The sequence below is a fragment of the Pecten maximus genome, chromosome 9 (genome assembly GCF_902652985.1).
Source record: "Pecten maximus chromosome 9, xPecMax1.1, whole genome shotgun sequence".
NCBI lineage: Eukaryota > Metazoa > Mollusca > Bivalvia > Pectinida > Pectinidae > Pecten > Pecten maximus.
In genome coordinates, this window is record NC_047023.1 from 25,682,622 (window position 1) to 25,826,800 (window position 144,179).

The 144,179-nt window shown below is 36.3% G+C and overlaps 4 protein-coding genes across 4 annotated transcripts; 2 read left to right on the forward strand and 2 right to left on the reverse strand.

Moving 5' to 3' along the window:
- The first annotated feature begins 13,096 nt into the window (after positions 1 to 13,096).
- On the forward strand, positions 13,097 to 91,534 carry LOC117334223 (thrombospondin type-1 domain-containing protein 4-like). The gene is made up of 16 exons (XM_033893715.1): positions 13,097 to 13,702; positions 52,501 to 52,567; positions 80,002 to 80,117; positions 80,378 to 80,420; positions 80,866 to 80,968; positions 81,277 to 81,407; positions 82,408 to 82,612; positions 83,021 to 83,193; positions 83,458 to 84,238; positions 84,570 to 84,696; positions 84,913 to 85,126; positions 85,490 to 85,693; positions 86,002 to 86,175; positions 86,390 to 86,572; positions 87,091 to 87,256; positions 87,704 to 91,534. Exons 1-16 carry the CDS (start codon positions 13,692 to 13,694, stop codon positions 87,814 to 87,816), a joined length of 2,811 nt encoding a protein of 936 aa, XP_033749606.1. The 5' UTR covers positions 13,097 to 13,691; the 3' UTR covers positions 87,817 to 91,534.
- Positions 91,535 to 93,722: 2,188 nt separating this feature from the next.
- LOC117334224 lies at positions 93,723 to 106,064 on the forward strand. Its single transcript, XM_033893716.1, has 10 exons — positions 93,723 to 93,805; positions 96,779 to 96,826; positions 97,433 to 97,521; positions 98,376 to 98,447; positions 98,983 to 99,103; positions 99,317 to 99,417; positions 100,932 to 100,997; positions 101,170 to 101,296; positions 104,029 to 104,202; positions 105,394 to 106,064. Coding segments are annotated over exons 1-10 (1,434 nt in total). The 5' UTR covers positions 93,723 to 93,804; the 3' UTR covers positions 106,029 to 106,064.
- LOC117333943 lies at positions 106,032 to 111,641 on the reverse strand. Its single transcript, XM_033893362.1, has 5 exons — positions 111,609 to 111,641; positions 110,649 to 110,985; positions 109,492 to 109,660; positions 107,986 to 108,197; positions 106,032 to 107,311 (listed from the first exon to the last, which is right to left on the reverse strand). Exons 1-5 carry the CDS (start codon positions 111,639 to 111,641, stop codon positions 106,701 to 106,703), a joined length of 1,362 nt encoding a protein of 453 aa, XP_033749253.1. The 3' UTR covers positions 106,032 to 106,700.
- Positions 111,642 to 127,872: 16,231 nt separating this feature from the next.
- On the reverse strand, positions 127,873 to 141,901 carry LOC117334651 (clumping factor A-like). The gene is made up of 4 exons (XM_033894392.1): positions 141,663 to 141,901; positions 134,041 to 134,201; positions 130,704 to 130,872; positions 127,873 to 128,798 (listed from the first exon to the last, which is right to left on the reverse strand). The coding sequence occupies exons 1-4, from the start codon at positions 141,849 to 141,851 to the stop codon at positions 127,962 to 127,964; spliced, it is 1,356 nt and encodes a 451-aa protein (XP_033750283.1). The 5' UTR covers positions 141,852 to 141,901; the 3' UTR covers positions 127,873 to 127,961.
- Between the last annotated feature and the right edge of the window lie 2,278 nt (positions 141,902 to 144,179).

The following is a 144,179-nucleotide window of genomic DNA, read 5'->3' on the forward strand; positions in this document are numbered from 1 at the left end:
CAACAACATTTTGAATGTTATTATTAATTCTTCAATGCCAACAGAAGATCTAGTGTAATAGTGGGTTGCCCGTGGTTGTATATATATATATATACATTATGATTGTCTATATTTAGACGTGTTCGTGTTGCTTTGTTTTGAATACACTCAGATTGTAATCATTGTCCCGGAGTTTAATTATCATTGTCCTCCATGTTGTGTGGTCACCAGACCACGGTATACTGAAGGGATATACACCCCGTGTTGTTGATTGTGTTTAAGAATGTGAAACTTTATACGATATAGTGTTGGAAATATTCAGGAACTTGACAAATCAAGATGCGACGGACACAGATATCGTTTTCAGGGGCAGTGGATTTGAATACGTTTGATTTACCAGCCGCCGTTCGGCGAAATGACAGGAATCCATTTGCATTGGAGAAAGAGGCCTACGCATTAGGGAATATACCACAGAGGAAGCTATCCCCGGTGTTCGATGGAAGGAACCGTCCTTCTCCTCGTCCCCCGGAGGAAGAAGACCCTGACTTTCTGCCGATCACGGAACAACCAAAGCCCCACAGGGGGGTTAGACATGTTATGGCCAGCCCCTCCCCTGACGACCAGTCACAGTCGGGGAGTCAGACGGCAAGAGGCAAATGGAATACTAATCTGATAAAACTCAGACCGCGAATGCAAACAGTGGAAACTCAAGAGGAAGAAGAAACAACAACAGCAAGTGATTCAAAAGCTCGGCCATTGTTACAGGCGTTCGTACTGGCTAATATGGCAGTGAAATCCAAGAATAATTTGAAAAAAGGAGAGGTGGCTCCAGTGAAACTAGAAAAAGTCAAGGTATGATTCTGTTGTTATGTTACAGTATTTACCTTCATTTGAATTGTAAACACATCTGATATTGATAACATGGTCATGTCGACAGCTGAAACTTATAAGATTTTTTATTTTTTATTTTTTTTTTAATTTGCTTTTTCATTCAAAAATTAAAACTTAAAATGAAAATGAAAAAAAACCCAGCTCAACAAATATCTGCTCAAACAAGACACATCATATGCTGGTCAATTGCATATTTAACAGTTAAATAAAGGGAAGTAACTCTGGCAAACCTATACGACAATGGTTGTGCCTGTCAAAAATCAACAATTCATGGGAGACACTAGACATATATCTCTATACATAGTTACAGTAGACACCAGACATATATCTCTATATAGAGTTACAGTAGACACCAGACATATATCTCTATACAGAGTTACAGTAGACACCAGACATATATCTCTATACAGAGTTACAGTAGTCACCAGACATATATCTTTATACAGAGTTACAGTAGACACCAGACATATATCTCTATACAGAGTTACAGTAGACACCAGACATATATCTCTATACAGAGTTACAGTAGACACCAGACATATATCTTTATACAGAGTTACAGTAGACATCAGACATATATCTCTATACATAGTTACAGTAGACACCCGACATATATCTCTATACAGAGTTACAGTAGACACCAGACATATATCTCTATACAGAGTTACAGTAGACACCAGACATATATCTCTATACAGAGTTACAGTATACATCAGACATATATCTCTATACAGAGTTACAGTAGACACCAGACATATATCTCTATACAGAGTTACAGTAGACATCAGACATATATCTCTATACAGAGTTACAGTAGACACCAGACATATATCTCTATACAGAGTTACAGTAGACACCAGACATATATCTCTATACAGAGTTACAGTAGACATCAGACATATATCTCCATACTGAGTTACAGTAGACACTAGACATATATCTCTATACAGAGTTACAGTAGACACCAGACATATATCTCTATACAGAGTTACCGTAGACACCAGACATATATCTCTATACAGAGTTACAGTAGACACCAGACATATATCTCTATACAGAGTTACAGTAGACTCTACACAGAAATCTACACACAGATAAACGATGGGACGTTAGTCTGGCAGACCTAGACCACACAGATAAACGATGGGACGTTAGTCTGGCAGACCTAGACCACACAGATAAACGATGGGACGTTAGTCTGGCAGACCTAGACCACACAGATAAACGATGGGACGTTAGTCTGGCAGACCTAGACCACACAGATAAACGATGGGACGTTAGTCTGGCAGACCTAAACGACCATGACAATACATGTTGATGACTAAATCTTTACAGATGTCAATCAATCGTTTTGTCGAGTTTCTCTTATGGTTTAGATAGATGTATATTTACACACCTAAGTGTGTCGTAGGTTGATTATCAGTCTTGTGGTTTGTCCATTGAACTCGACTTGTCGGGATGGGCGTTTGTTACTACATTATACATACCCTATTTACTGTCCACTTACTACATACCCTGTTTACTGTCCACTTACTACATATCCTATTTACTTTCCACTTACTCCATACCCTATTTACTGTCCACTTACTACATACCCTATTTACTGTCCACTTACTACATACCCTATTTACTGTCCACTTACTACATACCCTATTTACTGTCCACTTACTTTAGTACTACATACCCTATTTACTGTCCACTTACTACATACCCTATTTACTGTCCACTTACTACATACCCTATTTACTGTCCACTTACTACATACCCTATTTACTGTCCACTTACTACATACCCTATTTACTGTCCACTTACTACATACCCTATTTACTGTCCACTTACTACATACCCTATTTACTGTCTACATACCCTATTTACTGTCCACTTACTACATACCCTATTTACTGTCCACTTACTACATACCCTATTTACTGTCCACTTACTACATACCCTATTTACTGTCAACTTACTACATACCCTATTTACTGTCCACTTACTACATACCCTATTTACTGTCCACTTACTACATACCCTATTCACTGTCCACTTACTACATACCCTATTTACTGTCCACTTACTACATACCCTATTCACTGTCCACTTACTACATACCCTATTTACTGTCCACAGCCCGCAAGTGTCTCCTGGCCCGGCCCTGATGACCATTGTGCCCAGAGCTGTATTCTATGGTGCTGTTGTTGTGTAGGGAACACAAGCTGGCCGCCAAAACGAAAATGTTTCCCGGACAAGACATGTTGTGAATACTTCTGTCCTTGTTGTCGCGTGAGCATCTGTTGTCCGTGTTGTGTGGAATGTTGCGAACGATATTCATGTAAAATTTGCTGTGCCAGTCTTTGGAAATACATCCAAAGGGAATGTTGTGCTATATGTGTAAATTTTCCAGACGAAGAGGAGGAAGAAGAGAAGAAAGAAGAGGAGAAAAACAAGAAGGACGAAAATGATAAAAAAGACAAGAAGGGAGGAAAGGAAAAAACGGATGGAAAAGATGATAAGAAAAAATAGGATACAAAAAGCAAATGATACAAGATTAAACTTCGAGATGTTTGTTTACTAAACAGACATAAAAGCTTATACGGTTAATGTAGAGTGTTTATTTCGTAGAAGTTACCTCCCCTATAATACAAGTTTGCCGTTGCATTGTTGATGCCAATCATGCATTGTTGAACTAGAATTATATTGATTCATTTCTATGACTATCGAATCTCGTTATCTCGAATTCAGGGGGATGTCATGATAAAACTTCGAGATATCCCTAGTATCCGAGATAACAGAGTACATTTTATATAGAAATAGTAGTATTGGAATTGCTTTTTCTTACTTCGAGAAAAGTAGACTTCGAGTTACAAGACTTCGAAATATCGAAGTTCGACTGTACTTACCTAAGTAAACCTGTCTATAACAGTGTATCAATTATGACAAAGTGACACACGCCAAAACACATATACCTGGGGATGTTTATCTGACAGATTTAGGGGTTTTCTTAAATACGGATGGCTGTGTAATATGAAATGTTACTAAAAATACTGGATTAGATAAACATTCCTCGGTTATCAATACCTCAGTGTGACGGCTATGTAGACAGATACTAGTAACTACAAGCGACGACAGGATTGACGTATTGTGATATTTCACGAAAACGAGAAAAAAAATATACCTTTATTGTCAGAAATGTCAAAACATTTCTGGTTACCTTTAACCATAGCTCATAGGTATAAATAATTACCACGTACCGCTGTGCGTTCGTCTTTGTTTGTTTGTTATGTAATCATTGGCAAAGACGAAAACATTTTAATTTTTTTTAAAGTAATTTACACCTTCTATTGCATCAGATAACTACACTGAAAATATCAACATGATCATCTGCCATTTTTATTTTTATTTTCTCATAATCAAAAGTTAATGGATGCTAATATTATGGCAGTGTTAGTTTCTTAATTTGGCATCATAGCATGACAGTCAAATTGTGCAAATCTCCATGTATAAAATTCAAATATCCCTTTAAACACCACCTCTGTATTCCATACTGTCCTTTTTAATGCGTTAGTTTATGTATAAAACATATATCAGCTCATCAAGCTCTTCATTCGTGTAGTTTCCCTCCAGTTCAGGGTTATCGCTGAAAGAGGAGAGTCAATGGCATTTGTTAAGTCTTATTTTAATAACCTTCAATGTGAGTCAAGGTCGTTCATTGGAACAAACATGTTAACACTTGTATGTAGCTACATGCCAAATACGATGGTCTTGGATATACATTTTGCTGTTGTTCAGTACAAATTTTGCAATGCAAAATTGTATGTCTTTGACATTTAGATCTGGGATATAAATGTCATAAGACATTTTGCTTATTTAGAAATTCGTTTACAAATACGTGTTAAACTCTGGGCGGCCATCGAACATTTCACTTTTGTATACGCATGTGTACGTAAATAAAACTCGGCTATAACTCCGTTTTCCTGTAACACATGGTGAAAGTAATGATACGACATTATCCTAGTGAAATAGAGTAATTTTAAATTCAATTTAGATAAATACATACACCTTCTGTGATAATTATTGATAAAATTTAAGTGAATGATTCACGCCAGACTGTGAGAAAATTTTTACTTTTTTATTTTTCGAATGCAAAACGCAATTTTACTTTGATGTTTAATCCTCAACAGAATCGTGTCTTGACATGAAATAAACAAAAACAGTTCTTGTACACGAACTTATTAATTACTTCACTTGAATTTGGGCTTACTAATTGGTTCTTTTATGTCTCATTCATTCTCATTCAACAAACGGCCATGTAGTAAAAACAAACGGCAAGAGGTCATAGGAGGTCTACTGGGGTCACAAAGGTCACGGGTTCATTGAGAACGCCTTTGATGTAACGGTATCCGCTTACTGTATTATATAGGTGTGACATGTAACATTCCTACCTATTACCACAGTCGCCTGGGCCTCCCTTAAGGACATGCACCTTTACAAACCACAGTGGTAGCAATTTGTCATAAAGCAATTTTATTTATTTGACATTCCCTTTTACGCCCGATGTTTTAAAGAAAATTTAAAGTGGAAATATTTTGTTTCACTTATTCACTTGCTTAATACAAATAAATTCTGAAATTATAAACTTACAGAAGTTTTCATTAAAGAGCGATTTTTCAAGCAATGATGAAACTTAGGGAAAGTATCTCTGTCAAACAAATACGCAATTTAGCAGTTATGTTTATATGTTGATTTAAATTAAGGTGTTCCAGCGCTCCGTGCTCTTTCAGAAAGAAGAGTTCCAACTCGAAAGTCTTTTTACATACTTAGAGATGTTCCCCCTTTACATAAAAAAACAACAACAAACAAATATGTACTATAAGTATAGTATGTACGAAATAACACATCCTTTATAAGTTCCTTTGATAAAACAGCTTAAATACTTGAATAACAGATTATTTCATCACAAACATCAGAATGAAACTTATCCATTCCGCTACCAGTTATAATAATTCTAGTTTTGTATTAACAAAACTTCAAAACGTTTCAAAATAGGAATGTAACGGCGCGATACCACGGGGGTCAATTCATTCTTTAGTTTCTCTTGCACAGATACAGAAAACGTTCAAATGAATAAAAATAAGGCAAACATTTTAAAAGTCAAAATAAAAAGAAAATTTTCAGCTTGTCGAGTTGTCATGATGTGGAACTCTTCTGTATAAACGGTAACAGAAATACCCTGACAGCGACATGACCCCTGTTAACTCTTATAAGAACATGTCATTTATAAAGCTCTAGCAATATCAACAATGAACTCCTTTAAAAACCCGATATTTTATCAATCTACATATGATTTTAAAGATGAATATACATAGATACACCTAAAAATAAACAACACCCTATCGACATCTTGACAGGAAATGACGTCAACCTTTTAAACTGACTGACTTTTGGTGAATTTGGAGTAATTGGATATAATTGGTCTCAGCTAAGTTCCTAATGAATGAAAGCCAGTCTTTATTAACCGCATTGTTTAACATTTTAAAACTAAATTTTGTTAAAAGATGATAAAAATAACTATAACACATTCCTGGAATATGTTTAAGATAATTCAGCCAATTTGTTTAGGTTATGTTTGACAAATCACTACAACCTAGATCGTATGACTGACAAAAATGCATAATACCGCCGCGAACCTCAACGTCGTTCTGTAATCCAAACTGTTATATGTTTAACAAAAAGTCCGCCTTTTTGTTCCTCAGTTCATGTTGCGTTCCTCAGTCTAGTGATTTTTTTCTCCTCTGTTGTTTACAGACGCCATCGGCCGTGTGTAAACAAACTGATTCCATGCCAGACACAATCTAATGCATATTGGATTCTACAGAAACAATGTCTTAACATGTTCTGTTTTTTAAGTTCCGTACTGTGTGTGATTTTCATTGCTGTAAACAAATGAAGTTTCAATGTGTTTGGGTTTTATGGGACAGTGAACATTTCTTAAGTGTTACAACTGTATTATACTCATTGTCAATGTGGTCTTTTTCATAAAACCCACACCTAATATATATCGTAATAATGATAATAAGTGTACAATATGTTGTGAGGATAAAAGATTCCGGAAGGGAAACCCCGTAAAAGGCGTTGTTGTAACCTTATTATAACAACCGTTATGAATATATGATCAAATCAAATTCAAATTCATTCAAAATGTCGTATTCTGTGAGTAAAATCAAAATTCTAGGAGAACATGACTCGGGACCCATAGATAGATTTATAATTGGCTAGTATTAGGTACGGGCTGTTATCGTGACGTCACCTTTCCACACATTTAACCAATCTCTCGAGGCCCTGTATTGATATCATTTTCTGTCAGTATTGGACATTAGTGAACGAAATTGTAACAATGAGAACAAGTCCTTGTATATCAAACCAACTGGGACATGTAAACACCGTTGGTATGGAAAGTAGGGATGCTGCTATCTAGAAATGGAAAATTAACCATTGGGAAATTGAAATTACTACGCTTATCATACAGCGTAGCTGTCCTTTTCGGTTTTGTTGTAAGTGCTGAAGAATTTTTAATGCCCTCGATTTCAAGTCGTATCGACACGGTCAATACAGGTTTTGTTATTTAAACCACATCGTCAATATATCTATTGGTTAAATTGAAGGTTGTAGAAATGTCTCAGTTACATGTACATCAACTTAACAAAACAAACATAACAACAGCAAAAAAACAAACAAACAACAACAACAACAAATCGGCCAAGAGAAGGCAAAGCTTGTGCCTGCGATATACCAATAGTCTGTGTGAAGATCAGCATGGACACTATACTCAACAAAGATGTTGTCGATCAGAAATCTAATCATTCTAGCGATTTCATCTTTGGTGTGTTTTTACAGGCATAATAGCATGTTTAAGGACATAACTATGTAAGTTCTCGTGTAAATGATTATGCTATATAGGTTTGTTTTAAAGTCAGATGGCGAAGTCAATTTTATCCGATTATAGGCAAAATCCAGCACTCGAGGCTGCAACTTAAGTCATTAATAGATTTGTCCAGTACGCTGTAATACCGGCGTATTACTTTGTTACATTGCGACCATTCAAGCACAAATGAAGATTGGATTTACAAGAATGCAAAATGGCATGCCGATCTAAACAGTTTTTAATTAGACACATGAAACGAAAAACGACAACATATTGCAGAGATTGTCGATAAAGACATATATCATAGCATTTATGTATTTGTTTATATGCTAAAGGACATATAATCGCAATATATCTCTTTCTGCACGTGCATGTAAGGTATACTTTTCATGATCAATTTCACAGTTTAAAAAAAAGAAGAAAATGAAGGTATGCTTTGCTTAATAACACGGACCTTACCATGTGAACCTGATATTTCCTTTTTTAATTGAATAAGTGAAAATGTTTTCCCCTGCGGGAAAAGATATTCTTTGCATTGCATATACTATGCTAGAATTCCTGTCAGACCCTCATTCTATGACGAAATCTAACTTTACGTTCGTTCTGGAATGAAAAGCGCTTCTGTTAAAAAAATATCTATTTGAACTAGTCAATTACGAATGAAATTTAACATGTCCGGTGTCGATTTCTTTCACTTTGAACACGTTTCACATGTGCGGCATCTATATTTAGATACACTGCTAGTCACAACAAATGCGTGAAATTGTACACATATTCATCATCAGGATATAAAAAATCAAATTAACAACGTCTTAAATTGATTGATCCTTAGACCAATAGTTACATACCAGATATAAAGGCGGAGATTGATTATTGACGGCGATGTGAAATATTTAAATATAAGGATAGTTTTAATTATTTTGATTCCAATACTTTTTAAAATCCCATATATGATCTTAATAACACTTCAATATGTCAAGCGGTTAGATTTAACAAAATAACAGGTCACACGATTTGCAAGAAAAAAAAACGCTTAACCTTGATCATATACTATTTTGAATATATTCAGATGTTCCTACACAATTTAATTACACACTAATTTTCAGTTTTAAATACACTGGAATTTTCTGTCTAACGGATTTATAAGATTTAAAAGGTAGCTCAAACAACATCATTCCTTCTTAGTATGTGCATGCCAATACATGAGTATGGATTTGTTTAAGTAATTTACACGTAGAAACTGCACCAGGGTGTCATGACAAAAGAAAAAAAACATATCCTTCAAAAGTTCTTATTCTGATCATATATCTCAATGGTGTTTGACGAGATGGGCGGGCTTAGATGAGCGCTGACTCTCTAGATAGCTACCATTGCCAGGAAATGCTTAAAGTCAATTGGAGGGTCTCCTTATAAAAAAAAAACATCATTTAACAAATAGGCAGTTCTAAGTTTAAAGGAGCATTCTTCTCGATTAGCTTAAGTAAAATGCACCAGGGCTACCTCTTCGGATTTTAATGTACAAATCGTGTGTGTTTCGTTTACCACTTGTACGATGGCTGGTGCACGAATAGTCTTTTAAAATCTTCACCAGATACATGTATGTGGTAAATACAGGTTTTATTTAACTCTTAGGTTAAGTTAAGAATAATCAAAATCTCATGTTGTAACTTAATGGTTTGTTAATCAATTATCCCGTATTCTGATACAAGTTCACTGCTGTAGGGCGTAACAAATGCTTCCCCTATTGCATGATTCGCAAGAGGCGACTAAATTGTGGATCTTAACTTTTCTTTCTTTCTAAATATTTTAATTGAACGTTTGTCCCATTTGGAAAGGCTTTAGGTTCTTTCTCCTGACCGAGACTTGTGTTCTCTCTTTGAGGTTCAGCTGGGACCCCAACCCCTGGACATGATGCTGAAGTTGCTTAACACTAAAAACCATTCGTAATTTTTTGTATTGAAATCCCCGTATCTGATTCCGATGAAGAGTGTTGGAGAATTCCACGAGACCGAGACTATTGGTGAAGTCTGGTGTAATGGTCAGATAAAATTCGGACAATCTATACTATATACTGGCCTTAATCAGAAAGTTCGGTCTGTAGTGGCCTTAATCAGAAAATTCGGATTATCTGTACTGGCCTTAATCAGAAAATTCGGATTATCTGTACTGGCCTTAATCAGAAAATTCAGACTATTATTACTGGCCTTAATAATAAAATTCCTTCTATCTGTACGGGCTTTAGTCATAAAATTCAGACTATCTGTACGGGCTTTAGTCATAAAATTCAATCTATCTGTACGGACTTTAGTCATAAAATTCAGACTATCTGTACGGGCTTTAGTCATAAAATTCAATCTATCTGTACGGTCTTTAGTCATAAAATTCAGACTATCTGTACGGGCTTAAGTCATAAAATTCAGACTATCTGTACGGGCTTTAGTCATAAAATTCAATCTATCTGTACGGTCTTTAGTCATAAAATTCAGACTATCTGTACGGGCTTTAGTCATAAAATTCAGACTATCTGTACGGGCTTTAGTCATAAAATTCAGACTATCTGTACGGGCTTAAGTCATAAAATTCCTTCTATCTGTACGGGCTTAAGTCATAAAATTCAGACTATCTGTACGGGCTTTAGTCATAAAATTCAGACTATCTGTACGGGATTTAGTCATAAAATTCAGACCATCTGTATGGGCTTTAGTCATACAATTCAGACCATCTGTACGGGCTTTAGTCATAAAATTCAGACTATCTGTACGGGCTTTAGTCATAAAATTCAGACTATCTGTACGGGCTTAAGTCATAAAATTCAGACTATCTGTATGGGCTTTAGTCATAAAATTCAGACTATCTGTATGGGCTTTAGTCATACAATTCAGACTATCTGTACGGGCTTTAGTCATACAATTCAGACTATCTGTATGGGCTTTAGTCATACAATTCAGACTATCTACATTTTGTATCTGTACGGACTTTAGTCATAAAATTCAGACTATCTGTATGGGCTTTAGTCATAAAATTCAGACTATCTATCTGTACGGTCTTTAGTCATAAATTCAGACTATCTGTACGGACTTTAGTCATAAAATTCAGACTATCTGTACGGACTTTAGTCATAAATTCGGACTATCTGTACGGACTTTAGTCATAAAATTCAGACTATCTGTATGGGCTTTAGTCATAAAATTCAGACTATCTGTATGGGCTTAAGTCATAAAATTCAGACTATCTGTACGGGCTTTAGTAATTAATTCGGACTATCTACATTTTGTATCTGTACGGACTTTAGTCATAAATTCAAACTATCTGTACGGACTTTAGTCATAAAATTCAATCTATCTGTACGGGCTTTAGTCATAAAATTCAGACTATCTGTATGGGCTTAAGTCATAAAATTCAGACTATCTGTACGGGCTTTAGTAATTAATTCGGACTATCTACATTTTGTATCTGTACGGACTTTAGTCATAAATTCAGACTATCTGTACGGACTTTAGTCATAAAATTCAGACTATCTGTATGGGCTTTAGTCATAAAATTCAGACTATCTGTATGGGCTTAAGTCATAAAATTCAGACTATCTGTACGGGCTTAAGTCATAAAATTCAGACTATCTGTATGGGCTTAAGTCATAAAATTCAGACTATCTGTACGGGCTTTAGTAATTAATTCGGACTATCTACATTTTGTATCTGTACGGACTTTAGTCATAAGTTCAGACTATCTATCTGTACGGACTTTAGTAATAAAATTCAGACTATCTGTACTGGCTTTAGTCATAAAATTCAGACTATCTGTACTGGCTTTAGTTATTAAATTCAGACTATCTGTACGGACTTTAGTCATAAAATTCCGTCTATCTGTACTGGCTTTAGTCATAAATTCAAACTATCTGTACTGGTCTTGTGTACTGTCGTGTCTTTAATCAGAAATTGCGCCTTTACCGTCCATATAAGAACTTTGATAATATCAGATTTTTGCGGTTCACTTTTCGTCTCGTTTTCGTAATAGTGTTTACTCTTCAATAAGATAGACCTCATCCTACTCATCATTTACATAATTGGATTTCCAATCTGACAACAGGCAGTCTACATTAGTTTCCTTTTATAAACAAGTTTTAAAATGAATCTGAATATCCTGACATATTTTAAAAACATTGACATGATCATAATGTTCCGCCCGCTGCTTCAGAACAGCTGTGAAATCAAAAATAAATCTAAATAAATTAACTATTTAATATAGTCCCTCATGCGTGCACGATTTATTTTCTGTCCTAGTCATGCAATTGAAAATCATTTATGTACTAGTAAATCTGCCTTGTCTGTTTCGTCAGCTTAATTTAAGTTTAAATATATTTCGTTTACATCGAATGCAAACCAATTTTAACAGTAAGGGTATGTCTGTTGCACAAATACATCGTTCGTAGTTGTTTGTTTTCAAAACACATGTTTCGTTTTGTTTTGTTTTTTGTCTTTTTTTTTTGTCTTTTTTTTCTGTTACACAGTGGTATAACGACAAGATCTTAACGTATACAAAGTAATAATCAGATATTAACCAAGGCTGAAGTTGGGGGGACATTTCAACATAACTTTCGTCTGCATTTCCTATAATGCGTGTGTTGTTCATTCATAATCTATGTTTCTGACCAGGAATTTGAATGTGAGTTTTATTATTGAAATGACAATAACCTTGACAGAGCCTTATAATATATCTTTTTAAAGTTACTCTCAAGCTACTCTAGTAATTTTATTCAAGAGGAACATTAGAAAGTATCGCTGAATTTTTAAATTCATAAATGTTTAAAACAAGGATGAAACTATGAATAGTCTCAGCGAATTTCATCTTATAAATATACTTCTATACATGGCTACATAATTGATGTACTCTCAGAATGTCTGTTTACAATTAGACAAAAACCTGTAATGGATGGCAATATTTATCAAAGCCAGATAGTAAGATACACTCAATTAGATAGCGAAGATGCACGAAATTGATGGTCGTTTACCTTCCCCGCCTTAAAGACTATAAATATGTAAATTATTTATTACATCTGTATGTTTTTCCTTTGTGAAATAAATGACTGTCTTTGTGTCTTCAACGATGTGGAAAAGAGCATGTTTGATACCAGGAGAGTTGCATCGGACTAAGTTTACACAAAATGAGTCGGGAGCCTGTTTTGAATGGATTGCATCTATGCGCGACGAAACTGCCTTCACAAACATATACACTGTATCTGCGGTAAAACTATATATATTATATATATATAACTATCTTTTGTAGGATTTGTAAACATGCAGATGTTGTGAACGAAACTTGTTGAGGCTGTCTTAATCCCTTAACGCTGAAGTATCACAGCTTAGTTTTGTTTGCAAGTATTTCGGTGACTTTTAAGAGTCGGACTGCATTGGGTGTATGTGAGTGGCTTGTTCAGTTCTATTCGCGCGCTGCTAATAGCTGTAAGCGAGACACTCTCGGTATACTTTATGTGTAGCTACTACACACGAATGTCTTCCAGCTTTTACCTGAGATCATCTGCCGACGGTATTTAAATTGCTACAAGTTTACCTGGAGTTCGTTCACAGCTTTTCTTCAAACTGTTTACCTCGACGGTAAAACCTGAGCATAAATGCATCAGTTGTGTGATGTAAACGAGAATATCCGATTAGACCTTTTTAGTGTAGATTAACGCTGAGAAGCACTTAACAGGAGACTACATCTTACAGTTTAACTTTTCAAGGATTAATCTTTTGAGTGATTTCGGAAAAAAAAGTTTGCTGCATTTTTGTGGATACATTTTTGAAGAACAGATTCGCCTAAATTAGGATACTTTATATTGGAAATGTTACCAGAACATCGTTAATGTTGGAATAATCGACCATAGAATCAAACCTGGGTAAAGATGATGCCACGGTAAGCTTTTACTTAAAATTCTTGAAATGTATCATGTCTAAAATTTAAATTAAATCTTGATAACATAAAATGTTACAAACGTGATTCTAGATATTATGATACATTATCAATTTGATATAAATCATGTGACATGTACTAAATTATATACCCATGTTGTGCTTTCAACTCAAACGGAGTAAGCTGGGGTTCGTATCCATATTCCCTTAAGCATTAACCAAGTAAGCCTACAACTTGTCAATCCCTGAAAATAAATATGCATTTTCATGAGTTCAGGAATTTGTACTTTCTTTTATAACTTTTTTTTCAAATTTTGAACAATACAATGTTTTTTACTTGTATGAACAAGGCAATTTTTTTAATTTGTATGAACAATACAATGTTTTTATTTGTATGGACAATACAATGTTTTTTATTTGTATGAACAATACACTGATTTTTATTTGTATGAACAATACAATGTTTTTTACTTGTATGAACAAGGAAATTTTTTTTATTTGTATGAACAATACAATGTTTTTATTTGTATGGACAATACAATGTTTTTTATTTGTATGAACAATACACTGATTTTTATTTGTATAAACAATACAATGGTTTTTATTTGTATGAACAATACAATGGTTTTTATTTGTATGAGCAATACAATTTTTTTTATTTGTATGAATAATACAATCCACGAGAAGGATGTACAGTTTAAGAATCAACCACACTAAAAACTTACCTCAGAATTTTGATCTATAACGTTAAATGGCGACGGTAGGAATTTGAAGACTGTGATTTTTGTGAGATTTAGAGGATTTTATCAGGGGATATATTGTGAACGCAATAGCTACTGTGGTTGTAGGCATGATACAATTGTATATCTCAGCCTTGAACCACTATAACGATCCCTATATTATCTAGTAACTTACAAACTCGTAAATGTCGCACTTTAAAGAAGTTATTTATACATTGTTCTCAGAACTCACGTTTTGTTGTTGTGTGCTAATGAACTCCACCAAACCAATATACTTACATTGTATTTTATTGTTCTATAAAAAATATTAATGATCGAGCTAACAAAGCCGAGAGTCGAGAATATCATCTGACTGATAGCAGTGCCAAATAGTTAATGATCTTTGAAATGAGCATCTGTTTCAGCACACACATATCATATGATTCCCTTCCCATAACACTTACCACTCAAATAAACAAATGACAGAAATACTTTGAATTAACAGACAAATTTATCACAATAGTTACCTCAGCCAGACGGTTTATCAATGATTTATATATACATATACATGTATGTGGAAACCACGTAAACGTTGGCTGATTGCTACTCCACATTGATAGCTGCACATACATTTATGGCACGTGCAATATTAAAGCCAATGTCGATAGTTTAAGCTTGTAATGGGTTCAGCATTGTTTTTGTCATACTATTTTAATGAGTTTAGCAATGGTATTGTAAAATGTTGTAATATATTTAGTATTGTTATAGTTTTAATATTGTAATACATTACGTATTGTTATTTTTTTAATACTGCTTTTAGTTTTTAGTACTGTTATACAATGCAGTTTAAATATTTTATCGGTTAAGAATTGTAATAGTTTGAGTATTGTTATATATTTAGTTTCGTTATAGTTTTAGTAATGTAATGGTTTTGGCATAGTTATTGCTATTTCAATGACTATTGCATACTAATGGGTTGATAATGTAATGACTACTATTTATTAATGAGTTTAGCATTTAGACAAGTATGGCATTGGAATTGGGTTGAACTAGAGTCAAAGACAGGCAGAGCATAGTAGAACGTTTTCTCGATTACAGAAAAAACCATGAACATTACCGTCAACATATCAAAACTGAAATTACTAATCTTTGAGCCTCTTTCGCACGAACGGTATTGCGATCAAGTATTAAAACAGAAATAAAAGCATATTTGTGCACGACACTGTGGGCGTGCCAATTTATCATTATGCTAACCTGATAGTTGTTTGTTTTGTGCTAAAATTGGTTTAACCCCAGGAATATCTTTGCAGATTATACTGTAACTTATGTGCCCATGTTCTTTGATAATGCCCTCATAACCGTTCAGGGACCATGAAGATTTCCATGGAAAAAAATCAAGTGCCATCAGACAGGAATGACATAATCCCGTTCTCCTCGGTGCCCCTTAACTAACGGCCATTATTCAACTTCATATTTTCCACGGGGAAGCATTACATAACTCAAGGAAATGTTTTCAGCTAAGCTTTTCGCTTAAACCTTTGATACTTTCCTGTGGATTTAAAACAAAAAAACTTCCTTATTATAAGCAATCTTATTTAAACCTGGGCCTGGACACAGTAATAGAGACACTCAACACTCAACGAAAACCATGTACTGGAAAGTATGGCGTCGGGAAATTATGGTTATCGAGAAAAAAATAAAGGTAGCCGAAGTTTCGATTGGTTCCGCCGATCATTTACGTGTCTCCAGTAAAAGATACAAAAAGCCCTCGATTTTACACGTGCGCCACAAATAATGAAGTAGGAAACAGCAAATATATTCTATTCGAAATTCACAGCCTGATGGATACACTTGGTCAAGGGAGGGGGCGTGTCCAAATACCGTCTCATCTCCTCTGATTTAAAATGGCCAATCGTGCTCATCTTTGTGTCGTAGTGTGTTTTGTCAATAAACGAATTTTCACTTAATTTTTATATATATATATTTTAGCCTTGCTTGCAAGAAACATTCTCATTGGCTTGAAAATTGGCTTGTAAACACTAACGTCCGCGGTAATCATTTAGTTACAATGAATCTTTAAAATATTGGGTAATTGTACGTATTACTGAATAACTGGTACTTGAATTGCATGTCCATCATATGTACATATAAGACTTTCCGTAAGAAGAATTGCTCCCCCTCTATAGACACAAATGATGCCATCTTTAAAAAAGATGCATGACCGTATTCTACTAACAGCATGTATACGTAGGCAATTTCCGTAGAGCTTGAGTAGAGGTTAAGAGGTCCATCCGAGCTTCTATATCAGTATTAATCGTTGTAATTTCTAGACCAACCGTTGTTTTCCTAAAGTGATACTCAACTTGGATTGCACAAACAATTATGCATACATTTTATTGAACATGCTTTTATTCAAGAAATTGTATATAGGGATATATTTTATGAATGCTTGTTTAGTTGATGTAACAGTAGGCGTTCCTACTGTATATGTGAGAATAAAAGCGTTCGTAACCACGCAGTATACAGATTGCCTCGATATGAAGTACGAACACTTCAAAATATCTGAACGCAAGTAAATCCATTTGAGATGTCACTTTGATAAAAATAATAAAGGTTAAAATTGACGTGTATACAGGCTAAATAATCGATAAACAAATGACGATTTACATGGAGGCTATTAAAAAGTGCATAGATAATAAGACAAGTGGTCTGGAAGGGTAAGCGTCTCCATGCTTCATCGACTACATCCGCCTTGTCTTGATCAAATCCAAGTACGGTCAAGTTGTTGTTCAAATGAAAACCGGGGGACATCTTTCACCAACAGCACAACCATGTATTCCCATGTCACTCCAGGAATATCCTCAGTGACATTATGATGAAGACTATAGAGCTGCCCCATGGCTTTCGTCACATGTCGGATTGACAAACGCTTTCTTACATTCATCTCAATGAATCGTACAATTTTTCCAACAATACAATTCCTGGTAGCTTTATTTAATTATATTTTGAGATACCTTGTACACCCTGAGCGGTGTGATATATTGTACACCCTGAGCGGTGTGATACCTTGTACACCCTGAGCGGTATCTCCTGTTAGTTATCCTGTGTTTACCAGACTAATATCTGATGTGTTTGGGATCTGATACAGGTGTCGATATGTGACGTAGACTTGATAGTTTACAATATACATGTATTAGTACCTAACATTAAATACTCACACTTGTACTTAATGCGACGTTGGCTTCATTTCACGGTTAATGCTTATTTCTTATTAGAAACAAATGTTATCTTTTTATATGATGTAGCATAGCAAATGTGTCTTCGTCATCTGCATGACAACAAGCATATTCCTGGTAAAACCTAGATGTCTTGCCTCTTGTTTATCATTATGAAGTCCCTATTTATCACTGTACAGTAACACCAAGATGTAATGTCCCTGTGTATCACTGTAATACCTAGATATAATGTCCCTATTTATCACTGTACAGTAACACCAAGATGTAATGTCCCTGTGTATCACTGTACAGTAACACCTAGATATAATGTCTCTGTTTATCACTGTAACACCAAGATATAATGTCACTGTTTATCACTGTAACACCTAGATATAATGTCCCTGTTTATCACTGTAACACCTAGATATAATGTCCCTGTTTATCTCTGTCCAGTAACACCTAGATATAATGTCCCTGTTTATCACTGTACAGTAACACCTAGATATAATGTCCCTGTTTATCTCTGTAACACCTAGATATAATGTCACTGTTTATCACTGTAACACCTAGATATAATGTCACTGTTTATCACTGTAACACCTAGATATAATGTCCTTGTTTATCACTGTACAGTAACACCTAGATATAATGTCCCTGTTTATCTCTGTACAGTAACACCTAGATATAATGTCCCTGTTTATCTCTGTACAGTAACACCTAGATATAATGTCCCTGTTTATCTCTGTACAGTAACACCTAGATATAATGTCCCTGTTTATCTCTGTACAGTAACACCTAGATATAATGTCCCTGTTTATCTCTGTACAGTAACACCTAGATATAATGTCCCTGTTTATCACTGTACAGTAACACCTAGATATAATGTCACTGTTTATCACTGTAACACCTAGATATAATGTCCCTGTTTATCACTGTACAGTAACACCTAGATATAATGTCCCTGTTTATCACTGTACAGTAACACCTAGATATAATGTCCCTGTTTATCACTGTAACACCTAGATATAATGTCCCTGTTTATCACTGTAACACCTAGATATAATGTCACTGTTTATCTCTGTAACACCTAGATATAATGTCCCTGTTTATCACTGTACAGTAACACCTAGATATAATGTCCCTGTTTATCTCTGTACAGTAACACCTAGATATAATGTCACTGTTTATCACTGTAACACCTAGATATAATGTCCCTGTTTATCACAGTAACACCTAGATATAATGTCACTGTTTATCTCTGTACAGTAACACCTAGATATAGTGTCCCTGTTTATCACTGTACAGTAACACCTAGATATAATGTCCCTGTTTATCACAGTAACACCTAGATATAATGTCCCTGTTTATCACTGTAACACCTAGATATAATGTCCCTGTTTATCTCTGTACAGTAACACCTAGATATAATGTCCCTGTTTATCACATTAACACCTAGATATAATGTCCCTGTTTATCACTGTAACACCTAGATATAATGTCCCTGTTTATCACTGTAACACCTAGATATAATGTCTCTGTTTATCACTGTAACACCTAGATATAATGTCACTGTTTATCACTGTAACACCTAGATATAATGTCCCTGTTTATCACTGTAACACCTAGATATAATGTCCCTGTTTATCTCTGTACAGTAACACCTAGATATAATGTCCCTGTGTATCACTGTACAGTAACACCTAGATATAATGTCCCTGTTTATCACTGTAACACCTAGATATAATGTCCCTGTTTATCTCTGTACAGTAACACCTAGATATAATGTCCCTGTTTATCTCTGTACAGTAACACCTAGATATAATGTCCCTGTTTATCACTGTAACACCTAGATATAATGCCCCTGTTTATCACTGTAACACCTAGATATAATGTCCCTGTTTATCACTGTACAGTAACACCTAGATATAATGTCCCTGTTTATCACTGTACATTAACACCTAGATATAATGTCCCTGTTTATCTCTGTACAGTAACACCTAGATATAATGTCCCTGTTTATCTCTGTACAGTAACACCTAGATATAATGTCCCTGTTTATCTCTGTACAGTAACACCTAGATATAATGTCCCTGTTTATCTCTGTACAGTAACACCTAGATATAATGTCCCTGTTTATCTCTGTACAGTAACACCTAGATATAATGTCCCTGTTTATCACTGTAACACCTAGATATAATGTCCCTGTTTATCACTGTAACACCTAGATATAATGTCCCTGTTTCTCACAGTAACACCTAGATATAATGTCCCTGTTTATCACTGTAACACCTAGATATAATGTCCCTGTTTATCACTGTACAGTAACACCTAGATATAATGTCACTGTTTATCACTGTAACACCTAGATATAATGTCCCTGTTTATCACAGTAACACCTAGATATAATGTCCCTGTTTATCACTGTAACACCTAGATATAATGTCCCTCTTTATCTCTGTACAGTAACACCTAGATATAATGTCCCTGTTTATCACAGTAACACCTAGATATAATGTCCCTGTTTATCACAGTAACACCTAGATAAAATGTCACTGTTTATCTCTGTACAGTAACACCTAGATATAATGTCCCTGTTTATCACAGTAACACCTAGATATAATGTCCCTGTTTATCACTGTAACACCTAGATATAATGTCCCTGTTTATCACTGTAACACCTAGATATAATGTCTCTGTTTATCACTGTAACACCTAGATATAATGTCACTATTTATCACTGTAACACCTAGATATAATGTCCCTGTTTATCACTGTAACACCTAGATATAATGTCCCTGTTTATCTCTGTACAGTAACACCTAGATATAATGTCCCTGTTTATCACTGTACAGTAACACCTAGATATAATGTCCCTGTTTATCTGTGTAACACCTAGATATAATGTCACTGTTTATCACTGTATCACCTAGATATAATGTCACTGTTTATCACTGTAACACCTAGATATAATGTCCTTGTTTATCACTGTACAGTAACACCTAGATATAATGTCCCGGTTTATCTCTGTACAGTAACACCTAGATATAATGTCCCTGTTTATTTCTGTACAGTAACACCTAGATATAATTTCCCTGTTTATCTCTGTACAGTAACACCTAGATATAATGTCCCTGTTTATCACTGTACAGTAACACCTAGATATAATGTCACTGTTTATCACTGTAACACCTAGATATAATGTCCCTGTTTATCACTGTACAGTAACACCTAGATATAATGTCCCTGTTTATCACTGTAACACCTAGATATAATGTCCCTGTTTATCACTGTAACACCTAGATATAATGTCACTGTTTATCACTGTAACACCTAGATATAATGTCCCTGTTTATCACTGTACAGTAACACCTAGATATAATGTCCCTGTTTATCTCTGTACAGTAACACCTAGATATAATGTCACTGTTTATCACTGTAACACCTAGATATAATGTCCCTGTTTATCACAGTAACACCTAGATATAATGTCACTGTTTATCTCTGTACAGTAACACCTAGATATAATGTCCCTGTTTATCACTGTACAGTAACACCTAGATATAATGTCCCTGTTTATCACAGTAACACCTAGATATAATGTCCCTGTTTATCACTGTAACACCTAGATATAATGTCCCTGTTTATCTCTGTACAGTAACACCTAGATATAATGTCCCTGTTTATCACAGTAACACCTAGATATAATGTTCCTGTTTATCACTGTAACACCTAGATATAATGTCCCTGTTTATCGCTGTAACACCTAGATATAATGTCCCTGTTTATCACTGTAACACCTAGATATAATGTCACTGTTTATCACTGTAACACCTAGATATAATGTCCCTGTTTATCACTGTAACACCTAGATATAATGTCCCTGTTTATCTCTGTACAGTAACACCTAGATATAATGTCCCTGTTTATCACTGTACAGTAACACCTAGATATAATGTCCCTGTTTATCTCTGTAACACCTAGATATAATGTCACTGTTTATCACTGTAACACCTAGATATAATGTCCCTGTTTATCACTGTAACACCTAGATATAATGTCCCTGTTTATCTCTGTACAGTAACACCTAGATATAATGTCCCTGTTTATCACTGTACAGTAACACCTAGATATAATGTCCCTGTTTATCTCTGTAACACCTAGATATAATGTCACTGTTTATCACTGTAACACCTAGATATAATGTCACTGTTTATCACTGTAACACCTAGATATAATGTCCTTGTTTATCACTGTACAGTAACACCTAGATATAATGTCCCTGTTTATCTCTGTACAGTAACACCTAGATATAATGTCCCTGTTTATCTCTGTACAGTAACACCTAGATATAATGTCCCTGTTTATCTCTGTACAGTAACACCCAGATATAATGTCCCTGTTTATCACTGTACAGTAACACCTAGATATAATGTCACTGTTTATCACTGTAACACCTAGATATAATGTCCCTGTTTATCACTGTACAGTAACACCTAGATATAATGTCCCTGTTTATCACTGTACAGTAACACCTAGATATAATGTCCCTGTTTATCACTGTAACACCTAGATATAATGTCCCTGTTTATCACTGTAACACCTAGATATAATGTCACTGTTTATCACTGTAACACCTAGATATAATGTCCCTGTTTATCACTGTACAGTAACACCTAGATATAATGTCCCTGTTTATCTCTGTACAGTAACACCTAGATATAATGTCACTGTTTATCACTGTAACACCTAGATATAATGTCCCTGTTTATCACAGTAACACCTAGATATAATGTCACTGTTTATCTCTGTACAGTAACACCTAGATATAATGTCCCTGTTTATCACTGTACAGTAACACCTCGATATAATGTCCCTGTTTATCACTGTAACACCTAGATATAATGTCCCGGTTTATCACAGTAACACCTAGATATAATGTCCCTGTTTATCACTGTAACACCTAGATATAATGTCCCTGTTTATCACAGTAACACATAGATATAATGTCACTGTTTATCACTGTACAGTAACACCTAGATATAATGTCCCTGTTTATCACTGTACAGTAACACCTAGATATAATGTCCCTGTTTATCACTGTAACACCTAGATATAATGTCCCTGTTTATCACAGTAACACCTAGATGTAATGTCCCTGTTTATCACGGTACAGTAACACCTAGATATGATGTCCCTGTTTATCACTGTAACACCTAGATATAATGTCCCTGTTTATCACTGTAACACCTAGATATAATGTCACTGTTTATCACTGTGCAGTAACACCTAGATATAATGTCACTGTTTATCACTGTACAGTAACACCTAGATATAATGTCCCTGTTTATCACTGTAACACCTAGATATAATGTCCCTGTTTATCACTGTACAGTAACACCTAGATATAATGTCACTGTTTATCACTGTACAGTAACACCTAGATATAATGTCCCTGTTTATCACTGTACAGTAACACCTACATATAATGTCCCTGTTTATCACTGTACAGTAACACCTAGATATAATGTTCCTGTTTATCACTGTACAGTAACACCTAGATATAATGTCCCTGTTTATCACTGTACAGTAACACCTAGATATAATGTCCCTGTTTATCACAGTAACACCTAGATATAATGTCCCTGTTTATCACAGTAATACCTAGATATAATGTCCCTGTTTATCACTGTAACACCTAGATATAATGTCCCTGTTTGTCACTGTAACACCTAGATATAATGTCCCTGTTTATCACAGTAACACCTAGATATAATGTCCCTGTTTATCACTGTACAGTAACACCTAGATATAATGTCCCTGTTTATCACTGTTACACCTAGATATAATGTCCCTGTTTATCACAGTAACACCTAGATATTATGTCCCTGTTTATCACTGTAACACCTAGATATAATGTCCCTGTTTATCACTGTAACACCTAGATATTATGTCCCTGTTTATCACTGTAACACCTAGATATAATGTCCCTGTTTATCACTGTACAGTAACACCTAGATATAATGTCCCTGTTTATCACTGTACAGTAACACCTAGATATAATGTCCCTGTGTATCACTGTACAGTAACACCTAGATATAATGTCCCTGTTTATCACAGTAACACCTAGATATAATGTCCCTGTTTATCACTGTAACACCTAGATATAATGTCCCTGTTTATCACTGTACAGTAACACCTAGATATAATGTCCCTGTTTATCACTGTACAGTAACACCTAGATATAATGTCCCTGTGTATCACTGTACAGTAACACCTAGATATAATGTCCCTGTTTATCACTGTAACACCTAGATATAATGTCCCTGTTTATCACTGTACAGTAACACCTAGATATAATGTCACTGTTTATCACTGTACAGTAACACCTAGATATAATGTCCCTGTTTATCACTGTACAGTAACACCTAGATATAATGTCCCTGTTTATAACTGTACAGTAACACCTAGATATAATGTCCCTGTTTATCACTGTACTGTAACACCTAGATATAATGTCCCTGTTTATCACAGTAACACCTAGATATAATGTCCCTGTTTATCACTGTACAGTAACACCTAGATATAATGTCCCTGTTTATTACTGTAACACCTAGATATAATGTCCCTGTTTATCACAGTAACACCTAGATATTATGTCCCTGTTTATCACTGTAACACCTAGATATAATGTCCCTGTTTATCACTGTAACACCTAGATATTATTTTTCTGTTTATCACTGTAACACCTAGATATAATGTCCCTGTTTATCACTGTACAGTAACACCTAGATATAATGTCCCTGTGTATCACTGTACAGTAACACCTAGATATAATGTCCCTGTTTATCACAGTAACACCTAGATATAATGTCCCTGTTTATCACTGTAACACCTAGATATAATGTCCCTGTTTATCACTGTACAGTAACACCTAGATATAATGTCCCTGTTTATCACTGTACAGTAACACCTAGATATAATGTCCCTGTGTATCACTGTACAGTAACACCTAGATATAATGTCCCTGTTTATCACAGTAACACCTAGATATAATGTCCCTGTTTATCACAGTAACACCTAGATATAATGTCCCTGTTTATCACTGTAACACCTAGATATAATGTCCCTGTTTATCACTGTAACACCTAGATATAATGTCCCTGTTTATCACTGTACAGTAACACCTAGATATAATGTCCCTGTTTATCACTGTACAGTAACACCTAGATATAATGTCACTGTTTATCACTGTAACACCTAGATATAATGTCCCTGTTTATCAGAGTAACACCTAGATATAATGTCCCTGTTTATCACTGTACAGTAACACCTAGATATAATGTCTCTGTTTATCTCTGTACAGTAACACCTAGATATAATGTCCCTGTTTATCACTTTAACACCTAGATATAATGTCCCTGTTTATCACAGTAACACCTAGATATTATGTCCCTGTTTATCACTGTAACACCTAGATATAATGTCCCTGTTTATCACTGTAACACCTAGATATTATGTCCCTGTTTATCACTGTAACACCTAGATATAATGTCCCTGTTTATCACTGTACAGTAACACCTAGATATAATGTCCCTGTTTATCACTGTACAGTAACACCTAGATATAATGTCCCTGTTTATCACTGTACAGTAACACCTAGATATAATGTCCCTGTTTATCACAGTAACACCTAGATATAATGTCCCTGTTTATCACTGTAACACCTAGATATAATGTCCCTGTTTATCACTGTACAGTAACACCTAGATATAATGTCCCTGTTTATCACTGTACAGTAACACCTAGATATAATGTCCCTGTGTATCACTGTACAGTAACACCTAGATATAATGTCCCTGTTTATCACTGTAACACCTAGATATAATGTCCCTGTTTATCACTGTACAGTAACACCTAGATATAATGTCACTGTTTATCACTGTACAGTAACACCTAGATATAATGTCCCTGTTTATCACTGTACAGTAACACCTAGATATAATGTCCCTGTTTATCACTGTACAGTAACACCTAGATATAATGTCCCTGTTTATAACTGTACAGTAACACCTAGATATAATGTCCCTGTTTATCACTGTACAGTAACACCTAGATATAATGTCCCTGTTTATCACAGTAACACCTAGATATAATGTCCCTGTTTATCACAGTAATACCTAGATATAATGTCCCTGTTTATCTCTGTAACACCTAGATATAATGTCCCTGTTTGTCACTGTAACACCTAGATATAATGTCCCTGTTTATCACAGTAACACCTAGATATAATGTCCCTGTTTATCACTGTACAGTAACACCTAGATATAATGTCCCTGTTTATCACTGTAACACCTAGATATAATGTCCCTGTTTATCACAGTAACACCTAGATATTATGTCCCTGTTTATCACTGTAACACCTAGATATAATGTCCCTGTTTATCACTGTAACACCTAGATATTATTTTTCTGTTTATCACTGTAACACCTAGATATAATGTCCCTGTTTATCACTGTACAGTAACACCTAGATATAATGTCCCTGTTTATCACTGTACAGTAACACCTAGATATAATGTCCCTGTTTATCACTGTACAGTAACACCTAGATATAATGTCCCTGTTTATCACTGTACAGATACATCGTCTATTTCGTTCACATAAATGACTCATTGATAACGTACTTGTTTTTGAAAACGACGCAATCTTACATCAACGTTACGTGACCATTCCAACATTAACCGTGGCTGATGTTGTTTATTGCTGCACAGGTCTCGCGCCATACTACACTGTACCAGTTAACGTTTCTAGGCACTTGACAATAAGATAAATAATTGATGTTTCATGTTTCTGACCTCTATATGAAAACATATACATAAATTTCTTAATAACATCTTTTGTGTGATTATTAGTATTCCTATCACTCCTATACAGGGCTTTAAACCTGTATTAGATTACAACAATGAAAGTTTATATCTAGTCGTTCCGTTTATAAATTGCTACTTACAATTCATTTTAAATGTCTTCTTTTTTTCTACATCGCATCAATGTTGCAAGGTCAGCATTTTCGGAAGAAGAATGTGATATTCTTATAGATAAGACTTTTTATTAAATCAGCTTTGTATGAGTGGTGGTATACGTAACAGATATACATAGGAGTCTGGAAGTCATATCCTGAATATTCGAGATAACTGATTTTACTTTATATATACAGTATATATATATATAGTTTTTTACTGTTGGGACTTATTTTCTTTAGAAGTTAGCAGGGTCTTCTAATTATACGAGTTCGATTCGAGATTTGAGTACGTCTTTTACTGCTGCTAACGTTAACATTAGTATGCTCTAACTAATCCTCCTAGTGGTTGTTAGGCGGGCAAACATGATAATATAAAGAAGTAAAATCAATGCAATTGATGATTTGTATATTTGTATTGTTATTTATAATTCATCATATTAAAGCCAAAGCAAGCGAAAAGCAACAAAATCAGAATACAAAGCTAAATCCACCTTAAATTTGCAAACAAGTTATGAAACAACTCGTTTCAAGCGACGAATCCTTCTGTTAATGAGGTAGTAACGTAACACTAAATACACTCGTAATCCTGATAACACTTGTAACTAGGTTTTACATGGATGTACTGTTTCCTAATAAAATATATTTTTTAATTGATAATGTCCATATATTGTTAAATGAAAAAACTAAAAAAAAACTTCTTTTAATTTGAATATTATGGAGAAATACGATTTATTAATATAGGCTATATAGATTATCGGTACGATGTCTAGGATAATGAGTTGGCGAAAACAATCATCAGTATTTTTAATAACGATTATGAGAGTGAAAACAATAAAAAACAATGTAAAGTATTTTTAAGTTTATCTATTTATTTTGAGAGTAGTTTCCTTTAAAACTAGACATGTTTTCCACGGGAGTATTGTAGAGCCTATATGTCTTCTTGACGAAAGAAAAAGAATGCAAATAAGCTTTTAATAACACGCTATTTGATTTAATTGGGTTCAGCCTTTCCTTCCCGTTGTACAGTTCTGCTGTTCATTGTCGCCATTAATGATTACATGTGTAATCATTTCCGGCCAAATAAAGCACTTAATACTACAGTCACATATAAACAACTCTGTCTTTTATAAAAGGAGTTTTCTTTATGGGGTCTACGGTAGTCTTCTCGGGGATATATGTTCTTTTAATGGTAGTAATAACTGGCTTACAATATGGAGAGATGTATGTTTGTGTGTAAATGTTGTCTTAAACATAATAAATAACAACAACACATACTATTTTGGGGTGTGTGTACAGTAGGGAAAATTCAGCCATTATAAAGACAACACATTTCGATACAGCAATACAATATAAGAATACATAGTTGTTTTCGATTCCATCGATAAAATGCGGAAGTAACATTAAGGCAAAGATTTGGACGTGACATTCAGTCAAAATAATGCCACATTTGGCCACATGCCTGTTTTTCCCAATCATGTAGAGGGATACAGCAGTCTTATATGTACTTACGTGTACATGCCTTTGCGCTTTACTGCTCAATTCCAAATATGCATCAATCCTTAAAGTGATATGAAATCGGAATGAAAACGATTGGACAATATCAATTACGTAAACTGACGTAAATAAACTTTAAAATAATATCGGTATCTTCAAATTAACTTCCAACTGGTCATGACGGAACGGAATGTAACCACTATATATCATCGAGTTTCTACCTCCCAACTTGTACATACGCAGGTGCTTTATTTTTCTATTTTCATCAAAGCTTACTACACTGGTTATCTTTGGTAATGCATTACGAGAGAATCACAACGACGCATTTGCCTTAGATACGATCTCTTTACTAAATGGGCTGTACGTAATTCCGAAATCTTTAGATATCTATTTTTCGCAATATGCAAATCTGCCTCAAAGGTATCGATAGCAAAATATCTGATTAATGAACATTATTTTAGCCTCGAAAAATATTAAACATTGCCTTGTACAGAGCTTACAACACTTTAACCGATTTATCTAGTATATGGTATCAAGGCTCATTTAGCAACTAATATCCATCAATGTTTAATTTACTGGAAATTAAAATGAAAAAAAAATACAGAAAAAAATAAAGCAAACAACTCCGTCCAAAAGAGCATAAAATTGAATGTAAAAGATTGTGTAACATTTACATGACGGGCATTCTTCTTGCGCCATGGCACCTAGCATGAAATCAAAACGTGTTCAGCAGAATTATCGCTTACATGCATCTCAATTAGAACATGATATAATCTGGACATAAACCTGCGAGACGGTTTAAGAAGAATACTTGAGATTTTAGTCTCGCCCTCGACAATTTTATAAACGTGACCCCCTGTTCACAGTCTGGTAATTAGCGAACCTTCATTACCGGTGAACAAACACAACATGTATCGTAATGGTATCGCGTGTCTTATCGACTAGTATTCCTGGCGAAAAAATATCCTAACAATAATAAATCAACAAGTATGATCGTGACCTCTCCACTGACCTTGGCAGGAAGGCGTTGTACTTTAAAAAAAAAAGTAATTTTGTGGCCGATTAAGTGTACGAGTTCGTGTAATTAGAAGTCTGGTGCTGTCTAGCACGTGCTTGCCGCGGTTTGCACGTTGCTGTTCAGCAGACAGACATGAACATTCCTACGTCTGGTATTATTACACATGTATTAAAATATTGGTTTCTGCTTCAACATTCGAACAATTAAAGTAAGCAATAGAACAAAGCACATATACAAGTGTATAGTTAAATTACTTCCATATGTGGGATAGGACAGTTGTAACGTACTTAATATGAGGTCACCTGCCTGGTTAGACTAGTACAGTTTCATCCAGGACAAACGGGATAAATATGCATTTATAACTCGTTTTGAAATTGAAAAAGAACATCTGATATATGTTACCCTTCAGTCGTATCAGGGTCTCATATGCTTTTGAGTTGTTGCATATTTTGTCATGGTCATTTCCAGTATGCATTATATTGACATTTTGTTTTTTAAGTGCTAAGTCCGTGTGCATGGTGACAATTTATATTTCTATCCATTATTAAGATCTTATTGTTTACTTTAGAATATTTTTCTTTGATATGTCTTGATTACTTAGTACAACTAGCCGATATATATATCAAATGCAGTCGTTCAGACCAGAACGTTTAACCCCAAGCAGACATATATGATATTCAGACGTGATCTATCTCAAAAGGCCAAGTAGAGAAATTCACTATAGAGCGAGGCTACGTTAATTATCACTGTTGGTGCTGCCTCGTTAACGTCTGCGCTCGGCTGATAAAGCTTAGTTATCTTCACAGTTATTTCATCAAACACTTCCTCTGATAGCATCAGATAAATCATAAAATTGGAGTTAGATTTGCACGTTTATGGCCTGATTATATAAAAACAAATCTTATTTTTGTTCTAGTTTGATAGACCTACAAGTAGGGTATAATAAACTTTGAAAACATTCTCTGATAAACAGGACCGAGAATGTTACAGGTCATGTAATGCTAACACTGTAAGTTAGATTAGAATTATAGCTGAACACCTTGCCTTTCGTAGGTGTTAACTATGACACAGTTGTTCTGCCAATATGATTGCTGGAAGTGAAAAGCTGTTGGAAGTCAGCAGACCAATTAAAGGAAGAGGAAGTCATCCCCGTCAGTCTTGGAAACAGTTTTTACTCATTGACTGAAAACCACAGCCAATGTCGGTGCTATTAAAGAAAGATTTTTCTCGTGTAAAAGATAAATAAATTCCCATTTGCAACATTTGGAATGTACTTTTAATGTTCCTTTGAAAGAAGGAGTTGGTTAAGGACAAACACAAGAGACAAACCATGTTCCCCATCTACTTTCATATTAATAAACAAAACAAATAGATAATCAAAAGACAAAGGGAATATGAGGACCGTCTACGTCAAGAAACACTGCCTCACACCGATGCCGTCAATATTGCCATATGCTTTGGGTCTCTAAAACAGCATGAAATGTAAACATTGAAACAAAATCTCCATTCTAAAAGTAAATAAAACCAGTGCAAATCAGAACAAAAATATAGATTTGTAAGGATGTCATTGAAAAAGTACAAGGAGAATAAGACCATGTGTCACGCAAGGGAAAGCGTCAGGCGCTTCTGTTAGATACTCGTCAGGTAAAACTAGAACCAAGGAGAACTTAAGTGGTAACACCAAGGCATATCACAACAGAGAACTCCAGATTTTAAAAAAGGAAACCCTTAATCGATCTTATATGTATGGAGACTCCATTCACATGAATGTTAATTGGGATGTTTGAACACCATTAAGTTATGTGTAGAGGAATGTGACCTCGTCCGGACCTGAGAGTAACATTGAGTACGTCGTAGTTAGACTGACGGCTGCCAATTAGTACTCACAGCCCACGTCTCTGTCGGATCAGGTTTGATATAGGTACAACACCGGTAACGTTATATCGGTCAATTACTTAGCCAGATAATTGGTCTGTATGAAAACTATTTACACAGTAGGTTTTTTTCTATCATTATTTTCCAATGATAAGGAAATCTGGACGTCATACCCTATAACGGACAGGCGAGGAATGGTATTTAGAGAAATACTAGGGCGTGTTTTTCCGAGGGTTGTGAGCTCTGATACTTAAGATCGCTATGTATATTGCGTTTTTGTACAAGGGTTATGGTAGGGAACTAGTAGATGAAGTGGTTATTGCCATAACATTGTCTTGAGATTTACGTCCTTGCAACCGCTAAGGTCATAAAATAAAGATGGAGGCTAACGACAACTGTCAATTAGGATTGTTTGTTTGCTGGGTTTATCAACCCATGAACAGCCGGGGTCATTTCGAGTCCCATTGTAGTAGCTGGTTACTACCTCACTGAGCAACATACCGTAGGCCCGTCGCATGCCCTCCCGAGCAATTAGGGTAAATCGTCTTACCCTTGAACACAACCATGATATCCCAGACCGGTCCATTTCTCAGCTTCCTGAGAAACACAAACCGACACGGGTAGGGAGCTTCTTCCCCCAAAGTAACGTGGCCGGCGCTCTGGCCGACTGAGCTATCGCGTCCCTTAATTAGTCAATTAGGAATCTTTGTATGTATAACAACATAGAAATGTAATGTATCCGTTGGTTTTAAGATCTATCGTTACCTCACTTGACACCAGTTTCATCCGTTTTATTCAACTTAAGGAAATCCCTTAACTTAAAATTACCTGTTGTTTTTTCTCTTGAATCCAACGATGTTTTCCTATGGCAAATTTTGGGGTTATGATGAATTTTCTTCATTTAAGGGACGTTAAGGTGCCAGGTCTTATAAGTCTATATATATATACTATTATTATTTACTTCAAAAATAGGAATGTCAATGAGATATATAAGAGTCCTCTTGTGTGAAGACACCTTTTGTGCTAGGGGCTGACCACAGAGCTCGCCATTCCTTGTAGTTCATTAAACTATCCTGGAGAAAAAAACAAGATGTATAAGACCACGGCGTATTTAAGTGAAAGTTTGTTAAGTATAGATATTTACCACAAATAAAATCAAGCCTCGGTTTCATCAATGTTTCATTACTGAACGAAGTCCCTTAACTTTTCATGGTCAGGTATCATTTAATTTAAAGAAAGTTTCTTAGCTAAAATGTCCTCAAATCCAAACAAACAAGAAGTTAAGGAACGGAACAATCAATGCTAGAACTATACAATTGGAAAAAACGAAGATATTCCTCAATTCTACAGGAATCAAATTTTAACCGGATCCTGTAAATATATAGAGGTGTTTTGTAGCAGCATCTACTTTATTCTATTTGAATTATGTCGTTTAAGTCGTAAGGAGAACAAATTACATGTACTTTGATATTTGTGGGCGTAATTACATAACTAGATATGCACGTACGTGTCAATTATAAGGAAGTGCAGACACATAAAATGTTTGTTATTTATTTAAATGTTTCAAATGAGTTATAATTTGCCAATTGGTATGGTATCATTGTAACTGTAAAGAAATTACAGTTTTGAAAGAAATGGATTGTTAAACCAAGCAATCTTACAGATCCAAAACGATTACCTGTCTGTGAAATGAGTAAAGTTAGCTTACTTTAATTTGTTTTGCGATTTTTAACGTCCCTGCAACAACCAGGGTCATATAAGGTCGACTGTCAAGGAGGTTCCAACAGCCAGGGTCATATGAAGTCGGCTGTCAAGGAGGTACCAACAGCCAGGGTCATATGAAGTCGGCTGTCAAGGAGGCCCCAACGGTCAGGGTCATATAAGGTCGGCTGTCAAGGAGGCACCAACAGCCAGGGCTATATGAGATCGGCTGTAATGGAGGTACCAACAGCCAGGGCTATATGAGGTCGGCTGTAAAGGAGGCCCCAACGGTCAGGGTCATATAAGGTCGACTGTCAAGGATGCCCCAACAGCCAGGGTCATATGAGATCGGCTGTAAAGGAGGCACCAACAGCCAGGGTCATGTGAGGTCGGCTGTCAAGGAGGCACCAACAGCCTAGGCTAAGTAAGCCAGAGATCCCGGGTTCGATCCGTTGAGGGGGCGCTGATTTAAATTTAATTAATCATGCGCTCTGTTACATTGGCGCCTATGTAGGGACCCGGGGAAAATACTCAGGATTGCTCCACAAACATCGCTGCTACTACAAGAAAAACTCGAGAACGATATCTTTCCTGGAAGGGGAGCATGTAACCCTATAGGATACTAGTCGCAATTTACTGCTCGGCTAAAGAGATCTTTAGCTGGATCGGTTGAGCGTAAGACTAGTAAGCCAGAGGTCCCGGGTTCGATCCCTAGCGGAGGCAGTGATTTGAATATAATTTATAATGCGCTCTGTTACAATAGTATCTGTGCTATCAAATGAGTCAACTGATAAAAAGGGAAACATGAAAAAACATGATTGAGCAGTTTTGAATAAATTGAGAAGAACAATTAAGGTAGATATATGTGTAGACTTATAAGACCTTGCCACGTGTGTACTACAATGATTAGCACAATAGAAAGAATTAAACTGTATCAGACCCTGCTCCATTGTGACACTAAAATAAGTTTCGTCGTTGTTTTTCCAAATGTTCATGATTCCTACTTTGTGTATTGCGAACAAACACCAGTCTGCCTTTAACCATGGACCAAAATAGGGCAAAAAGAACAAACACTAACACTTCTGTAAAATATGGGCCTCCAGATATTTATAATTAGCTCCAAACCTAGAGTATTTCTGATTGTATATGTAAACCTGCGCGTGTAGCTTTTCGTAGTTTTGCCTTCTAATGAGAAAAAACAAAACCCTGATTAATGCACATGTTTATACATGAAGTACGCTTGACTTTAAAGCTGGACTGAAGTTGGCACTCGCAGAAGCTATGTAATTGTTGTTCATGAATGGGTAACGACAGAAGTGGCGCATCACGCGTGTAACAACTGCCAACGTTAAGTAACCATGGTTGACATGTCAATAAACAGTCCAACAGCGAGAGAAAAGTAGCGAGTCAATGAGAGGTGTAATTATCGTTATGTTGTAACTTAACCAACAAGTTATGTCGCTTGTCTGTAACTTGTTGAAGTCGTGTTACGTCAACAGTAATTATAATTAACATCAAACGTCGCCATCCAATAGATACTTAGCTTTCTAGTACGTACATGCATGTACATCACGTTCCTTGTAGCCACAGAGTACAGGGATGTAGGTGACGTGAAAGCAGCATTACATAATATAACTTTCTCTTAAATAAAGAATAGGTTTCCATCTTGTTATAAAAAGTTTTCTGAAATATAAGTTATTTGTGTAATTTTGACTAGATTTGTAAGATGAAAAACAGGCGGCTCATATTGCATTTGGAGTAATACACTTTAAGATTTTTTGCGCTTTTGACATGTGTAAGTGTCATAATTGTAAATTTTATAAAGGCAGTCACAGTGGCTTTGAAAGCCTTATATCAGGCTGTCCCACTTCTGACAATGAAGTCCGTGCTACATTGTTTACATTTGTCTCTCCACTCAATCTCGCAGTAGAAATTTGATAACGTAAATAAAAACAACATTCTATTTCTTGATGTTTTAAAATGACGTATTGTGGACATATGTCAGATCAATATCATAACAACACGAAAGCTAAATTGCAAACATGTTTTAAACGTTTAGATAGCTTAGCAAAACATTCTATTCATATAACAAAAAAACTAATATTTCTCGCATTAGCTGCCGCAATACTCAACGCTCATGCTGAATCTCTGAAAACCATCTGTGCAAGTTCATTCTTATCTTGATTAGGAATACTTGGGATATTCCTTGACATGACCAAGTTACAAGCATTACTGAACGTATCACTATATATTGTATGACAATAGTCTGGGTGGTATGCGTGACTGTTTGCCTTAAAAACCAATAAATGTACAAGTATATACATAAAGGCCTGTCGTAATCGGTACTGGTTAGGATACGATTTAGACACATTTTAGGCTCTGGGGGAAAATTCCCTTTTACTATATGTACATGGAATTTCATGTTAAGATACTACCGTCTGCTGTCACATCTGCTCAACCCATAACCATTGTTCTCTTAGCTATATGTGCTCTGTAAAGGAAACGTCAAGGTATTATATCTATGGGGTTCATTCGCAAACTTGGATTTGTATTAATATAGTATTAGCATTGTTTTCTTATTTGCAGTCATATGTGTATATGCAGTTTTACGGGAGAAGGTGGATTATGGGTTTAAAGTTGTGTGTGATCCCTTAAGTACATTTGCAAAGAAAATATGTTTAAATTAAATTTGTAGACAACTGCTACCAATACGAGCTATTGACAAACAAATAGTCAATCAGAAGACAACCAAATACAAATAATTTCGTCATGTTTCTTTATTTTACCCTAACAAGCCTGTAGTCAAAGAACTAATTATAACTATAAACAGTTTACATGTACGATTTGTATGCAGCATTAAAACTAACCATGCTTTTCGAAGAGCATAAAACAATTGGATATGTGTAAAGCTAAACAGGAGATTATGTGAAAAATGTATGTTATAATTGAAAGCAGATTCACCACCATACAGGCATGGGTATAAGGTACCTTTACCACAGAAACAGTGGCAGATTTAAAGTAAGAAGAATAGCTATGTTGTGTTTTGCACATGTGATTTGCATGCACAGTATGCACTAAAATATGAGATTGTAGTGCATAGTTTCAAAAATACGAAAAAGAAGAAATCCGCGTGATCTTTCTTGAAAATAAAAATACAAATTATAAAATAGTTCTAAGGTAAGTGAATCAATGTTTATTGCAGGTTTCATCTGAGATTTTTCAAAGCGGAGTGAGTAACGAATTATTTATGTTAAGCATTGTAAAGATACAGTGTATTTTTAACAAAATGTCATCCGAGTTGATGTTGGTTTAAGGTGCGTGACAGTAAACCTTCAGATATTTTCAATCGTACACCGGAAGGTGTTAAAAATCACACATATCATTAAAATATCATGAAAGGAAATACTGACGTGTTTTCATGTCATATTTGACATAGATGTACCGATTATAGCATCTCCGGCGTGTATATTTCAATATAAAGCCGTTCGTGCGCATCCATGCTTCAAGTGTTCTGTCCAAATGTATTAAGTGTTGATTCGCTGGAACCTGTATGTTTGCATCGTGTACACATGCTATCATATGTTTATAAGTAAACTACAGGACTTTTATAAAAAGTTATGTAAATTGGAAGTGATTTCTGTGGGTAATGACTTCACACGTTTAAGGATAATTAGATAATTACGTAGCTCGAGTGGGAAGGATGGTGGGCCGGATTTCATTATAACCCACCCGAGTTAAACTGTTGTAGACTAAACACTGTATGTACTTACTAGACACTAATCTGTTGATGAAACACAAAGACCGATTATCAACGTGTCGACTAGACCGTGTAATGTTTACTTCGAGAGAACTTTTTATTTGTCTGCTTTATGCTGTCTTCAACTTCAATATCATACCCAAATCAAATACCAATTAATTTTTTTCATTTCTAAAATAGTTTTCCAGTTTTATCTACGATAAAATTCATAAATGGACGTTTTAGAAAATGTCCGTTATGGTGGGGAGTCAACAGTAGTTGAATGACTAAGGAAATATGTGCAGCAGTAAAAGCTCATTGTTGTGTTCGTCATATTCCGTCATCACTGCAATGACGAATCAGATCCTGACTGTGTGTCTAACGACGTAAACGGACACATTTACACGTGTCATTTCATTAATTACTGTTTATACACTCAAATTATGTTATATAGAGTATACTTACGTAACGTGGGATTTAAATATCTTTTATCGAATGTTTATTTAATATTCACACATAAAAATGAAGATCTGACGATACATTCCAAACAGTTCTCATTCCAGTTACTTCATGTCTATACTTCTTTTTACCCGTCATTACCATTTTTCTCCTGTTTTCCTTTTAACATTTTATGTTATATTAGGATCATTACACTGTATGCTTACTATTGAAGTTCATACAACGACAAGCTGTCAAATGTGTGCTATTCATCAATAAAGTACGTTTTACCGAAGTTTAGTTGAAATTATCCGTACCGAAGGTCATGTCGTCTAGACATGATTTCGGATACTTGTCACGTTAAACTATATATGAATATGAATTTGTAAATTTCTCTACTTGTGCTATAAACGCGGGTCTTTATTTTGTTTATCTCTTAAATGTTTTGGAAACCATGCTCTCGATGAAGACCTGTGATAAACAGCTGACCTAGATACAATATTCAAGTCCTGTCACTGTTCTTTAGAAACTTACTTAATTTATCACTACTGTTGAATGATTTTGCAAAACACGATCAAGATAAGTTTTATTACATGCACAACTAGGAACCCTGTACACGATTTAATCAGATAAATGTCTATTAAAAACGTGTTCTGATTCCAAACAGTACATCTCACGATTCACACGAACGATAAACTATTTACCTTTGTATACCTATTGCAGTATAAGACTTAATTACTTCGGCAGACACTTTAACTGCAGCAACATCTCATTACTTACATTTTTCTGGTTATTGTGTTGTGTTTGTATCTGGGTTTTTTTTTCATCACAGACATTCATTCATTCACCAATCCTTTCTTCCATACCGTTGCATCATCGTCATCATCCTCACCATCATCATCCTTGTAAAGGTATTGACTCTTGTTTCTATAGTACCTCCACATCAACATTGGGACAGATCGTTGGACCTATTTCCTAAATCACCTCCTAGAATCAACACTCTAGGCCCTTAGTCCTTTGATGAGGAAGCATCTGAACGGTACATACATTCCGATTAGGGTCTACTGTATGTAACTCACCTTAAGATGTTAATATCTTTCTAGCTGTATGTACAATCCTTTTAATTGTTCTTCATTCTGTAATGTGAAGTGGTGACTAGTGTTGAACAAGAAACTACAATGTTCCAAATATAGGAAAGACGAAGATTGAAACAAACACAGTAGATAAGTTTTATCTTAAAATGCAAGTTACACAAAGAAAATATAAGTCATCACTTTAGAAGGGGTATATTGTTTAACATCAGATCAATTCATCTGAACAGTGAACCGCTAAAGTGAGAGAAAAAACCATCAGCAAATTAAAACTGCTCTCTGATATTTTGCTAAAAATAACCATACTACGTTTTCAGAAAAATGTTAATGGCGTTTAGAAGTATATCTTGCGTTAATTTCGTCTGCTATAATATTAAAAACATTTTGAAATAACGTGACGCAATTACAATGTGTACACTTACATCCTAAAGCATGTTTTCAGTTATAACTGCCAACCGGAAGTGGCCCACAGTGGGTTGTATATCGCTGAAGATAAGATGACTTCCGTCGAGAGCACTTCAATCGAATATAACGTAAACAACGTCTGTAATAGAACTAGTTTGTTAGATGTGTGAGTGAGGAATTAAAATATCGGCATTTTCATTAATCTCCTTTTCGCCATATCACTTAATCTTCAACAATCACTGTCGCCAGAATTTATCAACAATCCATGCATTTTAAAGGTTCTCTGCCAATAAAAAGGCAACCGATCATAATCTGATGTTTCAATACTTTCCTTACTGGTACGGTATTTGCCACCCCTACATAAGCTTCAATATGTTCTTCATATTACTCTTGGGTATCTTTTGTGTGTTATTTGATGAACAGTCTGGGTATCCATGCCGTCCACAGCGTTTACAATGGTACAGTGTCTTGTCCAAGGACACAATCACGACAGCATAGACCGGGCCGTATCTCAGCTTCCCGAGACTTTCAAAACTTTCAAACTTTATTTCATTTCTCTTCACAAAATTAGATGTACAGAGAAAACACATGTTTACAACAATGTACAAACAAAGACAATTTGATGCATGTAAAACACAAACTGCCATGGGTAGGACGAGTCGAACCAAGCGCCTCGGATCTCCACCTGATTACGTAACCCAACACACTAACCGACCCAGTTATCGTGGCCTCGTCCTAGATACCACTTCCTCCATACGTATAATGGTTTCATCACAACTACAGAAGTGTAGCTATGCAGTATTGGGGCGGTGTATGCCTCCCGTTAGGTACATTGTAATATGTTAATGCTTGGAATCCCTTATACCCTCCTACCCTACAAGAACGCTACATATGTAGCATATTCCAGGTAAACGAAATCGTCATCCGAAAACAACACCTTTTCCATTCCTTGATCCGACAGAAATATCATTTAAACTTGTTGTATTGATGTCTGTTGTCAAAATTAATCTTGAAATATGACATTTGTAAGCTATTCAATACAGACAGAAAGTTTAAGTATCGGTTCCTGTTTATTTATGATAGATGATAAAAAATGTACATAATGCAATGTTTGATTCAAGTGAATTGATGGCTAGAGTTACTGTCACATTGTAAAGTCTAGATGAAATATTATTTTCAATTCGTTTTAAATATGATTCAACACTTTGAAAGAAGTGATTTTTTTTCATGCTGAGTTTGAAATATTTCATAATCATATTATCTATTCTAAATTTTAAATAGGATTTAAAAATCACTGGGTTATAATAGAATCTGTCTGACTCTGTGTCTGATCTCTCACTGGCGTTGTTAAAATGTATATAAAGGTAATAATTTCAGAAGTCTATTTCATTTTTCTATGGGTAATGGTGTTTGTCATCGATGCAAGAATCGTAAAAGTAGGGGAATTGCGCTCGACAGAGAAATTGATACATGTCTCCACCAATGTATCTGAATGTTACTACAAACGAATGGGAGATATTAATAAAATCTCAGGGGAGGCGATAGAACATGAATGTGTTCACTTAAGTGTGAAATCACGCATCAGTGAACCGGAAGATTCGACTGGCCATATAATACATAACATGTATATGTTTACATACGAACTTTTGTACCTATCCGAAGCTCAAATGCTCTATGATATGGGGTTTATACACAGCTTTTCAAAGGGGGAAATAAATCCACGATATTGACGGTGAATAAACCGAGAGCAAAACATGATGAGAGTATGGTAAGTCAGGTGGTGAGGAATGGGACTCCTGCTGTGTCCTCTTTATTATCACTGCAAAGCCGCAAGTAAGCTGCCTTTTCTTTACCTCTTCTTACGTCACGGCGGCTACCGTCAAAACGAGGTTGATGACGTAAAACTAACGCCATCTAGGAATTGACTAACTCTTCCGTCTGTGTTTTCCTTGGCGTTCATATTTGCAGGGTGTTACGATCTTGGTCCGGTTGTTCTTGATACAGTCCCCCAACAAAAACAACATTATATGTACAATGTGTATGTTGAATGACTTGTGCGATATTTGACTCTGTGGACAAATGGTAGATTACCTGTAGAACAAAAACGATAGAAACTGATAAATAAAATGAAAAAAATAATTAGATCTACAGGCTTAAATTATATGTTGACTTTAATCTAGTTTGACCTAAATGTACAATAATACATGTTTACATGCACAACTACAGTTGTTTATCATAACTAGATCAGAGACTACATTGTACTTTATGATTAATCATGAAAAAACACATTTAACATAAGCTTTTCCGAGAAAAAAAACATTAAATACTGCTCACAGTTTGAACGTCTGGGTATACCCTGTGGTATGTTTTAATAACTGATGTCTGTGAACACACTATGTGGGATCTCTCCTCAGTAAAAGACAAATACATTTTACTTGCATTCCCCGTCCCTTTCACCTGTTAAACATTTTCAGTCTACTGGAAATATGCAATTTTCCATCCCCAATGATCCAATTGAATCATTTTTATTTTGAACGTGACCGTGTATATTTTTAAACAGTTTCTTTTCTTCAACGGAAAAACATTCATGAATTCTGGTTACATATGAAAAATCGTTTTACCCCGCGAATAGAATTCCTCAAGAGCTTATATAGGCGCTGTTTATAGATTCGTGCTCGTTAGGGTTTGACGGTTTCTTACGATCAAATGTAGCCATATTATTCTACCAATGTTGACAAAAAATCTGCTCACTGTGCAGCAAAAATTGTATACACTTACACAAAAAATCGTATGTGAAAGCGCAAGTCAACCAGAAGTTTTACTCAACCAAAAGTATTGCGCCCAGTACATGCACTATAATAGGATTTTGATTGAATACCTATTGATCAAATATAAAGTTCATTTCGATAAAAGGATATAATTTTCAATTTTCCTTTTTCAAATAGTTGTTCTTATATTGTATCGATTTTCATGTTTTCTTAACATATTAAAATGACCCTCATTCACATCCACAAATATACACGTGTGCATTGTTTAAAACTGTTGAAGCATACTAAACCGATACCTCACCGAGTACTCACAGAGATCGAATGTTCTTTTATACGTAAACTCGTAATTATATTATATCTATTTTACCATGGCGGAACGTAGCTTCTTTGGAGACTTATTTTCGAAATATAATTTTCAGGATTTTTTTTTTTTAAGATGATAAACAGACAATGAATCCCTTTCATTCACTAAAGTCTCTCTTAATTGACACGACATGCTGCTAAGTCGGACAAACTGCACCGTGTATTGACGCGGTGTTTAGAGTACTGGTACCCTCTCCTGTATTGACACGGTGTTTAGAGTACTGGTACCCTCCCCTGTATTGACACGGTGTTTAGAGTACTGGTACCCTCCCCTGTATTGACACGGTGTTTAGAGTACTAGTACCCTCCCCTGTATTGACACGATGTTTAGAGTACTAGTACCCTCCCCTGTATTGACACGATGTTTAGAGTACTGGTACCCTCCCCTGTATTGTCACGGTGTTTAGAGTACTGGTACCCTCCCCTGTATTGTCACGGTGTTTAGAGTACTGGTACCCTCCCCTGTATTGTCACGATGTTTAGAGTACTGGTACCCTCCCCTGTATTGTCACGGTGTTTAGAGTACTGGTACCCTCCCCTGTATCGTCACGGTGTTTAGAGTACTGGTACCCTCCCCTGTATTGTCACGGTGTTTAGAGTACTGGTACCCTCCCCTGTATTGTCACGATGTTTAGAGTACTGGTACCCTCCCCTGTATTGTCACGGTGTTTAGAGTACTGGTACCCTCCCCTGTATCGTCACGGTGTTTAGAGTACTGGTACCCTCCCCTGTATTGTCACGGTGTTTAGAGTACTGGTACCCTCCCCTGTATTGTCACGGTGTTAAGAGTACTGGTACCCTCCCCTGTATTGACACGGTGTTAAGAGTACTGGTACCCTCCCCTGTATTGTCACGGTGTTTAGAGAACTGGTACCCTCCCCTGTATTGACACGATGTTTAGAGTACTGGTACCCTCCCCTGTATTGTCACGGTGTTTAGAGTACTGGTACCCTCCCATGTATTGTCACGGTGTTTAGAGTATTGGTACCCTCCCCTGTATTGTCACGGTGTTTAGAGTACTGGTACCCTCCCCTGTATTGTCACGGTGTTTAGAGTATTGGTACCCTCCCCTGTGTTGTCACGATGTTTAGAGTATTGGTACCCTCCCCTGTGTTGTCACGATGTTTAGAGTATTGGTACCCTCCCCTGTGTTGTCACGATGTTTAGAGTACTGGTACCCTCCCCTGTATTGACACGGTGTTTAGAGTACTGGTACCCTCCCCTGTGTTGTCACGATGTTTAGAGTACTGGTACCCTCCCCTGTATTGTCACGGTGTTTAGAGTACTGGTACCCTCCCCTGTATTGACACGATGTTTAAAGTACTTGTACCCTCCCCTGTATTGTCACGGTGTTTAAAGAACTGGTACCCTCCCCTGTATTGACACGGTGTTTAAATAACTGGTACACCCTCCCCTGTATTGACACGATGCTTAGAGTACTGGTACCCTTCCCTGTATTGACACGATGTTTAGAGTACTGGTACCCTCCCCTGTATTGTCACGGTGTTAAGAGTACTGGTACCCTCCTCTGTATTGACACGGTGTTTAGAGTACTGGTACCCTCCCCTGTATTGTCACGGTGTTAAGAGTACTGGTACCCTCCTCTGTATTGACACGGTGTTTAGAGTACTGGTACCCTCCCCTGTATTGTCACGGTTTTAAGAGTACTGGTACCCTCCTCTGTATTGACACGGTGTTTAGAGTACTGGTACCCTCCCCTGTATTGTCACGATGTTTAGAGTACTGGTAGCCTCCCTTGTATTGCCATGTTGTTTAGAGTACTGGTACCCTCCCCTGTATTGACGCGGTGTTTAGAGTACTGGTACTCTCCCCTGTATTGACACGATGTTTAGAGTACTGGTACCCTCCCCTGTATTGACACGGTGTTTAGAGTACTGGTACCCTCCCCTGTATTGACACGATGTTTAGAGTATTGGTACCCTTCCCTGTATTAACACGGTGTTTAGAGTACTGGTACCCTCCCCTGTATTGTCACGGTGTTTAGAGAACTGGTACCCTCCCCTGTATTGTCACGGTGTTTAGAGTACTGGTACCCTCCCCTGTATTGACACGATGTTTAAAGTACTTGTACCCTCCCCTGTATTGTCACGGTGTTTAAAGAACTGGTACCCTCCCCTGTATTGACACTATGTTAAGAGTACGGGTACCCTCCCCTGTATTGACACGATGTTTAAAGTACTGGTACCCTCCCCTGTATTGACACGATGTTAAGAGTACGGGTACCCTCCCCTGTATTGACACGGTGTTTACAGTACTGGTACCCTCCCCTGTATTGTCACGGTGTTTAGAGTACTGGTACCCTCCCCTGTATTGCCATGTTGTTTAGAGTACTGGTAGCCTCCCCTGTATTGACACGATGTTTAGAGTACTGGTACCCTCCCCTGTATTGACAGGGTGTTTAGAGTACTGGTACCCTCCCCTGTATTGACACGATGTTTAGAGTACTGGTACCCTCCCCTGTATTGACACGATGTTTAGAGTACTGGTACCCTCCCCTGTATTGACACGGTGTTTAGAGTACTGGTACCCTCCCCTGTATTGTCACGGTGTTTAGAGTACTGGTACCCTCCCCTGTATTGTCACGGTGTTTAGAGTACTGGTACCCTCCCCTGTATTGACACGATGTTTAGAGTACTGGTACCCTCCCCTGTATTGACACGATGTTTAAAGTACTTTGTACCCTCCCCTGTATTGTCACGGTGTTTAAAGAACTGGTACCCTCCCCTGTATTGACACGGTGTTTAAAGAACTGGTACCCTCCCCTGTATTGACACGGTGTTTAAAGTACTGGTACCCTCCCCTGTATTGACACGGTGTTTAAAGAACTGGTACCCTCCCCTGTATTGACACGGTGTTTAAAGTACTGGTACCCTCCCCTGTATTGACACGGTGTTTAAAGAAGTGGTACCCTCCCCTGTATTGACACGATGTTAAGAGTACTGGTACCCTCCCCTGTATTGACACGATGTTAAGAGTACTGGTACCCTCCCCTGTATTGACACGATGTTTAGAGTACTGGTACCCTCCCCTGTATTGACACGATGTTTAGAGTACTGGTACCCCTCTCGTGCCACGGCGATTATGAACACCCAGATCTTACAAACTGTACTTGGTATGACTCATTGGTCATCAACTAAATCCTGTATTTTGTGTGCTCAATGTCAGACACAACAAAAAGATGTCGAAGAATAACATGATCTTCCATCTCCCTCCCTGGTCATAAACTCTTATTCACTTGAGCGATGTATTCAAACGCATTCGCTGTGTTATTTGAATCGGTCTGAGAAGCATCATATTGACATTGAAGTGGATTCATCCAGCTGGCTTACATCACAAACGGAAATGTTTGAATGTATAATTTGTTTGATTCCATGTTTAATTGCTGCAAAAAGGCCACATTTGAGCAGACAATACGGCTGCAACTCCGCCGTGTGACCTTAAGTAACATAGACGTATGCGTCTTCCACAGCGTGGACGAGCTAGTGATTCAACAGGCTGACATAACGTCATCAGATAGCATGAGGAACGCATGTACAATGTTTTGTGACTTACAATTCATTTTATCACTCACAAAGTCCTGGATGACGAGTCGATATAACTGTTAAAGCGCTGTCTCCGTGAAACGTCCCAAAACATCTTTCCCGGTCAATCTCACTGACATGTCATGTCGGGCGGTATATTGGTATGACATCTCTCACGGTCCATCTCACGGACATGTCATGTCGGGCGGTATATTGGTATGACATCTTTTCCGGTCAATCTCACGGAAATGTCATGTCGAGCGGTATATTGGTATGACATCTCTCGCTGTCCATCTCACTGACATGTCATGTCGGGCGGTATGTCTCACTGACATGTCATGTCGGGCGGTATATTGGTATGACATCTCCCATGGTCCATCTCACGGAATTGTCATGTCGGGCGGTATATTGGTATGACATCTCTCACGGTCCATCTCACGGAATTGTCATGTCGGGCGGTATATTGGTATGACATCTTTTCCGGTCAATCTCACGGAAATGTCATGTCGAGCGGTATATTGGTATGACATCTCTCGCTGTCCATCTCACTGACATGTCATGTCGGGCGGTATGTCTCACTGACATGTCATGTCGGGCGGTATATTGGTATGACATCTCCCATGGTCCATCTCACGGAAATGTCATGTCGGGCGGTATATTGGTATTGCATCTGTCCTGGTCCATCTCACTGACATGTCATGTCTGGCGGTATATTGGTATGACATCTCTCACGGTCCATCTCACCGAAATGTCATGTCGGGCGGTATATTGGTATGACATCTCTCACGGTCCATCTCACTGAAATGTCATGTAGGGCGGTATATTGGTATAACATCTCTCGCTGTCCATCTCACTGAAAAGTCATGTCGGGCGGTATATTGGTATTGCATCTGTCCTGGTCCATCTCACGGAAATGTCATGTCGGGCGGTATATTGGTATTGCATCTGTCCTGGTCCATCTCACTGAAATGTCATGTCGGGCGGTTTATCTTACGGAAATGTCATGCCGCAGCCGTATTGGTGTGGCGGTTTTTTGTTGTTGTTTTTTCTTGGCGTTGTTTTCTTGTTGTTTTTTCTTTTCAAATTCCATCGGAATCAGGTTAGTAGTTTAAGCTTGATAGATTTTGTTTCTGATACATGTTCTGCTTGTTAAAGTATTTATTGTGTAGTTATGTGGCCACACACAGAATCAAAACCGAATTTTGAAAAATCATTACCTGTAATTTAGATGGATGTTGATCCAGTGTTTATCGAAGCGTTCGTGTTTTGAAGTTTAACTGGTAGCATATACATTTATCTATTTGAAATGTGCACTGTCTGGGTGGTTTAAAGTTTTAGTCTGCTTAGTTCAGTTGCCAAATTGGTTGCATTAAAGATGTTGTGCAACACAATTGACAGAAAAGAAAGAAAGATAAAAAGAAAGAAAGAAACATCATATATAAACTCGATACAATATATCCGGAACCTGAAATAGACGGGGAGGGGGGCATGGAATGTCTTCACCAAAAGTTACTTGTTAAGTCTTTTTACGTGGAATTTTGTGTAACTATACAGTAGGCAGTCGAGGTAAAAGAATATACAGATCTAATTTTCATTCAATCTAAGATCACATTCGGTTCAAAATGACAAATGGGCGCATCTGTGGCAACATGTTTATTGTTCATAGTTCCAACATAGGATTCTTATGCTTCGTAAATTTATTAAGTGCCGCTGTTAGCGATACCAATAACGTAGACGATCGTGTTTGCATGTTTCTGCTATACATTGAAATCTAAACTTATTTTGACTTCTCCAATATCAAAACCACGTCTGCCTCTGACGTTTAAAACAGCGTGTATTTCTAGTATTTCACGCATTGTGACTTTTATTCGGATACTTTCTGAATATTCTACGAAATGCGTGATTTACACATACGGACAGAATTAACCTATTTTTAAATCCAAAATTCGTTTAAGTATAGTTTTGATATTTGTTTGCATATTTCGAATTATTGTGAAATATCAGACCTGAATAAGTTAGACGTACCGGAAATGACGTAATAATGGATGAAGACAGGAATAGAAAGAAATGACTGGCTTTGTTTCCTTAGATTTTTAATCTTAGAGAGTTTGAAATTGTTTTGGTAAAAAAAAATGTTTTTCTAAAGAGCTTTTGGATTTTAATGCATTTGCTGCTGGCGACGGCGAAGTGTCCGAGAATGCCGTATGTGTTACTTATACCTACATTTTGTATGTGTATTTTTTATTTTATTTCATTTTATTGTTTTGTATTTGATTGGTCAATATTCAAAGTGACGTCATCGTATTCACACCATCACTCACGTATATTACATTTGATATATGTTTATCATATTAAACAGAAAACTAGCTCATAGAGTTAATAGAACATGACACAGACAAACATTCGGTTTGTGTATATTTGTACATTATATAAGATGTGAAGTCTATAAACTTGGTAGGTCATCTGAAGGGTGAGGATGACCGATACCTATAAAGCCATCGTGTTTCGTCTGTAGTCACATATCAAACTTCTCAAGTGCAACTGGTAGGACTTAAAACAAACATGTCTTGAATGTTGATACCTCTCTGGTCGGTTAAAATCCAAGATGGCTACCATGGCTCCAGTTCCACTAATTGAATTCGGTTGAAACTTGCCAAGAATTGTCCTGATCAAGTGTTATTATTGTTTAAACTGGTCAAAACTTCAGCATGACTGCTACGGCGGTCAGTTTTTTAATATCACTGTGCAATCATGGTTTTCATGCAGGACCTACATTTGTATCTTCTTCCTCCGGGACATCATTGACATTTAGGTGAGACCTATAGAACATGTTGTGTACTTTTCTGGGACTACATACTGTACTTTTGACTTTAAACACATTTTATTTCACAAAATTGATTTGAACAAGGGATTTGGCACAAGTTATTTGATCATTGTATACTGTGTATATAGTTATGTACTATGGAGTATACCCTGCAGTACATACTAATCTAGAGAGTATCAATATTACATGTTTGTACATTTGTATATATACAGTTGTGTGATCGCACAACGTTCTAAAAACATCGTGCGCACACCGTGCAGACATCGTGCGCACAAATGTGCTATGTGCGATACAAACCGCACAACTGTGCGATGTAAACCGCAAAGCTAACGATAGAGTTATAAATATTACGGAATAACTAGTTATACGAAAAGATATACGAAAAAAAAAAAATGATATAAGATGGTCGCTTTTATATATTCGTGCTGCATAACAATTGTTTTCGTTAATGGAACATGTATGACCTGTTAATTTTTGCCATTTAGGTACCGTCATTTTGTCTCGCAAGTATTCGTGATGTTTTCAACGGCATGGTGATACATCTACATGTACATGTACTAGAATGGTAGACGGACATCACTACGATTATTTATCTTACTTAATACATAAATTACATATATCATGTATTTTTAAACACAACAGAAATTGTTCTATTCAAAACAAGTCGTTTTATCTGTTGTTTAGTTCTACATGTATTAAATAGCCTGCATATAACCTCGCTGAATACACATTTCTTCGACTCGCCAAGGCCTAGTCGAGCGACGTCCGAGCAAATTATATAAAGTTCTTTAATAATCATTTAGATAACTTATTTAACTATACATCGGTATTGAGTTTCATTCCTAATAATTATTGCATATATTCCACCAAAAATATGGTAATTAGCTGCCTCGTAAAATGTTAATCGTTGTATATCTTTTACAATCGTTCCACACGTTTAAATACTTAGATGACGCGTTCCTCATTTTATATCGACCACGATACATATCGCACATGTACCGTTCCAATCGCCCATCGTGCGCACATTTTCCTGCACGATCCGTATCGCACATATCGCACATCGTGCGTGCGCACATCGTGGAACGTTCTGCGATCACATAACTGTATCTTAAAACATGGACAAGGAAGCAGAAACACGGAAAATACCTGTATGTGCATGTTCAAATACACAGCAGTCGTACCGACCTGCACTTTCTCGAATATCGCTCACTGAGATACTCAGCGGTACTTGTAGAAATACTTGACTTTAAAAGTGGCGCGAGGAAAGAAGCCACGTTTGATGTTTAACTCGGACGTGTTTTATTCATAGAGAAACATATGTCGGGAAACACGTCAGATTCATGAATTGAAAATAGCTAAGATGTGATGATTTTCAGCTATATCAATATCTTATTTATCTGTAAATACTTGTCAAAAAACCAGCACAATATACATTTGTCTGCACGGCATTTACTTTCCAATACAATCAACGTTCGCCATTAAGATCAATCATTTTGTCAGCACAATATACATTTGTCTACACGACATTTTCTTGACAATACAGTGAATATTCATCATTAAAAATTGAAAAAATTCGTAACAGAAAACATTCGTCATTACATTCCCTCGCACACACATATTCTTCAATATGTATTTAACACATCTACCTACTACGTGTGTATGTATGCAAAGTTAAATATTCCTGTATAAACCCGAATTCTGCTGTTGGATTTTGAGTACCCCAAGTTTACTATATTTTTGTACATCAAGCCTTCCGACAAAATGATATTCTTTTATTGTGAGGGTTTATCAATATCACCAGATTGACAAAACATTGCTTGACAACAGTTTAAAACAATTGTAGCTATCTTACTGTTCCGTTCGATATCGACCGTTTCACCCCAAGTATCGCTAAATAGTCGTGGAAGGGTAAAGATATGTGGTACAGCTTCATTAACAGTTCAGTACACACATACTATAGCCCAACCTATTTTGGATCTGTATTTGTATGGCGAGTGTCGTCGATCAACTTTATGTCGCTTACTCTTCCGGAACACATGGTCGTGTCATCCTTATACTGGGTCTCAATGTAAATCTATAGTTTTAGCCCTAACCCTGGTTAAGTTTATATTTTGCCCCTCGTTTCATCATGTTTTTTTTTTTTTATTACAATGGATGGTTTGGTTATTATGTCGGTATATTGTGTTGTTTTTATTACAATGGATGGTTTGGTTATTATGTCGGTATATTTTGTTGTTTTTATATGTTACGACCTTGGTAAATCATTGTTTACACGTGCTAGTCACGTATATAAGTGCCTTTCGCATAATCATTTAAAACTTCTTCATTGCAGAGTAGGAAATTGATTTTATGTTTCCTTCTGGTTGATGACATTTTAGTGACATAGCGCTTTATAAATTATCCTTAAGTAGCCAAAACATTCAATTCTTTCCCTCAACTTTATTATCTTAATCCCCAACGTCGTACGTACAAGAGACATACGTAAATTCAATTATTAATGAAATGGTGCCAGTTACATGTCTATCCATGCTCTGTAAAATAACATTTCAAAACGAAAACGATATCTTCCCAACCAACACAGTTATGTGTATACCACTCCGAACCACAGGGGCTTGGCACGATTTTCCAAATGATGGTCCATATATATATATGTATTATACTTTAATACATATATATATGGACCATCATTTGGAAAATCGTGCCAAGACCATAATACATATATATATATGGACCATCATTTGGAAAATCGTGCCAAGACCCTGTGCTCCGAACATAATATCCGGACTACTGGATTAACATTTACGCACTTCCGGTATACGAGTTTGGAAAATGATCAAACTACACCAGTACAATTTCACGAATGGAACGGGTTTCACTCAATTTCCGCCTTATTTGCACCCATGATAGCGAAATATTGACTCATTTCTGGATGGTAGGATGTTTAATACAAGACATGCACTTACCCTCCCAAACCATCTCCAAATTAGTCGAGTCTTAGCTCAATTTGACAGCAAGTGGCTGCTCTTCGATTGGAACCCCGCATAAATTCTCCCATAAAGAGAGATTACCTGATATTAAAACGCGATGACCATTTCCGTCTTAGCTGTTTAAATGTTTCTACATTCACTGTTGTTTTTTTCGCTATCGGTCGAGCCTGTTAGAGCAGCATGGTAACGTCCAGCGATCGGTATCCCCCTCTACTTCAACACTCATCAACCGAAACAGTCCTTCCTCGACTTAGATTCTTGTGCTGCCAGGAAGTATCTAAAATAGGTCCTACGATTAATATAACCAGGGGAGAGGGTTTCCCTGATGAGATCAAGGGAATTAAGATGCATGTTTTTCAGGGCAAAATGCTTTAAACGAAAAAGAAAGGTCGGGGTCAGATAGGGTTGATGGGACCCCCGAAGCTCATTGTGAATATTCCGCTGGCCTGGTGATCACGTCCGGCTGTGTAACAGCCGCGCTATAATTACTTTGCGCGTGAAGAATTTGTTTAATTTAGATGAGCGAGATTAAACCTGATATACTAGTATTTATAATGTGTGTATGTTTAATATAAATATATATGTGTTATAAAATTCTCACAACACGAAAAACAAATCTGTGTAATTTTAGATAAGATTAGACTTTTTTCTATCTCTGATTGTTGCTATAGTTTATTGTAGGTGGGGACAGACAGTAAGTTTATTATTAGCCTCATGCTGCTTGCTAAGTATAAGACGTGTGAATTTCTGCACGTGCGTAGAAAGTTTTGTCCCAGTGATAAAGAAATGTTAACATCTTATCAGGCTTAAAGTTATTATGTAGAATAATGTGTACGGTGTAATAAGCTGTTTTCTCCACAAAGTACGTTTGTACAGTTTAATATTCTAAAGATCATTTAGAAAGCTGCTGATAACAAAAGCCAATTGAAAAATATAATCAAACGAATCATGAAAGTAGAAATGGGTTTTCCATCTAACAATTTACTTCTCTAGATTTTCGGTCCTGCTGAAAAGTTATGCCCGAAAGATTTATGTAATTATGTCCAAGTTATTCGTAACGAACAGCACAGCACCAGAAAGGACGCTTTAACGTAAAACAACAACAACAACAAAAAAACAAAAAAAACAGGTGTAATAATTTACGCCAAAATGCAGCTACTTCTTTGACCTAAAGACGATTCATGATTGGAAGAAAATATTCATAATTGAAGATGCCATTTGATGAACATTTACTAAGAGTACTGACCACAGGAACATGGCACAGTTCCCGTACTAGAACTGGTAGATAATAAACAGATTGACGCGAAAAAAGAAATACAGAACTAAGAAATATACAGTGTAGATTCACGACCTGTTTATAATCAGAACGTTAGATAAAGCATTTGGGTAAAAACGTCGGGAACGTGTTCCTTTAAATGTAGCATTTTGTCAACAATCTTCTCCAAGTATTTTAAACAGCTTTTCCACCAGTTCCGTTTTACAATAAATCCACTTTTAATGTTTCACAAAGTACAAAGATATATCTGTCTCCCGCCCACGTGTAAGTAAAAAAAACTGACCTAGTTTGAGTACCACTTTTCATATCTGTATTTCCAATTATTTTGAAGGTTGGAGAAGCTTGTGTTAACGATTTGCCTGGCGTTATCTGTACCGTTTTCATCTGGGAATACAAATGTAAGTATGACTACAGCATGTTTACTATTAAAATTTAATTGTCGTAACTTGTCACTGAAGTGTAAAATGGTTAAAGAATTTCTACCATAATTTGTAATTATACACGAAAGAACGATACAAATCTCGCCATAGGAATATCTTTATCGACAACTCGTCACAGTAGGTCAAAGTTTTTTTAATTTGTGTGCATACTCTCTAGCTGAAACTCAACCAAGGTTATACAATGAATTCCGAATGTATATATTATATTTTAGCAAGTGGATTGTAATAATGTCCGTCCAAATATTGGTCGAACCACGGGACTGAACATTAGCATTTATTACATATGATAACGTGTAATATGTCACAAGTCACGTGAATATATGTCTATAACGTATTAGCATGACAAAGGAGGTTGCCGTTTAGTAACAGTTTATCTGGGCCCGGGATCTCATTGGTGATTCTTAGATATATAATCATTGTTATGAAATTAACATAACCAACTCTGAGATAAGGCATCCAAAATTATTTTAGGAGAGGTCAACCCTGACGGGGGAATGCTTCCTTACAAACACCTGCTACCAGACAGTAAAACACAGTTCTATCTATAATCATTTTGTTATTGTATTAAACTTTCAGTCAGGGTATGATTCGGGCATATGTTCATCAATAAAAAGTGGGGTTTATTTCATTAAGCAGTTTTATTCAGGATGAGGTTTTTCGTGTTAATTTGTTTGATGTCATGCATACTTAGGTTAAAATTAAGGGAAGCGCATCATTAAGGGATCGACATGGACTTAAAGTATCGAAATCTACCCATGTTGGCGGTATGATGGAACCTGGCTAATCCTGATTATCAAAACCCGTTAGGGAAATCTCCTGGAATAAAGGAAATGAATCTGTCTGTCATGTTTAGTGAAAGAAATCATCTCGGGGACTGACGTTTACGGGCGATTGAGCAGTTGTGATGTAGTTCCTTGATTGAATACAGTTACCATGTGTTTAATTCATTAAATTTAATTGGATAATTATCTTTTCTTTAAGGATTCAATATTGAGAACATTTGTTTGAAACTATCAAAATAACTAGTGTTAAGTTGTTAGAATGTTGATCAAATTTTTAATTTTCAGTTATTAACATTTTTAAAATACTTAACAATACATGATTATTCTCAAAATATGAACAGTCCCAGCAATACCACTTATCACTGTTTCAGTGTACACGGCAGAGCAAGTATATGTAGTAGACTTGCTGCTAGAATCGCGATGTGACGCCCGTCCATCTAACTCGTACTGAACATGAGGTGCCCACCTGAGTATCTTGGTGTTCACTTTATTGAAGATGCCTTTTTCTATTTCAGCAACAGCCAATGATAAGAAACAAACTGGTTATTTGTAAACATTTCTTTTTTTTTCAAAATCTAGACCGGTATATTCTCAAAATACGAATGCATTAAGTGATGGTATCGGGTATAAGCGTGTGACGGTATCAACTTCTTCGTAGATTTATAGCACAGGAATTGCTTTGAAACAGAAAAAGGGGTGATTATTTTGATCAGATACAAACTCAAAGTCTTTCAAAATTCAGAAACGGGACATCTTATATGGATGCGGTGTTTATATCAAGTATGCGATAATCTGAAAACCCGTTACAAGTTCCTGCTGCGCAGTTTGATGCAAACCCTGATTGCAAAGTTATGGTAGCTTGTATTCATAAAATAAGTCAATTGTGAACAATTGCTACATTTTTTTAACTGGATGTACACATCCTAAAACTACCTGTGAGCTTCACAACTGAGCTATACTGGCTGTCTGAGGAACACCTGTCTGTATTCAGCAGTCGTGCCCAGAATACGCGAAACAATCCAACAGCCGCTCGATTGTTTGTTCTGTTGGCATTCGATACATTTTCGTCGTTTTTTGTTGACTTTCCCTGAGGTTAGATCTCTTCGACTTCTGTTGAAAAACAAACGGAATTACCTACACTGGTGTTGCTCTTTGTCAACCAGATACTTCAGCCAACTAGCATAGCAGAAAATACGGACTGGACAGGAATGGTTATTATAAAAGTATACAATCATGTCAGGATGGTTATAATTAATTATAAATGGTAAAGCTTGACCGCTGATAAATGGATCGAAATATACATTCCGTTTCCTTCCAGCGACAGTAAACTACACAGGGCTTGTTAGGACACATGCTCCATATAGATGTGTATGAGTGTGTTACAGTATCAAGGGGGCCGCGGTGGCCGAGTGTTTAAGGTGTCCCGACACTTAATCGCTAGTCCTCCACCTCTGGGTTGCGAGTTCGAAACCTACGTGGGGCAGTTGCCAGGTACTGGCCGTAGGCCGGTGGTTTTTCCCCGGGTACTCAGGATTTCCTCCACCTACAAAACCTGGCACGTCCTAAAATGACACTGGCAGTTAATAGGACGTTAAACAAAAACAAACCTAACAGTATCTAGGACAGTAAACCAGAAAAGGATTCTTAAAATTGTATTTTTATATATTTTACAAGTCGTTGGTCCCACTTTATCATATTTCACCTTAAATGGAATGTTTCATCTTTCCAACTAGTGTTCACACAAATTATAAAATTTATTGAATTATTGATCTTTCGTCGACATCCAGATTTCCAGATTTCTTTCGATTTTGTTTTCCATTACAATCACTAACGTGTAATGATGCAATTTATTCCATTAGCTCAACTTTATCAAACTGTCAATTTTTAATGTGGTGTTATTATCTTTTGAGTCTTCTGTACAATTCTTCAAGCCAGTTTTTTTACATCTTAAATGTGATAGGTACGTGTACATCGTGAGATCTCATTCAATCATCTTACAGTCGAAGAGACTAGTCCAGTAATTACCTCAGACAATATTGTACCTCTCAGAAAACAACATAAACTAAATATGCTAATACAAACGAGACAAGATGGAGGGAAAGGGCGGAGTACTTCTAACTAGGGGTGAATGATTGATAGGAAGAATGACGTAGGGAGGTCACGGTATCTGGTCACGGGCTCGTGTTTCTATTTGTGTCGGTGTAACGTTATCGACGGGTATATGATCATATGGTCGGCATTGCAGCCTGTAATTGAACCGTACCAAATCACGTCTAGTATTCCAGTGCAAGGTGTAACGTAATGTCGTAACACAGGTACAACATTTACATAAAGTATATGTTGGCTGATTTGAATTTTTTTTCTGTGTGCTCAACCTCTTTTCTTTTTTCTTTTTTTTTTTTCGAAATGAAACTTGAAAATCAGGAATATACTTAGTCCTTATCTTTACATTGTTCGTAAAAAACATTAATTTTCAGAGTTAAATGAATTTACGTCATCAAAAGAGCTGAAGTCACATCTGCGACGTCAGACGTGTTTAAGGTGTAAACATCGATAGCGGAAGTCATCCGAGTTGCTTGTGTATGACACGCGGTCCAAACACTGACGTTGACTAAACTTCGGCAAGTTCCGGACTCATAGATAGCAATCACGTACTTGGCCCGTACCTTGAATACTGGAAACAATTGATGTTTTTATATTGTATGTATATGTATCAACGCTACAGTACGTATGCCAAGAGAACAATGAATTTTGATTTTTACGGATCAGAACACGTAACATGCAGTCATGTACCGGTAACATGGAAATATATTTATATATATGTAATTTGTTAACAGTGCATCAACACAATAAGGTCGTACAGAGCCTCATAATGGATATTGGGAAAGGGGTTATGTGCCAGGGAAAACACCAAGACTGTAAAAAAATGGAAGGGAGGTGGGAGGGGGGGGGGGGGGGGGGGGGGGATAAACATACACATATATACAGTTTACCTTGGATTTCGATATCGCCATATCAGATCGAGTCACCAATCCTCAGATTGCTCTGTACGAGTTTGTCTACGACATGTTTCCCATTACAACCATGTTCCTGTCACACATCACGTCCATTTTATTCTGATTTTTTCAGAATGAAAGGCTTTGTGTATGAAATGCTCTACGGGGTTTCAATTCTTACAACATGTCTACAGTATAGGGAGGAGCAGAGCTCCTTAAGTATATATCCATAAAATTTAATTATATTTTCTAAATTGTGTAACATCGAAAATAAATATAGGATGATTGCAGAGTGGGAACTTCATTTTTATCGCTATCAGGAAATTATATCAAATTGTGCTGGAATGTCTATAACATATCTATAATCATGTTTTCTCCGCGTCAGAATAGGTCTAAATATAAGTATCTATACTCTTAAAGTAAGATCCTTACAATAAACCCGTGTAAGTAGTCTCTCTCTCTGAAGGTCGAGTAGAAATAAGTGAAAACGGAAAAATCTCTCTCAGAAGATTTTACTGTTGAGCTGATAACAATGTAGGATTCAAGGCTGTACGTACTATCTATTGAAAAGTAGATGTTCTCAAGATGCTACAAAAACATGAGCTTTCGAGGCTTTTAAGATTTCTGTGTATAACATAGTCTACATACCCAGGGCCAGGTCTTTACTCAAAATGTTTACAAGAGAGAGAGAAAAAAAGAAAAATATCATGCTTCCTCAGTTTTGATTATGGTACAAGAATGCGTCATATTATGTGCCGCCTGGCAAAAGATTTGCTGTCTAAAGTCGTAGGAGGTGGTAGTGTTTCCTTTTTTTTCTTTACTAATTTTCGCTAATGTAAGGCAATTACTCTAGGCTGCCAGTTCTGTTTTCGTGTATTGGACTACCTATGTATTCGGTGCAATTATATATATTACATAACAATACTAAATCATTTATTATGGCGAACAATTCTCAAGACCAGTAACTATTTCAATTAAAAATATGTTATAACAAAGATGGCGACATATAGAGCGTTATTAGACGCATGTCGCCGAAAAGACTCGGTTATCTCGAACATGTTTTCTTTTCCATTTGTTAATTTGAGATAATAATATTATTTATTTTTATTTCTATTTTTTCATAGACTTTAAATTCTACAAGCCTTGAATACAAATGAAATGCTGTTGATATTATATATATTGTATGTTTGAACCTTAATAAAAACAGGACCACCAATTCTCACTATCATAGTGATCATGTGCCATTAACTATCTGATGGAGTTTAAACAAGGGAGGTAAATCAGATCAAATCTGTACTTAGTTACCGACATAAAACACTCGTCACGTTGCAGCCGATTTTGTACCTACACAAAAGTGCATCAAACCTATTGACGAAGGATACCGGAATCAGCCGCTGTAAGCCGAATGCGACAAGGCATATACACAATGTAAATATACTAGACTTTTAATCTCGAAATACCATAGCAACCCTGAATTCCGGCAAAGATTTGATGTTGTTTTTTTTACAATATAGGCAAAGAAAATAACAATGAATGCTCTCTTGTGTGGTCTTGATACAAGTTTCGAATATCTAAGTACATGTTTGAACCTGGCATTATGTATGTACACACTCTAGTATATTTTGTTCACATAATGTAAGTAGGAGTACATGTAAGTGTATTCGGAGAAACAATAGGAAACTTACGGTCCTTTTGTTGTTCCTATTACATACAGATGTATATCTGTAACACGTGTCTCCTTCACAATAAGTCCTAACATCAGTACGTGACAACAGGTGGCGACAGTTGGCGAAATGAATGCGAGGGAGTGCATGTTTGTGCATCAAGCACTTTTACACACGCACACACAAAATATGGAATTCCATAATGCCCTTGTCACACTTGACCGGATTGGTGTACCGGACATCAACGGATATAATTTTTTGTTATCCGGTGGTATACGGTGGCAAAGTTGTCAGTCCGGTAGAAAAATCCAAACTGACGACGTACTTGCACCGAATATGGAACGGATAAAACGTACCAATAACGAACATGTAACGTACGGCTACCGTACTACCAACCGGGTGTCTCCGAATGAGTAACGAACAACAAACGAACATGAACCGGTGAATCAGGACGTGTAAAGAATGCATTCCGGACAAACCGAACACCTAACGGACATTAACGCGCGCGTGCAGAAAAAAACAAGATATATGCATTTCTCCGCAGTTCTACCATGAGTTGGTCATATAGACCGAACTGCCTTCGTCTCTCCGGGCTCAGCCATGACCTCGACCAATAACGTCTTCGCTGTTGCCTGCGGTGCCTTCTTCTCCTGTGGGAAAGGTACTGGTGAAGGTCCATCTGAACATTGTTCATATGCATTTCTGCCTGCAGCAAGGCGGCCCTAAACTGCACAGAAACTTTAGTCTGACATTCCATGCTGACAACTGTCTGTGAATCTAATTTGGAAGCTTCCAAGAACCTTTTTATATGCCTGCGATAATTAATCAGTTTCTGTCGGTAGTCAGTTCCTCCCCCTGTCGGTATCCTGTAAGTATTCTGTATTCATCCGTTCTGTGCGTGTTATCCGTTTTCAATCCGTTTGTCTATTCGTCGTGTCCGGTGTTAATCCTGCAAGCATCCTGTGTTTGTCCGTTATGTGTCCGTTATGTGTTCGTTATGTGTCCGCTGAAGGTCCGGTTTATGCGTGGCGTATGCGTTCAAGTTCCATCAACGGACTTGGTAACGCATGCCCCCCGTACACCTACCGCATATAAACGAACAATGACAGGATATATACAGGATAAAACGGACATGAACAGGACAGCCAACGAATATTCTTATCCGTTACTGTCCGTTTCAAGTTTTGTGCATGCACAAAACTTTCCAACGGATACCACCGGACGCACCGTACATCACCTGACATGAAACGAATGAACCGAACATAAAACGGACATAAAACGGATATTGACGAACATCACCGGATATCCAAAAATGTTATCCGTTTCACGTCCGGTGGCCCAATCCGGTAAAGTGTGACAGGGGCATAAGCGACAGCGTACTGCCTACTGTTATCTGTTATCTACTATTAACCTGCCTACTGTTGGCTATCTGTTATCTACTATTAACCTGTCTACTGTTGGTATCTGTTATCTACTATTAACCTGCCTACTGTTGGCTATCTGTTATCTACTATTAACCTGTCTACTGTTATCTGTTATCTACTATTAACCTGTCTACTGTTGGCTATCTGTTATCTACTATTAACCTGTCTACTGTTGGCTATTTGTTATCTACTATTAACCTGCCTACTGTCATCTGTTATCTACTATTAACCTGTCTACTGTTGGCTATCTGTTATCTACTATTAACCTGTCTACTGTTGGCTATCTGTTATCTACTATTAACCTGTCTACTGTTGGCTATCTGTTATCTACTATTAACCTGCCTACTGTTGTCTATCTGTTATCTACTATTAACCTGTCTACTGTTATCTGTTATCTACTATTAACCTGTCTACTGTTATCTGTTATCTACTATTAACCTGTCTACTGTTGGCTATCTGTTATCTACTATTGACCTGCCTACTGTTGGCTATCTGTTATCTACTATTAACCTGTCTACTGTTATCTGTTATCTACTATTAACCTGTCTACTGTTATCTGTTATCTACTATTAACCTGTCTACTGTTGGTTATCTGTTATCTACTATTAACCTGCCTACTTTTGGTTATCTGTTATCTACTATTAACCTGTCTACTGTTGGCTATCTGTTATCTACTGTTAACCTGCCTACTGTTGGCTATCTGTTATCTACTATTAACCTGTCTACTGTTGGCTATCTGTTATCTACTATTAACCTGTCTACTGTTGCCTATCTGTTATCTACTATTAACCTGTCTACTGTTATCTGTTATCTACTATTAATCTGTCTACTGTTGGCTATCTGTTATCTACTATTAACCTGTCTACTGTTGGCTATCTGTTATCTACTATTCACTGTCTACTGTTGGCTATCTGTTATCTACTATTAACCTGTCTACTGTTGGCTATCTGTTATCTACTATTAACCTGTCTACTGTTGGCTATCTGTTATCTACTATTAACCTGTCTACTGTTGGCTATCTGTTATCTACTATTAACCTGCCTACTGTTGGCTATCTGTTATCTACTATTAACCTGTCTACTGTTGGCTATCTGTTATCTACTATTAACCTGTCTACTGTTATCTGTTATCTACTATTAACCTGTCTACTGTTGGCTATATGTTATCTACTATTAACCTGCCTACTGTTATCTGTTATCTACTATTAACCTGTCTACTGTTGGTTATCTGTTATCTACTATTAACCTGTCTACTGTTGGCTATCTGTTATCTACTATTAACCTGCCTACTGTTGTCTATCTGTTATCTACTATTAACCTGTCTACTGTTGGCTATCTGTTATCTACTATTAACCTGCCTACTGTTGGCTATCTGTTATCTACTATTAACCTGTCTACTGTTATCTGTTATCTACTATTAACCTGTCTACTGTTATCTGTTATCTACTATTAACCTGTCTACTGTTATCTGTTATCTACTATTAACCTGTCTACTGTTGGCTATCTGTTATCTACTATTAACCTGCCTACTGTTGTCTATCTGTTATCTACTATTAACCTGTCTACTGTTATCTGTTATCTACTATTAACCTGTCTACTGTTACCTGTTATCTACTATTAACCTGTCTACTGTTGGCTATCTGTTATCTACTATTAACCTGTCTACTGTTGGCTATCTGTTATCTACTATTAACCTGTCTACTGTTGGCTATCTGTTATCTACTATTAACCTGTCTACTGTTGGCTATCTGTTATCTACTATTAACCTGTCTACTGTTGGCTATCTGTTATCTACTATTAACCTGTCTACTGTTGGCTATCTGTTATCTACTATTAACCTGTCTACTGTTGGTTATCTGTTATCTACTATTAACCTGTCTACTGTTATCTGTTATCTACTATTAACCTGTCTACTGTTATCTGTTATCTACTATTAACCTGTCTACTGTTGGCTATCTGTTATCTACTATTAACCTGTCTACTGTTGGTTATCTGTTATCTACTATTAACCTGTCTACTGTTATCTGTTATCTACTATTAACCTGTCTACTGTTATCTGTTATCTACTATTAACCTGTCTACTGTTGGCTATCTGTTATCTACTATTAACCTGTCTACTGTTGGTTATCTGTTATCTACTATTAACCTGTCTACTGTTGGTTATCTGTTATCTACTATTAACCTGTCTACTGTTATCTGTTATCTACTATTAACCTGTCTACTGTTATCTGTTATCTACTATTAACCTGTCTACTGTTGGCTATCTGTTATCTACTATTAACCTGTCTACTGTTATCTGTTATCTACTATAACCTGTCTACTGTTGGCTATCTGTTATCTACTATTGACCTGTCTACTGTTGGTTATCTGTTATCTACTATTAACCTGTCTACTGTTGGCTATCTGTTATCTACTATTAACCTGTCTACTGTTATCTGTTATCTACTATTAACCTGTCTACTGTTGGCTATCTGTTATCTACTATTAACCTGTCTACTGTTGGCTATCTGTTATCTACTATTAACCTGTCTACTGTTGGCTATCTGTTATCTACTATTAACCTGTCTACTGTTGGCTATCTGTTATCTACTATTAACCTGTCTACTGTTGGCTATCTGTTATCTACTATTAACCTGTCTACTGTTGGTTATCTGTTATCTACTATTAACCTGTCTACTGTTGGTTATCTGTTATCTACTATTAACCTGTCTACTGTTATCTGTTATCTACTATTAACCTGTCTACTGTTGGCTATCTGTTATCTACTATTAACCTGTCTACTGTTGGCTATCTGTTATCTACTATTAACCTGTCTACTGTTGGCTATCTGTTATCTACTATTAACCTGTCTACTGTTGGCTATCTGTTATCTACTGTTAACCTGTCTACTGTTGGCTATCTGTTATCTACTATTAACCTGCCTACTGTTGGCTATCTGTTATCTACTATTAACCTGCCTACTGTTGGCTATCTGTTATCTACTATTAACCTGCCTACTGTTATCTGTTATCTACTATTAATCTGTCTACTGTTGGCTATCTGTTATCTACTATTAACCTGCCTACTGTTGGCTATCTGTTATCTACTATTAACCTGCCTACTGTTGGCTATCTGTTATATACTATTAACCTGTCTACTGTTGGCTATCTGTTATCTACTATTAACCTGTCTACTGTTGGCTATCTGTTATCTACTATTAACCTGTCTACTGTTGGCTATCTGTTATCTACTATTAATCTGTCTACTGTTATCTGTTATCTACTATTAACCTGCCTACTGTTATCTGTTATCTACTATTAACCTGCCTACTGTTATCTGTTATCTACTATTAATCTGTCTACTGTTGGCTATCTGTTATCTACTATTAACCTGCCTACTGTTGGCTATCTGTTATCTACTATTAACCTGCCTACTGTTGGCTATCTGTTATCTACTATTAACCTGTCTACTGTTGGCTATCTGTTATCTACTATTAACCTGTCTACTGTTGCTATCTGTTATCTACTATTAACCTGTCTACTGTTGGCTATCTGTTATCTACTATTAACCTGTCTACTGTTGGCTATCTGTTATCTACTATTAACCTGTCTACTGTTGGCTATCTGTTATCTACTATTAACCTGTCTACTGTTGGCTATCTGTTATCTACTATTAACCTGTCTACTGTTGGCTATCTGTTATCTACTATTAACCTGTCTACTGTTGGCTATCTGTTATCTACTATTAACCTGTCTACTGTTGGCTATCTGTTATCTACTATTAACCTGTCTACTGTTGGCTATCTGTTATCTACTATTAACCTGTCTACTGTTGGCTATCTGTTATCTACTATTAACCTGTCTACTGTTGGCTATCTGTTATCTACTATTAACCTGTCTACTGTTATCTGTTATCTACTATTAACCTGTCTACTGTTGGCTATCTGTTATCTACTATTAACCTGTCCTACTGTTGGCTATCTGTTATCTACTATTAACCTGTCTACTGTTGGTATCTGTTATCTACTATTAACCTGCCTACTGTTGGCTATCTGTTATCTACTATTAACCTGTCTACTGTTGGCTATCTGTTATCTACTATTAACCTGTCTACTGTTATCTGTTATCTACTATTAATCTGTCTACTGTTGGCTATCTGTTATCTACTATTAACCTGCCTACTGTTGGCTATCTGTTATCTACTATTAACCTGTCTACTGTTGGCTATCTGTTATCTACTATTAACCTGTCTACTGTTGGCTATCTGTTATCTACTATTAACCTGTCTACTGTTGGCTATCTGTTATCTACTATTAACCTGCCTACTGTTGGCTATCTGTTATCTACTATTAACCTGCCTACTGTTGGCTATCTGTTATCTACTATTAACCTGTCTACTGTTGGCTATCTGTTATCTACTATTAACCTGCCTACTGTTGGCTATCTGTTATCTACTATTAACCTGTCTACTGTTGGCTATCTGTTATCTACTATTAACCTGTCTACTGTTATCTGTTATCTACTATTAACCTGTCTACTGTTGGTTATCTGTTATCTACTATTAACCTGTCTACTGTTGGCTATCTGTTATCTACTATTAACCTGTCTACTGTTGGCTATCTGTTATCTACTATTAACCTGTCTACTGTTGGCTATCTGTTATCTACTATTAACCTGCCTACTGTTATCTGTTATCGACTATTAACCTGCCTACTGTTGGCTATCTGTTATCTACTATTAACCTGTCTACTGTTGGCTATCTGTTATCTACTATTAACCTGCCTACTGTTATCTGTTATCTACTATTAACCTGTCTACTGTTGGCTATCTGTTATCTACTATTAACCTGCCTACTGTTATCTGTTATCTACTATTAACCTGTCTACTGTTGGCTATCTGTTATCTACTATTAACCTGTCTACTGTTGGCTATCTGTTATCTACTATTAACCTGTCTACTGTTGGCTATCTGTTATCTACTATTAACCTGCCTACTGTTGGCTATCTGTTATCTACTATTAACCTGTCTACTGTTGGCTATCTGTTATCTACTATTAACCTGTCTACTGTTGGCTATCTGTTATCTACTATTAACCTGTCTACTGCTATCTGTTATCTACTATTAACCTGTCTACTGTTATCTGTTATCTACTATTAACCTGTCTACTGTTGGCTATCTGTTATCTACTATTAACCTGCCTACTGTTGGCTATCTGTTATCTACTATTAACCTGTCTACTGTTGGCTATCTGTTATCTACTATTAACCTGCCTACTGTTGGCTATCTGTTATCTACTATTAACCTGTCTACTGTTATCTGTTATCTACTATTAACCTGCCTACTGTTATCTGTTATCTACTATTAACCTGTCTACTGTTGGCTATCTGTTATCTACTATTAACCTGCCTACTGTTGGCTATCTGTTATCTACTATTAACCTGTCTACTGTTATCTGTTATCTACTATTAACCTGTCTACTGTTATCTGTTATCTACTATTAACCTGCCTACTGTTGGCTATCTGTTATCTACTATTAACCTGCCTACTGTTGGCTATCTGTTATCTACTATTAACCTGTCTACTGTTATCTGTTATCAACTATTAACCTGTCTACTGTTATCTGTTATCTACTATTAACCTGTCTACTGTTGGCTATCTGTTATCTACTATTAACCTGTCTACTGTTGGCTATCTGTTATCTACTATTAACCTGTCTACTGTTATCTGTTATCTACTATTAACCTGTCTACTGTTGGCTATCTGTTATCTACTATTAACCTGTCTACTGTTATCTGTTATCTACTATTAACCTGTCTACTGTTATCTGTTATCTACTATTAACCTGTCTACTGTTGGCTATCTGTTATCTACTATTAACCTGTCTACTGTTATCTGTTATCTACTATTAACCTGTCTACTGTTGGCTATCTGTTATCTACTATTAACCTGTCTACTGTTGGCTATCTGTTATCTACTATTAACCTGTCTACTGTTGGCTATCTGTTATCTACTATTAACCTGCCTACTGTTGGCTATCTGTTATCTACTATTAACCTGTCTACTGTTGGCTATCTGTTATCTACTATTAACCTGTCTACTGTTGGCTATCTGTTATCTACTATTAACCTGCCTACTGTTGGCTATCTGTTATCTACTATTAACCTGTCTACTGTTGGCTATCTGTTATCTACTATTAACCTGTCTACTGTTGGTTATCTGTTATCTACTATTAACCTGTCTACTGTTATCTGTTATCTACTATTAACCTGTCTACTGTTATCTGTTATCTACTATTAATCTGTCTACTGTTGGCTATCTGTTATCTACTATTAACCTGTCTACTGTTATCTGTTATCTACTATTAACCTGTCTACTGTTATCTGTTATCTACTATTAACCTGTCTACTGTTATCTGTTATCTACTATTAACCTGTCTACTGTTGGCTATCTGTTATCTACTATTAACCTGTCTACTGTTATCTGTTATCTACTATTAACCTGTCTACTGTTGGCTATCTGTTATCTACTATTAACCTGTCTACTGTTGGCTATCTGTTATCTACTATTAACCTGCCAACTGTTGGCTATCTGTTATCTACTATTAACCTGTCTACTGTTGGCTATCTGTTATCTACTATTAACCTGTCTACTGTTATCTGTTATCTACTATTAACCTGTCTACTGTTGGCTATCTGTTATCTACTATTAACCTGTCTACTGTTATCTGTTATCTACTATTAACCTGTCTACTGTTGGCTATCTGTTATCTACTATTAACCTGTCTACTGTTGGCTATCTGTTATCTACTATTAACCTGTCTACTGTTGGTTATCTGTTATCTACTATTAACCTGTCTACTGTTGGCTATCTGTTATCTACTATTAACCTGTCTACTGTTATCTGTTATCTACTATTAACCTGTCTACTGTTGGTTATCTGTTATCTACTATTAACCTGTCTACTGTTGGCTATCTGTTATCTACTATTAACCTGTCTACTGTTGGCTATCTGTTATCTACTATTAACCTGTCTACTGTTGGCTATCTGTTATCTACTATTAACCTGTCTACTGTTGGCTATCTGTTATCTACTATTAACCTGTCTACTGTTATCTGTTATCTACTATTAACCTGTCTACTGTTGGTTATCTGTTATCTACTATTAACCTGTCTACTGTTGGCTATCTGTTATCTACTATTAACCTGTCTACTGTTGGCTATCTGTTATCTACTATTAACCTGTCTACTGTTATCTGTTATCTACTATTAACCTGTCTACTGTTATCTGTTATCTACTATTAACCTGTCTACTGTTGGCTATCTGTTATCTACTATTAACCTGTCTACTGTTGGCTATCTGTTATCTACTATTAACCTGTCTACTGCTATCTGTTATCTACTATTAACCTGTCTACTGTTGGCTATCTGTTATCTACTATTAACCTGTCTACTGTTGGCTATCTGTTATCTACTATTAACCTGCCTACTGTTGGCTATCTGTTATCTACTATTAACCTGTCTACTGTTGGCTATCTGTTATCTACTATTAACCTGTCTACTGTTGGCTATCTGTTATCTACTATTAACCTGTCTACTGTTATCTGTTATCTACTATTAACCTGTCTACTGTTATCTGTTATCTACTATTAACCTGTCTACTGTTGGCTATCTGTTATCTACTATTAACCTGTCTACTGTTATCTGTTATCTACTATTAACCTGTCTACTGTTATCTGTTATCTACTATTAACCTGTCTACTGTTGGCTATCTGTTATCTACTATTAACCTGTCTACTGTTATCTGTTATCTACTATTAACCTGTCTACTGTTGGCTATCTGTTATCTACTGTTAACCTGTCTACTGTTGGCTATCTGTTATCTACTATTAACCTGTCTACTGTTGGCTATCTGTTATCTACTATTAACCTGTCTACTGTTGGCTATCTGTTATCTACTATTAACCTGCCTACTGTCATCTGTTATCTACTATTAACCTGTCTACTGTTGGCTATCTGTTATCTACTATTAACCTGTCTACTGTTGGCTATCTGTTATCTACTATTAACCTGTCTACTGCTATCTGTTATCTACTATTAACCTGTCTACTGTTGGCTATCTGTTATCTACTATTAACCTGTCTACTGTTGGCTATCTGTTATCTACTATTAACCTGCCTACTGTTGGCTATCTGTTATCTACTATTAACCTGTCTACTGTTGGCTATCTGTTATCTACTATTAACCTGTCTACTGTTGGCTATCTGTTATCTACTATTAACCTGTCTACTGTTATCTGCCTACTGTTGGTTATCTGTTATCTACTATTAACCTGCCTACTGTTGGCTATCTGTTATCTACTATTAACCTGCCTACTGTTGGCTATCTGTTATCTACTATTAACCTGTCTACTGTTGGCTATCTGTTATCTACTGTTAACCTGCCTACTGTTGGCTATCTGTTATCTACTATTAACCTGTCTACTGTTGGCTATCTGTTATCTACTATTAACCTGTCTACTGTTGGCTATCTGTTATCTACTATTAACCTGTCTACTGTTGGCTATCTGTTATCTACTATTAACCTGCCTACTGTTGGCTATCTGTTATCTACTATTAACCTGTCTACTGTTGGCTATCTGTTATCTACTATTAACCTGCCTACTGTTGGCTATCTGTTATCTACTATTAACCTGCCTACTGTTGGCTATCTGTTATCTACTATTAACCTGTCTACTGTTATCTGTTATCTACTATTAACCTGTCTACTGTTATCTGTTATCTACTATTAACCTGCCTACTGTTGGCTATCTGTTATCTACTATTAACCTGTCTACTGTTATCTGTTATCTACTATTAACCTGTCTACTGTTGGCTATCTGTTATCTACTATTGACCTGCCTACTGTTGGCTATCTGTTATCTACTATTAACCTGTCTACTGTTGGTTATCTGTTATCTACTATTAACCTGTCTACTGTTGGCTATCTGTTATCTACTGTTAACCTGTCTACTGTTGGCTATCTGTTATCTACTATTAACCTGCCTACTGTTGGCTATCTGTTATCTACTATTAACCTGTCTACTGTTGGCTATCTGTTATCTACTATTGACCTGTCTACTGTTGGCTATCTGTTATCTACTATTAACCTGCCTACTGTTGGTTATCTGTTATCTACTATTGACCTGTCTACTGTTGGCTATCTGTTATCTACTATTGACCTGTCTACTGTTGGCTATCTGTTATCTACTATTAACCTGTCTACTGTTGGCTATCTGTTATCTACTATTGACCTGCCTACTGTTGGCTATCTGTTATCTACTATTAACCTGCCTACTGTTGGCTATCTGTTATCTACTATTAACCTGCCTACTGTTGGCTATCTGTTATCTACTATTAACCTGTCTACTGTTGGCTATCTGTTATCTACTGTTAACCTGTCTACTGTTGGCTATCTGTTATCTACTATTAACCTGTCTACTGTTGGCTATCTGTTATCTACTATTAACCTGTCTACTGTTGGCTATCTGTTATCTACTATTAACCTGCCTACTGTCATCTGTTATCTACTATTAACCTGTCTACTGTTGGCTATCTGTTATCTACTATTAACCTGTCTACTGTTGGCTATCTGTTATCTACTATTAACCTGTCTACTGCTATCTGTTATCTACTATTAACCTGTCTACTGTTGGCTATCTGTTATCTACTATTAACCTGTCTACTGTTGGCTATCTGTTATCTACTATTAACCTGCCTACTGTTGGCTATCTGTTATCTACTATTAACCTGTCTACTGTTGGCTATCTGTTATCTACTATTAACCTGTCTACTGTTGGCTATCTGTTATCTACTATTAACCTGTCTACTGTTATCTGCCTACTGTTGGTTATCTGTTATCTACTATTAACCTGCCTACTGTTGGCTATCTGTTATCTACTATTAACCTGCCTACTGTTGGCTATCTGTTATCTACTATTAACCTGTCTACTGTTGGCTATCTGTTATCTACTGTTAACCTGCCTACTGTTGGCTATCTGTTATCTACTATTAACCTGTCTACTGTTGGCTATCTGTTATCTACTATTAACCTGTCTACTGTTGGCTATCTGTTATCTACTATTAACCTGTCTACTGTTGGCTATCTGTTATCTACTATTAACCTGCCTACTGTTGGCTATCTGTTATCTACTATTAACCTGTCTACTGTTGGCTATCTGTTATCTACTATTAACCTGCCTACTGTTGGCTATCTGTTATCTACTATTAACCTGCCTACTGTTGGCTATCTGTTATCTACTATTAACCTGTCTACTGTTATCTGTTATCTACTATTAACCTGTCTACTGTTATCTGTTATCTACTATTAACCTGCCTACTGTTGGCTATCTGTTATCTACTATTAACCTGTCTACTGTTATCTGTTATCTACTATTAACCTGTCTACTGTTGGCTATCTGTTATCTACTATTGACCTGCCTACTGTTGGCTATCTGTTATCTACTATTAACCTGTCTACTGTTGGTTATCTGTTATCTACTATTAACCTGTCTACTGTTGGCTATCTGTTATCTACTGTTAACCTGTCTACTGTTGGCTATCTGTTATCTACTATTAACCTGCCTACTGTTGGCTATCTGTTATCTACTTTTAACCTGTCTACTGTTGGCTATCTGTTATCTACTATTGACCTGTCTACTGTTGGCTATCTGTTATCTACTATTAACCTGCCTACTGTTGGTTATCTGTTATCTACTATTGACCTGTCTACTGTTGGCTATCTGTTATCTACTATTGACCTGTCTACTGTTGGCTATCTGTTATCTACTATTAACCTGTCTACTGTTGGCTATCTGTTATCTACTATTGACCTGCCTACTGTTGGCTATCTGTTATCTACTATTAACCTGCCTACTGTTGGCTATCTGTTATCTACTATTAACCTGCCTACTGTTGGCTATCTGTTATCTACTATTAACCTGTCTACTGTTATCTGTTATCTACTATTAACCTGTCTACTGTTGGCTATCTGTTATCTACTATTAACCTGTCTACTGTTGGCTATCTGTTATCTACTATTAACCTGTCTACTGTTGGCTATCTGTTATCTACTATTAACCTGCCTACTGTTGGCTATCTGTTATCTACTATTAACCTGTCTACTGTTATCTGTTATCTACTATTAACCTGTCTACTGTTGGCTATCTGTTATCTACTATTAACCTGTCTACTGTTGGCTATCTGTTATCTACTATTAACCTGTCTACTGTTATCTGTTATCTACTATTAACCTGTCTACTGTTGTCTATCTGTTATCTACTATTAACCTGCCTACTGCTATCTGTTATCTACTATTAACCTGCCTACTGTTATCTGTTATCTACTATTAACCTGTCTACTGTTGGTTATCTGTTATCTACTATTGACCTGTCTACTGTTATCTGTTATCTACTATTAACCTGTCTACTGTTGGCTATCTGTTATCTACTATTAACCTGTCTACTGTTGGCTATCTGTTATCTACTATTAACCTGTCTACTGTTGGCTATCTGTTATCTACTATTAACCTGCCTACTGTTGGCTATCTGTTATCTACTATTAACCTGTCTACTGTTGGCTATCTGTTATCTACTATTAACCTGTCTACTGTTGGCTATCTGTTATCTACTATTAACCTGCCTACTGTTGGCTATCTGTTATCTACTATTAACCTGTCTACTGTTGGCTATCTGTTATCTACTATTAACCTGTCTACTGTTGGCTATCTGTTATCTACTATTAACCTGTCTACTGTTGGTTATCTGTTATCTACTATTAACCTGTCTACTGTTGGCTATCTGTTATCTACTATTAACCTGCCTACTGTTGGCTATCTGTTATCTACTATTAACCTGTCTACTGTTGGTTATCTGTTATCTACTATTAACCTGTCTACTGTTATCTGTTATCTACTATTAACCTGTCTACTGTTGGCTATCTGTTATCTACTGTTAACCTGTCTACTGTTGGCTATCTGTTATCTACTATTAACCTGTCTACTGTTGGTATCTGTTATCTACTATTAACCTGTCTACTGTTGGCTATCTGTTATCTACTATTAACCTGTCTACTGTTGGCTATCTGTTATCTACTATTAACCTGTCTACTGTTGGCTATCTGTTATCTACTATTAACCTGTCTACTGTTATCTGTTATCTACTATTAACCTGTCTACTGTTGCCTATCTGTTATCTACTATTAACCTGCCTACTGTTATCTGTTATCTACTATTAACCTGTCTACTGTCATCTGTTATCTACTATTAACCTGCCTACTGTTGGCTATCTGTTATCTACTATTAACCTGTCTACTGTTGGCTATCTGTTATCTACTATTAACCTGTCTACTGTTATCTGTTATCTACTATTAACCTGTCTACTGTTGGCTATCTGTTATCTACTATTAACCTGCCTACTGTTATCTGTTATCTACTATTAACCTGTCTACTGTTATCTGTTATCTACTATTAACCTGCCTACTGTTATCTGTTATCTACTATTAACCTGTCTACTGTTGGCTATCTGTTATCTACTATTAACCTGCCTACTGTTGGCTATCTGTTATCTACTATTCACTACTTACTATCTACTACTACACATAGGGCAGTAGGCAGTTAAAGTTGGCATTATGCTGTAATTTACGGGATTCCAATTGCAATTCATCTTCGCAGTAGAAAGACGAAAGGAAGGGACATGTTTCCGGTATCTTGGATACTTCCGGTTCACAGGGGCCGGAAATGAATGGCCGACATTAAGGGACCTTTATTTCGAAACTCGTAACTAAAAACATACCGTATCTTGCGTCAACGTTCGGTGGCCTACAATTCATGGCTTGAATTGTTCGTCCACATATTCAGTACAAACGACAATCCTGGGAAGACATACTTTGTTTTGTATCGAACCAAACTTGTTGAAACATATCTTATTAAAACAAAACAAAATGAAAACCAAATTGCATACATCTGAATGTTGTTTTAATTATTGGCTCCATTAATCTTATAAGGGTATATATCACTTTGAAGAGTATTGTGCTTATCGTTACATGGACCACACAGATGTAAATGCTATTTTTTGAGTCACGGTTTTCGAAATATAGGCCCCTGTTGCCTAAAAGGAAAATTTGGTCGTTTTCTTTACAGTGCTTACCTATTATGATAACGTTAACAGTTCGCTACCTGTTCTTGTGTTCCAACGCATTTTGATCGGCGTTTTGTTTGCACTAACAGTAAAAATGTTTGAATGTTTAAAATTTTGTAAAAAATTACATGTTAATAGTACGACTAAAAAGTGCGGAGGCTTGGAAAGAACATTAAAAACAAATCAAGAAAAGAGGTTTGCGTTCGAACTCAATGTCAATTGCGTGGGAATTCAAACGCATATTAGTTAGAACCTAGACCTTTGTTTTGCGATGTCATTTTCCCATCAACAATGGGTAGCTTATGTGTTCAAATGGATACCGTACATTTACATATGTATTTAGAGAGTACGCTATAAATTATCTTAACCCCATCTTTTTTTGTTTGTTAACAAATAACTGGCATTTTAATAAATGCTCAATTTTCGACAACCAAAGTGTATGTTGTTTTATTGCCAAAAAACATAGCAGAGTAATTGTGGGATTAAAGTATGTTCCAACATGCAAAATACGAGGGTATAAATTATCTTACTACATGTATGTAGCATTTTTAACCATCATGGCAATACACCTAAAGAATAGCTTTCCTTTTCGTCTACTTTGTGTGGGGGATTTCCTTAAGTGTTACGCGTATTTATAATATTCGTATCAACTTATTTTAGTCATTTAATGATTTTTACCCCCTTTATAACTTATTTGCTCACGATACAATAAATCAATTTTGACCACCAAACCAGGTTTTGATAAACAGTAGCGATCATTATGAATTAGGGTTTCTAAGTTGGGATACATGTAAGAACACGGCTTATCCCGTACACACCGTTACGTACAAATGTTTTTACTACAAGACCTGGCTTTGATCTTGTTCTGACCTACAGGGGAGAGCGAGATCTCCTAAATAGTGAAACTGGGGACAAGTAAGTCGTGACCTTGTTCTGACCTACAGGGGAGAGCGAGATCTCCTAAATAGTGAAACTCGAGGCAAGTAAGTCGTGACCTTGTTCTGACCTACAGGGGAGAGCGAGATCTCCTACATAGTGAAACTCGAGGCAAGTAAGTCGTGACCTTGATCTGACCTACAGGGGAGAGCGAGATCTCCTACATAGTGAAACTCGAGGCAAGTAAGTCGTGACCTTGATCTGACCTACAGGGGAGAGCGAGATCTCCTAAATAGTGAAACTCGAGGCAAGTAAGTCGTGACCTTGATCTGACCTACAGGGGAGAGCGAGATCTCCTAAATAGTGAAACTGGGGACAAGTAAGTCGTGACCTTGTTCTGACCTACAGGGGAGAGCGAGATCTCCTAAATAGTGAAACTCGAGGCAAGTAAGTCGTGACCTTGTTCTGACCTACAGGGGAGAGCGAGATCTCCTACATAGTGAAACTCGAGGCAAGTAAGTCGTGACCTTGATCTGACCTACAGGGGAGAGCGAGATCTCCTACATAGTGAAACTGGGGTCAAGTAAGTCGTGACCTTGATCTGACCTACAGGGGAGAGCGAGATCTTCTAAATAGTGAAACTGGGGACAAGTACATGGCGTAGCCTCTGTCAGAGTATACAGTTGTTTTACAGTCTTAACATGAACCAATATTTATGTTTGTTTTCTGTTTCTTTCATTCAACGTGTTCGGCAGTTCATAAAACTGTCTTCACTGCAAGTATAAGTAGTCCTTAGTTTGAAATACTGAAATGAAAAATCATTAGTTTATATAAAACCGCGCATTTACAATACCAAGCCCACAAAATACGTATCAATTGTCTGTTAGTAACGCTTAAGAATCAGCTTTATATTGGTTATTTTGCTTACATCTTAACGATATTTAAATAAAGGGAACTAAATTAACCATATACAATTATAAATATCTATGTCTGTCTGGAAATGGCTGGTAATGCGTAAACTATATTGCTTTACATAGATTTAACTATGATTTCGCCAATGGTATAAATTACATACGGTAACGGTATACGGTAAATAATCTCCATGTACACTTCTGTACCAGCATTAGGGGCGAGCGTTTATAGCGCCTTTACACAGGTATACGAGATGGTGATTTATCTAAACTGTACATGTATTTGAACTCCAGCTTAACACCTGTCCCCGGCTATCCTTTACGTGGGTGTTGTATTAATCATAAATACTGAAATGAACTCTTTCCGTCTTAATGGAGATTTTCCCCGTTTATTTATATTTGATTGCGAGCTTTTAGGATATCAATATTGGAGGGGGTAGTAGCAGAATGGACGACAAAATAAATTCTCACCGTTGTTAGCTATAAAACTGCCGTGCGTGTGTGGTCAGTTAAGCGTTTGATGTTCCCACATCTAACTGTTGCTTCCGGCAAACATTTTGTTGACCTCGTTTCTATGTTCCCTTTTCTTGAATGACAGGTAATGAAGATGACATCAGTTTTAACCGATTTTTCTGTGTGGAGTAAGACATCCTAAAGCATATACATGTTAAAATATTCCTTGTATACATGCAAGATAAACAAGTAAATAGATGTAGTAACGGGTTTAAAAACATATCGCTATACCACTTGTGAAAAATAGATAAACTCTGCATCACAAATAAAAAATGGATGAATGTCCCTTCGTACAAAACATAACCTGTACATTTAAATCGCTTAGGTATTGACTATCAGTATAAATATGGCAAATGCGTATATGTTTCGTGTGGGGTTTTTTCATTAAAGAAATGCGAGAAGTCGATGTTCGTTTGTTAGAGTGTTTGCCATATCGATTTATTTTGACGAAATTTACACAGAACATTAAGCGTGAAGGCATTAATCACTTGCATAATTAATTGAATTGACCAATTCAATCGCAGACATGACCTTGACATAAAAGGTTGACCTGGAACTAATTTTGAAAGTCGAACCGCGTTTGACATTGACAGTTGGACAATAGACTTTTCACAATGGCGTTTGATGACCAATTTATCGTTTCTGTGGACGATCTTTCTCCAGCGGATTCTTGTTGACATTTCGAATTGCTCACACAGCGAGGAACCTGTTTTCGAAATTGATGTTGTGTTGTCCAGCTGAAACAAACATTAGTGTGTCTTTGTTTGGTTTTGGTGATGGTCAGAGTCCTGGACAGCGTGAAAAACATTGAAGGGTATAACCCATTCCGTTTAACTATTTCATTAATCGAACACCAATTTGTGGTGTGTCCATTCTCTGACCACGAGCTAGGGTTAACTTTCGGTCAGAGGCAGGGTAACGGTCAGTATAGAGAATAGATAATCGGAATAGCGGTCGGAGGTCTGATCATACTCCATTACATTTTATAAAACAAATAAAGATGGCTACTACATAGACGTAAGTAGTAGCTATAAATAGCCGAGATATGTCATCACAATCACCGATCATCGTAACACCTCGGCCGATTCCGTAAAGACTTGACGAAATGCTATGAGTGAACAGCGGTCATCACTTTATTGTTTGGAAACCAGGATAAATAATAGCTCAATTCACAACACCGAAGTTTGATGGTGGTTCATGTATCTCGAAATCGAATTAAAAGAGTTGGAAATAGTAGTTTCATAAATTATAGTATATCTTATCATGTATAGCATGAGCGTCTGACTCGTAGTTTCCTTCCTAAAAACAACTTTGGTGTATTTCGTTACATACGCCAATAAAGAAAAACAATCTATTTAGAACTCATTTTCGAGAAGACATCACAATGTGTTGTGTATATCGACTTAAATCGGGCAGAGAGAAGAATACAAAGTACAGTCTCCTGGGGTTTTGTGTTTATCGGTATGCAATGCTATCGTTGAATTCCTGATACAAACTATATATTACTAGTGTATGTCTGTATTGCACGGCGATCATGTACCTGCACCGAGCGGCAATGCACGTTTGGCAGCCACGGAAGTTACATTATGTGATAGATACTTTGACTTGTTATATAGACATATATGCCAAATGCCACAAACATAATATAATGACATTGGCAGACTTTCCAACTGTCGGCATTACCTCAATTCATCAATCTTCGTTAAAGCATATCTAATCGCAAGACTCCTGGGTTGAATTCTGGTATTTACATCGACGAGTTAAACACTTGTTAAATCATAAATATACCTGTCTATTCCAGCCACTGTGAAATCTGTTATAAAATACAGCGACGCCTGTCTAATCTATGCACTGTGAAATGTTACATGATAGAGTGATCCTGTCTAATCCAGACACTGTGAAATCTGTAACATGATACAGCGATCCTTTCTAATCCAGACACTGTGAAATCTGTAACATGATAGAGTGATCCTGTCTAATCCATGCACTGTGAAATCTGGAAAATGCTACAGCGACGCCTGTCTATACACAAAAAAAAACGTAGGTGCTAGTACATGTATGCCGTTATAATCTAACAACGATTCCCCAACCCAAGGTCCATTACAGGTATGTCTGTATCACAACCTAACACGAATCCCCACCCCACGGTCCATTACAGGTATGTCTGTATCACAACCTAACACGAATCCCCACCCCACGGTCCATTACAGGTATGTCTGTATCACAACCTAACACGAATCCCCACCCCACGGTCCATTACAGGTATGTCTGTATCACAACCTAACACGAATCCCCAACCCACGGTCCATTACAGGTATGTCTGTATCACAACCTAACACGAATCTCCAACCTACATTACAGGTATGTCTGTATCACAACCTAACACGAATCCCCAACCCACGGTCCATTACAGGTATGTCTGTATCACAACCTAACACGAATCCCCAACCCACGGTCCATTACAGGTATGTCTGTATCACAACCTAACACGAATCTCCAACCTACATTACAGGTATGTCTGTATCACAACCTAACACGAATCTCCAACCTACATTACAGGTATGTCTGTATCACAACCTAACACGAATCCCCACCCCACGGTCCATTATCCCCACCCCACGGTCCATTACAGGTATGTCTGTATCACAACCTAACACGAATCCCCAACCTACATTACAGGTATGTCTGTATCACAACCTAACACGAATCCCCAACCTACATTACAGGTATGTCTGTATCACAACCTAACACAAATCTCCAACCCACATTACAGGTATGTCTGTATCACAACCTAACACGAATCCCCAACCTACATTACAGGTATGTCTGTATCACAACCTAACACGAATCTCCAACCTACATTACAGGTATGTCTGTATCACAACCTAACACGAATCCCCAACCTACATTACAGGTATGTCTGTATCACAACCTAACACGAATCACCACCCCACGGTCCATTACAGGCATGTCTGTATCACAACCTAACACGAATCCCCAACCTACATTACAGGTATGTCTGCATCACAACCTAACACGAATCCACACCCCACGGTCCATTACAGGTATGTCTGTACCACAACCTACATTACAGGTATGTCTGTATCACAACTTAACACGAATCTCCAACCCACATTACAGGTATGTCTGTATCACAACCTAACACGAATCCACACCCCACGGTCCATTACAGGTATGTCTGTATCACAACCTAGAACGAATCACAACCTAAGAAGTGCATTTTAATAATTGAGAAGTCGTTTAATGATGTTTACACATTTGATCTCTGTAACATTTTAAGTAAGTCAAGGCCATTTATTTGAACAAATTTAGCAATTCTAAGCATGATTTACTGACCCAATATATTGATCCTGATCTTTTGATTATCAAGAAGTCGTTAAGTGAATCAAAAGTTCACGATGGAGTCTTGAACGGACGGTGGACACTGAACCACACTATAACTTGCACTTCAGGCAGCTAACATGAGGCAATCATAAAAATCTCGTGTTTTACAATATTGAATGAGAATATTTGACGGGAGTTTCCTAAAATCAACCGTCCTGCTTATCGTCATAATTTAAAAACTCGTTGCATTATTCATATCTTGACATAATTTACGTTCTGGATTCAATTTCATTTTTAAATTGTCCATGGCTTGATGATACGATTTTGATATTGTGAGAATAATGTTTTTAATGACATAATAGCCGTTCCAACTCGAAAACATCCCGTGAGTGTGCAAGCAGTCTTCTGGATCTAGATCGCTCGTGTCCCGTGGAGAAGTAATCAGTCAGTATCGCAACTTATTTCTTTTCAAGCTTGGACGTGACCCAGATTCTTGCTATTGCGCCTCCCTCTGGCGGTGGACTTCGATATAAAAACATCCTAATTGCGCTCCAGACATAATTGACTTTTTAATACTCATGCTACTTGGTATAATTCAAAAGAAAATCATATTGTTTTTAAGATGGCTGATATGAATAATACGCAAAGGGTTGTTTGAAAGACTCTCATTAAAATGTCCGAAAAGAAAAGACGCTGTGTTGCGGATTTAGGAAAAAATATTTTGAGGGCTAACCTAAAATTTCACCGCGCCTGTGGTTTGACATGCTAACAGTATATCTTTTTTGACAAGCAATTAAATTTGTATGATAAATACATGATAGGTTCGTGAAGGTTTGTAAACAATATTAGATATCAACATTTGTAACGTAGCAGTATATTTACATCCAGTATTACATCATAGATCATCACTCTTACGTCACATGCTGAGAAGCAGAAAGGCACCAGATGCTGAATACAGGATCTTGTGCGAGTTTCCGTTTTATGTAAGATAAAAGCGAGTCTTGGGAGCTTTCTTTTCAATGCTGCCCTGACGTAGTGGCTGGAACCAAAAGCGATTTTTTATATAAAATCACGATACGGAAAAGATTTCATGAATATTCCAGACAATGACACATTCTCACACTGACAAATTCTAAAATGTCGACTTCACAGTTCGCTCTCTTGTTTAGTTTATCAATGCGTGGTGTAAACCATGTCTTTGACTGTAACAAAAACCTGAAATATCTATCACCTCAATTAAACGACCACTTTTGTACTATCACCTCCATTTAACGACCACCTTTGTACTATCACCTCCATTTAACGACCACCTTTGTACTATCACCTCCATTTAACGACCACCTTTGTACTATCACCTCCATTTAACGACCACCTTTGTACTATCACCTCCATTTAACGACCACTTTTGTACTATCACCTCCATTTAACGACCACCTTTGTACTATCACCTCCATTTAACGACCACCTTTGTACTATCACCTCCATTTAACGACCACCTTTGTACTTTGACTATTTTGTAATACAATCACTTTCCTATTAAATACAAAATGTCTAATTGATTCATCCAATTAAACTTTATACTTTATATACTTAAAATAATTACTGACCCTTTTTTATAAAGTATATTAATCACTATCTGGATCGTAGGTTGTACCAACATGCCAACAATCGCCTTGTAATATTAACTTTAAGAACTAAGGGAAATAACCGCTATGGCATTATCTTTCGTTACAGGACTACCTGCACCACAACCACGGGTGGGGCCCCTGGAGCGAGTGGTCCGGTTGTAACGCCCAATGCGGAACAGGGGTCATGACCCGGGATAGGACATGCATTCGTGAAAATCACGCGTAAGTGATCAGCTGACTCAGTACCATAATACATTTGTTATCTTGTTTAATGTAGTAAAAATAAACAATGAACAGTTGTATAACTGTAACACAAGGAATGAGAGTGAGAAGTTTCACATGTATTACAAGTTGACTCACATAATCGATTTAAAGTGTCCTTTTTCGCCACTGCACAAAGATACACTGTTGTAATAGTAGTTTGGGGTTACATTCAATATTTAAACTGAACTTTTATATACCTCTTCATTCCTTTTTGACAGCTGCCATGGACCCCGTGTTCAGTTTAAAGTTTGTAATACTCAGGTATGGTATATTTCTTTGTCTCTTGGTTATTTATGATATATATTACACAATGATTGAGGAACTTCTTTGAGGAGAGGAGCTTTACCTTATATTCTCTCCTTAACCAAATATAAAGAACAGATGCAGTGACACCTCAATGTACTATTATAGTAGACTGGTTTCTTTCCCTGCTACGGTCACTGCCGAGTCTGACTTTTTTGTTACCTGATACGGTCACTGCCGAGTCTGACTTTTTTTGTTACCTGATACCACCAAACTTCTTTTACAGCAACAACATAAAAAACTTCTCCGTACACACAAGGATATGTCCAAAACAGAATAGATTATTCTATCATGACTAGTTCACAAATTTCTTATTACATGAATTACAAATGTACCTGTCCTCCAGGTCATGCCTATATCCTATGTATCAAATCTCATATATCACTTTGATTTGACCTTGAAGGCGTGTCAGCCAGGACAATCGTCCTTGAGAGAAGAGCTCTGTTCCTCCCACGACGGGGAGGATATTGGCCATGGACGTTACCGGTGGGCCCCGTATATGATGTGTGAGTTACATCCCCTTATAAGATTACACAACTTGTAGGGATTGTCTCCCTTTACATTTTCCGAAAAAAGTTTCACAAAAAGTGCAAAATCATGTTTTATCAATTTGTATCTGAATCACTTTAACGCGGACAATATCGAAGGAATCGCACGTCCAATTTCACATCAAACATATATTGTAAAGTGATAACTGTCCTGTTACTGTGCTACTTGTAGTAATTTATGCTCCTCTTATTGTCATACAATAAGAAATAAACAAGTTTTTTTTTCATTTTTCTTTTTTATAATTCGTGATCTTTGAACGTTGTAGATGACGGGAGATGCGAGTTGACCTGTCACGCAAGAGGTCATGGTTTCTATAACACATTCAACGATCCTATCACGAATGGTACCATATGCAAAAAGGACGGGTCAGCGATATGTGTGCAGGGAGTGTGTAAGGTAGGTCAAACAGAGCCCGACTTGTGTGCCACATTCGCGAAGTTACGAGTGTAAGGTAGTTAAAATCCATTGAGTACTTTCATCAATTTATCGTGTTCATTTTATGTATCTGTTATTAAATACTGGCAACGTACACAGGTTAACAATGGCAACGTACACAAGTTAACAGTGGCAACGTACACAAGTTAACAGTGGCAACGTACACAAGTGAACAGTGGCAACGTTCACAAGTTAACAGTGGCAACGTACACAAGTTAACAGTGGCAACGTTCACAAGTTAACACTGGCAACGTACACAAGTTAACAGTGGCAACTTACACAAGTTAACAGTGGCAACGTGCACAAGTTAACAGTGGCATCGTACACAAGTTAACGGTGGCAACGTACACAAGTTAACAGTGGCAACGTTCACAAGTTAACAGTTGCAAGGTACACAAGTTAACAGTGGCAACGTGCACAAGTTAACAGTGGCAAGGTACACAAGTTAACAGTGGCAACATACACAAGTTAACAGTGGCAACGTTCACAAGTTAACAGTGGCAACGTACACAAGTTAACATTGACAATGTTCAAAAGTTGACATTGGCAAAGTTCAAAAGTTAGCAGTAGCATCGTTCAAACGTTGACAATGGCAACGTTCAAATGTTGACAGTGGCAACGTTCAAAGTAAACAGTGAAAAAGTTCAAGATTTAACACTGGAGACGTTCAAAAGTTAACAGTGGCAGTTAATTAGACAACAGAGACAACGTTCAAAAGTTGACACTCGCAACGTTCAAAAATAAACACTGGAAACGTACGCGTTCAAAAGTTTAAAAAAAGAGGTATGATTACTCAATTCAGTTAAAAGGTCAATATGGATAGATAATTTAATCACAAAAAGGTCAATTACCATGCTTTAACGCACAAAGATTCCATGCCTGACTGGGCAACTTTTGTCAGTTACAACGATTTTCAGAGCAAACACATCAATACAGAACCTCTCTCTAATCATTTCTATAGCGTTTTGGGTGTGACGGGATCGCCGGATCACACACGACTAAGGATAGGTGTGGGGTGTGCGGTGGAGACGGAACTACATGCGATATCATGATTGGGGTCAAGGACGATCCGAGGTTAAGTTATGGGTACAGCTTTGTACAGACCGTTCCCATCGGATCAACATACATCAACATTACACAGCTGGCGAGAAGCAGAAACTATATAGGTAAGATCTGATTGGTTAAATTTGTTTACAAGGGAATCATCTGATTGCATAGTTCCTTTATAGACAACACTGACTACTGATCCTTGCCATTAGTGGTGTTCACCCTCCTATTTCATCTAACTAAGAAATCAATATCAACAGAGAATCAGCCCATTTGATTTGTTTAATTTATGAAATAATTTAATTCTAAATGATTCTAAGAAATAAATACTTTAATTGATATTCTCTGTTTTCTTACACGTCTTACATGTATTCAAGAAGTGTTGGGACAATTAACAAGTACACGAGCTAAGTCTCTTCTTAAATCTCATCAACATATCCATCTATACATCCCGTTGTTTGTCGATCCGGGGAAGGTGTGAGCCTTTGAATTGTTAAGATTATCGGCCCCTGTTTTGCCCTTTTCAGCATTAAAGGTTAAAGATGGTCCTTACTTTATGAATGGTAACAGGCGTCTATCTCGTCAGGGACCGATCAAAGGGGCGGGAACGACATTCCATTACCACAGGAGGTACACGCGCAAGTGCCCGGGGGAGTGCGTCCTTTCAGATGGACCCACAACACAGGACATTGATATTATGGTAATGAAAGTTTTTTTCTAATTATTATTTTATGTCTTTTAGGATTCCCAGAAAAATGAGATTGCACATGAGACCGTCTTGAATATTTCACATGTAGCTATACCTTTCGCACTGAAATAGATTGACAATGAAGCATTTTGTTTAGTTAATCAATATTTGTTCAATTAATTAATATAGATATTTAAGGCGTTTTTTTATACAATGTGATGTCTGTGTGCCAATTGTTTGGCTTTAAAATAAAACCTTGTTTTATATTCTGACAAGGTTTTAGCATTTGGACAAAACGGTGGAATAATGTATAGATACGCCCAGCCAATAATCCGGACGGACCCTATCCCGACCCTAAACTCCTACGCTCTGGAGGATATCAGTCCGACATTCACCGACCTGTTTGATCAATCCGAAGAATCCGAAAATGATGGTGTTGTGAAAGTTACTTCAAAGGCAGATTTTAATGCAAGCGAATCCGGAACAAACGAAACCGACGTGAAGATAGATGGTGCCGTCATTGTTCAGGACACATTTTTAGGGCCGGAACCGGAAATTGCACCAACTGTAAAATCGGTTAACAGTGAGCAGGAAGGTACAGAAACTGATTCCATCGTGTCCGGATCAAATGATGAAACAAGGACTCCGGGTTACACACAAAGCTTCGATTTTATGGACAAAATGAAAGAGCGCCAAAATAATGGACATCAGAATAATGGACAACAAAATAATGGACAAGATAATGGACAGCAAAATAATGGACAGCAAAATAATGGACAAGATTATGGACATCAGAATAATGGGCAACAAAATAATGGACAAGATTATGGACAACAAAATAATGAACAAGATTATGGACAACAAAACAATGGGTATACTAGTGGTGACGGCGAATTTGTTAATACACCTTTAGCGGATACGGTCGGAACAAACGAAAATGTGATCGTTATAAATCCAGAAGAGTCTGTTTACGTGTCAGGCTCCGGTGACGCGATATCCGGACGATACCAGTGGCGCATTGTGGGATACACGGAGTGTAGTAGAACATGCGGCACAGGTTAGTCATCCTGGCCTCGAATAATGTAATATGGAAGCTTAAAATTTAAAGGAAAATACTATTGTTTGGTATTGGACCAAAAAAAACGATAATCTGGAATTGCATAGGCATATTTAGTAAGTTTGTGAATATAGACTTACAGAATAGACATTACATTATAAAGGTGTTCATCTAAAAGTTTGTCGTATGTGTGGTACACCTCGGTATTCATTATACATTTTCTGTGTCTTTGGAACACTTCGGTGTTTACTGTATTATAAGGTACGGTGATTGTTGTGTATAAAGTATTTGTCATATGTCGTTAAGAAGCGTCACTCTTTATTAACTCCAGGCTACAAGAGACCTGACCTGAGATGTTCCGCTTTTGGCTCGCCTGTCCGAAGGTCCAAATGTCGGAATATTCCGTTACCAAACCGGGATGCCGTTCCATGCAACGTCAATTCGTGTCCCAGCGATAGGTGAGAACTGGCCAAAATAGAATCGAAATAAGGTGGCTATACTCTCATACATCGATTCTAGGCATTTTGTACCTTTTTATTTACATTTACTTGGTAAATATGATGTGGTTCATATCGCACTCGTCATCCAAGCATTACACACACGCCATCGTTAATTTTTGAATCTGAAGATCAAAGACTCAAATTTAATTGAGGATATATTCATTTTCCTTTCAGCCCCGCAAGATGGGAGTCTTCTGATTGGTCAGCTTGTAGCGTCACCTGCGGGTCGGGTAGTAAGAGACGTCACGTCCGGTGTGTCAAGTATATGGACCAAAACAACGCCTTTGAGGTCAGACAAGAGAACTGCGCATATGCCCCTAAACCGGATGCTGTACAAAGTTGTAGGCAGGAGGAATGCTATCAGTGGAACGCCGGACAGTGGTCAAGGGTAAGATACCATTTAACCTAGGGTCAAAAATACGCATGCAACGCAGGTAACAAGTCGAGACTGTGATGAAGGTTAGAAGGTTGGGGTTAAATTGAACGTCTGACGAGTGGGGATTGGTCTGTGGTACAGTACATGTTAACTCTGACAAGGTCACGTGCTTCGACAATGACCGCTTAGATAGGGGAAATAACTCGATGATAGAAAAAAAACTTTCATCTTGGTGAAAGCGGGATATATTTCAAACCCAAACAAGTTAACTATTACATGGCTATTGTGATGGGATATTTGTCGTAATTTTTATATTTGTAGTTGATATGGACATGGTCAAGTGACATTAAATTTAAGTTCATTTGTTTTCCTCAGTGCTCCACTACCTGTGGATTAGGGACGCGGACCAGACCGGTCACATGCATGACAACGAGCGGCCGAGCGGTGGTGGAGAGCGCTTGCCACAATAATCCCCGGCCTGTGGCCTCGACGTCCTGCTCAGAGTCGGAATGTTATAATAATGTGCCAGCTGGGGACAGCTCCGATACGAACTGGTATTACACGCAATGGCGGTCCGAGGTAAGCATATACTAGTGAAATCATTCGTCCTTAAAAATTCGATAGTAAGTCGTTTATTCAATTGCACATCGCCTAACCAATTGGAAATTCCCCGTTCTTTATCGTATGCTTTACAGGAAATCGCATTCCTTCTTTCTTTGAGTTGTTTTCTTTAGTTGATGTTTCCTTGACACGCGTCCTCATATGACCACGCTGTTAGGAGGGCGTTAAACTTTGTACAAACACCCTAACTTCCGGTTAGTCAAAGGTGTATTTGCCTACATGTATATACTAACTGTAAATTCTCTTATTATGTTTATATCGGTCAGTGTCCAGTAGACTGTGGGACGGGAACACAGACCAGGAAGATCGCGTGCCTTAGGCGCGATGGATATGCCACCTCGGAGCAGTCCTGTTCCGTCTCCATGAAACCTTCCGTGTCCAAAAGTTGTACGAAACGAGGGCAGTGTGGAGCATACTGGTTTACTGGGCCGTGGAACGAGGTACGCATCATTTCGTGTCAGCTACATAAGGCGATTATTTCATCGTTCCTAGAACTGATTCAGGCCATTGTTAAGTTTTCACTTTTCAAATATAGAAGAACAATGACTAGCTATTTATATTGCTATTTTAATTGGCAAGGAAATTTGTGATTTTAATACTATAAAGTCCTAGTAACAAGATAAAATTAATCACTTACCAACATTTTCATCTTAGTGTAATGTTACCTGTGGAACCGGAAGTCAAACTCGGTCAGTTGTGTGTGTGCGCAAAGACACTAATGGGATGGCCAGTGTCATTTCCGACTATTATTGTGACTTACAAGATAAGCCCGAGACTACTACTTCCTGTCAGCTGACTAGATGTATGCCGGAGTGGTTTGTGTCGGAGTGGGGACAGGTAAGCAAATACAGGATTTTGAAGCAATGCTATGTGAAGGATAGTTTTTGTCCTTTTTGATGTGATATAAGTTATGTACATAACATACACTTGGATGACTAAACGGTGTCACATATATCGTCCAACGAAGTATTGTGAGATTGGTGATAAGTTTAGGCATGCTCCAATGAATAACGAATTCATAATCCAAGCCCCTTTCGATTTGATATGGATAAAAACGTACATGGTGAATGCATTAATGGTGTCGGTTGATTTTTCAAAGCTAGATTTAGGAATTGAATAGAATTAGGATATTCCTCAACGCGGTTTTTGTTCTGGATTATTGACAGAGCTATATTACCATAAAATTATTATACGAAAATCCATGACATATACAAGGTATTTGAAGCACGCACGTTATTGTTATACATCTGACAGGAACACGTCAGGACAAGGCTAACAAACTAGACATACACCATTTAACATGATACCTTTCACGGTATTTTCATAGTATATGACCTCATTTCCTTCCAATTCAGTGTTCTGTAACTTGCGGAAATGGCGTGCGTTCCCGAGAGGTGCGATGTCTTGACGGGAACTACCGACCTGTAGGTGGATGTGATCCGACCGTCCAACCGGAAACAACCGAACCTTGCAATATGGATGTGTGTAACGTATATGTACCTCCTCCACAGGAACATCAAGGTACGCATGCGTCAAAGTCAACTCCATTTCATATAGGGCTACATATTTGTTATAAGAATTTTCAACATGTTAAATAGTTTAAAATCGGTCAGATATATCCAATGAAAATTTACATAAACGATAACAAGATAACATATTGACGATGTGCGGTATGATCATTATTATTACTTCAGAGAGAAATACGGAGATATATTCGTATTTCTGACATGATATTGATGAGGGAATGAGCTGATCAGATGGGATTACACATTAGCATGTTCGAAATCTGGAAAATGAGGAAATGTTTTAATTTACAGTTCAATACAATGAACGATGGTGCAATAATTTGCTATTGAAAGATGAACACGATTTTATTAATACATAATTCGAAAATTCCATACATATCATTTTGACAATAAAGAATATTTAAAAATGACGTCAGTTTTACAATATAATATTTTTTGACAGAATGCAAGGACAAGTACACGCACTGTATTATGGTCCTGAAGACGACGCTTTGTAGGTATGGATACTACAAAGACTTATGCTGCAAATCATGTCTGGAAGCTGGATTCGTATGAAGGTTCTGATGTCAGTTATGTCGTCACGAGAAACATTGATACAAAGAGATGATGAACGAGGGATGATAAAGACTATATTTTTTTTAGAATGGAATATGAATAAGATATCTCTGATGAGGCGAAGAGTGGGAAATACAATTTGTAACGTATTCATTTGTGGCATTGTCTACGTACGAAACTACATACGTTACCATGGAAACATATTTTTAAAGCCATGCTCGCCTCCTTATACCTCAATTATTGTGATCAATCCATTGTTGTGTAACATTTATGACATTTTAAATGAGTTTGGTAAATGTGGCAATGTTTATGTCAGTTGATTGTGTCTACATCTATACTGCTAGTGAATTAAGTTGCATAAACTCGTGACTTTAGCAGCAACTATTATGACATATAAGGCATAAGCGCATGAGGTTTCGTGCAGAACTGGTGACGCAACATGGCATAAACCTGCAAAGACAGATTACGTATTAAATTGCATAGACATGATCCAAGCATGAACTACGTAAATGATACAAATATCCATGCTTGAGACGGGAACGGAGGCGAAAAAAAGAAATAGAAATAAACCCCAAAAAAATTCTCTGGGAACATTTACAATGATAGCAACCAAATGTGAAAAAGCGTTGTTAATGGTTGTGAAACTGTAAACAGAATGTATATCAATTGCGTGTGTAGAATTGGATACTATATTCTGACTTTAATGCCCTCAGAGCTATAGTTGTATTGTTATATCTATATGCTTTTAAATATCAGTGTTAGAGTACTATGCTGTTGAATCAGCTGAAATATGTACAGCAATGTCTACTGTTTATAGTGTATGTATTTGTGATGGGACAAGTCCAGTCACGTTTCTGGTCAGTATCGGGTCAGTACTGTTAATTGTCATCTTTGTTTGAGAATATTTTGAACTTATTTTGAAGTATGTATGAACCCCAAAATTATGATATTAACCGACACGAAGCGGATGTTAATTTCAATATAAACCGAACGTGCAGTTAAAATCAAAACACGATACGTCACCTTAATGTTTACGATGTGATTGTCGACGTAACATGGTGATTAAAGCCATTCATTTTTATATTAACGGCATAGTTAAATTTGTTTTATCTCATTTGCCGTATAATACAAACACCTTCTGTAACTTCGGTTAAAAGGGATATTAACAATAGTTACAAAATGGACGTTAGTCACCTATAGTCACTATAACAATTATTGGATAAATGAATATTAACAATCACCAAGCGAAAATTGATAAAGGAAATGTGTTCCGTAACCTATGGCGTGTCTAAGAGAAATTGATAACGGGGATCTGAGTATCGCTTCTATAAGTCAAAGGGACTGATATGTATATATATATATATATATATGATGAATGTATACATGCAAGTTTATGGTGCATGCCCTAGTAACTTACGTAACAGTATATCGTCATTGCGACGTGACGTCATATCATCGACAATGATTCACTGCCAGCGGTTGCTTAGTGTAACATGTGATATATCATTGTAATAAACACCTTTCATTACTTTATGTGATTATATAGATGGATATGAACCCCTACTTCCGATATAATGCTCACATGCACCGTTAAACACGTGTTTCCCTCTTGTTTCCCGTAAATTTCTGTAAACATGTATATGTGTGTTTTATGTAAATGTAAATAATGATTGTATTCTCAAAAAAGATTGTATGGTTGCGTTGTTCGTATTATTTTTACAGAACAAATATTAGACATTTGTTTTGCCAAGAAAAGTTCGGATTGTACAGGGTTACATTTTGGTGTAAAGCACTGAATACTGTGCAGCTTACCCTTTTCAGAATGTGCTATTTGGAAATGGGATAGGGGCAATTTTTCTCGGTTTTACGTTTGTAATATGACGAACTCCTTTACCAGCTCCTCACAAAGATAAATATTTTAAGTGGTTGGTTTTTCGCGGAAAAGAGAAAATTAGAACCACGCGAAAAATGTATGTTGCACAGTAACAGATTGCGCTATGACATTGTAATGTATTATGTTAGAGGTTTGATGAACTAGTGTCACGATTCTGTTGATGTGATCCATCCAAATTCGTTTTCTGATCATCAAAGTAGTGGTTGATGTCATATCCGTTCATTTCAGTGATTTCAAAAAGCACTTTTCTATTGCTTGTATAAGCATTGTCACACGTATTACATTAGATGTACGTGATGGACGAGGTTACACTAGACCTGATATACCCAAAAGCTATCATAAAGCTCAACTTACAGGTGTGATTCTGCGCAATGAAGAAGTGCTATATTTGACGACACAGGGAATCGGCGGCATTGCCTAAACTACCTGCTGTTATTATGTCGATGGTATCCCGTATCATCAAATCGCTTGCTAGAAATTTAAAACGATAAAAAAAAAATAGCGGACAAAACGAAATCGAAGACAGACTGGTGACGTCATGTTTACAAAACATCACTAAATGATACAATTCTATTACAATTTGCCTATTTCATAAGTAGACAGTATTGAAAAGTCCCGGTTTGTCTTATGACGTCATAGTGTAAAATAAAGACCCTAATGAAAACTTATAGATTGTTTCAGAATAATATGACTAAGTACTATGTATGTTATGTGACGTGGCTGTATATATCCGCTAAACATGACGTCACAGCGCTAACTTATATCATCATTTCCATTCTGTTGATTCATTCATTATACATGTATATATATGGACAGCTCAGAATAGATGTACGCTAGATTGAACCATAGGTAGATATAGTGTACATAGAGCATCCAGTTGTTCACAGAAGATACATGTGTAAGGTTATATAAACTCAAATCAGCTATTTCGCTATATGCCATGGAAACGTGTATATGTACATTTGTTTGTACCGCATGGAAGATCGTGCAATACTATGCAATTATAGCCTTTTGATGAGATCGATCCGTGGTTGTATTAACTTCGATTAATATTTTTTCATGTTTATTTAACCATGTGTCGGGAATGTCAAGAAGCTATAACAGTTTTATTATGAAATATTTTCCATATTTTAATACATGTAACTAATTGTATCAACAAACCTACAATATCAAAAGTGTTTTAAGCTTTTGTATAAGTACAGTCAAACATCGTTATCTCGAAATTATTCTAAATCGAAAACCCTGCTTAACTCGAAGTACAAAATCAGTTCCAATAACAAAGTTTCTTTATAAGATATACCCAGTTACCTCGAAGACTCGGGATGTATCGAAGTGTTTCCGTGACCCTATTGACTTTGAGATAACGAGGTTCATCTATATCTCAAAGGACCACAAATCAAAATAGGACAGTAATGTTATCAATTCAAAATAAATGTTTTTGAATTATTAAAATTTACCTGTTTTCCCTCTCAAAAATACACATCTATTTCGATCTCTATTTGTATCAGAGATAAAAAGCATGCGGTACATCTATGAGGGTGTTTTAATGCACGTAATTTTTTTTCTTGTAAAATATATACATGTCTCTGATGTAAGATACGGTTAAGGTATCAACAAAATTCACATAAAAATGATTGATTGAAACACTTATTTATATGTGATGATATTGTTTGTCTGAAAGACAATGGGTTTGTTGAATTTATACTCCATGCTACAATGCGATACCATGCTTAATTTATACAGTGCCGCGACGTTAAAGTACATGTATTTGATGATAATAAACAAACGCATTTAAAATACTCAAATAAAGTTTTTAACTGAGAACTGTGTGATCATTTTCATTTGCAATTTTGCTTAGCAAAACAATACAATAGGAACAGAAGGGAAACGGAAACTAATTTAGTAACGACAAACGACAGGGAGAAAAAACAGCATTAAGATTTATCTGTCGGAGGTACTTACCTTCGATAGCGATAACAAACAAAAGCAAAAAAGGAAGACGCTCGTCATAAAAATGGGTTCTTTATCAATAATCAAACGCACACAATTAGCTTTTTAATTTATGACAGGGAAAAAAACTGACATATTGCCAAGCTGTTGAGGATTACAGAGAATCGATCACCGAATCTTAACCAGTTAATTCAACGGTTGGCGACCTCGACTTTGTTTGCTGCCATATGACATTAATAATAACATTGTTTATCGACAATTTGACGGTGACCGAGTTATCAGTATCGAGGAATTACATTAAATCTCCTTGGTTGTGGCGCTGGATACATCCGCGAAGTTCCTGTTGACGAGACTATACATCTTTTACCTATCAACACCAATGCTCATTCAATTGCTTACCTGAATCAGACCATCTTATTTACATAAATATATCGTCTACGAGTGATGATTGATATGTTGTGAACCTCGTACTGAAGAAGGTACTCAAGGATGTTCTTTTTAAGTCCTGTTATTGTCTGACTATATAGGGCCGTGTACCCAATGACTGGTCTCATTTGGTTAGTTTATATCGACGAGGTAGCACTCTAAAGTAAACAAGACAAACGACTTTTGCAAAATTAACAAAATAGGTGAAAGAGCAGTGATCGAATATTTGCATTAAAAAGGTTTAACACCTAAGAATATCCATAATGATATGGTAGCAACACTAGGGAAAGATGCCCCTTCATATGCTACAGTGAAAAGGTAGATGGCAGAATTTAAGCGCGGCCGACAGAGCCTTGAGGATGACCCCCGTCCTCGAAGGCCTGTCAATGTTGCAACCCCAGAAATGTTCAATAAAGTTCATGATAATGGGATGACTGACAGACGAGCCACATAAAGATATATAGCCAGTATGGCAGTAAGGCATTTCACAGGAAAGAATACATGCCATTCTGACCGAGGATCTTGCAATGAGAAAGCTTTCGGCCCGAAGGGTACTAAGACTTCTGACAGTTGATCAGAAGCACACTAGGCGCACATTATTTCGTGCTCATCTTAATCAGGATGATCCTGCCAACTTTTTTCAGAGATTTGTTATTATGGATGAAACATGGGTCCATTATTTTACCCCAGAGGCCAAACAACAATCGAAACAATGAAAGCACCCTGGCTCCCTCCCCGCCAAAGAAGGTATTCTGCTAAAAGGTTATCTCCAAAAGGGACAAACAATTACATAATGGCACATACTATGCTTCACTTCTGAGGCAGTTACGGGAAAATATTGAACTTAAGCGTCGCGGACAGCTCGTTAAAGGTGCGTTATTCCATCAGGACAATGCTCCTGTTCACAAGTCTGTCATTACCATCGCTGCAATTCACGATTGTGGCTTTAAATTGATTGAACATCCGCCTTATTCACCTGATCTCGCTCCATCAGACTTTCATTTCCAAAATTTAAAACAGCTATTTCAGGCACCCACTTTCAGTCCAGTGATGACGTCATACAAGCAGTGGATGACTTTCTGAACAGCCAAGAAAAGGAGTTCTATAAAACTGACATTGAAGCCCTTAGATACCGCTTGCAAAAGTGCAGATATACTGAAGGGGGTGATGTTGAAAATTATACAATATGTCCGGCAAAAATTCAAATCCTTCAATATGAGGTTCACAACATATCAATCACCCCTCATATATATTGCTTCCTGTTGACATTTATACAGTAATAAACTATAGTACGTGTCCATCTATTTGTTGGTTAGATGTTTTCTAGGAAAATAATTGAAATATTGACATTCTATCATATAAATACAATGTAATGCCAAATGTGACATACACACATGAAACATAAAATATGGAATATTATAAAGATGGAGAAGGACACAGCAATATGATTTGAACCATCTACTGTTACATGTATTGGCACAGGTATAATTATACGGTAGAGTATCTGGAGATCCTTATCTTAACACTGACTATACAATACAATTATAAAGACAACTAGCTCGTTTCCAAGATAAGAACTACTAGTGTGAATAAAACTTAGACATTAACACATGGTATCTCCCACTGTACAGAAAGGAGGTCATATTTTCACCTGTGGTTCTTAACCAGATCTTATCTGCTTATTTACCACAGAGACCACACGTACGTATTTGGCCACAAGTAGGTAACAAGTTTATTTTCCCATTGATGTATTTATATATAATACTCATTAACATCAGTTGAAACCTAAATAACTAATTAATGTTAGTTAGTTAGACACTGCTTGACCCCTACGTGACTCCTATTGGTGATGACCCGCAATAGCTCACTCGGTTATAGCGTCAGCCACGTTTCCGATTCCAATTCTTTATTTGCTTGAGTTTTACAGCTTAACACAATTACACAATATAGGATACAATATCTACATGAGCGAACACTCATTAACTTATTATTGGTGGTACAAATTACATATCATTCCATCAGATTATTGGTGGTACAAATTATATCAGATTATTGGTGATACAAATAACATGATTCCATCAGAATATTGGTGGTACATATTATATCAGATTATTGTTGGTACAAATTACATGATTCCATCAGAATATTGGTGGTACATATTATATCAGATTATTGGTGGTACAAATTACATGATTCCATCAGATTATTGGTGGTACAAATTATATCAGATTATTGGTGGTATAAGTTATATCAGATTATTGGTGGTACAAATTATATCAGAATATTGGTGATACAAATTACATGATTCCATCAGAATATTGGTGGTACAAATTACATGATTCCATCAGAATATTGGTGGTACATATTATATCAGATTATTGTTGGTACAAATTACATGATTCCATCAGAATATTGGTGGTACATATTATATCAGATTATTGGTGGTACAAATTACATGATTCAATCAGATTATTGGTGGTATAAGTTATATCAGAATATTGGTGGTACAAATTATATCAGATTATTGGTGGTACAAATTATATCAGATTATTGGTGGTACAAATTATATCAGATTATTGGTGGTACAAATTATATCAGATTATTGGTGGTACAAATTACATGATTCCATCAGATTATTGGTGGTACATATAATGTACATATTATATCAGATTATTGGTGGTACAAACTACATGATTCCATCAGTTTCACTCATTTACATCGACTTATTGATTTTACAGAGAATAAGACAGATTATAGAAACTAATTAAGCTGACAGCAACCTTCTTCTATCCATGGTTAAACCAATATATTTACCCATACAATAATGTATTATTTACTTCTTTCAATTTTGTACTTTCTTAGTTTCTTAAATAGAACGGTGTTTTAAGTATTTTGCTCTTAAATCTGCTTAAGCATCACATTTGATTAAAAAGTGGAATTCGTCCTCAGTATCATTGTAAAGTGTACATATCCTCTGGTTTCTGTCTAAATTCGAGTCAAGGGCAGATAACCGAATCTTTGTTGTATTTATCTATATTTTAGTGTCTAATGGCTTATTCAGATATGGTTGACAGTAAGAGAAAGTGATAAGATATTTATATAAATCACCTTTAGATGAATCGTTGATCAAAGTTTTACATTCATGTCAGAAAATGTCTTTTACCTTTAACTTAAATAACTCGATATTATAAACAGATTCCAGATTATTTATATAACCGACCCCACAATTGTTTAATTGTTTAGTTTAAATCAATTTTATTGCAGATCAAAGCAAATGGATTGGACAAAAGTTATACACCTTACTTACGTCCTTTCCGTAACAAGGGCGTAAATACAAAATGTGTCACGTAACAGATTTATACTAATATTGTTTTTTAACGAAGACGGGATGAAAATAGAAAGGAGAAGAATAGATAAGGAATACCAACGGAAATAGAAGGTGGAGTTTTGTAAGATGAACAACATGCATGTGGCCTATCTGGTCTTGTCGTATAGGTAGGCTGCTTTTGTTTATTTTCCGTTTCACCTGTGCAATCCAACTGTGTTTGTTTTCTTCCATATCTGTGAGACATTCCTCTATAATGCAATATTTAGTATTTTTTAGCTTTATCGAGGACTTTAATAAAACTCTCCCGGTTTTCATATAGACAATGGCATTTGTAGCATAGGTAGTCGTTTAAAAAAAAACTGGTATGTACTATTTCAATGTGGGAAAACCTCATGGCGAAGGTCCGAGGTCTGTTATTCGGCTAACTTGGCTTTGGAGTGTGATGATCATATATGGTTCAGTTTATTCAAAATTAATTCAGCTGTATTCTCCGCCCTTTTGTACTCCTGAATTTCACTCTCGTAGATTGTCGTATGATGTTGTGTTGCATTTATATAATACATGTACATTTAATTGACTTGCTCTCTACCCATGGCGATTTGTGTTTCTCGGGAAGCTGAGAAGCAGGGCATGTATCACTTATTCTAGTATGCAAAAGTTTTCATGATTTAAGAAAAAAATACACAAAACATCGTTACTGGCGCAAACCGTCAATATATAATTTTTTCCAGTTACTGTGTGTCAAGTAATATTGGCGGAATTCGTAAGTTAGCCAGATATCCATATCAACCCAACAAGGCCAGGGTGTAATTAGCATATTATAAACAGATCACCTGTATTTTATAAAACAAAGTTTTTGTTTGTGTTTCAGTATTTGAATTGATTCAGTCGCTATTTTATATGCATTGATTGTTGTATAATATATATGTGTATCTTGGAATCACATATGCTATGTTGCAGTTGGAAATGAATTGAATTGAAAGACAGAAAGATGACATGTTGTTTTCGCCAATAATTGAAATATTTTGTTTGAATATAAAGCGAATCTTGCATTCGTTTCCCACAATCTGGCTTATTTCAATATTTGTTCTAATACGAGATGAAAACTCACGTAACCTTGTACATTTTGTATACCACACTATGTTTTTATTACATAAGGAAAGTCTTTGTCCATACAAAATTAACTAACAATTAAATTGATCAGTTTTTATTTATACTCTTTTTATCGATAGGTAAACCTGAAAGCATTTTATCAATCTCGCTGTTTCTGATTTACAACAATGTCTGTGTCGTCAGCTTATCTCGGAATTTGTTTTTAAACATATATAAAATGTTAGATTTTAATGTCATTTTTTCTATTCCAGTGGAGTTGCTTCCGGTTGCTGCGCTGCTGTTCTGTGTAGTAACTCTAGGTAAATAGATAAAAAAAAACTATAAAAAAAAATGAATAAACGAGTAAAACTTTGAACAAGAAGGGTGCCTACCATAACTGCGACATACCCACTTAACGTCCATGTTTAACAATGAAATGCACCTAGAGATCACTTGATATTCCAGGGATATGTGAATTTGTTAGTCTGTGCGATTTCGACCTTTTCTAGTGTGTGTAGCACATTTTCAGAAATTGGGGGGGGGGGGGGGGGGGGGCTGAATTAAAATTAGGCAAAAATGATACCCATGGGTGAAATGAATCTGAGGACCCTCAAAACGGCCAATATCCAAATACACCCCCTTGGTCTCAGCCCCATTCAGATCCAATTTGACAAAAATGCATATATGACAATGTATAAACGAGCAAGTGGGAAAAAACACAACGACATACTGTTTTATATCTATATCAGTCATCTTCTGCCACTTTTGATATTTTGGGAGAAGGTGGTGCTTATCTTGCCTGAAACATTGTGTTGTATAAGTCACGTGGTGTTTGGGAAGAGAGGAGAATAAGTACGTTTGACATATCTAAGATACAACACATTAGACTAGACCTACTTCTAATGTATTGTTTGTTTGCATGACAGCTTATGCTGATGGCCCGCAGTGTTTTTCCTGCTCGTTCGTGTCCCGTCTAGAGTTCTGCGACACCTACACACAATGTACAGAAGGGGAGGTAATTCTACTATAATCAGTAATAGCGTCATAAAAACAGTTTAATATATTCTTTCTGAGGTACTGTTTCAAGGTTCCAGACCACAAACCATGGGTCTTAGGTGACAGCAAGAACACTGTTGCTGGCTGTTCCAGAACATGGGAACAATGTTCTGATCGTCCTAATATCGAGAGCAAAGTACAGAACATGTTCTAGGAACAAGAAAAACAAAGATGGCGGCACTGTGTCAATGTTTACTGCCAAACATCTAGTTTGCCATACATAGTACTCAATAAACATTGTTGATTTAGGAAATTGATATACTGTTATTAGCAATGATATATGGTCCGCACAGATTAACCGATAAGAACCGATAAGTCATTGCTTGGCTTATATTCCCTCATGTCTTTGGCTTAGATCTAGGCATATTGCCCTTTTATATGACTTCGGCTATTCAGATGACGGAAGCATCCATCAAATGTCAAAACAAAAACTGAACGTTCATGTAGTAACTAATGGTGTATTGGAAGGGAATAATGAGTGTTTAAGATTTTGTCCAGTAATGTTTTGTATGTCTGTCACGTTCCTAGTGAAAACAGGAACGTGTTCTATATATTGTTCTGAATTAACAATAACCTGTCGCCCAAAGACAGCCATTGTTTCTTGCTTATTGTTGGCGTCACTGGTCATGGTATTACTCGTTAGCCAGTCAAAATACTGTGTACGTCATGGAAATAATCCTTTTCTCTGGTTTAAAATCGCCGATGACCGGGAATATAAAAAACAATAACTCTTTTTCCGTTTTTCCCCGTTTCCGATGATACAATTTATGAAACGTAATATACATGTAAAGATTATTTTCATTGATTTTCCAGAAATGCCTCGTCCAAAAAATAAAAACACATAACAGTCATGACCAATTCACTTCCGGTTGTGTCAACAATCAGGTAAGACATCTCGACTGGTCCACTAGACAACTTATTACAGATTATATTGAGGACACATATCTATATATCTATATCTTATGTCAGTAAGATCGCCAGATATTAAAATAACATTTTACATAATTATGTATTCTACGGTTGTCGGATTATATTCATTGTCGATATGAATGCAATCTGGATGTCATAGCATCCGCTTGTTATATTCAACGCCTTATTGCAGCTTTTTTTTAAAGTCTAGGCTCTATTTTAGAAATAAATATTAACTCCCAGTGTCCTTGCTTGTTTCTCTGTTTGTTTGTTTACTGGTAGAACTGTCTGAAATACGTAAATGATATATACATATGAGCAGTCAATTTTCTTTGTAATGTTCGTTTTCCCTTTGAACGGCAGCTCTTGACAAGAAGACAACTAAGAAAGGTCTTGTTTTCTTTAGATATAAAAACTATATAAAAAAAAAAAAAAAAAAAAGTGGTTGTATTTTGTTTATTTTTCATTTGCTGTCGTTTTTTTTTTTGCGTTATTTATCTAATTTTTGTAGAGCTGTTCTTTAGGTGACGACTTCCATTCCTCCTTTGGTGATTCCACTGCGTATGGCCAGGTGTCGTGTGTGGAGTGTTGTGATGGAGATATGTGTAACAACAAGGGCTGTGGTGATCCTGGTTCGTACAGATAACCTTAATGTATAGTTTCATATTTTTTCCTGATATATCCCAACTTCAATCATCACACAACATCTTAACAGATATGCGTTTTCTCATTTTATATAATATTATTATATAGAAGTGTACCTTTATCAAACGGCATAATGCAATTGAAATTGATACTCCTTTCTTTTCTCTGTATAAAATACGGAAGTAATCCACTTTCTATAGGGCCGGTTGCACGTGACTCACGTGGACCTTACTGTTATCAATGTCAGCATATGTCGGACCCTACAGAGTGTGAGAGGCTCACCATCTGCAATCCTAACGAGGTAAGGGTGACAACTGACACGTCTGAAGTCCTATCTAGGTAAGGGGAGCAACTCATCCGTCTGTTAATCTAACGATGTAAGGGGACAACGTTTACGTCTGTAACTCGGCCTAACAAGGTTAATGGACGTCTTATACGTCTGTAACCCGGTCTAATGAGGTTAGGGGACAACTTATACGTTTGTAACACTAACGAGGTTAGGGGACAACTCATACCTCTGTAACCCTAACGAGGTTAGGGGACAACTCATACCTCTGTAACCTTAACGCGGTTAGGGGACAACTTATACATCTGTAACCCTAACGAAGAGGGGGGCACGCATAGGTCTATTAGCCTAACTAGATTAGAGGGGAAAGTCATCTGTCTTTGATCATTGTGAGGTCAGGGGACGACTCAATTGTCTGTTTTTCTAGTTAGGTAGGGTAGACAACTTATCAATCTGTAATCTTGAGAAATAAAGGAAGCAGCTTAACCTAGCTGGGTAAGGGGCAACCATCCATCCGTAACCTTAACGATATAAGGGGGACAACTCGTACGTCTCTCGGACATGGTATCAAATAAATACACAATCATATGGATACCAATTTTAGACACAGTCTTTATAAAATTTTCTAATCGGAAACAGATCGTGTCTTTCTTTCACACTATTACAGAAGGCAGTTACCAATTAAGACGTGACGAAAATTTCAAATTACGACTAAATTCTCAAATGATCTTTGGTCGATATTTGTCGGAATTGGTACTTGTTTGGCCCTAAATGCGCCTAGCTGTCGATGGGCCGTAAAACATAAACAAACAATTGTCGGAATTGGTACTCAATAGTCAATCGGAACAGCTTGGTCAATTCCGTCAAGACTACCCTGGAGTCATCCTCCATTGGACGTAACCCATTTCCAAGTTTTGAGAAAGCAATGCGGAAATGGGAACTAGTCAAAGCTAGAAGTATGTCATAAAATGTTTACAGAACACCTGAATGTTTTTTCGGTACAGTTTTGGTGGCGTGTCGGTGACCGACATGCTGCAATTGCTATATAATCAATAAAAATATGTCTGTGGCTCACCATGACATCTTTTCTGTTTATCATGCCTGTCACAAAAAGAGAAGACGGATTAATATAAGTACGTAAGTACATTATGTACATCTTTCCGAATTCTCTGTTATTCTCTGTTTATGTATTGTCTTTTTATCCTTTTGAACAAATGAATACTGTTTAAACCAAACAACACAGAAAAATAAACCATGCTGTTCAACATTTGTGTCGACGCTGTGCACTTCTCTCTGTACCAGATAGGGATACAATCCTACTATATTATATAACCGGAATAGAAGCCATGAATTGTAACATGATTATATTGATATAACCTCATTATTTTGCTTTATAATACGATAAATATAGCGATAGCCATAATGAATCAGGGAAAAATATATTGATAAAGAACGTGTGAGTAATGTTGGATTGTGATTGAAATGAGGAGGTATTACTACCCTATAATGTCCTACACGTGTACTTCTAGGTTTGCAGCATTGACGAATCGGTTTCCTTCGGACACCAATTTACAAGTGGATGCAAACGAAAAGTGGTAATATATTTCATCATATTCTGTTTTAAATTTTTTTTTTTTTTTATGAATTCATCATCCCATAAAAATATTAGAACTACAAGAATATGTACAGTGTATTAGATTACTGTTTGTTCCGTTGGAAACATTTATGTGACGTTTGGAATAATTTTCAACATTCTTACATCGACAGGAATGTACAGGGGAGAACATCATTTTCGGCCGATCTTTGGATTTCAGGCCACGGGCATTCCAACTCTGTCACACGTGTTGTTCTAACGACTTCTGCAACAGAGACTGTCAGCACGTGCACGAACATGGTGAGAAAAGCACCCGCATGTAAATAACAATCAGTGTAAATCAACAGTAGTTAACGCAAGGATCTCACATTACGTACATGTTATTTATTACTAATAAGTAATTAGGTAGTTTCCGTATGGATTTCAGTTTCTGTACATTTTGTTTACTACTTACAAGTAATGAGGATACTTTACGTAAGGATTTCAGAAAGCGTACCTGTTATTTATTTCTAATAAGTAATGAGGGTGGTTTACGTAAGGATTTCAGATAGCGTACATGTTATTCAGGTACTTAGTACTTTAAGTAATTAGGGTAGTTTAGTTTAAATAAAATCTGTCAAAGGTTCTAATGGTGAGTTGTTTACGCTATTAATTATAATCTACATTGTACATATATCATAGCTTTGACTTAACTTCTCGCGTGGTTCTAGAGTGCGGCTCTTTGCATTGCGAGTATTCGGTTATCATTTAAGGATTGATTGTCAATTTTGTTGCTTGCATGGACTGATGAAGGGAAGTGAACATCGTGCAAATGAAGTGAACTGCGAAGCAGTTCATGTACCATTTACACGAGGTTCACTTCCCTTCACCAGTCCATGCAAGCAACAGAATTGACAATCAATCCTTATATTTACGTTAACCAAATTAAAAACTTCGCCACCAGATTGCAAAATTCGGTCACAACGGTGTGACGTAAGTATGTCATTTTGTAACATTGTTATACTTATCGTACATGTGTGCACAGTAGTGGAACAGCAGACAGTCAGCTATTCTCGTCGTCAAGGCAACACAAAATATAGTCCCATACACGTTTTGATTATTACGATGTTGATAAACATAAATACGATATTTTCAAGGTAAAATATTCATTTATAACAAATATTATGATATTGTATAATAAAAACTTAGCAATACCCATATAAATACGAATTTAAAGTGCAGTGTTGACAGTATAGTATGTGTGTGATTTGGTCACTCGAAACACAGGGACTCGGTTAAAAAAATGAGCACAAGGTTAGCTAATCCGAAGGGTTCTGATGTTAATATCGCCTTTCAAGCTGCCTTGTGGCGATTTTACATCAGAACCCGACCCATACAGAAAACGAGCAATTTTTCCGACCCACCCTCAGGTCGGCGTTTGAACAATATTTCCCCTTATTCCCTTCAACCTGGCACATAAAATGTATACATCGATTAAAAGGTAAGATATTATTTTATTAGCTTACATACATGTTTTACTCGCTGGTCATCGTTCACTATATATATCCGTCAACATTCTTTTCAAACCTGTTTTCAGCATAGTTTTGAAAATGGCCGCCATCGTCAGGACACAAGATCTCGCGAGATTTCAATGTAAACAGATCGGGCAAAAGTCCCTTGTGACGAGATTTGGGTCACGTGATTAGCTATGGTGGTAGCTTTAAAGTTCTCTGAAAACGAGATGGCAAAGTATGCGGACGGATATATTTAGTGAACAATGACCAGTGAGTAATATATGTATGTAAGATTGATGTATACCTTTTATGTGTCAGATTGAGGGGAAATGGAGTAAATGTTGTTCAAACGCCGACCTGAGGGTAGCTCGGAAAAATTGCTCATTTTCTGTATGTAAGAAGTTCTGACGTATATCGTCAGAAAATTCGGACTAAAGGTTAGCGTGACGACAGCTGTTCAGTGAAATATCACAACATCAAAAAAACAGAGTTTATACTCTCTAAAGCCTTGAAAAAAAAAATATTTTGTAAGGTTTTATAATTTGAGTGAATGTTGGATTTTTAGTCTTTCGATTATTTATAGAAGTCATATGTTACTCAAAATTTAACGCTGAACCCCTGTGACCGTATGTGATTCAGTCTAATGGCCGGGATATTCAGAGCTCCAGAAAAAGTGTAACAATGTGGATTTTAGTCGCAGGTTAGCTGATGGTGTACATTTTGGTCTTGAAATATTGGATTTCATTGTCGTACTGGCGTTTTGGGATGTAAATTCTGATAATAGTAAGTAAAGAAACATTGATTTGAAAATCGTGGTATTCGACAGCTGGAAACTTGTGTCCTCCATATGTTTAGATTGAGTCAAATTACGACAATAATGTGTCCCTGTGCTCGATGTAGCATGCCTGCTGCTACAGTCTGTTTTGTGTTGTTAAATAGTGTTAAAATTGAGGTTTATTTTCTGTGACCACTAAAATGGTATCAAGCATGGCATTCGAGATACAGCTAAAGTTAGACCTACTGCGCTACGTAGGTCATGAGCTCGGTGCCATCGGGAGTGTCAGTGTTTTGTCAGACCTGTTTTCTAAACTGTCTGCATTATACTGGCATTTTTATTAGCACATAAAGCGGCTATTCCACTTGTGTTCATATACGTTTATAACAAGGATACACAATTCACAAAATGAAAGTGCATTCAAGTCTGAGGCGGTACATAACTCGATCGCCATTGTAAACTCAGTGAATGTATTCACACGCCGGCAAGAGAGTGATTCGTCTCTCAGAACAAAAGCACGCGACCCATAATCTTCAACGGGAAATGAAGTGATCTGAGTTTACTATGTTCATTGAGGCGGAGCGAAGTGAAAATGTAAATATAGAAGTATGTGTTGTCCTATAGTATACATATGGAGTTCACTTGTTTGCCTCAAAGAGTGCGCCTTTTTGTTTATGTGAGCTGCTTATTTCTATATATTGTATGATGAATCAAGCTGCGACAAACAACCAAATTTATAAAACTATTTGTGTATTTGGAACAAGATGTGGTATCATGGACGGACTGGGGTTCTTGGAGCTCATGTTCAGCGCAGTGTGCTCAGCAAGGGACACAAAACCGGGCCCGATTCTGCAGAAGCCCACAGGGAGATATATATTCTAAAGGCTGTGACGGAAGTGCCACAGAAATCCGGAACTGTGCGATTGGTCTTTGTACAGGTACTCGGTGTTTGATTTAATCAATTCTAAGATATCATAACCTTTTACATGTATACCGATCGAAATGGAGATGTACGGACTCGACCCTTCTTTATCATAGTAATAACAATCTTTCCATTACCAATACCTCTGAATTCCAAAAGCCGAACCGATTTTGTGTCTGGAATGATTAAGATATATCTGCAATTATTCCTGTTAACTGGCGTTACCTGGGTTAACAAGACAGATGCTGGACCAACCGACCGTAAAATTTGTAGCGATTGTTGTCGTAAGCTTTGTCTTGGGGCATACGTATGTAGTACATCTAGGTAAATTTTAAAAAATCAATACTTATAAAATCTGCCGAGATGGAGCAAAATCACCACGCATCATTGAAGCGGTACGGTATGTTAACCATAAGAAAACAAAAAAAAAGCTAGAAAGCCGGAGTTTCGCATCTAATTTGTATGATGCCCGTACGGGTTAATTTTACAGCGGACAGATACGCACACGATACTTTGCTGATAGACAAGGTTTCATGTTGAAATACAATATCGATGTTCTGAATAACGTCGGTAGTAATGAGCCAATGTTTAATGTTATGTTTTACATTTTTATTTGTATAACCATTCAAGTTTGGAATGAAATACAGACCCATTATCGTAGACCATAAAGTAAAGGTACTCTATTGCATTGTCGCGTCATTGACATCTCAACAAGAAAACTGAAATTGTATAAATGTTAAATGATTTTTAAAGATTTGCGAAGTAAAATGCAGTGTATCAAATCCCCCTACTGATTGGTTTAAAGTTACAACGACGTTTCCATACCACAGGCGCTTGCATAGGAAATGAGAATTTAAAAAAAAAAGATATCAGTGACATACCACGGTCATATAAAAAAAAATGAAAATCACATTTTCTATGCAAGCGCCTGTGTTCCATGCTATAACATCCCTTTCGATATACAATTGTATACGTGTGGAAGAAATCTGGCTCATCATTGACAGATATCCCATTATGTGCTGACAGATACTTTGATCAAACACCTCTGACATAGGTATTCCACACGACACATGCATACATTATAGGAGCTTAATATTAGAATGAATCCTAGATATAGTAAATTGAATGGTCCAATATCTTCATTTTATCATGGCTAATTAACTATAGTACTATTGAACATGATAACTGTTTCTTCTTCTCTAATTAGGATGTGCTGAGCTGTATGACAGTGGAGTCCGAATTTCCGGTCTTTACACTGTTGCCCCCGCTAGAGATGACCGGACCTTCCGGGTTGTCTGTGACATGCAAGATATGAAACGAAATGGAGGTTGGACTGTCCTACAGCATAGACATGAAGGGAGCGTCAACTTCTCCCGAAACTGGGCTGATTATGTCTCAGGATTCGGGGATCTGCAAGGGGATTTCTGGCTTGGACTTGAATACATTCATATGTTGACGTCTCAGGGTGTCCAACTCATCATAGACATGGTGTCAGAAGTAGGCGAACTGTATCGTTATACATACGATGATTTCAGTGTACTAAACGCCAGCACGTCTTATCGATTATCTGTAGGCAACGACACGTCAGTGAATTGTACGAGAGGTGGATATGGTCTCCAACTTAACAATGGACATCCATTTGCAACTTACGACAAACCGGATGTGAATAACTGTTCAACCGGATTCACTACACACGAACCGGTTTCCGGCTGGTGGTTCTGGAGCTGTACATTTTTCAATATAAACGGACAAATAGGTCACCCTAATTATGAATGGGGGATGGCTTTAGATTGTCAGGGAGTAACAGTCATGTTAAATCAAACAACAATGAAAATAAAGTAAAAATATCATCATAGAAATGTTTTCATTAATTTTCCGCAAAGACTGCGTAAACAACTCTTCAATATCTACCACTTCCTGTTATACAAAATGTACCACATGCGGTACTTTGAATATAATTTGACATACCAATGAAGTAATTAACCTATTGAATATGTAGAAAGTTTGTATATATGGAAACTATATACGAATTCGAGATGACAATGTGGACGCATTTTAAATTTTGATTACTATGCTAATTAGATGTATCATTATGCTTACCTCATGTATGTCATTATGACATATTTGGTATCAGAATAACATCTATACACTGTCAACTGTTTCCATTGATTTTTAATCTACATTAGCCTGTGAAAATTATTAACCATTTTGTTAGGGTACCCCTTCACTCGACTTGGTGTTATGCAAGGAGGTCCACTACGACTATCGGTTGATATTATAATTAATCACTTATGCGATTATGGTTAATTGTCCTGTATTTTTATATATCTACATACGGTGAAAAAAATAAAAGAATTTGGAGCAAGGGCCGGCGCTAATGTTAAATCTCCATAGGCGTTAATCACCCCCTTTGTCTTGGTGTGTACTGAATGTAAGGTTCAGTATAACACTCAAGGGTTGACGGAACAAGACGCCACACTCAACTTTTTACGTCCTGGCAACCAGATGACAGACTCAAGGGTTGACAGTATTTTGCTTGTTTGCATTGCTGGAAAGATGCACATACATTCTGATGACATCAGGAACGACAATCCAGCCGATCGCGAAAGAAATAATGGCTGCAGCCATGCTCCCTAATGCCAAACATGAGGATCTCGACTCATATACACTTATCTTTTTACGTCGAGCGATCGAAGTGCTGTTCTTCATAACAGTGAGCTCCACCTTCAGCAACACAAGAGCTTCTAACAGGTCGGCTTGACTGAGCTGTGTTACATTTGTTTTTTTTCTTCTACAGGGATCATACGTCGTGCTAGATCCAGTAGTGGGATCAGGTGTCGTATTTTGTCTTACTGCTGTCGTACCCCTTACGGATGTTTTCGTCGCTGCAGTCTCTGCTGTTGAACTAACCACCGGTCTCGTATCTATCGATGCAGATGAGGACGCCACTGATGTCCAAGATTCAGGGATCGCTGTCGTCGCCTTTGCTGAACTTATCGTATTTCTCGTTGCCATCGCTGGTGAAGATTCGGGAATTACTGTCGTCGCTTTTGCGGAACTTATCATTTTTCCCGTCGTCATCGATGTAGACGAAGACGTCATCGATGAGGTAGATTCAGGAAACACTGAAAACATAAACACACTTATGCATATCGTTTAAATCTGGACATCTCATGTTGACAAATTAAACATTCATTCAAAGCAAAACCTTATCATCAGATTTGATTATCATATTTAAACTAATATACGTATACACATATCATTATCATTCTATACGTGTGTTCCTGGAGATCCTTTACGTTAACAGCTTACCGAGAAAACAATTACACCTGTGTAACATCTTATATAACCGATTCTGTTACATATAGTGACAGGGAAATGGTGATTCCTTTTTGACACCAAATTCATTTGTAACAATATCAAGATTCTGTTTAAATTTGTATGCGAGTCGCAGGTTTGTTAACTATTATATCTGCATCCATTTCTTAATCGCATATTAAGTCCTAGAGAGTAAGAAATAAAAGTTTTATATGTATAAACAAAACCTCCCAATCAAGATTTTGACATTTTTTTTCGACAAATTAGTGCTTTCTCAGTCCTTACTTAGCAGCCCTGACGAAGGACAAAAAGCTGCATAATGCAGTTTTAACTCTCAAATTGCATTAAAATGTTCTAATATCTTGAGCATACACACATACGTTTTGTTGGGAACTTCGAAAGTCATAGTGATCGTGGGAAATACAACGAAAGCATCATCGCAATTCGAATTTGAAAGCAACGTCCCTTCCAAGATACCTACCATATTCACAGAGGGCAACATATTCGTTTGTGCATTCAGTTGTTCTAAACAGACCGTCGTAAAGCCGAATGCACAGATCCCAATTACACGAATTTGGTTCCCGAATTGCTAAGTCCCATTTGCTCCAAGTCATCATGCTACCACTGACCCACGTATAGTTAGTACAATCCTTTGTCCTGGTGTATAGCCCTATAAAAAGTTGGCTGGACGATCTGAAATTTATTAATATATTTAATGCAAGATTTAAACCTTGTTACTGCTTAGCTAAACATATTTATTGCTTCTTAAACATATGTTCTTGTTAATGCTAAAGATGCTTCTCAATCGAGTGCGAACCAAGGAAGAAAACATACCTGTACTTTAATCAACACCTGTTAAAAGATTTCCTTTAAAGCAACAGATATTTCACGATTACAAAAACCGGTTTTATATGTATCTGTACCATACAAAATTTCAAATTTTATTAAAAGCATGATATGTCCGGACACGATAATTCTATAGCTACAGTTTATATCAGTGTGGTCCCAGTGGGAAAATGGGTAGGAATAGATCATTGAGGGTAACGATAGGTTTAACTATAAATTATTGATAAGAACTTAAACATTATCTATTGATCTAGGGCCCAAGTGGATTGTTATTTAAATATTTGAAAATATTGTTCATGGAAACGTTAATGCAGACGAAAGAAGAAGAAAAAATAACGTTATGTAAGGAGCATTACTAAGTGGAAAATTATTACAATCATGTTGAAAGTACATTGTGATACGTTAGTCTCAAAATGTAAATACATAGTGTAAATGTTATTATCAATAATAAAATAAACAAAAATACAAAAGAAATTTGCTTTGTCTTATCATCCTAGGAAAACCTATTTTCCTAAATATGCATAATAAGACATAGCACAGGGGAAAACAACAATTAGTCGAATAGTCAAATTAATAAAAGAACTATGTTACTGAGACTAAAACATATTCCCCACAGCAAACTTTTTTCAAGAAAGATTGAGCGAGTCCCAATACTGAGATAGAGTATGTACTTAGGTGGCAAGAACTCAGATATCCGGATTCCATAAACCACTTAATGATATACTTAATTTCCAATGGAAGCATTATGTACTCTTCTCTAAAACTTATTTTTACCTCTCCTAAGTAGTTAAGTTGTTAATGATGTATATAATACATGCATTTTTACAAATGATACTTATATCTCGAGTATAATTATATCATGTAAACTTAATGTAATTGTATTAAGTTTATAAGTATCAACACAAGGTATCAAATTCATCACTGTTGTGTTTATCCAAAGGATTCACCGGTCCCCATGGGAATCTTTGTTTTCGTTCGTATTTTGCCGTTTTTATCAGTTTTGAGTTAAAATAAAAGATTGTTTTTTATGCCAGTTGTTTTACTATATGAATTACTTGTCATAAATGCACTACGTCTAATATAGATACAATAAAAGTAAAATATACATTTGATAAACTAAAAGTCCTGTATTGTTACTTACATAATGTTACTGTGGTACTGTTGGTCCATATCCAAGACATGATCATACTTGTCCTGGGTATCTATCACTACCAGTCGGCCACTTTGATTCTCACAGTAGGTCTTACAAGAAGACCAGTCACCTTTTACTGAGGAGAAGAAGAACGGCGATTGTGTGCTTGATATATATCCTAAAATCGAAAAAGCAGGTTATTCCATAAATCTGTAAAATATGTTCTGCATTCTAAAGTTGTTTTTTTCATTTCAAGTTTTAGAAACGCGTTAAAGCTTATAATTATAATGGATAAATTATATAAATTTCAATATGAATATTTTGTATTCCTTTTGTCGTAGAATTGCTTCAAAATATTATTATTTGGCAAAGAATTGATGATTAACTTTCCGTAACACTAGTCTTCTTGCACTTCAATTGACTGGTTGACGGGTTGATTTTTCTTTTGTTTTTTTAGTCGTTTTGACTAATTTGTTCGGTTTTCGTTTGTTTTATTCATCATTCGGTATTTATTGTTTATGTACATATGTACAATGTACATTTTTCACATACAGTTGTAGAGCTACTGAAACATACAATTTATTGATCAGCATTAAAAGCAAACCCCGGGATTTGACTAAACACATTAATTGGATTTTCTATAACGTTTAGACGTCAGAGGTCTAATATGCCTGAGGATTTATTCACTCGTAAAGTTCGGCAATTATCTTGAACAATTGTTATGTCTGTGATTTTCGCATTGATATTGTGATTATAGAAATATAATATAATATAACAATCAACTGGTTAAACCAGTTGGAGTGGAATCCTAATGTCTGTTGAAGACTAAAATTCATGTTATAACCACAAACCAAAATGACTGCACTTCCATTTCATAAAACAACTTCTCTTTGAAATTACCGAATAAATACAGAATGTCCACCCACAGCCATCCCTACCACATTCTACCTGATTGCCCTCCACACAGTCATCCCTACCCCATACTACCTGATTGCCCTCCACACAGTCATCCCTACCCCATTCTACCTGATTGCCCTCCACACAGTCATCCCTACCCCATACTACCTGATTGCCCTCCACACAGTCATCCCTACCCCATCTACATTCCCTCAGCCCCCCCATACTACCTGATTGCCCTCCACACAGTCATCCCTACCCCCATCTACCTGATTGCCCCTCCACACAGTCATCCCTACCCCATTCTACCTGATTGCCTTCCACACAGCCATTCCTACCCCATTCTACCTGATTGCTCTCCACACAGTCATCCCTGCCCCATTCTACCTGATTGCTCTCCACACAGTCATCCCTGCCCCATTCTACCTGATTGCCCTCCACACAGTCATCCCTGCCCCATTCTACCTGATTGCTCTCCACACAGTCATCCCTGCCCCATACTACCTCATTGCCCTCCACACAGTCATCCCTGCCCCATACTACCTGATTGCTCTCCACACAGTCATCCCTGCCCCATACTACCTGATTGCCCTCCACACAGTCATCCTACCCGATCTACCTGATTGCCTTTCACACAGTCATCCTACCCCGATCTACCTGATTGCCCTCCACACAGTCATCCCTGCCCCATCTACCTGATTGCCCTCCACACAGTCATCCCTGCCCCATTCTACCTGATATTTTTGACCTGATGTAAATTTGTTTTTTAATTGATGTTACATACCATAATTTCATAATGTGCTTATACCCCTTTTAAAGTGGCTTTCGTGATGAAATGTTATGTGATTTTTCATATGCATGCATAGCAATATCTCAATGTAATTACGAAAGGTGAGACATTAATAAAAAAAAAAATCTGTATCTATCCCACCCCACTCCAGCAAAGACGGGAACTTTGTTCATGGTCATATGATAACGGGACGTTGACGTATTAAACATAATCTGCAGTAGAGGGGACATTAAGTTCCATACAGAACAAAAAGCGAGTAACATCCTGTAATGGTTGACAACAGGCTTAATCCTAGATTTGACGAGATTCTAGTCAGCTGCACTATAATCCCTCCCACACTATCAATAATTCAACATCTTTAATGAAGATATTCACACAAAGTACAATTGTACAGTGGTATTGTTGTAAGTCCCTGACTGATTAACAGATACCGTCTTACCATTGCCAATCCCTTAGCAACCATGAGGAACATTTTTATCGTTTTTACGACGGGAGAGAGTGTGGATCTGTATGCACAGTTAAATATCCTATCGACAGCTAACACAACACTTAATGCGAATCCCGTTAGCCCCTAGCGTTATTGGCGTGTCCTAGAAAGACGAAACAACTTAAACTGTACATCAATAATGGATAGTATCACCCAGGTCGCTAATGTGAAGGGCGATCGTAACATGTAATTAATACACCACTTAAACATGCCACAGCGCTGACAGTGTGTCTATCTATACAGCATGTCACAAAAATGCACAAAATGCTATCCGTCGTATAGAATCTAGTTAAGACAATTACTGTAAAAGTACTTTAAATTATCTAGTTAAGACAATTACTGTAAACGTACTTTATTCGGCGCACTCAAATTTTAGCACATTTCCAAATTTGAACAGGTTGTTTGCATTGATGAGTTTGCGCGCCAAAATCATTTTAAATAGACACCGTTTATAGAAAGTGCAACAAGCGCAATCGTAAATTAATCTAGCGATATGCTTCTACAGCGAAAAGTGCTAAAATAAGATCACCGCTAAAATATGTACATTTACTGTAACTTCATAAAAAGCGTCCAAAAATGATCGTTTATAAAGCCATTTATATTTTTTCGGGGTGAAATAAGGCCTTTATTCCCTCATTTTGAATTTAAATGATCATAAGAAAAGCTCAGATTTTTCGACAGTAGTAATAGCTGAACGTAAAAAACTTGAAAATTGAAAACAAAATACCATGGATATATGCTATATTGGAAAAGAAACCTTAGAATATCCAGGGAGAGGTATCACTGTGATCGGGATTAATTTTTTTATACCCCTAGATTCCTAGAACCCTTAGATCTATTCGCCAACCAGGTATTTTACACTAGGCTAGGAATATGCGACCCTGCTGAATCGACGATCCATTTTTTTTTTTATTTTTCTGTTTAGTACGCATTGAGAATGCCTTCCGTTGATTTATTTGTAATTACATTGTGTCCAATCTCCCCAACTTCTGTCTCCTTCCGTCCTTTTATCTCGTACTTGTTGTCATGTTCAGAACAATCAAGTTGAGTACTAAGCGACCGTTACCAGGTTTTCACCTTTAAGTGGGTGAGACAATTGACCGATCAATAGCCCTTTCATCTGTAGGTATCACGTGTAAGGCCGAGGGGACGAGAACGAACAAATAAATGTACATCGACAAGGGATGCTGAATTATATCATTCTTACGGAACAATATGTTTTTTTCTCGGACAATTTCCCAAATGTATCAGATTTATTGATGTCTGAGGACACATCAATAAAGTCTGTGTAATTAAACTTTGTATGGTAATCACTGACAACAGCTCAGTGATTGTTCGAGATCAATAATTGCTAAATGTCTTTTGTTCGGGTTAAACGTCATATTGTTTGGTTATATTTGTATAGTTTTGTTTTGTTTGTTTTTGTGTTATTTTTTTTAACGAGAATGTAATGTTTATTGATTTATGATTCAGTCAAAGATAAAAGCTACATATTCCATATTATTTAAATTCGTAGTACCCATTACAAACGTATGCAGAGCAAAAACGCCAACATCGATTTTAAGAGATATTTAACTGTTACTTGAGTATTTATCTGTCACCAATTTGTATTCCTATCGACAGTTTACTAGTTTCCGAGAACAATACTTAGATGTACATACATATATTTTAGTCTTTTTTCGTGATAGAAGCAAAAATGCGTTTGAATTCCTTGCTTATATAAATGACTTCGGTTAGCTCAAATCAAAGAACAGCCGAATTTTCCAAAGAAATGATATAGTGACTCGGCTCAAACGACAAGGTCATAAAATGGTATTTACACAAATTAGCTGTATTGTATATCTCAATTAAGTACGTGTGTAGATGTCGCAAAATTGTTACCAATTGCATACTTCCTGATGTTTTGGAATCAAAGCCTTTTTATATTATTGATATATCGTTATTAAGTAATACATCGTTGAACGGGTTTAACGCCAAGTAAACTCGATTGTTTCCTTAACTATTAGGTTTCTATCGAAAGGATTTACGTTATTTTCAGAAAAATATTAACTTTGCATTCTAAATAAAAGTCGTCTTAACAGTAGGTGACAACGATTGCAAGAATATTCCCTTTCAATAGATTCCGTGTCTACATGTAATCGGTCAGGTAGGCCTTCCACATTAGTGAATAGCCCCAACACTAAAAATTCAATAAGCATACACATTCTAAAACCATGTCGTTTCCACGATTTTCAAAAGTGTTATTATAAATGTTGAATTTTTCGTGTTTCCGTGTTGTCTTGCATTTCTCAAAATTTGAAAAAAAAAAAAATCCACATATAGATAAAGTTTTAAATTCACAAAAACAATAAAAAAAAAATGAATTACGTCAAAAAAACAACAACTTAATGCAATATATAAATATTACCTTTGCTCAAAAGTATCCACGTCAACAAGATAGCAATCGTGTTGTCCATAGTCCGGATAATAAAATAGCAGTCAATATGTATACTAGTAGTCCTTCTTACTCATCCCTTAAGATACAATGTAACATTATCATAAAAAGAAACCTTTACTGGGTCCCTAGCTTCAGTAAATGTTTGAAACACTTTGTTACAATGAGCGCGTGTCTAATGTTGAGTGTTTACTGCTGCGAAAAGTATTGATTTTCATTTTCATGTAGTAAATGAAATCTCTACAACAAAACCATGTACAATGTATTATGTATACTGTAATGAATGGCTGATGTCGCGTTTGATATTCTCTTGGGTAACCATCCATAGTGTCTCGGTGATTGAAGGTGGAACAGCCGGTACTAAGGTGGTGTTTCTTAAAGCATCCGTTACTCAGGTGATGTTTCTTAAAGCATCCGTTACTCGGGTGATGTTTCTTAAAGCATCCGTTACTCGGGTGATGTTTCTTAAAGCATCCGTTACTAAGACGATGATTATTATAACCTCCGTTTCAAAAGTGATGGTTCTTATAACATCCGTTACAAAAATGATGTTTCTGATAACTTCTGTTACTATGGTGATGTTTCTGATAACATCCGTTACTAAGGTGATGTTTCTGATAACTTCTGTTACTTATAAGGTGATGTTTCTGATAACTTCCGTTACTAAGGTGATGTTTCTGATAACTTCTGTTACTTATAAGGTGATGTTTCTGATAACATCCGTTACTAAGGTGATGTGTTTCTTACATAAATTTTCAAAAATGAAATACCTACTTGTATGCCATGCATGCGACTCCACATTAATCGTTGTGCATTTGATGATCGAATGCTTAGATTTCAAATCTATTCGTGACAAATTCTTCCAAATTACAAATATGAGAACTTTGTTCTCCACTTTGGCATTGGATCGAATATTCAGCTATTTGAAAGAGATCTTTTACGACAGTATCATATTTTATTTTTTACACTGTCACACATTATCATTCGACAATTTCAAATAATAACCATCTGTTTTTGTTTTGATATTTTATCTGCACTATTTCAGACACCTTTTTATATTTACATAGAGCCATTTAATACGTGATTTTAACTCAATTGCTTAAAAATTCCATACACCCCAACCGTTTCAAAATTTCAAATACCCAAGCTCGATATTGTTTTGCCCCCAATGATCTTTGTATTCAACGGGCTGTTAAACATTATCTACCAATCAATCAATCAATCAATCAATCAATTATGCATATTCTTTTGCCTAGGTTATGTGTTTTTCTTAACATTTGAAGCTGTATGCTAAGGCGAATGCTTCTAATTGAATTTGTTGCTGCAGTTGTAATGTGATATGAAATTTGTATACCAGTTCCTCTGGTTTCTTTATCTTATCAATCTTTATCAAGACTATAAGGAATAGATGCTACAGATTACGTAGAGGATTAGAGGGTGTGCGTTATAGTTTTGATTTCTTCTTTCTTTTGCTTAAGTAGGGCGTTACCATCTAGTCTCTGTCGTGCCAAGCTGTATGCGTCATAAATTATGTGGTAAAAATAAATCAATAAAAAACTTCCTTCAATACTATAAGCAATTTGGTGCTAAACTCGATGACGTAGCGAGTAAGGGGGTGCGCGTTATAGTTTTTTTAAAGGACAGCGTCACCATCTAATCCTGTCATTTCCCCCATCTCTGACGTGCCAATATATATATGTTTCCCATGTGGTGCAATGCTATCTTTGTCTCATGATGCCATATTACATTGTCCCATGTCGCACCATGTCATATTTTGTCGAATGTCATATCATGTTATACAATGTATATGCCACTCGTCGTGTCATGCTACACTTGTCACATACATAGTATAACATGATATCACATGTGACAAGCATGTCATGACACGACTATGGCAAACCAAGTTGTCATTTTATTTGTAAATAATATTGATATTTAGCATTCAAACGTTCCGGGTCAGGTCATAGTGACGTCACCCTATCGAGAACAAGAGCACGTTCAAAGAGCACGTGTAGCTGGTCTTTTCCCTAGGGTGAGGTAAGCAAATCTCACCCCGGTAAAACTGCGGATATCCCTGTCCAGGGTGAGAGAATAACACATCTTTAGTGAGCTTTCCGTGGCGCTTAAGTTTAATGTCTTCCCGTAACTGCCTCTGAAGTGAAGCATGTGCCATTGATTGTTTGTCCCTTTTGGAGATAATCTATCAGCAGAATACCATCTGCATCCCAGAAAACGGAGGCCATAACCTTCCCAGCTGATGGAACAGTCTTTGCCTTCTTTCGCGGGGGAGAGCCAAGGTGCTCCCATTGTTTCATCCATTGTGTGCTTCTGATCAACTGTCAGAAGTCTTAGTACCAATCGGGGTGAAAACTTTCTCATTGCAAGATCCTCTGTCACAATGGAATGTACTCTTCCCTGTAAAATGCCAACTCTACTGGCTATATATCTTTCTGTGGCTCGTCTGTCAGTCATAACAATATCAAGAACTTTATTTACCATTTCTGGGGTTGCAACATTGACAGGCTTTCCAGGACGGGGGTCATCCTCAAGGCTCTGTCGGCCGCGCTTAAATTCCGCAACCTACCTTTTCACTGTAGCATATGAAGGGACATCTTTCACTAGTGTAGCTATCGTATCATTATGGATATCCGTTGTTGTTAAACAGTTTTAGGCAAATAATGGATCACTGCTCTTTCACCAATTTTGTCCATTTTGCAAAAACCGCTTGTCTTGTTTACTAACCAAATGAGACCAGTCCTTTGGTACACGGCCCTATATAGTCAGCAAATAGTAGGGCTTAAAAAGAACATCCTCGAGTACCTCCTTTAATACAAGGCTCACAATATATCAATCATCCCTCGTATCATGTTATATGTTTTTGTCACATGTCGTTCCATGCTACCTTTACAATATGTTTATATTGCGGTGGCGTTTCCGCTTAATTTGGAAATAACTCTCTTAGAAACTTTGAAAAATAAAACAAAAATCCCAAAACTACCTGAGTACATCATTTGGTGATACTGAGAGGCGTGATTTTTTTCAAATATAGAACAGATGACAGTTTCTAATAAAGTTGTTGATTTGAAGTATAGATCCATGCGAGATAATCTCCTCTTCCTTAGAATCATATTGGATGATGGACCAGACTTCTACATCTTTGATCATTTCAGGACACCAACAGAAGATTGCGTCATTAAACTCACTCGTGTCATTAAAGAAAAATTAGAAGTTCAGGACGATATAACCGTGGATAGAGCAAACAGAATCGGGCCCGATCCCAGAGGAAAACCAGACCAATCGCTGCTATATGTCAAAATAGAAACGAGAAGGGGAAAACAGGAAACTATAGCGCCAAGAAAATTAAATGATTCGCCTTTCTGGATCACCGAATGATTTCCTAAGGAAGTGCGTGTCACATGGAAAAGGCTATGAATGCAAGAGATGCCGAGAAGAAAGCTCGTGACAAGCTATATATATGAAGAACCTACATCGGTTGTTGGTCAATCGTCTGAGCCATCGTTCTCTAATAACTCATCAATTTCTACTCATGGTGGTGGAAATCGTGGAAAGGGGCGTGGTGTTCAGGGGCAGAGAGGAAACAGTCGTTAGGACAAGGGGATAATAACATTTCTTACATTAAAGTTATAGCATGGGTTATTGATGGTGGACTTAGCTCTGAAATTACCTCTACTGACATTTTAAACGAGATTACATATAGTTCATTTAATTGAATGTTGGATAAACAAAGATTATTCTGTTAGTTTCAGTATTGCTTCACTATTGCTTCACAAGGTGGTTGGATTATAATCCTAGTTAAGGATAAGCTGGTCAATGATGTATAAATGTTGTTGAAAATAAATTTAACACAACAATATGGATAAAAATATTGAAGAATTTAGTTAAAAGATGAGAGAGATATACTATTTATTTACATGCCTGCCACAAACTCGGGATATTACAATACATGTATATTGTTGACATAGATTGTGACCTAAAAAAGTCCCTTGCGGACATTTTGTTAGTTGGTGAATTCAAGTCGCACAGGTACTTTGCCTGATTATATTGTAAGTGAAGTTATACACTCTAGTTTACAGGATCATATTTTAATTTTTTAGCTATGAGCCTGATGAAACATTGATTACTAGGTTTAACGAAGTCATTGTAATCAATATTTTTCGTGATCGATTAATCGGTATCTGTATCTGTAACGGGAGAGACAAACATGATCTTTATAATGGATATACTTTCCTTCGGCACAATGATATGATCACTGTAGATAACTGCATAATGAATTGTCCATCATTTGATATTTGGACTCATAGTTTCAAATTTTAATGTTTTCTCTGATCATATTCCTTCGCGTTAAAGACAAGTGTAGCCTCTCCTATGGTGCAAAGAGATATTAGCCAGGGAAAGAAAATCCCTGTTTATAAGTGGGATAATGATCAAAATCGTACATTTTCTTATATTCATTACATGCATGTGAAAAAAATCAATAAATGCAACTGTTTTACCAGACAATGTAACTCAGGATGATATTTTGTCAATAAGTTTAATGAGGTTTTACTTAAAACCATGTAACCTTATCTTGTTAATTCCGCCTCTACAAAGAGTATTAACTTGCATAAGCCCCAAAGTAAAAAGTTGATATATATTACTGATGGCCGTGATTTGATGACGAGTTTAAATCACTTTTACATTGTATAAAAATATTTTACATATTTTTAACAAAATAAGACCATGTTCAATCATACGAAGTTGTTTAACCATGAAAAGATATATAAGTTACAAGAGAGCTTGAAAAAAGGTTGGAAAGAAACATGATACCGGATATAGTATCTGCGTTTAAATAATCCAAAGCACTTTTATAGAAAGTTGGCATGTCAAGTCAAAGCAACCAACTATAGATTTAAATACTCAAGATTATTTTAACAACAATGGCCAAAAACGAGAACTCTGTTGAGATTCATAGTGAACAGAACATTGATTGCTAATTTCTTACAAGAATATGATGTAACATTATAGCAGAAACTAGATGAAGTAATTAATAAATCAATTATGTTATATATTTTTCTTACCTATAATATATAATCTGTTTATAAACATTTTTAACTCGAGCCATTTTCCATCAGATTGGTCCGTGTCTGTTATAACCCCTGTACATAAGAAGGGCGATATATCAGTCCTAATAATCTCAGGGAATATAAGTATTGTAAGATTTTTAGGAAAATTGTTAACTTTGTAGGGAAAATGTTTACTTCAGTGTTAAATAACATACTATCACAATGGTCAGAATCTTATGATATTAGTTCTGACGCCTAGTTCGGGTTCAAACCAGGACTTATTACAGTTGACGCATTTTTTTTTTTTTTTTTTTTACATTCTGTTATAACAAAGTCTTCCAGTATACATCAACGACTAAACTGCTGTTTGTTGATTTCAGAGAAGCATTCAACAGATTGACAGGCTTAAACTCTGGTATAAATTTTCGAAAACAGGAATAAGAGGGGAAGTCATCAGAGTAATTAAATCTATAATAATAAATATAAAGGCACACGTGAAATCTTAATTGAATTGAATTAAATTGAATGGGAAACTGTCCGGTTTTTTCTACAATTATATTGGTTTATTACAGGGCGAAACATTATCGCGGATACTTTTTTCTATGTATGTTAATGATTTTGAATCATTTTTCATAAACAATTGTGGTAATTACAATTTTGAAGAGCTCAGTTTATATTTATTACTATATATTTTTGAGTCTGCTGAAGGTCTTCAAGAAGTGCTGGATAACTTGAATGTATATTGCAGGCAGTGGAATTTAAAAAGCTAAAATATCTTTCTTTCGCAAAGCAGATAAAATAAGAAACAGTGAGGATATGGTATTATAAGAATAGAATTGCTAAATGTGTGGACTTTTTCATACTTCGGTGTAATATTAAGTCACAATAAAAAGTTTGATATTCAAAAAAAACTTTATGCGCAAGCAGGGAAAGCCAGGTTTTTATTATTCCAAAATGTTCAAATCTAATCTAATTATTAAAACTATGCTTCATTTCTTTATATACATATGTGGGTAACATACACTTTATGCTAGTAAAATTTGAGTTGTATGCGAAGCCCTTGTGTAGAAAAGAAACTATTAAAAGTAAAACGAAAAGATAAAGATAAACAAATAATGGCGTAATTTCTTTTGAATTAGGTCGCTTTCTCTTAGATTTTATTGAAAGTACAAGAGAACAAAATACTTAAGCCGTTTACAGTGAGAAGTGTATTATCTGTAGCTGTTATGATTTTTTTGGTCTAAAATGCCATTTACCTCCATAATAAACATATTATAGACATGCTTTAGTAAAAGTTAACAAAAGTTGAATTTTTCAAATCAGTTTATAATATGGTTCCGCAATTCAAATGCCAATATCATGACCCTGGGCCTCTTGGTTATTGAGAAGAAGTTTGAAATAAAAAGTTGATGTTAGCTAACTTGTCCTTTGGTTAGTTAAAAATTAAATTTGAAGGATTTTTCGCAAAAATATATAAACAAAAATATTTTGATAGTGGAAGGATTTGGTGTCTGTGTTATCAACATAACAAAGGTTATTCAACAGATATATTTAAATTAGTAAATTTTGCTTTAGCTTGAAGTAGAAGTAACAGTCACATACTTCTGATAAGTTCTCTTTTTGGATAAATTCTTAAAGGGTTTTCGACACGTATTTTTTTCATTTTCTGTTAGCCCGACCCCATAAATGTTGGCTGACACAGGTTTCCACCTCGCCTTACAAAGCTGTTTATCTATTTTAGGCCAGTAGGGGGATATTGCTGCTGGCTGAAAAAAATTAATGAGCTATGTGGTCACGTTGTCCGACGCGTCATCTGGTTCACCTCACCAATATCACTAGGCCAGAATCTGCCTCGTTATATGCATTTATAGAGGGAAACTTCAAAGAGCCCCATATTATTTTGTAAACATTGAAAGCAATGACAGTGAATGTCCTGATTTTATCATCTTACATGTTTAGATTTTCTTTCCACACCTCATGTCTGTAATTGTATAATCGAAATAGTAGACCAGCGGACAATAGCATAACCTTGGTAATTTACTAATATCACATGTCATCTTTTTTTTTTAGTTTTAAAAACTCAAACAATGACATATACACTATAGGTCTACTCAGAGATGTAAATGTCACATATGTGATATATACATCTCTGGTCTACTATACAGTGAGGTGACAAAATGATATTACTTGTGCAGTCTTTTTACGGTGATTAATTTTCCTAGCCTTGTTAACCATTTTATTTTTTGGCATAATTTGATAAGATTTTATACACTTTTAAGAACATGTTTTACCCTTTCCTGACGTAATACTAATATGAAAATATCCATTTCTTAATTTTGCAAGATAAAGATTTGATAAAAATGCAGTAGTTTGAAATACTGTTGTCTCATCCTGATGTAATGTAATTAGATAGTACGTAATCACAGAGCTGGGTTTTTTTTTTTTTTTATCTAAGACGATACATGGGTTTTTTTGTACATCGAACTTTGAGGATTTCCTTTGTACATATTAAATCAACAATTTTTTAATATTGGTTGAAGTTAAAGCGTCCAGATAATTGTTTACTCAAAGCATGTTATGATGACATGTTGGAAACTAAAGATCCTTGGATTCTTTGTCTAAATCAGAAACTCTGAACTGTCAGTCTTGGGTATATGTTTGGAGAAATCAGTTACTGTTCTGATCAATTTTACAGTAATGTATTCAAACAACGTCCTTTTTTTGACAATTTCCTTAAAGAGTGTTTTATGAAGTTTATGAAGGAAATGTATTTGATGTGGTGAAAATGCTACGCAGACATTCGTATTGATTTGATTAAAACATATCATTTAAAATACCCTAGTATGTTTAAACGTATTCAGTTACTCAAAGTAGAAAATATAAAAGAACTTACCAATTTAGGAAAATATTTATCACTATAGCAAATAAACTAAAGGAAAGATTTTTTATAAGATTTTAATTAGAATATATTCATTTTTAATGATTATTTCTCTGTTTCCCTGTAACAAATCTGACAAATTAGCTTATTGAATTATAAATCATGTAAGAGTGGATGCTTTTGTCCATTAATGTTATATACTATTTTATCCAATAAGTTGTAAAACTTATGGAATAAAGTTGAATTGAATACAGCTGTTTAATGACTAACCGGATCATCACTGGAGTACATGTAACCAATTCACTGTTGTAACCCAATATATTAATGTAAAGTATTCCCACATTACAAAACCGTTGCAATGGCAGATAGTGTGTAAATAGTGATTTAATGTGACATATTTGGGTGTTTCTAACGTTAGTTATACTATCAGCTTAACTGTCGTCTCGGCAGCAGTGAACCTGTGACGTAGGAGGCTGACCGACCTCGTTATCAGAATGAAATTTTGCATATAGGCCAGTTTTCCAGATGGACCCATTATACACAACCCCAGGAGTGTGGGAGTAATTTGACTAGCTTTTCAGAAAACCAACCTATAGACAACTTTAACCTTTCTGTGTCTAAAACCCTTTAATTGAATATACAAGAGATCCCAGAGGGATCTTGGCGCCCACCATTAAATGATCTTCATAGGTTCCATATCAGATTGATCTTTTCTCTACTTTTCCCTCTATAGCTAGTACTTTTCCAACAAGGGGAACCTATATATAAAATTTAAGATTTAGCGATAATGGCTGTCTGTCGGCCATGTTGTTTTCCGATTGGTCCCAATATACAAAACAATATATAGCTAGGCACTGAGGGGAACCTACATATGAAATTTGAGAAAGATCCCTTCAGTACTTTCTGAGAAATAGCGATAACAAACTTCAATTGTCAAAATCCAAGATGGCTGCCTGTCGGCCATGTTGTTTTCCGATTGGTCTCAAAATGCAATATGCATAACTAGGCATCAAGGGGAGCCTACATACATATGAAATTTGAGAAAGATTCCTTCAGTACTTTCTGAGAAATAGCGATAACAAACTTCAATTGTCAATATCCAAGATGGCTGCCTGTTGGCCATGTTGTTTTCCGATTGGTCTCAATATGTATAACTAGGCACCAAGGAGAACCTACATATGGACTGAAGTTTGATGTCTTCCCGTAACTGCCTTTGAAGTGAAGCATGTGCCATTGATTGTTTGTCCCTTTTGGAGAAAATATATCAGCAGAATACCATCTGCACCCCAGAAAACCGAGGTCATAACCTTCCCAGCTGATGAAACAGTCTTTGCCTTCTTTGGCGGGGGAGAGCCAAGGTGCTCCCATTGTTTCATCCATTGTGTGCTTCTGATCAATTGTCAGAAGTCTTAGTACCAATCGGGGCGAAAGCTTTCTCATTGCAAGATCCTCTGTCACAATGGAATGTACTCTTTCCTGTAAAATGCCAACTCTACTGGCTATATATCTTTCTGTGGCTCGTCTGTCAGTCATAACAATATCAAGAACTTTATTTACCATTTCTGGGGTTGCAACATTGACAGGCTTTCCAGGACGGGGGTCATCCTCAAGGCTCTGTCGGCCGCGCTTAAATTCCGCAACCTACCCCTTCACTGTAGCATATGAAGGGACATCTTTCACTAGTGTAGCTATCGTAGCATTATGAATATCCTTTGGTGTTAAACAGTTTTAGGCAAATAATGGATCACTGCTCTTTCACCAATTTTGTCAATTTTGCAAAAGCCGCTTGTCTTGTTTACTAACCAAATGAGACCAGTCCTTTGGTACACGGCCCTATATAGTCAGCAAATAGTAGGGCTTAAAAAGAACATCCTCGAGTACCTCCTTTAATACAAGGCTCACAATATATCAATCATCCCTCGTATCATGTTATATGTTTTGGTCACATGTCGTTCCATGCTACCTTTACAATATGTTTATAACGGCACATTGCGGTGGCGTTTCCGCTTAATTTGGAAATAACTCTCTTAGAAACTTTGAAAAATAAAACAAAAATCCCAAAACTACCTGAGTACATCATTTGGTGATACTGAGAGGCGTGATTTTTTTTCAAATACAGAACAGCTTACAGTTTCTAATGAAGTTGTTGATTTGAAGTATAGATCTATGCGAGATAATCTCCTCTTCCTTAGAATCATATTGGATGATGGACCAGACTTCTACATCATTGATCATTTCAGGACACCAACAGAAGATTGCGTCAGTAAACTCACTCGTGTCATTAAGGAAAAATTAGAAGTTCAGTAGGATATAACCGTGGATAGAGCAAACAGAATCGGGCCCAATCCCAGGGGAAAACCAGACCAATCGCTGATATATGTCAAAATAGAAACGAGAAGGGGAAACAGGAAACTAGCGCCAAGAAAATTAAAGGATTCGCCTTTCCGGATCACCGAATGAATTCCTAAGGAAGTGCGTGTCACATGGAAAAGGCTATGAATGCAAGAGATGCCGAGAAGAAAGCTCGTGACAAGCTATATATATGAAGAGCCTACGTCGGTTGTTGGTCAATCGTCTGAGCCATCGTTCTCTAATAACTCATCAATTTCTACTCATGGTGGTGGAAATCGTGGAAAGGGGCGTGGTGTTCAGGGGCAGAGAGGAAACAGTCGTTAGGACAAGGGGAGAATAACATTTCTTACATTAAAGTTATAGCATGGGTTATTGATGGTGGACTTAGCTCTGAAATTAACTCTACTGACATTTTAAACGAGATTACATATAGTTCATTTAATTGAATGTTGGATAAATAAAGATTATTCTGTTAGTTTCAGTATTGCTTCACAAGGTGGTTGGATTATAATCCTAGTTAAGGATAAGCTGGTCAATGATGTATAAATGTTGTTGAAAATATATTTAACACAACAATATGGATAAAAATATTGAAGAATTTAGTTAAAGGATGAGAGAGATATACTATTTATTTACATGCCTGCCACAAACTCGGGATATTACAATACATGTATATTGTTGACATAGATTGTGACCTAAAAAAGTCCCTTGCGGACATTTTGTTAGTTGGTGAATTCAAGTCGCACAGGTACTTTGCCTGATTATATTGTAAGTGAAGTTATACACTCTAGTTTACAGGATCATATTTTAATTTTTTAGCTATGAGCCTGATGAAGCATTGATTACTAGGTTTAACGAAGTCATTGTAATCAATATTTTTCGTGATCGATTAATCGGTATCTGTAATGGGAGAGACAAACATGATCTTTATAATGGATATACTTTCCTTCGGCACAATGATATGATCACTGTAGATAACTTCATAATGAATTGTCCATCATTTGATATTTGGACTCATAGTTTCAAATTTTAATGTTTTCTCTGATCATATTCCTTCGCGTTAAAGACAAGTGTAGCCTCTCCTATGGTGCAAAGAGATATTAGCCAGGGAAAGAAAATCTCTGTTTATAAGTGGGATAATAATCAAAATCGTACATTTTCTTATATTCATTACATGCATGTGAAAAAAATCAATAAATGCAACTGTTTTACCAGACAATGTAACTCAGGATGATATTTTGTCAATAAGTTTAATGAGGTTTTACTTAAAACCATGTAACCTTATCTTGTTAATTCCGCCTCTACAAAAAGTATTAACTTGCATAAGCCCCAAAGTAAAAAGTTGATATATATTACTGATGGTCGTGATTTGATGACGAGTTTAAATCACTTTTACATTGTATAAAAATATTTTACATATTTTAAACAAAATAAGACCATGTTCAATCATACGAAGTTGTTTAACCATGAAAAGATATATAAGTTACAAGAGAGCTTGAAAAAAGGTTGGAAAGAAACATGATACCGGATATAGTATCTGCGTTTAAATAATCCAAAGCACTTTTATAGAAAGTTGGCATGTCAAGTCAAAGCAACCAACTATAGATTTAAATACTCAAGATTATTTTAACAACAATGGCCAAAAACGAGAACTCTGTTGAGATTCATAGTGAACAGAACATTGATTGCTAATTTCTTACAAGAATATGATGTAACATTATAGCAGAAACTAGACGAAGTAATTAATAAATCAATTATGTTATATATTTTTCTTACCTATAATATATAATGTTTATAAACATTTTTAACTCGAGCCATTTTCCATCAGATTGGTCCGTGTCTGTTATAACCCCTGTACATAAGAAGGGCGATATATCAGTTCCTAATAATCTCAGGGAATAAGTATTGTAAGATTTTTAGGAAAATTGTTAACTTTGTAGGGAAAATGTTCACTTCAGTGTTAAATAACATACTATTACAATGGTCAGAATCTTATGATATTAGTTCTGATGCCCTGTTCGGGTTCAAACCAGGACTTATTACAGTTGACCCTATTTTTTGTTTACATTCTGTTATAAAGTCTTCCAGTATACATCAACGACTAAACTGCTGTTTGTTGATTTTAGAGAAGCATTCAACAGATTGACAGGCTTAAACTCTGGTATAAACTTTCGAAAACAGGAATAAGAGGGGAAGTCATCAGAATAATTAAATCTATAATAATAAATACAAAAGCACATGTGGAATCTTAATTGAATTGAATTGAATTAAATTGAATGGGGAACTGTCCGGTTTTTTCTATAATTATATTTGTTTATTACAGGGCGAAACATTATCGACGATACTATTTTCTATGTATGTTAATGATTTTGAATCATTTTTCATAAACAATTGTGGTAATTACAATTTTGAAGAGCTCAGTTTATATCTATTACTATATGTTGATGATATGGATTGAGTCTGCCGAAGGTCTTCAAGAAGTGCAAGATAACTTGGATGTATATTGCAGGCAGTGGAATTTAAAAAGCTAAAATAGTTTTCTTTCGCAAAGCAGATAAAATAAGAAACAATGAGGATATGGTATTATAAGAATAGAATTGCTAAATGTGTGGACTTTTTCATACTTCGGTGTAATATTAAGTCACAATAAAAAGTCTGATATTAAAAAAAATCTTTATGCGCAAGCAGGGAAAGCCAGGTTTTTATTATTCCAAAATGTTCAAATCTAATCTAATTATTAAAACTATGCTTCATGTTTTTATATACATATGTGGGTAACATACACTTTATGCTAGTAAAATTTGAGTTGTATGCAAAGCCCTTGATGTAGAAAAGAAACTATTAAAAGTAAAACGAAAAGATAAAGATCAACAAATAATGGCGTGATTTCTTCTGAATTAGGTCGCTTTCTCATAGATTTTATTGAAAAGTACAAGAGAACAAAATACTTACAAGTCGTTTACAGTGAGAAGTGTATTATTTGTAGCTGTTATGATTTTTTTGGTTTAAATGCCATTTACCTCCATAATAAACATATTATAGACATGCTTTAGTAAAAGTTAACAAAAGTTGAATTTTCCAAATCAGTTTATAATATGGTTCCGCAATTCAAATGCCAATATCATGACCCTGGGCCTCTTGGTTATTGAGAAGAAGTTTGAAATAAAAAGTTGATGTTAGCTAACTTGTCCTTTGGTTAGTTAAAAATTAAATTTGAAGGATTTTTCGCAAAATATATATAAAAAAAATATATTTTGATAGTGGAAGGATTTGGTGTCTTTGTTATCAACATAAAGGTTATTCAACAGATATATTGAAATTAGTAAATTTTACTTTAGTTTGAAGTACAAGTAACACAGTCACATACTTCTGATAAGTTCTCTTTTTAGATAAATTCTTAACTGAATATAAAATGTACCATTACAATGTTGCATCTTTGTAACAAGGATACCAATTAAGCATGGTAACTATTAAGAATGAAAACTGATGTTAATTCTTGAAGATTTTTATTGGTCCTATACTACAGCATACAGGTTACAGAAACTTAACAATATATAATACACAACATATTTTATACATCATTTCCTTTTTGAAGCACTGAGCTTTCGTCTAGCTTCTAAAAATGCTTCAAACTTTTTCTTCTTGTCACTTTCTTGTTTCTTAATTTGATGCCTAGCACGTGATGACTTGACAATGTTGCCTGTATCAAAGTTCTGGTCCTGGCCAGAATCACTACTTTCACTGTCAGAATTACTAGTATAATCACTGTTAGAATCATTGTCACAATTACTGTCAGAGCTACTGACCATTTTTAAACCAGTTTTATGTTTAGAAGCACTGTCAGACATTCTGGAACACTTTGAACCAGGTTTGTTTTGAGTACCACTTTCAGCACCATTTTCTGAATTCGTGCATCTGGCTGTTCCACATACAGGTTCCAGAGAGTTGCGTAATGCAGCAACATCTCCGGGCAATTGGTTTGAATTATTCTGATTTTTTATTTCATTGTCTGTACATGGTTGTGTCCCCTTAGCTGATGTCTCAGTACTTTGGTCTGAGTCACTACTGCTCTCTATCCTGGATTGCCTTCGTTTTGACTGACATGACCTTGACCTCAACTCCCATTCAATGTCATCTGGATCATTCTCTTGTGTACTTTTTCCACACATGTCCTCTCCAGACTGCTTGTATTGTCCACTTGACCCACTTCCACTGTTCACTCCTGATGAATTGCCACCAGGCCTGTCACATCCATGGTCATCGTTAACTGATCCAGTATCACATTCACTGTCTTTTAAACTAGTAGTGATTCCCTCATTATCAGACTCACTGCTCGAGCTCACTGGACCACGGATTTTGCTATGATACCCTTTCACTCTATGGACGTGTCTGCCTGTAGTCGCAGCTCTATGTTTCTGTAAAAAAAACATTAAATCTTCAATTTAATATGTAGCTTTTTTTAATCTTGATATTATAAACATACATATGAATAAAATATTAACAAAAATATGCTTGTTTTATTTATAACGAAGTCAAGTTTCATAAATGCTCATATATCATTAAAATTGCTTGGCTCTATATGTTCTAATAAAATTCACATTCATTACTAGACAGCCATTGTGATGTCACCAGTAGCTATAAGGAGACTTCTTTCATTCTTTATTATCATCGAAAAGACCTACAAATACGACACAATACAATACATTTTCACTCTCGCATTCACATATATAATACAGTACTAAAGACAACTTGCGACGACCAAGGTTTCGGACCTCCGATAAATACAGCGACGTATATTGTATTAATAATTATTATAATATCATAATATTAATATAATAGTAACATATTAATATGTATCCATTATATTATACCCGCAGGTATAGAATGTACCTACCGGTGACAAATGGCGCCCAATGTGGGGCGCCTTTTGTCACCGGTAGCTCGGTAGAAACAACATCAACCAATAGGAGACTTCTTTCATTCTTTATTATCATCAGAAAGACCGGGCGATACTGCTCCTGTACGGGTAGTTCATAGAACATGTATATCTGTTGTAATACTAGATACATGTACAACTGTAGGTGTAGTAGTGGCGGCAGTGACAGATCCTTCTCTTACGAGTCGGATTGTAGAAATGACTTGGGTAGTAAGTATTTACCCAGAAGTCATAATATAGTGGCAGGAATATAGGGTGCTTTATTCGTGCAGAGGGAAAAGTCCAAAGTCTACGAGGTCTACGTCATACATACAACTCAGTTGGAATGTTGAAACGGAACATAACAACACAGTACATATATATTCCAAACTGATGACGTCACATACCCTGTTCACAACACAGGGACACCACTCATACACACAGTCGTTACTAATATAAATACACACACCCTGTTCACAACACAGGGACACCACACATACACACAGTCGTTACTAAAATAAATACACACACCTGTTCACAACACAGGGACACCACACATACACATGTACACAGTCATTACTAATATAAATACACACACCTGTTCACAACACAGGGACACCACACATACACACAGTCGTTACTAATATAAATACACACACCCTGTTCACAACACAGGGACACCACACATACACACAGTCGTCACTAATATAAATACACACACCCTGTTCACAACACAGGGACACCACTCATACACACAGTCGTTACTAATATAAATACACATACCTGTTCACAACACAGGGACACCACTCATACACACAGTCGTTACTAATATAAATACACACACCTGTTCACAACACAGGGACACCACACATACACACAGTCGTTACTAATATAAATACACACACCTGGGCTACAGTGAGAAGAGACTATTTAGTTACCACTGGTTGCAGTTTTATTTTGATGATCATTTTACCATTGGTAATCACCATTCAAGGGTCAGTAAAAATGAAGGACCATGTAGTTTGTTCAGTAAATCTGGCATGGGTATGTGTAATTACTCATTACAGATAATCATTGTTCTGGAATGGGTACGTGTAACTCATTACAGAAATCAGTCATAAAGAATAAATTATCTGGGGGCTATTGTATTAAAATCAAATAAATACAAACAATAGGTGATAATACAAGATAAACGTCCCTCAATGCTGAGAGGCATTAACATTCTGTACCAGATCTATCAATGTGTTACATGTTGTGTTTTTCTTATCAAAAACCTTTTTCAAATAACAAGCATATATTCTTGGTTTAGGAGAGTATGATTAGTTATACAGTACATTGTATTCAGTTATCGTTAATCACTTACCACCCTAACTACACGTAGTATGTTAAGAAATCATATCTGTACCTTTTGACAATTTATTTTGGTGTTATCAGATTCATCACCTTCCTTGTCTTCTACCTCACTGGGAACCATTTCTTCTTCCTCTGACACAGTCCCATCGGAAACTACAAAATCATCTGTACCAGAGTCGTCACCATCAGAGTTATAGAGGTCTTGATTGTATCGATGAGTTCTATGTAATATAAATTGTGTATTGTTATATAAATTTTGTAAGTACAGCTATTATTGAAAACATGCCAGAAACATTAATCTGTTACCTTTTTTTCAGTTTTGAAATCTTTTTATTCATCCTTTGGATATTATGAGTACATAAAATACATAGAAAAAGTCTGAATTATAGATACAGTTTTACAGCAACACAATATGGATTTTTTTGTGAAGAGGATCAAGAGTGTCAATGATTTTAGAAAATGTGTACATATATATATATTGAACAATTTTAATGGCTATATAATAAATATACAGCATTGAACAATTAAGATAAAGATGTACCATTGTAGATATATATATAGCTGACAGTATTAAGAAGTTGATAGGTGTTACCGTGTACATATATAGTATTGAAGAATTATGACATGTGTATGTATAGTTGACAATCACTTGCATAAACTGGCGATGTTGCATGAGAATAACAGTTTTTAAGAAACAGCAGAAATGCAAGCTACCCGAGGATTATTTTTTGAGACTTAATTATCTCCCTTTGATTAATAGCTCTATCTGGAGCTGCATATAATATAAAAAGGCTATTGAAAGTAGCTATTGTTAATTATTGAATTTATGGCATGTACATTATATGGCAAGTAATGAATAGAGTTATAAAAAATATAAAGGATTTTTATTTCTTATTGGTACAACATTTAATACAGCTTTCACACTCAATTTCACACCTTTACTGAATGCATATATATACAGTATACTTATACAAATAAGTGGTGTATTTTCAGTTTGAGAAAAAAAATCTATTTTATATGGACCATTTATTTTCAAACTCATTGTACTCCATCCTATTTCTAAATATTACTTCTTCTATTTTCAGGTAAATATCTAATTTGTTTTTAAAGCCATTTATATTAGGAAGACGATTTCTAAGTCTTTGTTTGTAAATATGAAACTTTGCTAATAGAAGTAAAGTGTTGAGATATTTTAACTCTTGTTCCTTGAGTAACTTACCCAATATTAAATCAACATTTTGTAGTACCTTTAATAGAGCTTTCATATGATGATGTTTTCAATTACAGAAATTTGACTCTTTCAGGATTTGTTAAATGCAAAAAGGCAATTCTACAAAATGCCATCAGGAGGTCTGAGGTGACTTTCAAAAATGTTTCAGGTGGATTGAGCAAATCCATAGAAGGTCCAAAGGAGGTCTGATGTAGTAGAAATTCTACAAAATAACCCTAGGAGGTCTATAGGTGGCTACAAAATAACCCCAGGAGGTCTACAGGTGACTACAAAATAACCTTAGGAGGTCTACAGGTGACTACAAAATAACCCTAGGAGGTCTACAGGTGACTACAAAATAACCCCAGGAGGTCTACAGGTGACTACAAAATAACCCTAGGAGGTTTTACAGGTGACTACAAAATAACCCTAGGAGGTCTACAGGTGACTACAAAATAACACTAGGAGGTCTACAGGTGACTACAAAATAACCCCAGGAGGTCTACAGGTGACTACAAAATAACACTAGGTGGTCTACAGGTGACTACAAAATAACCCTAGGAGGTCTACAGGTGACTACAAAATAACCCTAGGAGGTCTACAGGTGACTTAAGAAATAATTAATGATGATTCGTGTATTGTTGCAGGATATACAACGAGGACGAGGATATTTTGCAATTAAATTAATAACGAAGGCCGCAGGCCAGAGTTAATAATTAAAATTGCAAATTATCGGAGTCCGAGTTGTATATCCTGCAACAATACACGAGTCAAAGTTGATTATTTCTATTCTACCATGTACTGTTTAGTTCTGAGATCTACCTGTTCTTAATAGAAAAAACGGCAAAGAAACCCGGGAAAAATTTGTAATTTATCTCTTGAGTATTGCATAATTTTGTTGATAAAGTATACATTTCTTTACATGCACTACAGTACTACAATCAAGAACATCTATCATATGGCATTGATTTTAAGAATCTAAATAAAATAGGGATGAAAAAAAAAAAGCAGCCTTCATAGGATTCGAACTCGCGTGGTGATAAAAAGATAAGAGACTAACCCATTAGCCCACTCGGCTACAGTAACCGTATTAATATTGGGTGAATATTAGATACATAACATTGCAACAGCCGTGGCTCACGAGCATGTATTATTGACACGCGTGTGTATTATTTAACATGGTAGAATACAAAATAACACTAGGAGGTCTACAGGTGACTACAAAATAACCCCAGGAGGTCTACAGGTGACTACAAAATAACCCTAGGAGGTCTACAGGTGACTACAAAATAACCCCAGGAGGTCTACAGGTGACTACAAAATAACCCTAGGAGGTCTACAGGTGACTACAAAATAACCCTAGGAGGTCTACAGGTGACTACAAAACGCTCCAGGAGGTCTACAGGTGACTACAAAACGCTACAGGAGGTCTGAAGCAACTCTACACAAGAGGCCCATGGGTCTTAAATTGGTCACCTTATTTCTGTTATATTTCAATCAATTTGACCCGAAGGTCGTTCTGGCCCCTTCCATCAGCCACTGGGTGATATTAGTCAAGGTGTGTATACATACAAACTGTCATCCCAAACTGATAATTCTAACCAAGGTTGAACTGTTTCAAATGGCAATTCAACAAATCTCATGTTCGAAAAAATTTGATTCATCTCTATATATATATCAACATGAATTGTATGCCTATCCAGGGGAAAAGGTGACAAGAAATTCATAATTTGGTAAAGCAAATTACGACCTTTCCATCTAAAAAGAGTATTTGATTCTACTTTACCTGTATCTGGGATCTTGAAGAGAAGATTTTTGAGATTTCAGTAAATCCGACTCCGGGCCCCTGGGGGTAAGGGGACCATGTAATTCATAATTTTGTTTTACCTTTAGCCATGGAAGTATTCTGCATAATGGCATTGAATTTGATTCAGGGGTTTCTGAGAAGAAGTTGAATAAGTTGTTTATAAACAGACAAGACAAACGCAGGACTCATGAAGACGGTAAAAAAATGTGATATTGCAATAGGTCTCTTGAGATGGTCGCAGATGACCTAAAAATGACCCCAGGATTGTACTTCTTTTCATTACATTTTTGATTATATTGAAAACAAATAAAATACAGAATGTTGAGGAAAACAGACAAAAATTAAGTCAACATGTTCAGTGATCAAACTTACATTCTGGTGAAATTGTTAACAATTTTCTTTGGTTTCAGACGACTTATTGCCTTGTCAGCAGACGTTGGGGTTGTTGGAATGTCACTCCAGACACTATCACGTGACGGCATTTGAAAGGATCTGGAATATCTTTTGTGAAGCCTTTCAGAACTTCTTGATCCCTAAAGAAAACAAGTCCCAAATGATTTATGACTCATAATAAAAGTAACTACATACATATATGCATGCAAACATTATTCAATGAAACCAATTTATACTTGCCAACTTCTTGAAATTTCCATGGTGTATATTCATTTTTAAACATGACTTCCATATCACAAAATAAAATTGTAAAACAATATAATGGTAACAGTCCGAGTTTCCTTTAGCCCTGACACTAGTCTTGGACATTCTGACAGATAGATGACCAAGTCTGGTGTCAGGTCAGAGGAAACTTGGCCTAAATGTGTAATTTTTTAAATTATGAATGATAAAAAGAGTGTTGATGTATGTCAACAATTCAATCATGTCACACCAACAATTTCTTGCATTGATTTGATGCATTATTATAATTTACATGTTAGAGTGCCAACAGACTGAACAGTTTATGAGAAAAATAATTATAACCCGCCACTGTCACATTCGAAAGTTGAACCTACATGTATCCTGATTACAGGAGCTTGTTTCTATATATTACTGATCACTAAAAGTAGTATTTGAGTCTGATATTAGGGTCTGTATTATATATGCTATATATTTTGATACCTGATAATGAAAGATCTAATTATAAACGGATCTCTCCATACATAATGTTATTGTATGGAGTATATATATAATGGGAGGTCTTATTTACGTTACAGTTGTAGCTGAAACACAAACTGAAATTATTTCATTTTTGCTCCATTTTACTGATCAACTGTGTACTATAACTGTACAAAGGGGAGCAAATTGGGGCATCTATCCAGGGACATATATAGATATAGTACATCCTTGGTATATATAATAATCTAGGTTAATCTAGCCCCCTCCCAAAGTGCACCTACTATAAGTATACTGCAGTACATGCAGTAAAATTATTTATTGCTATTTTTTCAGTGAAATATATCAAACTAATAAAACATATTTTCACTGCAGCGATATCGATTAGCAGTGAAATATAAGATTTTTCAGTGAAAAATTAAGTTTTTCATCTTTGGCAAAACAGAGCCTCAAATCTTTGGCTTTGTATTCACCTCACTGAAACTTGCCAATTTTTCCAATCAAAGTCAGTATAAATAAATGGTTATTTTGCTGTATTTCTTAAATATTCTGGAATATAATGTATACATGTACATGTATTTCACTCATATTCCGATAACAGCAGAAAACGCTTAATTTGCGTTGATCAGTCCTAACAAAATGGCACCGACAAGTTGACGTGGAGTAACGTCACAAGGAGATGACTTCATGAATTATGTTACTGATTTCTGCACTTTTTGACACTATTAATTCTTCAGTGTTTTTAATTTTGTATATGGATATGTATATATACAATGCAATAAAAGAAAATTTAATGGTTAAAAAATATCAATATTCTGTTGAAATACATGTTTATTAAATGAGAAACCATTCAATATCCTCTATATATGGCCATGGGAAACCATTCAATATATATACAAGTAAAGGCCATATATAATTTAGGCTTAATTATTTATTTTCTAAATGTAACAGGTATGTCTAATAACAGGATTTTAACGTTCAATCAATTAGAATATGTAACAATCCAAATAAAATACCTTGCTTACTATATATCACACAGGGTATTTTTAGTGAGGTACGGACAAAAGCCCCCCCGGACATTAGCCCCCCCGGACATTAGCCCAGGTAGGACAAAAGCCCCCCCGGACATTAGCCCCTTCACACTAATCAAAAAGTGGACAAAAGCCCCTTCATAAAAAAAATTATATTTATTTTTTTTATTTTTTATGTTTTTATTTATTCATTTTTTTTTTAAATTACAATATATGTTTTAGCAGTGGTTATATTAAGGTAGACCGACCCTTCTGTGACATCACAGACATGAGTCCGGCGTCCGGCGATCCGGGCCCTTGATTATATTCACGAATAGTTACATCTGGTTTAATTTTCAAGTCAGCTGGGAGATAAATGTTTAGGCCTACAGCACGATGCGGTCAAGAGGTAAAGGGGTCAGTTTTGTAAAACTAAAAGACTAGGTAAGGCTTATGCTTTCAATGAAGTGAGAACATAAATTAAAGATGGTCCATTGAAAACAAGGACAGCGCCGATGTATCACATAATGTGCCAATGTGTGACGACCATATAACGTTAGTTACAATCTCGGCGGAGACAATTTATATCAAGTCAGGAAGAGGTTAGCACATCTCCAATTTATGGCAATGTAGAACAAGAGGACACTTCATGGCGCACGGGCCGACGCATAGTGGAGTTGGGGACTTTGGCCGATGCTCTAAAAGTACATGCACTTTGCGGCAACCAACAATTACTTCAGTATGTACTCCATCTGTCAGATTGTATATTGTTTGGGGAACGTAAGTTCGGCCTTGCGCACTTTACATGTGATATATTGTTATTCAGAATGCGAGGTAGTCAATTATATTCCAACCGCGGCTAGACACAGATCAGAAAAAGGAGGAAACGCATGGGACGTAAACACAAAACTTGCAACATGCATTGATGGTATAAAAGATCTATATAAACTCTCACGAAATTTACGTTGACATTCGACAGTTTTTCAAAAACCTAAAACCCGTGAAATTGATGTAGATGTTAAGTGCCTTTTTACTCATATTCTGGATATATTATAAATATTGTATTTAATTAACTGTAGGCCTATAAAACACGTTTCTTGTGATCGGTCTAGGCTGGAGATTTCACTCCATGGGGAGCTCTCTACCAGGTTCGAGCAGTTTTATAAATAGATCACAACAAAAACGGATGACGGATTGACAAGCACAAATTCGGACCCTTTAAAGAGGCATGTCCGTGAATGAATTGTAACGAGTTGCATAAATGCAAAAAATACATAAACAAAAACCATCAAAAGGCCAACTCTGTTAATTTCTACATCACTACCATGTCAGCAAATTGCGGCGCCCGGGTGTAAAGCTCAAGAGCGTCTTCATTGCCACAGGTGTAAAATACGGAAATGTTTAATTTTCCTATTTAACTATTACCAATCAATCCAATAAGACTTGATGATGTCAAAATATATAATTCCGATAAACTGTGAGATTTACAGTCATTTCGATCGCGGATTTTGCTGTATATGTTGCATAATTCGTGGATTGCGGCATAATTTGGTCATACCCGCCTACAATGTGGGCGAATTAGCAAAAAATGAGAGGTGTTTTTCCTGTCAGTTATCCTTGCAAGTTATAGCCAATTTATCATTTTGTTCCGTGGTCGGGTTATTTTCCTTGAAGGACATCATTATCACATCAAAAAAGAGAAAAAATATCCCAACCGTTCTTCCGATCCCGTCTTCGGCGTTCATTTTCTATCGAAATTATCGTTGCCCGGGTGTAAAATTCATCGATGCCCAGGTGTAAGCACCGGCGCCCGGTCAGTACGATTGAACCCGGTGAGTAAAGCCTGGGGTCGCGGTTCGATGACGGTGGAGGCACACTACTTGCTTTTCTGTTACATCGGTTGACCACTCCAAGTGCAAGCTATATGAAAATGAGAGGCTTCGTTGGGGATAAAACCTGGGTTAATGTGTGTTCGGGGCGAACACGTTTGAAAAGTGAGGAATAGTGAGGCAGGTTTTAATTGTAAATAGGGTACATAGTGATTTCAGGTGGGGGAATTTCCATTAAGTCAGTCGGTAGAGCGACGGAGCAGTAAGCAGAGGGTCGCGGGTTTAACCCCTTGTGGCGGCACTAAATTCGCTTTCCTGTTATATATATCATGAAAATATTGTTGTATCGTCTGCCCTTTTACGTTGTTAGTAGCAAAGAAATATGGCAGTAGGATACTGATGCCATTATTAAGTGCACGATCATTTGGAATCCAACAATGCAAAGTAAAGACAATGAAATTCACATCAGGACAAACAATAAACAAGTCTGTCACTCAACTTGCAGTGTTCGAAAGTAAAGGTGGTCCGATGGCCAGAGGCTATAGAAAACCTGGTCGGTCTATGTAAAATTTCTCAGTGTTGGCCCCAATGGCTATGAAAAGTTTGAGTCCTGACATACATTACAATTCATGTAAACAACATTCCAATATTTTCTGACAAATGATGATATGAAATCCGAGCTTAAAATAGAGGTTTTTTTTAACCCATAATAGCGTGTTATTACTGGATGATGCAAGCGTTTGCGTGACAGTAATGCTACTTTTCAACAATATGTTTACAAAATGGGTCTGTGGAAAAATGACTTGGGCTATGGGATTTCAATTTTCTGTAGACATACTGTCTAAGGAATTTTCATATATACTTTCATGTATAGATGTTTAGATGTAATACATAGTTATGTTACAATGTGTTGTAGCATTTTTTTTGTGTCATTCTTTTAAATTAACCCCCCCCCCCCCTAAAAAAAAAAGTCTAAAATCTGAAAATGTGGTAGTATATATGTAACAGGAGCGTACGTTAAACTGCACCCGACTCGCCCTTGTGGACCAACAACCCAGGTTCGATGGGTAACTTGTATCTGTCGTATAGAGAGAAAACAAACGCCTTGAACTACAATTAACACTTTATTAACGATGACATAAACATTTACAACATGAAATTACATATAAACGGACAGCAGCATAGGCCTAGCTATATAATAAACATCCTAACCTAAAACCACCCCCATACCTGTACGACCTAACTAAACCCAACATCCCGACTAATACTTTCGTGTAAATTTGGCAGAGGACTCTATTTGTGTAAACTGTGGTAACATTTGTGAAAATGCGCATCATTTCTTTTTTGAATGTCCAATATATGCTACTGCTCGTGCTGAAATGTTCCAATATTTTAATGATTTAAATATACATGTAAATTTAAATTTGTTATTATATGGTAATGAAAACTTGGCTTTGGAAGTGAATAGTTATGTATTTGGATATGTGCAGTCTTTCATAAAGTCCAGCAGAAGATTTTGAATACATATACTTGTATCTCTTTATTATGTAAATGTACATTGTATGTTAAATTATCAATTTTTCCTCCTAAATGTTACATGATTTACTATATATTATACCTATGTCATTACTTGTAAATATTAACATGTTGAGTGGAGAAGGCTTCATAAGTTGTAATAACTTGTGCCTAATCCTATTGTTCTTGTTTAGACAATAAAATATGTTTAAAGTCAAGACTAGTACTACCCACCCAAGACCCTACATACCCTAACGTTACATTAGTACTAGCGAGAAAGACGTGACAGCACACAGGAAATTAATCCATCAGACTGCCCAGTATACGATACACCACCCTAAATTTATCCCACTTTTTAACAATACAAAACTATAAGGACCAATCACGACAGAGGATACACAGGCACGACAGACACTGACGAAAAAGCAAGCGACTACGAACAATGCACGACAAAAACATCGACCAGAGACAGCACAAGTGAACAGAGGACTAGCAAAGGTCAAGGTGACACAGGTACACATAGTACAGACACGACATATAGGCATGACATATAGTTATCGTTAAGCTTAACCCTGTCAGCTTAACCTGTCAGTACATACACGATAACATCCCCCGCTACATATACATACTCATGTTACGGTGAGTGATTACTGTCATAGGCTGCGCTCTTCTAAGGCTTTGCCTTAATTCAAATTACATTATCGCATAGGTTGGAACGCTCGACACTCGAGCAACCTTGTTTAGCGCTGCAAATGAAGCTCATATTGTGCATATTCTGGCATTCTGTATCACCGATACGCTTCGTTTGACATGGCGTATTAGAAGAAAGCGTCTGAAGGACCGTTAGTGTAATGTTCTAATTTTCATCCGGAAAAGAGGAAAATATCCGGAAAATGTTAATTGCGTTTGGGAAATCAAACAAATAAAATTCTTTTAGAAAAAAAGAAAGCACCAGTAACATAGATTACAATATAATTTATGAAAGAAAATGGTAAAGATTTAACAAAAAAATTCATCAATCTCAGATTCCAAAATAACTGCTCTAATTTGGTAATTTGAGCCATACTTGAAGCAAAAGTTTTGGGGTACTAGCAAAGTAAACGGACATAGTGTCAAAAGTAATATGGTGAGGTGTTATTTTTATTTTTTTCTCTTAAAGCATACATATGAAATTTTTAATTAAGCAAAAAAAAGGGGGTAATTTTTCTGTTCATTTTTTCAGGAAAAAAATAAACGTGTATTTTTTTAAATCAATTTTTCACTAAAAATAACAGGTTTTTCGTATAAAAATAGCCATATTTTGTTAACCACCCAAAGAATCTTCTCTTTTTTTGATAATTATGAATGATATTGCTCATACTGATGATATAAATAGGATATAAACTCCTTTTTATGCTTGAGGTGAATATTATCGGGGAAAGATAAAATCTACCAAAATCCTTAAAAATATGGTTCAGCTATTAATTAATACGTATCTTTATGTGGCCCTGGTAGTAAAACGAACGTGGTGACATATGTTTTTTATGTGCTTTTTGTGATAAGAGCATAATTAACATTGAAATAAAAATAAAATTAAGGAGATCTATCAGAGGAAACCCGAAGGGTCGGTCTACCTTAAGTGCTACATATATATGTAAGTGACTTCAGTCACCAGTGGCTTCTGCAATGTAAACAACTACTTGAACTGTTACATAAACAATAAGCTGTTACACAGGTGTTTGGTAGGTTTTTCATTGATGTTGTATTGTGATCTCCTCGAAGGAAATATATCATTAATAGCTTCATGTGTATCAACAGTGAAATTTCTATGTTTGCACAGGTATAAATTGTTTTTATATTGTTTCTTTGATTTTAATCATTCCTAAAATTAAAATTACAACACAGAGCAACATGTTTTGTAGGCATTTCTTTGATTATCAATATTTGCAGTATATTACAAATTTCAGAGATAAAAACAGCAGTATATATACAGTTTTTGTTTTTCAAAAGTACAGATTTATATAAAGTATACCAGCTAAATTTATAATGAAGGGGCTTTTGTCCGGGGGGGGGGGGGGGGGGGGGGGGCTAATGTCCGGGGGGGGGCTTTCGTCCGGAGGGGCTTTTGTCCTAGGGGCTAATGTCCGGGGGGGCTTTTGTCCGTAAATTCCTCTAGCCCTGACATAGGCCTAATGACTGGTGCATAGCTATTTTAGCCCGAATTTCTTTTTGCCCCCGACACCTGTCTTGTGTAGGCACCAGAGGAAACTTGCGCTAGGGTGGTATATTCACAGGTGCCTGACTCGTTTTATAAAATAATAACATATGTACTCTTATATGTTATTATTTTATAAAACGAGTCAGGCACCTGTGGTATCAGTATTACTGTATTCTTTTTGATATAACGTCAAACTCCTGTGGTTTATGCTGTATGCTTCAAAACTCAAGCACCTGTGTAAAAGAACCAACCATCAGAATTCGAAACAGGTGATAATGCAGGTAAATTTTTAACAAAAAACGTGAATTTTGCGATTTCAAGAGTTTTACCAACCATCTGAATTCCGGTATCCACATTCCTATCATTTTCACTTCCGGAGTCTGTTTCCACTTGTGTTGCCACACGACTTTTCTTTTCCGCTGACAGACCTGGTTTGCGGATGCTTTTACGTCGTGAAGGTCCTGAATCCTCGTCACTCGACGAAATAAGTCGCCGTCTCGAAGATTTTCGATTTGACGCCATTATTGATTATGATGATTTAACCGCCAAATATTATGTTTCCAGTTGTTTAATCGGAGTTATCTCCCTTTGGAAAATTGTCTATTGTATACCCATTTGTGTAGATTTCGAATTCGGTTCGAAGCTCATCAAGGACCAGACTTTTTTTAATCATTTTTAACAGATCACATGTTTAATTTGTAAATATATATATATCGTACCTTGGCCTTAGTATTTATAAGGCCAAAGTACAATATATTTTGTTTTACAAATTAAGCATGCGATTGCAATTGTATTGCAATAATTTATTTACTCGTCTATACTGTAACATTTAAATTAAAAACATCATAATCATGTCCACAAGTACCTGTGTTCAGGGCTTACATGTATGTACGCCCCTGGCTGCTCTACGTATACATAGTAACACTGGTGAGAAATAACATATGACAACAAAGGTGAAAGGTAGCATGTGGCCATAGTAACAAACGTGAAAGGTAACATGTGGCCATAGTAACACACGTGAGAGATAACATATGACAATGGTATCAAAGGTGAGATGTAACATTTCAAAATGAAAAAGGATGAAATGTAACATATGACCATAGTAACAAAGGTCAGAGATAACATTTGACAATAGTAATAAAGGTGAGAGTTAACATGTGGCCACAGTAACAAAACTGAGGAGTAATATTAGATAATAGTTACAAATGTGAGAGGTAACATATTACCATAGTAACAAATGTGAGAATTAACATGTAACATATTACCATAGTAACAAATGTGAGAGGTAATATATCACCATAGTAACAAACATGAGAAGTAACATATCACCATAGTAACAAACATGAGAAGTAATATTAGACAATAGTTACAAATGTGAGAGGTAACATATTACCATAGTAACACATGTAGGAGATATCATATGACCATAGTAACAAACGTGAGAGGTAACATATTACCATAGTAACAAACGTGAGAGGTAACATATTACCATAGTAACACATGTGAGAGGTACCATATTACCATAGTAACAAACGTGAGAGGTAACATATAACCATAGTAACAAACGTGAGAGGTAACATATCACCATAGTAACAAACGTGAGAGGTAACATATCACCATAGTAACAAATGTGAGAGGTAACATATTACCATAGTAACACATGTGAGAGGTAACATATCACCATAGTAACAAATGTGAGAGGTAACATATTACCATAGTAACAAATGTGAGAGGTAACATATCACCATAGTAACACATCCGAGAAGTAATATAATCATAGCAATACCGATGTCACACATCATGTTAGAAACAGGCCCTATGACGTATAACTCCAGTTATAGATGTTATGAGTAACGAAATTTAATTTCGTTGACTTTTCATTCATTATATCTATCGGCAGATATAGTATTAGGGTTAGTCATTCATTATATCTATCGGCAGATATAGTATTAGGGTTAGTCATTCATTATACCTATCGGCAGATATAGTATTTGGGTTAGTCATTCATTATACCTATCGGCAGATATAGTATTTGGGTTAGTCATCCATTATACCTATCGGCAGATATAGTATTAGGGTTAGTCATTCATTATATCTATCGGCAGATATAGTATTAGGGTTAGTCATTCATTATACCTATCGGCAGATATAGTATTAGGGTTAGTCATTCATTATACCTATCGGCAGATATAGTATTAGGGTTAGTCATTCATTATATCTATCGGCAGATATAGTATTAGGGTTAGTCATTCATTATACCTATCGGCAGATATAGTATTAGGGTTAGTCATTCATTATACCTATCGGCAGATATAGTATTTGGGTTAGTCATTCATTATATCTATCGGCAGATATAGTATTAGGGTTAGTCATTCATTATACCTATCGGCAGATATAGTATTAGGGTAAGTCATTCATTATACCTATCGGCAGATATAGTATTAGGGTTAGTCATTCATTATACCTATCGGCAGATATAGTATTTGGGTTAGTCATTCATTATATCTATCGGCAGATATAGTATTAGGGTTAGTCATTCATTATACCTATCGGCAGATATAGTATTAGGGTTAGTCATTCATTATATCTATCGGCAGATATAGTATTAGGGTTAGTCATTCATTATACCTATCGGCAGATATAGTATTAGGGTTAGTCATTCATTATACCTATCGGCAGATATAGTATTAGGGTTAGTCATTCATTATACCTAACGGCAGATATAGTATTAGGGTTAGTCATTCATTATATCTATCGGCAGATATAGTATTAGGGTTAGTGATTCATTATACATATCGGCAGATATAGTATTAGGGTTAGTCATTAATTATATCTATCGGCAGATATAGT

Excerpts from the sequence above, each read along its gene's own strand:
- LOC117334223 (XM_033893715.1), top strand. Across the intron at positions 80,118-80,377 it reads TGCATTCGTGAAAATCACGC|CTGCCATGGACCCCGTGTTC; the intron begins GTAAGTGATCAG and ends CCTTTTTGACAG. Across the intron at positions 85,694-86,001 it reads ACACGCAATGGCGGTCCGAG|TGTCCAGTAGACTGTGGGAC; the intron begins GTAAGCATATAC and ends TATATCGGTCAG.
- LOC117334224 (XM_033893716.1), top strand. Across the intron at positions 97,522-98,375 it reads CACAATGTACAGAAGGGGAG|AAATGCCTCGTCCAAAAAAT; the intron begins GTAATTCTACTA and ends TTGATTTTCCAG. Across the intron at positions 101,297-104,028 it reads TCAGCACGTGCACGAACATG|ATGTGGTATCATGGACGGAC; the intron begins GTGAGAAAAGCA and ends ATTTGGAACAAG.
- LOC117333943 (XM_033893362.1), bottom strand. The coding sequence starts at position 111,641 with ATGTTCCTCATGGTTGCTAAGGGATTGGCAATG. Across the intron at positions 109,661-110,648 it reads CTGTGTGGAGGGGCAATCAG|GATATATATCAAGCACACAA; the intron begins GTAGATGGGGGT and ends TTTCGATTTTAG. Across the intron at positions 108,198-109,491 it reads CAGTACCACAGTAACATTAT|ATCGTCCAGCCAACTTTTTA; the intron begins GTAAGTAACAAT and ends AATAAATTTCAG.
- LOC117334651 (XM_033894392.1), bottom strand. The coding sequence starts at position 141,851 with ATGGCGTCAAATCGAAAATCTTCGAGACGGCGACTTATTTCGTCGAGT. Across the intron at positions 134,202-141,662 it reads TGGATACCGGAATTCAGATG|GGATCAAGAAGTTCTGAAAG; the intron begins GTTGGTAAAACT and ends TGTTTTCTTTAG. Across the intron at positions 128,799-130,703 it reads CCAAAATAAATTGTCAAAAG|AAACATAGAGCTGCGACTAC; the intron begins GTACAGATATGA and ends TTTTTTTTACAG.